The following is a 144179-nucleotide window of genomic DNA, read 5'->3' on the forward strand; positions in this document are numbered from 1 at the left end:
CAAGCGATCCGAGAGTTGGAGTTTATCTTCCGAGTCGACATTTGCAAGGTGAGTTATCCTCACTATATCGATAAGGTCTACGACACCAGGGCTGACCCTTTAGTTGTTAATGTTATGGTATGCTACATGTGGTTATGATCTGTTAGATCGGAATCAGAGTAGACAGTATGCTATGCTCTTACGATCCGTAAGGACTGGTATGTTAGTGACCCGCTAGGTCAGTACTCTAGTTACGAGAGAATTCTATGATTGGTGATCAGTGTGATAGATATGTTTGATGTTTATATATGCCAGTATATGATAGTTATGTGCACATGGTTATTTGCTTGTTGGTTGGGTTGAGGCGGTCCTGCTTTGTGCTGAAGGCCAACATACCCTATGAGCGGTCAGGGGAGACTGCAGGGCCACGAGGCGGACCAGTCATGTCGAAGGCTTGGGATATATTCAGATAGACTGTAGGCCCAGTAGGGCGCTCCAGTCAGGCCGATGGCCAGTATGCATGTTGATTGATTGATTGTTACTGATATGGCATTGCCAGTTTGGTATTGGTATTTTGGGGGTAGCTCACTAAGCCCTCGAGCTTACAGTTTCAGTTTATTATTTCAGGTACTTCAGGAGATCATAGCAAGGCGAAGGTGTGACTGTACCGCTCCTCATCCTTATGTTATGATTTTGGGACACTCTGATGGATATTGATTTGAAAACATTTTTGTAAACAATGCTATTTGATTTTTATTTATGACCAAAAAAGTTTAAATTTGGTGTAAAATTTATGGATGTTACAAGTTGGTATCAGAGCCTTGGTTTGAGTGAATTGGAGGAACACTCGTGTGAATCCAGTCTCAAATCAAGGAGATTTTCGGAAAGTAAGTTTTAAAAAAATGGTTTTCAAAAAAAAGGATGGAGGAGGCAGATAGTACGATCAGCCGGAGCCTGTAAGTAAACCCCAAAACACCATACAGTTATTTGATATTCTGATATGTTAGAACAGCATGCTAGTGTTACGCTAGGGATCTTTAGGAATCGCATGATAGATTTGCCTAATTATATGATACCTATTAGCCTAGGATTTCTTGTATATGGAATTGACATCATAACTGTAGAAGTTTAGTGTATGCATCACGGCTGTGCATAGTCAAGATCTTATAACCTGAGAGTGTCTGATTCGACCTTAGGGTAGGATTGGATATTCGAAAGTCTATCGGGTCCAACATTATGTGCGATTAGCATACACTAGCATTGTAGGGGATGATGGAAGTTCCATGGAGGTGTGAGTTGTGCAGAGCTATGGGATCAGTTGTGAGATAGGTGATGTCCCCTAGTAGTGAGGGTTGAGCACACATTATGTTGAGTATAGTATTAGGGCGTTGTGTTGATACTTGAGACAAATATGAGTAGGTGTGGAAGGTAGTATGGGCCCGTACTACTAGAAGCACAGGACCCATACACGTAGCAAGGAAGTCACAACCCCTGGGGTTTGTGGGTTTTGGTCTCCCGATATTATGTTGTTTATCTGATGTCTTGAGTGTACCTTTCAATATGGTGGTGACGAGACGTTTTGCTACTGGGTCCGAATCAGGATCGGGATCGGGATCCGGATCAGGGTCAGGGTCGGGAGACGGAGGGTCAGAGGTGCCAGTAGCACCTGAGCCCGTGGTTCAGATAGGGACTGAGGAGCTGGATGCTAGGATCCGGGAGATTCTGCACGATAAGGTCGTTGCGGCTTTCCGAGCGCAGCTACCAGAGATGTTTGGGTCGATCAAGATCGCGATGGTCGAGTATTTTGATGAGCGATATGCAGCTCTGGCAAAGACAACAGTCGCTGCAGCCACTTCGGCTGTAACTACAGCAGGGGTTGGAGGAGGACCCGGCAGGGCTTTCCAGTACCGGGACTTCGATAATATGAAGCCCCCGACATTTGATGGTACTCAGGATGCGATCAGAGCTGTGCGGTGGTTGTCTGGCGTGGAGGGCTATTTCTTCACGTGCTCATGTCCTGCTGACCAGAAGGTCAGGTGTGCTCTGAACCTGCTTAGGCTTGGGGAAAAGGAGTGGTGGAGATTGACGACAGGTTCATATTCTGATGATCAACAGGCTGCTATTACTTAGGAGCAGTTCCGGGATATATTTCGCACCCGCTACAGTTCGCACGTAGAACGGGAGCGGCTTGCTCAGGAGTTTTTGTCATTGATACAGGATGGGGAGTCTGTGATGGAGATTACTCGGATGTTCACTGAGAGGGCTATGTTTTTCCCGGAGTTTACGTCAGAGCAGTCTCAGATGATTCGTTATCTGAGTATGCTCAAGATGGATATACGGCAGTTTGTGGCTACACAGCGTTGTGATACCCTCCTGGATCTACAGGAAGCCACGAGGCGGCATGAGTTGGAGATAGAGCTGCAGCTGAAGAATCAGCATCAGGCACCGGCACAGTCTCAGCCGGTGGTTAAGCGGTCTAAGACCGCTGATACTCGATCTGGGAGTCAACAGAGTCGCACTTGTGGAAGGTGTGGCAGGGGTCATTCGGGAGTTTGTCGAGCAAGAGGTGGGTGCCACAAATGTGGAAAGGAGAGGCACTATGCCAGGGACTGCCGTCAATCTGCCCCTCCAGCAGATATGAGGATTTGTTACCATTGTCATCAGGTTGGTCATGTGAAGACGAACTGTCCGCAGCTCGCCGCCAAGTCGGCGCTGGGTCCCGCGCCAGCTACTGTGAGGATTGGAGATGGGAGGCCAATCAAGGTAGAGCCTCTGAAGGCTCAGGGTCGCGCCTTCCAGTTCACGGCCGAGGAGACCAAGGCAGCACCGGATGTGGTTGCTGTTACATTTCTATTATTTGTCTCAATTATTGTATTCGTGTTATTCTTATGGATTGTGCCTATGGTTAGGTACGTTTTTAGTGAATTCTTTGCCTGCTTTGGTATTATTTGACTCGGGGCCTAGTCGGTCGTGTGTATCTCAGGCCTTCTCTAGAGGGTTCAGTGTGCCGATAGATGATCTTGAGTGTCCGTTGCGAGTTTCGGTCGCTAACAAGCACGGGGTTTCTACTTCTTTGGTCTACCAGGGATGCGAGTTGGAGATTTTTGGGGTGTCCTTCCCGTTAGATTTGATTCCTATCCCCATGGGGGATGTATGCGTGATTGTAGGGATGGATTGGCTTAGCCGTTTTGGGTCCATGATCGACTGTGAGGGACAGCGGGTGGTGGTTCGAACCCCAAGTGGAGGAGAACTGGTAATATATGGTGAGGGCACCAGGTCGGGATCAGGGTTTTGTTCGGCAGCCAGGGCTTGACAGTATATTCAACACAGGTGTGCCGGTTATTTGGTGTATGTGGTGGATATGCGGGTTAGAGAGAAGCTCTCTGTTTCAGAGGTTCCAATGGTTAGAGAGTTTGTTGATGTGTTTCCGAAGGAGTTACCCGGAGTGCCTCCGGTGAGGCAGGTTGAGTTCAGGATTGATCTAGTGTCAGGTGCGGCCCCTATCGCCAAGGCGTCGTACCGTTTGGCACCGCCGGGGATGCAGGAGCTATCATCTCAGTTGCAGGAACTGCTGGGTAAGCAGTTTATTCGTCCGAGTAACTCACCTTGGGGAGCACCGATCCTTTTCATCAGGAAGAAGGACGGTTCACACAGGATGTGCATTGACTACAAGGAGCTGAACAAGTTAACGGTGAAGAACCGTTATCCGCTCCTAAGGATAGACGATCTTTTCGATCAGCTGCAGGGAGCATCTTGGTTTTCCAAGATTGATTTGAGATCAGGATACCACCAGGTCAGGGTGAGGGAGGAAGACGTGGAGAAGACCGCGTTTCAGACTCGTTATGGTCATTACTATTGGGTTTTGAGCATTCTAACACTTCTAAGTGTACATGCAATCCTAAATACCTTGGATCTATGTTTTCTCTATTATACATGCAAATATGAACTTTCATAGGTATTCATCCTAACTAGCATAATACCATTGATTCATATGAATATATCGAGTTAGAATTACATACCTCTTTGATGTAGAATGTCTTCATGAAGCTTGAGTGCCTAGTGCCCCAAGTGTGACACCTCAAATAGTTCACACAACACCAAATACACTTGGAATAGATTAGAGAGAAATCCACACTTCATAAAATCGGCTAGCCCTTTCACATATATTCTAGTGTCGATTTTGTCACCAATAAGATCTTTATATGGTGTCACAATTAGGGTAAACCCTAATTGTTATGGCTTTCCATTTCCTTTGATCCATGGGTTCAAATACACCATGGAGCATCCTATGGGTTTTAGCCCAACTTAATAATCCATGGAGTCTTAGCCCACTATACAAGTATGGATGATTTACACAATCAACCCATATATTTAATTAGTCTTCTTTTGATCACTTAATTAATCCTAAATTAATTCTTGATCAATACTAATTAAATAATCTTATTAATATATTAGAACTTATAATATATTAACAAACCTTAAGTGTTATTTCTCTCATTATAGTCTATCCAAATGCATGATGCCATGCAACCCAAATGTACCATGTCGGGTCGGGTCAAGTCTTACCAATTATAGTTATGGACTTAGACATTAATCCAACAGTCTCCCACTTGGATAAGTCTAAAACTATTATTGCAAGTATGACTTCCAGAACCGACTGGCAATCGTAGCTCTCAAAAGCTTTTGTCGAACTCTGACCTTGCCGATGATCTCTGACCTTTATCAATGACTTGTCCATTAGATAAGGGATCATATATTCCTCCATTCTAGATATCATATGGACTGAGACATGGATCATAATCATTCTCTCTGTCCATTTGTTGTTTCCCGATTTCCGATTTATGACGACTGACTAATTGAACAAATCAAATCAGTCCAGGCCCGGCCGAGCACTTACATTTGTCATCACCAAATCATCGAGGGGCCCACAGATATCGCTTTTATCCTGAAGATAAAATGAATGGATAAACTTCGACTCATATGGCTTGTTCTACTACTTGTTGAATCATACACAAAGGCACGTTTTATAACATCGAGTTACCGAATGCGTTTTCGTGCAATCAATGTACAACCAACTCATAGTAACAACTCATATCTCTACGTTTGAGGAATATAAGATATTATTGTCTCATGATCACTCATGATAAAATCCAGGACGTGATTCCAATGAGCGCGGGTTGAATCCAATACTCAGAAATTATGAGCACTCATGAGTGTTGTAGCCCTTTGTCCAACATCTTAGACCTCTACAAGCCAACCCATGACAGTCTTAATTCATATCTACTTCCAACATATGACCGACTATGGATGGTTTGAATAACTTAGTCAATCCGGAAGAATAACCTAGTTTATTCTCGAAGTCAAAACATGCAAAATGAAACACAAGAATAATTGAATCTAATATGGTATCAAAACCTATGAACATAAATAAAACACCTTTTATTTATCACCATATGATTACACATTATTCATTGTATACTGTTTCAGCTATCAACTTTATTCTTGAATTTAAAACAATAGTTGTCCCATGCTCCAAGCATGTACACTATGTTTTCTAAGCACTAGTCATGCCATACACCAAGTATGCATACTATGTTTGTCTATGATCTTTACTTTGTGAAATAGATCAATTGAACATAACTTCAATGATTCTCATTTCACAGTCCCTAATCCTTACTACAAATGCAAGAATTCCAAATTCATGCCATTTACTGAAATCTGTTAGATTCTAAACTTATATGCATTGAACCTCTTGTAATGATTATGCACAAAGTCAGAAAGACTTGACAACAACCATTACAGAGCATTCCAAAGGAGATCAACTCCTTGGAAACATCCTTCTTGCATTAAGTTTCCTAATCTTACACAAAATGAATAATTTCTAACTTTGAAACATTTCCATATTCCATTTTGACTATCACTTCTAAACAAGAGTTGCCTCCTTACAGATTATGTCAATATGGTCCTTCCAGAATCAACACTATACTTCCAACTGTCCTTGAGCAACCAATCTTTGGTAAACCTTAGATTGTCCTTGACAATTGCTTAATCCTTTTAGTCATATCCAGTTCTAGACCTTTTCCCTTCTTAATGCCCCAAGCATTTGGAAAATTTTAGAAATGATGAATATAGCACATGTAATCGATCCTATATCCGAAGCATATGGGACACGATTCATGATGTCTCACATAAAGACTAAACCAGTCTTTTGCTATACTATTTCCATTTCAATTTGCCAAGTTCTCATAATTCAGATTATGAAAAGGGATGTCATAATCATAATCGAATTTGAGAACGCAAATAATAGACCCATATACATAATTTCCTTATGTTGAGCCATTCCAACATGAAATTCATATATATATATATATATATATATATATATATATATATATATATATATATATATATATATATATATATATCCTTGACTAAATACGATTAAACCCTCAATCTAATCTTTTAGATTTGAGATGAAGTATAATTTTCTCTCTCTTAATTATAGCAAAACAACTTTTTCCCAATTGAAACCTTTTGTTTTCTATAAATAACATTGCTAACTTGCAACCTTGTATCATAATTATCATGCTCCCACTAACATGATGATTATTAGCATAACACTTATGCTCCCACTAGCTCTGACATGTACTCAGAAATCGGCTGGACTTCTAGAAATCAATACTTTATTGACTTTCTTACCAAAGTTCAGATTTATGATAATAGATTGTTTTGATAAAACTTTATCAATATCATACACCTTATCTTAGATAGCTTACAGGTGTGTCTTAAACAATTTTGAGAACTATGAAAAGGGATGTCGTAATCATAGTCTCGATTGTTTAGACCTTTGTTAATTCTCACAAGTCCATGTTAGTGTGCCGGTTAACCACACATGCACGCTCCACTAACGACTGTGAGACTGCAAATATCACAATTGCTATCTAGCTAAAATCTTCTTAGTGAAAGTGTTTCCACACCATCATTTTCATGAATCAGAAAGAAACCTTATGACACTTAGATTTAATGGCGTATGTGTTCTTATCCATGTGAATTGTCAAAACCATAGTCACAAAACAAGGATAATGACAAATTCAAACTCATATGGACTGAACTCAATCTTAATTCCTTGCCACCTGGCAGCTCAAGGGCCTACCATTGCTTCCAAGTTGTTATGCAACCAATTAAGAACTATAAGAACTCAAATGCAAAGCCAACTTTAACTGGAATGGGCACAAAATATGTCAACACGATAGGTTATAAACCTCAAGTCGTGTGCTAGTGAAGAACTTCAGGTTTTATTCTTGATTAGTTCTTGAGGCTTTCAAGACCTGTAAGACTCTCACTGTCCTCTTGACATATAAGACTCTCTTGTCAGATATTCAAGAGATAGTGTTGATTCTAATCAAGACAAACACTTCACACAATTGGCCTTAGTTGGTCTTTGTTTTATCCAAAACATCACAACTTACCAATTTCAAATGTACAAGAGTAGAAAACTTTTATTCTTACATTTGACAAGTGTTTTAAACCTTCTTTAAGACATGTCACTCAAGTTACAATCATAGAGTATAACTCTAAGAATTGTTTTTGGAACGAAGTATGAATCATCTTCTTGATTCAACCACTTCAACAATTCATGACTCCTCTTCTCATCCATAAGAATGCACTAAGATGTCCTTAGAAGACCAATTGTGATATGGTTTCTTAATCATCAAGATGATCACAAAACTTGATGTTAAAGTACTCTCCCATCTTTTCAGATTTGAGAAACTTTTATCTTTCTGCCTAATTTGACTCTTCTAATTCATTCTGCCTTACATAGAAACTTTTCCAATGTTTCAGAATTATACTTAAACGTGTAAGTATAACCATATTTACTGAGCTATAGTAAATTATGACGAATAGTCTTATCGATCTTTTGTGGTGGACTTAGCCAGTGCACAAGAATGTGTACTCTATCCCTTAGTCCTTTACTTGACTCACACATCCATGTGAACAAGTAGTTAGTCTTAATTTTTTCCAATGCTTGAAAGTTCTCATCCATCATGCTATACAACTTGCATGATTCCAAGTTTCTATCCAACTGAAACTTGGGTAACAAGAATCTTTCCTTATTTGATAAATTTAGACATTACCACAAATGAGAGAATCAAATTTACTTTCCAATATTGCTATCAGTGGAATCTTATAAACAACAATTCTCCACAAACGCCATTGTCAGGATACATAAAATAAATAAAATCAAAATTTCCTTTTATTTTAAGACTTTGCGGAAAAACTTATCCTTACAATCCATATGAAAACTTGTTGTTATCTATTCCTAAGCAATATCTCATAACTCCTAAGAAGTAGCTCAAGAATACGATCTTCAAACTATGCGATAGAAATCCATCTACGCAATCAGATTCAACATATTCTTTCTTTAAGTTCCTTCACTTTTCTTTGATTCTTAAAACATCACCATGTGACCCAGTCACATCATGTATCAAGAATCTCATAATAGAAACTTAGCAGAGTTAGATAGCGGACTTTACCTGAAGTAGAGTCAAACTTATTGACTTTACCACCCTTAGGTAAATTGGCAGCTTCGCAACCAATGCCCCTTCCTTTGGTAATTTAACATATGGACGCTTTGGTAATGGAACATGGGAATATCAGAGACTTAGCCTTTCTCTTTACCATTTGGTCAACCGAGTTGACAATGGCCGATCCCTTTCCATTGGGAAGAGAGAGATTTACTGGATATCCAATGTCATCATTGTCAATGTCCATAAAGTTTTGGAAGTTGATCTTAGCAAATAGATAAGATCATTATGGGTCTTGTCATAGTCTGTTTCATAGGAGTCCCAAAGGAACTCACTATGTGAATTAGAAAGTAGTTGAGCCACCAACTTTCTCAAGATTTTGACACCCAACTCTCCCGGCTTGTCAATATGTGACTACATCTCAAAGATGTGATCACACATAGACCTTTGCTTGCCAATATGGCTTGAGTGACCTTAAAATTTTCAAGAACTTGTGGGTTAGAGAGAATAATTGGAGGAGGTGAAAGAAGTATGATTTTTATGGGACATCATCTTCATTTAGGAAAGCTTGTTTCAAGAGATTTGGGAAGATCATAAATGTCTAAACCAGACATCTTGTGGGAGATATTCAAGATAGTTGATTTAAAGTCCTTAATATAACACCCAATATGAAATATTAAGGCTAGGACCCAACACAATACTTTTATAACTTGGAAGAGGGATGCCGTAATCCAAGCTATAAAATATTTAAAGGTAGGCGAATGACGATTCACCAATTTCCACCATGAAAACGAAATAATTTAATTAGGTTTTACTTGGATTTGAAACTCCTAGATCTTTGAGATTCATTGAACTGTTCAATGGCATGTTTCAATCTCGGGTGTGCCCTTCAGGTTTTGTGACTAGGATGCCGAGGATCAGAAAACAAGGTGTGAAGTAACCATGCAAATATACTTGGTACCCTTAAGTGTTTACCCCTCAATCGATGTGTCGGTTAACCACACACGCTCCATCGATACTATGATAAACATTAAGTTGCCCTTTTGTTAAATACGAGTTAGTGTGCCGGTTAACCACACACGCTCCACTAACCTACTTGAACAAAGTAAAAAGTGTAATTTCATGGATTAGCACCTTATTCACTTTTTCCTAAGTAACTAAGATTGGGTATTAATAAGAGTTTAGTTACTTAGTATTTTTCATTAATACTTTTAATGAAAGGAGAATTCTAGTCCATGTCCTACCCATTTGGCTAACGACCCTCCACCAGTCAAGGAAGCGGTGGGTGAGAGTGGACACCCATTAAACTGCCATTTTATAGGCAGTAACCTTATACCCCCTTATAGACCGGATTCGTGAATGAGGCCTACTAACGGTAAGACTGACTTTACTTTTATACATATATATATATATATATATATATATATATATATATATATATATATATGTATTATTAACTTATAATATTATAAAGTATAAGGTTTGAATTTTAACTTTTAAAATTCTAAGGACTAACTTGGAATTAAAGTATTCATAAGTGAAAACTTTTCAAATTCCAAAACTTGAGGGCAAGTTCAAAACCAATTAATTCCATAACTTATGCATTTAAAGTAGTTTTAATTAAAATACTTTTCAAGTTCCATAACTCAAGGACAAGTTATGGAAGACTTTAAACTAATCAAAGAATGTAACTTTTCTTTATTTTGTAGCTTATGGAATTAATTAAGGTTACACATTTTATTACTTAATGAAGTGACTCTTGAACCTCCATAACTTGAGGACAAGACTCTTCATTTTTGTAACCATTGCCAACTTTTATGAGTTTTATGATACTTAAATGTGACTTTTCATATAACTTGAGGACAAGTTACAAAAACACATTTTAGAATCAACTCTTAGATTAAAATGGATTGAAAACACATAATCAATTAACTTATCTATTAATCTAAGCAACTCATATGAACAAAGATAATTCACATCAACCTTTTCCATGTAATTAGCATAACTTTTAAACTAATACAAAACATGAATCTATTGACAATTATCTTTGAAATTGGATTAGAATGAACATTACCACATCAAAAACAAGTTTATAAGTTCAAAAACAGCTTAGGGTAATGTTCCTAGTCTAATTCCAACCAAAACAGCAAGTTGTCAGCACCCAAAACTCGTCGATTTCCTTAAGAAACTCGTCGAGTTCATGCCCAAAATGATGAACTCGTCGAGTTTTTGGCATAAACTCGTCGAGTTTTATGGTCTGGACAGATTCAACTTTGAAAAAACACATTTGCATCAAGTATAAGAGAAAGCAAGCCTAGTCTCTGATACCACTGTTGGGTTTTGAGCATTCTAACACACCTAAGTGTACATGCAACCCTAAATACCTTTGATCTATGTTTTCTCTATTATACATGCAAATATGAACTTTCCAAGGTATTCATCCTAACTAGCATAATACCATTGATTCATATGAATATATCGAGTTAGAATTACATACCTCTTTGATGTAGAATGTCTTCATGAAGCTTGAGTGCCTAGTGCCCCAAGTGTGACACCTCAAATGGTTCACACAACACCAAATACACTTGGAATAGATTAAAGAGAAATCCACACTTCATAAAATCGGCTAGCCCTTTCACAAATATTCTAGTGTCGATTTTGTCACCAATAAGATCTTTATATAGTATCACAATTAGGGTAAACCCTAATTGACATGGCTTTCCATTTACTTTGATCCATGGGTTCAAATACACCATGGAGCATCTATGGAGCATCCTATGGGTTTTAGCCCAACTTGATAATCCATGGAGTCTTAGCCCACTATACAAGTATGGATGATTTACACAATCAACTCATATATTTAATTAGTCTTCTTTTGATCACTTAATTAATCCTAGATTAATTCTTGATCAATAATAATTAAATAATCTTATTAATATATTAGAACTTATAATATATTAACAAACCTTAAGTGTTATTTCTCTCATTATAGTCTATCCAAATGCATGATGCCATGCAACCCAAATGTACCATGCCGGGTTGGGTCAAGTCTTACCAAGTTCTCGAAATGCGAGTTTTGGTTACGAGAGGTCTAGTTCCTCGGACATCTCGTTAACCAGGAGGGGATTTTGGTCGATCCGGCCAAGGTGGAGGCGGTTATGCAGTGGGAGACTCCGAAATCTCCCTCAGACATCAAGAGTTTCTTGGGTTTAGCAGGGTATTATCGGAGATTCATTCGTGATTTCTCCAAGATTGTCGTACCCCTCACTAGTCTAACGAGGAAGGAGGTGGATTTTCGGTGGGGCCCTGAGCAGCAGAGGGCATTTGATACCCTCTGGCAGTGTTTATGCGAGGTGCCGGTGTTGACACTCCCCGAGGGAGTGGAGGATTTTATGGTATTTTGTGATGCATCCATCACAGGCTTGGGGGCAGTCCTCATGCAGAGAGGACGGGTGGTACCCTACGCATTGCGGCAACTGTAGCCGCATAATACGAGATACCCTATGCACGATCTTGAGTTGAGAGCGGTGGTTTTCACTCTCAAGATTTGGAGGCACTATCTGTACGGGGTCTGTTGCACTATATACACGGATCACAAGAGTTTGAGACACATCATGGATCAGCCGAACCTCAACATGAGGCAGCGCAGGTGGTTCGATGTGGTCATGGACTATGATTGCGAGATCCTTTACCATCCTGGTAAAGCGAACATGGTTGCGGATGCTCTGATCCGCAAGTCAGCTGGGTCCTCGACCTCAGCCAGGTGTATGAGGATAGCGGTGGATTCCCCACTGGCGGGTTTGGTCAGGGATGCTCAGATTGAGGGAATGAAACCAGAGAACTAGAAGTTGGAGAGGATTAAGGGAGAAAGCGCTCAGTTTGTTCAAGATAGTCGCGGATTGTTGACCCGTTACGGTCGGGTTTGGGTTCCGATGTCTGGAGGGGTCCGGCAGACAGTGATGGAGGAGGCTCATAAGTCTCGTTTTTCGATTCACCCGGGAGCCACCAAGATGTACCGTGATTTGAGTTCGAGTTATTGGTGGCCTGGCATGAGCGAGATATCGCTTGGTTTGTTGAGAGGTGCTTGACCAGTAGGATGGTCAAGGCCGAGCATCAGAGGCCGCATGGTAAGTTGCAGCCTCTGTAGATTCCCATGTGGAAATGGGAACAGATCGCGATGGATTTCATCACGAAGTTGCCGAAGACGGCAAGGGGGTTCGATGCTATATGGGTCATCGTGGATCGATTGACCAAGAGTGTCCATTTCCTAGCCATACGGGAGAGTTCGTTGGCAGAGAAGTTGGCCGACTTGTACGTCAGAGAGATTGTCTCTCACCATGGGGTTCCAGTTTCTATTGTTTCCGATCGAGATGTCAGGTTTACTTCCCGTTTTTGGTAGAAGTTCCATGAGGAACTAGGTACGCGACTGCATTTTAGCACGGCGTTCCATCCGCAGACTGATGGGCAGAGTGAGCGGACCCTTCAAACCCTCGAGGATATGTTGAGGGCGTGCGTCATTGATTTTTGTGGGAGTTGGGATTCCCACCTACCGCTTGCAGATTTCGTCTACAATAACAGTTATCATTACAGTATTGGCGCCCCGCCTTTCAAGCTGTTGTATGGGCGGAAGTGTAGGACCCCAGTCTGTTGGGGCGAGGTCGGGCACAGGGTGATGGGTCGGACAGAGGTAGTTCTGCAAACTACCGAGATGATACAGCAGATTAGACAGCGATTGCAGACCGCTCAGATTCGGCAGAAAAGTTATGCCGACCGACGCCGATCTGAGTTGGAATTTCAGGTGGGTGACATGGTTCTCCTGAAGGTCTCACCCTGTAAGGGCGTGATCCGCTTCAGGAAGAGGGGAAAATCGGGTCCCCGTTACATTGGTCCATTCAGGATTGTTGTCAGGGTTGGCAGGGTGGCTTATAGGCTAGAGCTTCCGGAGGAGCTTAGTCGGATCCACAACACATTTCATGTTTCGCAATTGCGAAAATGCATTATGGACCAGGAGGCAGTGGTATCGTTGGATGACATTCAAGTCGATGAGCGTTTGAACTATGTGGAGAGGCCTTTGGCTATTTTGGAAAAGAAGAAGATTCTGCGGAACAAGGAAATACCTTTAGTAAAGGTACAGTGGGAACATCAGAAGGGATCCGAGTGGACATGGGAGATGGAGGCGGAGATGCGCGAGCATTACCCCACATTGTTTATTCCAGCGAACTTCGAGGGCGAAGTCTAGTTCAAGTGGGGGAGAGTTGTAACACCTCGATTCTTAGGTATTGTTTAAATAAGGTTTTTTTGGGTTAAGCTCTACTCGACGAGTTGGTTAACCTACTCGTCGAGTAGCAGCGGGGTGGGATCGTGTGTTAAGTGACCTACTCGACGAGTCCATATTGGGACTCGGCGAGTAGGAGCTGGCAGATGAAATCCTAAATCCCGCAGTTTGCACCTCTATTTAAAGGAGCCTCAGCCTCCTTTGGTCTCTTTGCAGTCTTTGAGAGCCCCTTAAAACCCTAATATGCGCGTGTGTGTGCCCATTGTGTGTTTGAAGCTTGAAAGGGGATCTTTGGAGGGAGAAGGATTGGAGGAGAAGGAGATTGGAGCAAGTAGAGTGTGGGAATCAACTCTTATCTCGGTTATCATCTTCTGGAGGTAACCACATCGCCTTTTTCCTTGTGAATCTCTTCTAGTGGTTGAGTTTTAGGGTTTTTGGTGAGATAATAAGTTGGAAAGATGAGCTATGGGCTAGATCTGAGGTTGTAACTTCAGATATGGACCCTCCTTGGATTCTAGAAGCATAAAGTTTCAGTTTTGGTCATGATTAAGGTCCCACTTGAGCATGAAGTTCCATTAAGAACTTAAACTAGGCCTTTAGAGCCTTTATAGCCATGCATGCATGTAAAGTTTGAAACTTTACGTGATAAGCATGCCCTAGAAGCTTGGATCTATGATTCGGAGCCGCTGCATGGCTCAAAACAAGTCTGTATGGAAAGAGGACTGAATGGACTTGGCGAGTCGAAAGGTTGACTCGGTGAGTCACATGAAGATGGTCGTGAACTCGACGAGTTGGATGAACAACTCGGCGAGTCCGATGCAGTGGCGGACCCTCTTAGGGGCCAGGGGAGGCCATACCCCCCCCCCCATTTTTTAAACTCCTAATACATCTGCATATGAATATTGTCAGAATGTCAAATTAGGCCCCCAGTTTTCAGATCTTTTGTGCACGTAATACATCTAATTTATGCAATTTGTTACTAACTAAAACAATGAATAAACAATTACAAAGGTTTCAGAAATCATTAAACAGAATAACAAATCAAAACTAACCTTCTATTTTTTTAGGAATATGTAAATAAGGCAACTATATACTTATAAAATCTATAAAAATCCAAAGATCCAATCCAATCAATTTTACAACGATTTAACTTTGAAGTCGAGAAAATTATAAATGTAAAGCCAAATTTTTATTCTTGCCGTCGGGGAAGACTCTTGTAGCTCACTTGAAGAACAATTTCATCCGCTACATTGTTGCCGCCTTCATATGATTTCCGATCGCCGGAATGTTCGTCCCATCCATACTTGTTCGCTCTCTATCCTCTTCGCCGATCGTCGGAGCCAATTTTTCTAAAGTCCCATTGTTGGTAGCCTCTTTGTCTCCTTTTCTTTCTATCTCTATTATTTTTCTCGGTTATAAGGCATAAAAGAAGAGAAGAAAATTGTGATTAATCATATCCTATTGCTTTATAAAGAGACTATATACCCTGTAAAGCTGACACCTACTACCTTATTGAATTAAACAATTTACTTTTTATTTATTACTTTATCGTATATAGTATAAATCAATTTTGGTGTTTGAAATATCTAGATGCTTAATACTTGTTATTTGTTTATTTAGTTGTAAAGTGTAAATAGGAACCACTAAAATAATCCCTAATATGAAAGGGAAGTAAGTTAGTATAACTAAAAAATAAAGTAGTGGTCATTTTTAGAAATAGGCCTCTTTAAAAAAATGTTACGGAAGAAAATAGAATATAAGTTTTTACGAACTCCCTTCTTTTCTACTTTGAAAGAACTTGTTTTTATATTTGTTTTCTGAACTTGAATCCTCAACCTCAAGAAGGGAGGGTACCACCTGATACCGCTAGGCTAGAAACCCTTTGGTATTTAGATTTTTGATATGTCATAATTTTGAACCACATAAAATTTGTTTATATAATTTTGAACTTGGCCTTCGGCCCCCTAGTTCTAGTGTTCGTGTTCCGCCCCTGGTCCGATGAAGATTACCATAAGACTCGATGAGTTGAAGAACAACTCGGCGAGTCGGATGAGTTTTCCCTAGAATATGTATGTGTGTGTATCCGTCGAGTTGCAAGGAGGGAACTCGACGGGTAGCCTTAAAGTTTGAACGAGAATTGAAGGAACTCGACGAGTCACCCGATGACTCGGCGAGTTGGATTGTACTTCAAGGAACTCGGCGAGTAACCGAGGGTACTCGGCGAGTTGGGGTCAACATGGACTGTTGACCTTGATTGAGGACTTTGACTTTGACCAGGGGCTAACTGGTGGGTTATAGAGTACCTTATAAGGTTAAGGACTTATGAGTATATTGTACTATGATCATAGGTGGTGGAGCCTGTGTCAAGCGATCCAAGAGCTGGAGTTTATCTTCCGAGTCGACATTTTCAAGGTGAGTTATCCTCACTATATCTATAGGGTCTACGACACCAAGGTGGACCCTTTAGTTGTTATTGTTATGGTATGCTACATGTGTCTTTGTACATCGAATGTCACTGGTAACATTTTATTACTTTGTCTATGTTTTTAGTTTTCCAAAAAAAAAAATCCAAAAAGAGTTTATTATGTTTTGTCTTTAAATTTCAAAATCAAAAACTCAAAAAGATTTTCTTCATTTTTGTCTTTCATTTGCAAAAACAAAAATTCAAAAAGATTTTTGTATTTTTGTCTTTATTTTTAGAAAACAAAAATCTGAAAAGATTTTCTTGTTTTTATTTCATATTGTGTTTAACTATTTGTGGCTCATTGTAATAACATGCTTTGGTGGCGAATGCTCAACGGTCACATTCAAAAGGGGTACATGTATGATTTCACACTAATGTCCTAGTTAGGAGTCCCTAGAAGCATGTTGTTGTATGTTGACCTCAAGCCTCAAAGAGTTTATGTGTTCAAAGTCTTAATGGATCTCTTACTACGAGTGTTCCTTCCCAACCAGACTATATTCAAATTAGTCAAAGAGCTAACTTTCTCTTCTCATTCTAAGTAAAGAGATTTATATAATGTCTATATCTTTTGTAGAGGTAAAATACGTTTCTTTAACCAATCTTTTTCAGCAACATTTTCTTCACGATCATACACATCACTTGTATATCCTTGACATCTCTGGTCGAAACCAATCAGAATGTAGATATTGCACCAATACGTGTTTATGATTCTGATTCATTTTTCTGTGATGTTGGTGAAACCCAACAATGCCAACTTCTAAGGAATTGATGGTGAACTTTTTGTTCAAGATTATAACGAAACATTTGTTTCAGTACCATTTTTTAATATTCAAAATCATATTCCTTTCGTCATGCATGATCTTAACAAAATGCTCTATAACCAAGACATTTTTTCCCAACAAGATCCAACTCTTAAAATTTTTTTGGAATATGATTTCCGTCTGAATATCTTTTTGAACTCTTGTCACTTCGCACATTATCTAACCTTACTTTTTCTTGACTACACTAGTTATTCGAGTAATTTTTTCAATCAACTCACACTTATGTTAAGTTGTGGTATTGAGCAAAATTATGCCTACCTGCGAAACCTATAGAAAAAGAGGCCTTTCTTTGCTCATTGATGAGTATTCGATTGTACTTTACAGGAAACCAAGCAATCAGTTCCTCATCTCTCTTGATTTCGAATGAAGAGATATTTGCCTGGGATCCTACTGCTTTCATATTAAATGCTATTTGATATTAATAATCACACATTTTTTTAATTTGATTCCCACTTATTCTTTGGCACACATTTGCGCTGGAATCCATGAGGTTTTGGGTACTACCAATTCGAAACCTAGATTTCACAAAGTTTGGCATATGATTTTTCTTTTCAATCCCAAAAACAAATGAGCCTATCCTCAATTTTAAGGTCCGGTGTTCTCTTGATGACATAACCAAATGGTGTACTTGATCTACAGTGCGAAACATATGACAGTTCTTATCCTATTACGAACAACGAGAAGCTTGGCGGATGTGATGATTTTGTATTTCACGGGATTTTAGGAAATCATGATGATCTCTTTATATGATGTGGCGACTTTTACGGTAACCAGTCCCATAAATAATGTAACACGTGGCAGAATCTGATTGGTTACCGGTTCAAATTCAAATTATCCGTCGACTATAAAAGGAATTTGGTGGTGGTATTTGAAGACTTTATGCTCTCTTGTCAAATTTTCCCTAAATTTCTCCAAAGCGTACCGTCCTCAAACAACTTTTGCAAACCCTAACAATGGTCGCTCCTACTGCAAATTTGATCCTTCCAACACCACAAATGATGAAGAGACGTCTCAGCCATTATTAAAGATTTAGAGTTTCAATCTTTTTTGCTGCCAATATTCAGAACACTTGCAGATGTTGATTGTAGCCCTAAATCACCTTGTTCTCTAAATTGTCTTATCATCATCGTTTGTTGTTCCAATGACCTGGTTATCACTTGTGGGTTCAACAGAAGTTTTCAATAAAACAACGAAGATCGTTACTTTTCAACTGACGAACAATAAATTCCAAAAGATCACAAAGCGACAGTTTGCTCAGATCATGAAGTTAGCATACACATGTCCTTTCTATGAAGTTACAAATGAACAGGTTCTTTTTATGTCTAACGAGATGGGACATCAACCTCCTCTTACTGGGATAAGTCAATTTCGCAAATCTTATCTTCCCTATGTGCGTAATTTTCTTTTTGGTATTATACTACGATACCTAACAAACCGTTCAGAGTTAGACAGATCGAAATTGGAGGTCTATGATATGATTTCTAGTCTTTATTATGATTTAAATGTTGATTATGTTACTTAACTTTGGGAAGAGTTTGGTACATCAATCACCAACACCAATGTAGCGAATGGTGTTTTATGTGCAAGATATTGGAGTTTAATCCTTAGATATGTGTATGAAAAGGAAGGGATTTTTGTTCCCTCAGAAGATGAGAAGGCATAGTTTTCTACTTTGCAGGTTCCTAAAGTGGTTATTGATGATCCAGTTTTTTTCCCAATGTTTCTCGCATTCCAGACGCAATGTTAAGACGAATTGATTCTGCAAACCCAATTACGGTTCAATATTTGGCATTTATCAACACAAATGTCATAATTGGAGTTCTTTTGCCAAAGGGGGCTGAGGGTTCATTGTTTAGTGCTCGTTTTTCGATCACTAAATGAACTAAAAATATTATTTTTGTCCCCGGATTTTACAATTTACATCATTTTTTTTAGCTTAAAAAGATAAATTTATGTTAATGAATATAATAGACCTAATATTTCCCTGTTGGTATTTTTGTGCCTATTCAGTTGGGTTTTTGACCTGTCTTGCATGGGTTCCTCATCTCTTATTCTACAGGACGATGAGAGTTAGGCTTCTTCTTATTAAGTCCAAAGTTCTTAAAGGAATTGACGACTCATTAACTTGTCATCACAAGTGCAACTCGAGTTTCTTGAGTTCCCCTCCTCCTATTCTACAGGTTGATGGGAGATGGTTTTCTTGCACGAAATCCATAATATAGCACATTGTGCTTTGCATCGGAATTGACGATATTTATTTTACTTGTTAATGCAAGTGCAACCTATGTTTCATGGGTTCCCCACCACTTATTCAACGAGTCTTGGTGGGAGTTGGACTCATATTATAATGTCCAAATGGCTTCTGCAAGGAATTGACGGATTTGAAAGAAGATAAATTCATCACGGGAAAATAAGGCGAATAAAAGATGTTTGGCAGATTGACCAAGTCTCGGTGTTTTCATCATATCCGGCTCCTCGGGACTCCGACTTAGGCGATTCAAGATGTTTCGGAAACTAGACACAATTATCTACAAGTTTCGTGTTTTGAGTTTTCACTAATTCAGTCGTTTTCCAGTTCAAAATCGACTTGGAAGTTGAAGTTAGTTTGCTGGACGAAAATCAAAAGCTAAAGTAAATTTTGAAATAAAGTTGAAAGATAAAGGGCTAAAGTTGTAACATGCTGAAAGTTGAAAGCAAAGGGATAAAGTTGTGCAATGCTTGAAAGTTGGAGGATCATTCATGTAATTATGATCTATATAATAATTGTTAGGCGATCAAATGGGGGGTGGCACGAATAAAAAAAATACGCACGGAAAATACCTACGAAGATAAGATGGCCGCCATTCCTTCAGCCACCACGATTGTTGCGATTGAAGAGGACATATGACTTCGTTCTTGAGGCTACGTATGCAGCAATCACATATACGAAGTAAATCAATTTGGTCCTCTATTTGAATTTCTAGTTATTTTGTTTATTTATTTACTTTTGTTTCTCCTGCTACGTAACTTGCTTTTGGTTCATAACTTGCTTTTCATTGTGTGTTAGTTTTATGGTTGTTTTAAATATGTTGTTTAAACTTTGTTTATCCACTCTTATCAATTTTAATTTTATGGAGTAATAATCTTTAGGGTTTGGTTGACTAGGGTGAGATGATAATTTTAATGTAGTTGATTTTGTTTGAACCAATTTTGTTGAAATCGAATAGCATATTCAAATGTGTTCTTATTTTAAAAATATAAATTTTGATGGGTAACTTTGATTTTGGCTAACACTTGATCAACGTTAGTTAGGGTTAATTTTCTTGGTTTAAATTTAATATTTACATGCTTATATTGACTTCGAGAGAAGCTTTATTTGTGACGTCGTTTGAATATGAATGTGCGGTTTCGTTATCTCGCTTCAACTTAACATAGACGTGTGTTAGGGCATTTTTAACAAAACCATTGGATTTAATGTTTTTTTTTTAAATCATAAACTACATAGAGATATGAGTGAATGTTTTTTTTTAAATCGAATCATGAGACCGAGAGGTAATTGATAATTTTTGTTGGTGTTAAGTTATTCGTTTCTATATAATTGCATGGTTTGACAAATTAGTTGCATTAGAAGAATCATTGAACCCGTATAAGTCAACCGAATCCCATTTTTCTCATAATTGTTAAATTGTTAAATTGTTTTCTTTGTTTGTTCGATTATTTTAGTTTTCATTTTTACCTTGGTAAATTTAGTTTAATTTTATTTTAATTATTTCTTTAGTTTAATAAAATCAATCACTTAAGCAATCAATTGCCTAATTCACTCTTCCTTAGAATAGGATAGTCCCTGTGGGTTCAATATCTGGTCTTACGACTATATTACTTGCACGACCTCGTATACTTGCGAGTACGCGTTTTCGTCAACATTCATCAAAGGCTTTTAAAGCACAAATAAAAAGAAGAAGACTAAACAACTACAACATGTTCAAGAGCATGTGGAAGGAAGTTTCAAAACTTGTTTAGGAGCATGTGGAGAAGGAAGTTTCTAAGGAAGTCATTCCTTTGAAGACATGCATTCTCAAATGTACAAAGAAGTCGGCTAAAAGGCCTCAACATTCTCCTATTAGGCCATTCGTTCTAGAAGTTGAAGTCGAAACCCCTACCAAATCCCAACACAGTCATTCTTCTTCTAAGGGGGTAAAGAAAATTCGCAAACCTCAACTTAACAGACGAGGTGTGCTTGTTTGAGACATTCCTTCTCCTGTTTTACCAGCTTCCAAGAAACGCCAAGCACAAGAGATGGTTAAAAAGATTAAGAAGAAACATAGACAACTTGAAGACCCGCTTGATAAAGTCATTGTCGAATCAAATCATGGCAGTGATAGCGAATGATAGAATATTCACATTGATGATACTGGCTTTGGGTCACCTCAAAGGGATTCTCCAGTTCAGTCAATTTTCGAGGAGACTGGAAATCCTGGTGTCAATGTACATGTATCTAATACGGATAAACACCAATTTGAGTGATCCTCCATCTACTTCCATCCCTGAGAAGTCAATAGTCATACCACCTGAGGTTTCGCAAGTCGAGTCTTATACGGAGGAGGTTCACACCTCAGGCATCATTGTGTGCGTGTCTAATACAAACACAAATGTCACCATGGGTGAAAAGGTGATGAACAATGAAGCCTTTGGTACTTCCCATCCCGAAACATTAATTGTTTCCACATCTCTAATTCTTTCATCTACCATAGAAACCACAACTCTTGATACCTCAACTTCACTACCACCATTATCTTCTCATATCCCTTCATCATTTCCTACTTCCACAATCTCACCAACATATTCCACAATCATGCATGAACCAATTACTACTCATGGGATTTTTGGTTGGCCACGACGTAGTGGTGGCATAATCACGACGTGGCAGTACATTTTGGGGGCGTGCATCTTTAATGAGTGTCACTGTGTGGCATTATATTGGCCACGTCGTGGCATCCGTTTTGTGTAAAACCCTAGTTTCGGGTTTTGTGCCCATATATAAGGGATGTTATGGCTAGGGTTTTAATCACTCTCAGCCTCCATCACCTCCCTCTCACTTTCTTTGTAGCCTTAGCCTCCATGTTGATGATCTTGAGCTTTTGTAGGTATTTTTGTGTTTTCAAGAAAAAGGAAGCACATTTGGAGAGTATATCTAGCTTGCAAGCCACATCATCATCTCCAACCTCATATTTTGGACCTTTATAAGTGATCAAGATTCAACATTTATTGCTTTATGTCACTAGATCTAGGTTTTTGTCCTATTTTCTTCATGATGATGTAGTTAGAATGGAAGGGTCCATAAAGTTAGCAACTTTATGGATCCTTGTGGTCCTTGGAGTATCTTATAGTCCATATCTGAAGTGTCTTGTGGTTTTGGAGCACCTTGCATGAAATATTGGTGTTTTTCTTCACTTTTGACCTGGCTTGAACTCTAGTCATGTATTGGGCATGCATGGCCGAAAAGAACAACAATATTTAGGTATTAATGATTATTAGGAAGCTCTTTGGAAAGGATGAAGGGTCGGCTTAATGATTTGGTGGTTGAACCCATTAAGTTGTGAAAATTCATCTCCCACTGTGTGGCAACCTGTTCGACACGACGTGGGGACTGTAGAATTCATGATTGTTCTAGAATTTTGTTGCTACGACATGGTGATTTGTGTTCCACGACGTAGCGATGGTTTTCTTTGTGACTAAGAAGTTGATTCGAGTCCAAACTCATCAGCCACGTCGTGGCCATGGGTTGGCCACGATGTGGGGGCCTATCGAAGTAAAACTTTGACCGTTTACTTTTTGACTAGGTTGACTTTTGGTCAAATTGTTAGTATTCTAGTGTAGACTATGGTAGGACCTTGTGTGATTCAATAGGTGGGTAGTAGCACCTTTTTTTAGACACCGAGCTGAGATTTGTCTAATCATGTAAGAAAGTGGGTCTTCTCACTATATTGCGTATGATGCTAGTTGTCTTGGTGACTCTTACATTTATATGTTAGGCTAGGCCCATTATTTTTATGTTGGATTGGGCCCATTTATTATACTTTGGGTTGGGCCCATTTATATGTATGTTTAGTTGGGCTCATTTGTATGTATGTTGAGCTGGGCCCATTTACATGTGGGGTTGGGCCCAATGGTATGGTATGTGGTATTTTGGGAAACTCACTAAGCTTTGTGTTTACGATTTGTGGTTTAAATATTTTTCAGGTACTTCCAGTTCCAAAGAAATGGCCCGGTTTAACTGCACAACATCCCCTTAGGATTTTCGCATTGAAGTTTATTCTTTTACTCTGATGATTGTGATACATTTCAACTATGATTGGTTTTGAAACATATGATGCATAGATTTGATAGTTATAAAAACAAGAAATTTTACCACTATTTTTTGGATGTTACATTTAGCTTACAATTGTGTATTGTTGTGTGGAGTATTTTGGGAGAACTCACTAGGTTTTGACTTATAATTATGGATTTAAATGTTTGCATGTACTTTAGATGATCGGGGCAAAGCGAATGCATGATCTTACACATCCTCCTGCTGATTTATGTTTGAGAGATGATATTGATACTCTAATTTTTATGATTTTGTTTTGAAACAATGATTGATTACTTTATGGGTTTATGAAAACGTCTTTTGAAAAATAAAATATTTTACTATGGTTTTTGGGACGTTACATATAGATGTTGAGTTTTCGGAAGTTGAAATCATATGCTAGTTTTTTGTGCTTGATGAAGCATATGTTTTGGTTGAAATCTGATATGCTAATGGTTTTGATAATACTTGTTATTAGTAGCATCAATTTCATTTTCTTTGCCTATAATAAGAGTTGAATAAACTTGTTATTTGTTGGTTCACATGCTCACATGCACCCTATGTGTTTAATAAAATGCTTGACTGAAATCATGAAACAAGAATATTAAGCAATTAATATGTATCATCTAATGTTGAAATCATATGCTTGAAAATTTGATGCATAAATCGTATGGTTGAAATCTGATATGATTTGATGAAAATCTACATTTGTTATTCTTAAGATGTGTCGGGCTTGTTGGATGAAAAGGAAGCTCAAGGCATTTCATGGAAAGGTTTCAAATTCTGATTTATAAAGTTATTTGTGTGTTATGTTACATAAGGGTATTGTACTTGTCATGATTTGTAAGGGAAGTAGGCTGTATACATGTAATGTGATTCGTAGTTATTGTTATATACCGGTATTGTACTTGTTTTCATGGCTAAATACAAGAAATAGCAATGTATTTTTGTTGATTACTTTATTATAGCATTATACTTTAACTTTCTCCTATTAGATCATTGTATTTAGAAAAATCTATTTAGTTATAGCAATATCATCCAAAACAAAGAAATTTTGATTGTTAGAATTGAATAGATTTGTCGAATATTTATGTTTGATTCTTTTTATATATTCAAGACGTTGGTTCGATTATTTTATAAACATAAACATCAGCAAAAAATTAATACAAAACGGTATGATCATTTTTATAATTCACCACATCAATTCATATATTCCAACCAAACATCATCTTAAAAATTAAGATTCTTTTAAAAATACAACATTTTAAAATTTTAGATCTTAAAAATCTAGATCCTCTCAAACAATCCCTAAACCCGATAAGAATCCCCTTTAAGATCCCTAATGAGGATCAATCCAGTTTTCATGGACAAGAATCTTATCTCTGTCGAGGAAAAGGATACCAAAATCCAGCCTGAACTCGTCAGTTGTTATTTTTACGTGTAACTATTAGTGTGGTTACCCTTGCTCTCTCATCATTATTTATTATATTTTATGTACAATTTAGATAATTTTTCCAAAAACTTTAAAGAAATTATGAAATCGAAATAATGAAATGATGAAGGACGTTGGCGGCCAAGTTTGCATGCACTTAATTAGAAGTTACAAGTTACAAGTGACGTTGAAATTACGAAGCGAAAAGTAAAACCTTTGTTTCTTTTTTAGAATTAGAATTTAATGTTTATAGAGAACAAAGATTTTAGTTACTTGCGTTCTTCCGTCAATCCGATTATTTCGTTTCGTAATTTCAACATCACTTTTAACTTCTAAATGCATGCAATGCAATCACAGCCACCAACGTCCTTATCAAGTAATTAATTTACCAATATCATTTTACTTTCTTATGCTTCTAACATTATATAAGATCCAACTTTACGTAATAGATACAAATTTCGCCACTTTTAACCACATGTAAAGGTGCATAGCCGAAAGTCTTATATATAGAGGTGAAATTATATTTAAACTGTAATTCGGTCTTTTGCTAACTTATAGTAAATAATTCGGTCTTTTGCTAACTTATAGTAAATTTACCAATTTATCTTTTATATTAATTTATAACCACATGAAAAGAGAAACTCAAACGTCTATAACTCATGCATATCAAAAGGCAAACTCAAACGTCTATAACTGTCAAATGTCAATATTCAAGTTTGTTCAGTTTGTAACTGAAAAAAAAAACACGTGACAAATTTAGGAGAATAACATAACCAAACTAATTAATCATATAAATCTAATTTTTAAAACGACAAATAATTAAACAAAAGTCTAACTTTATAGGCTTAATATAAATAAACGGCAATAAATGAAAGTAGGACGTATGTGTGGATGTTGCATTTTTACGTTTACTAGCCATACAAAAACATTTGTTAAAAGTAAACCTCTCAAACCCGGCCTTTATTCAACCACCAAAAACAACCAAACTCATTTCTTTCATAACCTTCCCGCCAAAACCACGTACCATAATCTTTTGTTCTTGAAGAATTGAGCTTCTTCTTCAATGGCGGAATATTCATGCAGTTTGATGGTCTTGTTGACTCTCTTCTCAAGCTTCTTGGTGTGTATAAACGCCAACTTTGATTATAAAGACGCCCTCAAGAAATCCATAATTTTCTTGGAAGCTCAAAGGTCCGGGAAGCTTCCTCCACACCATAGGCCTCCATGGAGAGGAGATTCTGCTCTTGATGATGGAAAAGCAGCCGGCGTAAGCCTTCGATCGGAAGCATCAATACATATGCACATAGATACACATAATTATAATGTTTTGACTTTTTTGGTTTTGACGTGTTTATAGGTTGATTTGGCCGGCGGATACTATGATGCCGGAGATAATGTCAAGTATGGTTTCCCGATGGCGTTCACCGTGACCACATTGGCATGGGCTGCATACTTTTATCAGCCGGAGCTTACCGCAGCCGGAGAAATACATAATGTTCGTAATGCTATCCGATGGGGTACCGATTATTTTCTTAAAGCCAGTAGTCTACGTAATCGTTTCTTTGTTCAGGTATAATCAACGTATATTTATATAATTAATTAATTTCTCAAACATACGTTTTATGTTGTTCACTCGATCAGAATTCTTGACTTTTCTGAAATGAAATTAATAGGTCGGAGATCCGGTGACAGATCACAAGTGTTGGATGAGGCCTGAAAAGATGAAATCAGCAAGACCAGTTTTGGAACTTAATGAAAAAAAACCTGGAACTGAAATTGCAGCCGAAACTGCTGCTGCTTTGGCTGCTTCAGCGATTGTGTTTCGGGGTGTAGATCAACCTTATTCTCAAAAGCTTCTAAATGGAGCCAAAAAGGTTTTCTTTTTCAAGTTTTTTAATTTCGGTATACGTGTTTTTATTTGTATTAATATAAAAGAAATCGATTCGATTAATTTGCAGCTGTTTCAATTTGCTCAAGAACATAGGGGAACTTTCGATGGTGAATGCCCTTTCTATTGCTCATTCTCCGGTTATCGTGTATATTCTCTCTCCATCGACTTTCTTACGTAATACAGTATACAAATATTGTGGGGTGATAATAAATAATTACAGAAAACGGATTTGATATATGTAAGATATATGAATGAATTTGCAGGATGAGTTACTATGGGGGGCAACATGGCTATACATTGCAACAAAGAGGCCAATATACTTGAAATTTATACAAGACGAGTCAACCACCGCCGTTGTTACTGAATTCAGCTGGGACCTCAAATTTGCTGGAGCTCAGATCCTTCTTTCTCAGGTATCGATCTTAACGAATAATAAATTACTAGGTTTTATTATTATTATTATTATTATTATCTGTAACGTTATGCATGATGTTTTGACACAAGACAGTTTCGATAATGGATTGTAACAGTTGTATTGGGAAGGGCAAAAGGATTTACAGACGTTCAAGCAACAAGCTGATGGATTTGTATGTAACATTCTTCCTGGAAGCCCTTATCGTCAAGTTTTCATGACCCCAGGTCTGATCACACTTTTACAAAATCAGTTTTCGGCTCGAAGTTTATCCACCCAAATTAATACTCATATAGATAAATCGTAAGAAATGTTTGCATGCATGCATGCAGGAGGTTTGATTCACTTAAGAGATGGTGCAAATTCGCAATATGTGACATCCACAGCGTTTCTTTTCAGTGTTTACAGTGATTTGTTAGCTAGACACAAAATGCAAGTCACTTGTGGTGACAAACGTTTCACTTGTGTACAGATCATGGATTTCGCCAAGAAACAGGTATATATATGTATAAACGTCTCTATTTACTAAGTGATTGCATACAATTTAATTTGAACTTAATTAACCTCTGAATTCGGAATCAATCAGCATTCAGAGTGTTTGATAGATATATAGAAACATTATCTTAACCATTAAGATCGAGGATGTAATCATTCAGTGCTAAATGGTTGAGTTTTATGAAATTTCATGCAGATGGATTATTTATTGGGGAATAACCCAGTAAAGCGGTCGATGATGGTAGGGTTCGGAAAGGACCCACCGTTGCATGCGCATCATAGAGGTGCATCTGTGCCGGTGGATGCAAAGGATGATGTAAACTGTGGGATGAGCTTTGTTTATTGGTACAACACAGATAAACCAAACCCTAATGAGTTAACGGGTGCCATCCTTGGTGGACCAGACAGGGCAGATAGATTTGTGGACGCACGGGTTAATTCCTCCATGACCGAGCCATGTACGTATATCAATTCATGTGCGGTTGGGGTTCTTGCAAAGTTGGCAAAACAATATGGCAAACCATGATCATGCATGGTCAAAGTGTGTGTTGGTACATTATTAATGGAACCCAAAATTAGGGATTCTTTGGGCCTATGTAGCAATAGATGTTTATTGGCAAGATGATAGAGATCTTCGTTTATATTGTAATTAATTTTTTTGAGGCGTACAGAAAATATATTCCATATGTAAATTACTAGTTACGTACGATTACCATAAGTTTTCTCATGTAAACATTTGGTTCTCGGCTTCGAAGGCGAATTCGGCCGTGGTCTCTCCCTAGCTCCCAATATCCACACTTAATTGGAGCTCTCTCTCCCCCTAGCATGAGTACTCCCACCTTCGATCGGGTGTCATTTATATCTCCCATTCATCTCCAGCAAAATCATGAGGTAAAATGGCCCCGGCCCTCGCACCTGATCCACCTACTCGGTTTATAATATTTTTATAGTGACGATATTATGCTAATTGTAAATTTATGTATGAGTTCATGTTAATATATTGTTTAACCATTGAATGAGTTTATAAAATTTAGATTAGTTATTATGGCCAAATTTTGTGGTAATCAACAGTTTATTATGTTAATTTATAGGTGAAATTATGATGTTTATGTAAATTTTTGAAGTTTTGATGTACATGATTTTTTTAGAGATTGGATTAGTGTATATGTTAGTTATTTGCCTAAATCTTGAGTATGGTGTTTTTATTTATGCTTTTATTTAAGTTTATGTTTGATTAGTGTGTACGTTGGTTATTGCCTAAATTCTAAGTTTGTTGTTGTTTAAAGTCTGTTTCCTAATTTTAAATACGTTATTAATAATTAAAGTATGTTGTATATAAGGTGAATATATTTTCATTTGAAATATGTTACCGTTGTCTATACTACTGTAAGTATGATCAATGATGATATCAACTTTAACATCAATCTCAATACAACATAACACAATAAGGTTTCACTTGGATCCATTTTAACAAGGTATTTTCCTAGTTTGTGAAATAATGGGTTTCCAATACCAAGAGGCATGAGAGTTATCACGTGTGTATATATATATATATATATATATATATATATATATATATATATATATATATATATATATATATATATAATAAATAAAGATACACATAAGACCCTCAAGTATACAACAATAAAGAAAAGTCTATGCAGATACATAACTAGTCTAATATCCCCCCTCAAGCGAGAGGAGGTGGACCAAGATGAAGCATGCGACGGAATTGCTCAAACCGTGGCCGAGGTAGACTCTTAGTGAAGATATCAGCGACTTGAAGCATGGTAGGAACAAACATAGTGAACAATTTTCCTGAGGCAACGAGCTCACGAACAAAATGATAGTCAAGATCAATATGCTTAGCACGCTTATGAGCCATCGGATTCCGGGTAAGAAATAACGCACTTTGATTGTCACAGAGAAGTGTGGGCAATCGGTGGGCAAGGCATGCAGCTCCTGCAACAGATGAGTGACCCAAATGATCTTGGCAGTCGTATTAGCCATGGCTCGATATTCAGACTCACAGTTGGAGCCAGAGATAGTAGGTTGCTTCTTCGCACTCCAGGACACAAGATTACCCCCCAGGAATATCGAGTATCCATAGGTGGAGCGGCGATTCTCAAGGCAACGAGCCCAGTCGGCATCAGAGTAGCCAACAAGCTTAATAGTCGGAGGCCGTGAGAAAGTGAGACCAAACAAGAGGGTTCCCTTGACATAGCGAATAAGTCGTTTAACAACTTGAAAATGAGCAATTGTTGGGGCGGCAAGAAATTAGCTAACTTGATTAACAGCGTAAGAAATATCGGGTCTCGTAATCGTCAAATATTGATGGGCACCAACCAAGGACCGATAGTGAGTCGGATCCTCATAAAGAGGGTCACCACTAACAAGGGAGGCGTTGATAACAAGAGGAGTAGGCATGGGCTTAGCATTGAGAAGACCAGCGCGCGTGACGATGTCGTGAGCATACTTGGCTTGGCTGAGAAACAAGCCTGTGGGGTGATGAGTAGCCTCAAGCCCAAGAAAATAGTTCAAACGCCCAAGATCCTTAATGCGAAACTCAGCGTGTAGTCGAGAAATGAAAGATAACACAACAACATCATCCTAGCCAGTAACAATCAAATCATCAACATACACTAACAGATACATGATACACGATTCCCGACGAAACACAAAAAAGAGAGGGATCCGCATGACTACAGGAAAAACCATGTTGCACAAAAAACGAGCTGAGTCGATGAAACCACGCACGAGGAGCCTACTTAAGACCATAGATAGCTTTATTGAGCTTGCAAACATAATCAGGATGACGAGCATCCGCAAAGCCTGGAGGTTGATTCATAAAGACAACGTCACCCAAATGACCGTGGAGAAAAGCATTATTGACATCAAGTTGACGCAAATGCCATCCGTTAATAGTCGCAAGAGTGAGAACAATACGAACGGTAGCCGCCTTAACAACAGGACTGAAGGTGTGAGAATAATCAAGTCACGGCACGTGACTGAACCCTTTAGCGACGAGACGAGCCTTGTGACGCTCTACAGTCCCATCAGCCCGAGACGAGCCTTCTGGCTCAACGAACGTATGATCGGGGGCTTTATGTTCTTCCAAATAAGTCGGTGGCTTGTGCATTTTATGCTAAGAAGCGACCCAAGGCATCTTTTGAATTATGGCACTCTCGTTTAGGGCATGTATCTTTTGATGTTATTTCTATATTCATAAACTTGGTCATGTGTTTGTTTCTCAGGACTGGAGGTTCCTTTAGAGAGACTGGAGGTTCATTTAGAGGACTGGAGCCTTGTGACGCTCTACAGTCCCATCAGCCCGAGGGCATGTTTTGTTTCACTTCGTCTTGATGGCTCGGTTCAACAGGACTGGAGGTTCCTTTAAAGAGAAGTCGTAGTTGATCACGAAGATTTTATACACGTTCCATGGAAGAGTTCCTGTAACGACCCAATTTTCAAGGCCAAAAATTTCATTTTTGAATTAATAAATTTAATAAACATTTTACCAAAACATTGTCGATAAAACATCACATTACAAAATCATAATGTTGTGTCTCAAACCATAACATCAAAAGTAATGAAAATCAGGGTACAGTCCCAGAAACTCAATGCGGAAACCATGTGTGTGTGATGCGGTGCTACACCGCCGGCTCCTTCCCCTTCGACGAAGAGGTACCTGAAACCAAAAACAAAACTGTAATCACAAAGCTTAGTGAGTTCCCCCATCATACCACATACCATACAATATCGTCGGTATCTTTCAACCGGTAACCTTCATCGGTATCTTTCAACCGGTAATCGTCATCGGTATCTTTCAACCGATAACCATCATCGGTATCTTTCAACCGGTAACCATCATCGGTATCTTTCAACCGGTAATCATTATCGGTATCTTTCAACCGGTAACCGTCATCGGTATCTTTCAATCGGTAATTGGGGACTATTTCACCCCTACCACTAGCATACAACAACAGATATAAGCATACAGTCAGGCATATCCGCGTACTGACCTACCCTTTGGTCCTAAGGACCACTGTCAGGGAAACTAATCCCTACTATACACATAACATATCATACAGATAAATCTCATGACCAAAACACATAACAAGACCAAGATAATTATCACAAAGACCATTATCTTCTAAATACCCCTTTTTGGTGGGCCAGCATTGTGGCCTTAGACCCACCCCTACTAAAAGGTAACTCACCTCAATGTCGTGCAGTGTTTGAATTATCCTCGGCGCACAAGTCGACTCCCTTCGACTCCTCGATCCCTACACGACAACCTTCAAGTCAACACACAGCACGTGCAACCCTAAACAGGGTTAGTCCAAGTCCAGTCAAAGTCAACTTCAAGTTGACCCGACTCGCCGAGTTGGGCCGTCAACTCGCCGAGTCCCTCACCCTTTACTCGTCCTTATCCACGTCTCAACTCGTCGAGTTTGGCATCGACTCGACGAGTTCCTCCCTTGTATAAACATCGCATGAAACTCATCTGAATCGACGAGTTGTATGAGCACTCGTCGAGTCCACCTTCATCTGATGAACAAGTCTTGTCCTTGACTCGTCGAGTTGTATGAACAACTCTTCAAGTTCATCGTCAATCTTAAGGATATTGCCTTGGACTCGCCGAGTCCATTCTAGTACTCGTCGAGTCCCATGAACTCTAGGTCTAAAATTACGTCCAATGCGTTGGGTCACTCTTTCTGTCCAGTTACAACCCTTCTGACACTTAACTGGGTTCTTTTGACCCTCAACAGATATGGGGCTCAAAGCCTTGGACTCGTCGAGTCCCAGGAACGGACTCGTCGAGTCGGTCATGTCCACACTCTAAATCCTCGCTTTCTGATGTACAACCTTTGATCAAAAGATAGATCCAAGCTTCTACAATCGATCTAGCACGTAAAGTTACAAACTTTACGTGCTTTCATGGGACTTTGAGCTCAAAAAGACATAAATCAAGCTCTTATGATGCATGAGACCTTTCATGGGTGCAAAAGCAGCCCCCAACTACCTTGTGACTCCCTTAACTACGTGATTCAGAAGCTCCAACCCCCAACCATGTTTGCAATCATGGTTGGCCATCAAAAATGGCTTATAAAAGCCCTAGATCTCCCCAAAAAGGGATCTAACCAATGAAAGAGCAAGGTTACAGCTTTTTAACTTCAATGAACTATAGAAGGTGCACAAACTCGAGTTCCCTTGGTCTTTACTTGCTTCCTCAAGTTTTTCTCTTTCTTTCTTAAGACCACAAGCACCAAAATCCACCACCAAAGCTTAGATTGCTTCAATAACGGCTAGGGTTTCAATGAGAGGTGTTCTGGGAGCATAAGGGACGTTTTGGCAGACATAACATTGTTTAAATAGGGTGCAAACCCTCAGATTAGGGTTTTTGTCCAGACAGGGTCTACTCGTCGAGTCCAAGACCTGACTCATCGAGTCCATTGCTTAAATCCCGCGTCCCATCCCGCTTCTACTCGGCGAGTTGGTCCTTCAACTCGCCGAGTCCAGGGCCAAAATGCAAGATATTTAAATAATTAAATAAAAAGAAATATGTACCAAGAACCAGGTGCTACAGTTCCCATAGGCGGATTCAAGAGCGGTCCATATCGCACAAGCAGAAGAGAGGCCCACTACCTCAGAAAATGATTCTTCCGTGAGAGAGGCTTGAAGAATGATGACTGCCCGTTGATCCGCAGCATGCCATTCCTCAAAAGCGGGGTTCTCAACTTGGTTGTTGTCAACCAGAAGGTGGGAAGAAGGGGTTGCAGAGGAGCCATCAACGTGAGCAAGGAGTTGTTGATAGTTAAGGAGGGGAGTCATTTGGTTCACCCACAAGAAATAATTGTTAGAGGAGAGGCGGATGGTAATGAGGTGAAGGAGAGTGTTCATGGATAGATTAGCATTAGTGGAGGAGCCAGCCATGGATGAAGATGTGATGGTGACAAGAAAAAACTAAAAGATAGGAGAAGAAAAGAGGAAAATGATCGGCTAAGAAAAGGGAGATGAAGGGAGGGGTTTTTGGCCTGATACCATGATATAATGGGTTTCCATACCAAGAGGCATGGGAGTTATCACATATATATAATAAATAAAGATACACATTGTAGTGACAAAGAACATGGTTTGACATGCGGAATTAAAGCTTGCACAATTGAACATGGTGATTTGGGTGTTTAAGAGATATATTGAATGTATATGGTGTTACAAAAAAGATCTAGATCTAGACTACATAAATAACACACACTTACACACTCACTTTTACATCTCTCAAGCACACCTCTACAAGTGGCATGAACCCACTATTTATAGAGGTGTTTACATGTCTCTCTCTCACTCTCACTAACAAATGGGTCTAAAGGCTAAAGCACCACATGCAAGTGGGTTTTACAAAAGTCAAACATTTACAAAGTCATGAATGAATAACTTTGCACCCTAACATTCTCCCCCCTCAAAGTTAGGAATGAATGACCCACTTCAAATCTTCCAAAATCAAGCACTACGCGGTTCGAGCCTCAAAGGTGACACATGTCGAAACGAACTTCAATCTTCAATTCTTCCATGACTCTTCAATTTGGGCTCTAGGATGCAAGACCATACAATCCGAGCAGCAACGAATGATTAAGAGCATTCCAAACTCCAAATAATCACCCAAAAGTTGCGCATAAAAACACACCCCAAAAATCTTCAATAATTCCAAACCCATTTCGAATACATCACTTCCAAACTTCCAATTGCATCATCTCGTGACTTCAAAACTTCAAGATCACTTCGGTCTTCAAATCCGCGTAATATGAAAAATTCAAGTTCGAATTTCCATATAAAACTTCTCCCCCTTTTTATAATCGAAATTTGATTATAAAACTCCAAGGAAAAAAAGAACGTGCTCTATTTGGAATTTTTCGTGTCAAAACTCCCCCTTAACATGTGGCATAAACTTTGTGCTTCAATCCGGAAAATCCAAAAAATATTCAATTTTTAGCTTCGTTCACGGATCGCCTTTAACAAAATTTCTCAAAAATGGGTAGAAATTGTCAATTTCAAAATTCTGTTGTGACCCGTTGCGCCAAAAACAGCCAAATATGCGAAACACACTCCCATTTGCGAAACTGGGTAAAATGTGTAAATTCGCACAAACTGCAAGGACCATAACTGAAAATTCTGCATTTTTTCAGCTTTTATTACCCATTTGCGAAGTTAGTCCATTTGAATTATTTCATGAAAAGATGAGGGAACAAATGCGAAACTATTAGCTTTCTTCCCCAATTCGCATTTATACAGTAAACACTGCGCATTTTCATTCACACCTCTTTCGCATCTTGTATCCATCCGTCTTTAAGTTCATTCGTATTTCAGTTGTCTTCATTGGCATTAACTCGGAAATTAATCAGTTGTCTGAGATTCGCATTTCAGTTGTTTGAGAAACCTAGATGCGAAACCCACTGATTTCAAATGCGAACCAACCAAAAATCATCAACCACATACTTGTCTCACCAAATGCGAACTGAATATCACATTTAAATTCTCTTCGCATTCTATAGATGCGAACACAATCCAGATCTCCGACTCCAAGCTTGCGAAATCAAAATCAATTAACCTCATATGCGAACTCAATGAAGATCCAGATGCGAACTCAACTGATTTCATATGCGAACCCAAGTGATCTCTGTAACCAAATGCGAACTCAAAATTGATCTCATATGTGAACCATATCACCATCTGCGAACATTCAATCCAGTTAATCAAATGCGAACTGCTGTTGAAGACAAACGCGAACTCCATATCACATCCTTATACCCATTGATTGTTCGCATTTCATTCCCAATCTAAGTTTTCTTCGTCCCCAGATCATCAAAGATTAATGCATCACAAACTTCGTTTTCGTGTAACCAACTCATCAAACTATCGACTATGTAATCAAATCGATAACTTCAAAATTGACATCACAATCCGCTTAACTGTTTGAACATTGACACCAAAATCGATTTTAAAATCAACCCAATAACAAGACTTCGTTCTTTGACAATCGAATCATCCAATTTTCAGAGTTCGCATTTATCATTCAAATCACGAACTCAGCGAATAATCGACTCCAAACATTCGAAATCTCAAAATCATCAGTCATTAATCGATCGAACATTGAGTTGAACACAATATCTGAGTGTGAATTTCAATTTGATTCCAACTGAATAAAAGAACACCATTTGATCGAGAATTCAGATCTTGTCCAATTTCAACAAAATCATGGATTTACATATCGACGTATTTCTATTGTATTATTGATCATGATCGATCAAAGAGATAAACTCAATACTTATGATCGATTCACAAAGTTGGAATTTCAAACCAGATTAATCAATTTCAACGGATTATCAAGTTGATGAAATCAGAACACATGAAACACGAACACGATGAGAATCAAGAATGTACAACTCAGTAAAGCGTATGATAAAGTCGACTGAGAATCGTATTTCTTTTGGATTAACTCACATAGATCGGATCTTTTAATTGAACGATTGGGCCCCAACTGATTTATCAATGAACAGTGAGATTGGACTCAAGATTTGGACATGAACAGTAAACGATCTTGGGCTTATTTTGTTTGACTCTAAATTTTGATTAACAAGGATCGAAGAATCAAACTGATTTAGAATTAAAATTTGGATTCAAGTGAGCAATTTCAAAAATTCAAGAATCGAATCAAACAACAAATATGATTGGATCGGGCTTGATCATCTAAAAATTATTGGATCAACAATGGGGTTTTTCAAGAAAAATTTGATCCAACGAGTCAAATGATCACAAATCAAAAACGCAAAGCACGAATTCAATGAAATTAAGAGAGATCATAGAGAGAGACTCACCAAAATTGTTCAAATTGCGACAAATGTTGCCAAATCGAGAATCGTTCTTCAAAAGTCACGTTGATCGTGAAAACCAAGCTCTGATACCAATTGTAGTGACAAAGAACATGGTTTGGCATGCGGAATTAAAGCTTGCACAATTGAACATGGTGATTTGGGTGTTTAAGAGATATATTGAATGTATATGGTGTTACAAAAAAGATCTAGATCTAGACAACATAAATAACACACACTTACACACTCACTTTTACATCTCTCAAGCACACCTCTACAAGTGGTATGAACCCACTATTTATAGAGGTGTTTACATGTCTCTCTCTCACTCTCACTAACAAATGGGTCTAAAGGCTAAAGCACCACATGCAAGTGGGTTTTACAAAAGTCAAACATTTACAAAGTCATAAATGAATAACTTTGCACCCTAACACACATAAGACCCTCAAGTATACAACAATAAAGAAAAGTTTATACAGATACATAACTAGTCTAATAGTTTGCTTCTAATGCTCATCCAAAAAAAGGAAGAACATTTAGCATCAACAACTAAACTAGGAATGTTCTTCACAGAGTTTCTAAAACAGATAATGTTCTTGTTACACCAAAGAGTCCACAAGAAGACTCTTATAACCACCTTATAATTCATCTTGTCGAAATTAGACCAATTTGGCTTGGCAACACCATTAAAAAGAAAGTCAACGTCCCTTCAATGGTTAAGATCAAGAAGAAAAGACAAGTTCCTCTTCAAGTTAGCCAAAAGCTCTAGAGCAGTCGAGCATCTAAGGAACAAATGCTCAGAGGATTTCGGGTGGCGATTGCAGGTTGGGCCTGTGATGGATTGGATAGCCACCCCTCTATGAATCAAGTTATATATCGATCGTCGACAACCTATTATGGATTGAATAGCCACCCCTATATGAATCATGTTATATATCGATGGTCGGCAACCTGTTATGTCTCAAACGCTAGACAGAAGTGTTAATTTTCTTGGGAACAACTTTACACCGTAAGGTGATTGTTGTGCTACTGTCCAAGGTACATGAGTCATACACCCTTATAGGAGAATTCACCGAGAATTTCCCATCAAGTTCTAGATCCCAATCCAAGCAAGAACGAGAATCATCGAAGAAGAGAGTCTCATTTAAATGCAACCCAACTTTGGCCAAGTCATTATCCAAACCACATATTATCCCCCACACACCAGACCTTCGTTATGAAGGCAAATTCTCACCCAAACCACTTTTTACCCCATAAAAAGCCTTGATTACCTCCTTCCAAAGGCCACTCGGGCAAGCTTTGAAGCGTCACCACCATTTTCTCAAGAGATCCAAGTTAAAAGCCTTGAGAACTTCGATTTTAAGGCCACTGTTTTATCATCGTTCATTGTTTTATCCCAAGAGATCTAAGTAATCTTTTTGGGCTTACCACTGTTTCCCCAAAATAATCTATTTCCGATGCTTTCAAACTTCTTTATCACCGAAGACGGGACCTTGTATAAGGAGAAGAGGTAGGACCCAAGCGCTCCGAGAACATACTTGCAAAGGGTGAGCCAGCCTCCCATAGATAGAGCTCTCGACTTCCAGGAAAAGTGGATATTGCTGAATTTGTCAATGAGAGGGAGCCAACTACTTTTATTTTTCATATGTCCCCTGATAGGCATAACGAGGTAGATGAACAGGGTGATGCCTCCTTCACAACTAAGACTAACCGTCATGTCTTCCACCACTCCTCAATTGACTCTGATTCTTTGCACTTCTTGAGGTTTATTTTAAGACACGAAGTAATGTGAAAATAGGAAAGGATTCTTATTAAGTTTTGGCAGTTACTTGTTGACACTCTACAAGAATGAATGCATCATCCGCATACTGAAAGGTAGAAATAATGGGGGCCTGAACATGGATCTTAAACCGTTGAAATAAGCCTTTTTGAATGGCTTCATCCATCATAACCCAGAGCCCTTTGGCAGTAATAATGAATAAGAATGGAAAGATGGGGTCCCCTTGTCTGATCCCTCTCTCCATTCTAAACTTATCGGTATGGGTGTCGTTAACATGAATAGAGACTCTAGCAGAAGAAATGACATCCCGGATCCAAGCTCACCACATGTCCCCGAACCACATTTGTGACATTTAGTGGTCTAAATAGTTCCAATTGAGAGCGTTGAAGGCTTTCTCGAAATCCGCCTTAAGCAGGAGTAAACTTGTTTTAGTTCATTTGGCCCAAGCGATGACCTTGTTCACGATCAGGTGCTATCAATGATATTGTGACCTCTTATGAATGTGGTTTGCTCCTTTCCTATGACTTTGCTGATCACCATCTTTAAATGTTCTGCAAGAGTCTTCGAATTGATCTTGGTGATGCACCCAATCAGGTTGATTGGTCTATAATCTGCAAGACAAAGAGGGTTGGAAGATTTTGGGATTAGAGTTACAAAAAAGTTGTTGCATCCCCTTTTTAGCGCTTTTTTAGTGAGGCGCATGATGATTAGGAAACCTGCAAAGAAGCATTATTTTTGGTATTAGACTTTGAATGATTACATTTATATTTGCCTTTAAATGTTTGAATGGTTCTATATTAAACTTTAAATGGTTTGGTTGTAGAATTAAAGTTTAAATGTTCTTACGGAAATTTGAATATTGGTATTAGATAATAACATTTTAATGTATTAGTATTAAAATTTTGTATAACATATAAAAAACAATAATAGCAAAAATAATAAATTAGAGTTCAAAAATGATCAGGAACAATGTTTATATCCTGTACTTATATGTAAGTAATAAATTAAATTGAAAATACCTAAAATTCCAATATTTTCCATGCCTAATATAGGCATTTAGTAAATCTTTTTTTTTAATTTTTATATCAATGAAACTAGTGGTGAACATATGAACCGATTGGACCGGACCGGACTAGTACCGGTTTGCATTCATCGGACCGGTTATTGGTTCTTAATAATTCGCATTTTCGGTTCCAATTTTTTACCGAATATGCATAATGTTGAATTTATGAAGTTCTTTAATTGGTATATTTGAAATCGGAATGACATATTTTTCCAACATATAGTTTGTTGTTTTTACCTTATTTTATACAATAATTTCATCTTATTTGGTTACATAATCTTTTTTTTTAAATGATTATATCAATGAAACTAGTAGTGAGCATATGAACCGATTGGACCGGACCAGACCAGGTTTGCATTCATCAGGCCGGTTATTGGTTCTTATTAATTCGCATTTCCGATTCCGATTTTTTACCGATTATGCATAATGTTGAATCTATGAAGTTCTTTAAACTGTTATAACTTATTTCTTTGAAATCGGAATGACATATTTTTCCCAACATGTAGTTTGTTATTTTTAATTTATTTTATACTATAGTTTCTTATTTGGCTACATATTCATTGGGTTACAGTCACTTGAAATATTTTCGGCTTTTTTGCATAATATTGAATCTCTAAAATTCTTTAAAGTGTAATAACTCATCGTTTAAATTTAGAATGTCATCATACTTTAAATTTAGAATGTCATCATACTTTTTCCAACATGTAAATTACTATTTTTACTTCATTTTAGACTATAACTTCGCCTTATTTACTAACAAAACCAATCAGTTATAGTCCCCCAAAGATAAAGTATCAAAGTTCGATTGTTTTCAGCTTTTTTGCATACTGTTGAATCTATGAAACTATTTAAACTATAATAACTCATTCGTTTGAAGTTGGAATTATATTATATTTTTTCCAGCATGTATTTTATTGTTTGTACTTCATTTTACACTACAATTTAACATTATGTGGTTATATATTCATTGAGTTTTAGTCCACCGAAGACAGTGTATCAAAGATGAAATATTTTCTGTTTTTTCTATTTTTTTCTATTGTCTGTTTTTCTGCATTATGATGAATCATAATTCATTCAATATGACAACTCAAACTGTAACGTCCCAAAATTTCAGACTAAAAATTTCTTTTAATAAAAAATTACTTTAAGCAAATTCATCATTTCAAAACATAAACAGAGTATTAGTTTCCAAAATACATGTTCGTTATCAGAGTAAACATTCCCAGGCTGTCTAAACTATGGTGTGTGTCATGTGATCACCCCGAGCTCTTCCCTCCGCTACCGGAAGTACCTGAAACCAAAACTGAAAACCGTAAGCACGAAGCTTAGTGAGTTCCCCACCCTACCACATACCATGCAAGCATATAACATACAACATTCAGCTAGGAGTTACGGGCCTCGCCCACACTCGTGAAGATACGGGCCCTGCCCACACTTCGCTGGCCGGGAGATACGGGTCCCGCCCACACTCGTGAAGATACGGGCCCTGCCCACACTTCGCTAGCCGGGAGATACGGGCCTCGCCCACACTCGTGAAGATACGGGCCCTGCCCACACTTCGCTAGCCGGGAGATACGGGCCTCGCCCACACTCTACTATCTGGGAGATACGGGCCCAGCCCACACTCCACTCTCGGAGAGATACGGGCCTTGCCCACACTCAACCGCTAACTCATAATATACAAGTATATACAATCATATACTAATCATTTAGGAGATACGAGCCTCGCCCACACTCAGCTACTATCACAAATATCATAACATAACATATTATCAGACATATCTGGGGTGTTCGATCTACCCTTCGGTCCTAACGACCGAACTTGGGGACTATTCCCCCTCCTACTACCACTATCACATATAACATAACTTGCCAGCATATAAACATATCATCACATACTGTCAGACATTTCTGGGGCGTCTGACTACCCTCCGGTCCTAACAACCGAACTCTACTGATGAGTCATGGAACCCCATCCATGCTCCTACTGATAGTGAGATACGGGCCCAGCCCACACTCACTCTTTCCCTAACTTGGGCCTCGCCCCTGATCTGCTGCTAATGAGATGCGGAACACCATCCACACTCTGCAATTGGTGAGACACAGGACCTCGCCCACACTCACCTCCCTACCAGGCACATACAAGTATCACGCAGACAACAAGTATAAACTATCACATAACCATTCCTTGGGCACCCGCCCTCTGTCATTGGACCTCGTCCCGAATATCATACTAGCATACTATGCCTAGGGCTAACCCCCGGGTCTTTTACTCATAACTACATGGGCCGGCATTGTGGCCGTAGACCCATTCAAACAAAGGGAAACTCACCTGCACTGGCTGAACTGGCTGATGAACCCACTAGCTGCTGCCCGGCAACTCTCTGAACTCCTGCTCCACTCGCTCCCCGAGTTACCAATGTCAATGCAAAACTGAGTCTAACTGACCCCCGAAAGACAACCAAATCAACTCTGGTCAAGGTCAAAGTCCCGGTCAAATTCAACCTTCCAGGTCAACCCTACTCGCCGAGTCACCCTATTGACTCGCCGAGTTCATATGTTCAGAGTCCTTCTATTCGCGACTCGACTCGCCGAGTCAGTCCATGACTCGCTGAGTCTACCGATTTCTGAGTCCTGACCTGTCCAACTCACCGAGTCTCCATTCGACTCATTGATTCGAGTCTCAACTCGAAGGGTTTGGGGTTTTCGCGACCTGAATCGCCGAGTCCAAGACAAACTTCAATAGACTCGCCGAGTTGTTCATCCAACTCGCCGAGTTCCTGCCCAACTTCATCTGACTCGATGAGCTGTTCATCCCACTCGTCGAGTTTCTCCAAATCTTCATGCTACTCGCCGAGTCCATTCAGATCTCCATACATGCAGAGGACTTTTGAGTCATGCATGGACTCCAAACTGTAGATCTACCCTTCCCAAGCCCATTCCTCACGTAAAGTTGCAAACTTTACGTGTAGAGAAGGAGATATAGGCAAAATACACCACAAACTAGGGTTTAAGGCAAGGAGGCTCCATAATCAACTCAAGGGCTGCTACTTTATGCTTCTCAAGACCATAATATGCTTAGATCTGAAGTAGCAACTTCAGATCTGGCTTCTAACTCAAAATAATAACATTATGGCTAAAAATCCCCAACAACCACACATAGATCTAGGTGCAAAAAGGGTCCAGGAACTAGTTTATTACCTCCAAATGCTTAGAATGAACTCACAATCCCAGATCTATGGCCCATTCTTGCTCCTCCAAGTTCCTTCTTCCTTCTCCAAGCTTTAATGCACCTTCCAAGGCAACAAATGGCTCAAATAGAGGATATGGCGGCTAGGGTTTAATGTTCTGGGTGAAAGAGGCAGTAAAGGAACCCTAGGGGAGAGAATGAGGCGCTTAAATAGGCTCCAAGTCCCGAATTTAGGGTTTTCCTTGCACAGACTAGACTCGCCGAGTCCACTTGGCCGACTCGCCGAGTTGGTCACTTACACCTCGACCCGGATCCCGCTCGGACTCGCCGAGTCCCTCCTTGGACTCGCCGAGTCGACCCCTAAACGTAGGGTTTTCTTTCCTTTCTTGGTCTTCAAAACTTTGGGTGTTACACAAACAACTCATCTAAACGTGCAAACATTCAAATAACTCATCTAAACTATTGGGCAGCAACTATTTCATCGGCTTGTACCCTCTACATTGCATGTTGTATCACTTCCAACCTGTCTAAAAACCGAAAAAAAACTCAGCACCGACATCGGTATATGTTTAACGGTCCATTTATTGGTCCACTCATTTCCCCTAACCAACTCTAGTTTCAATGGTTCTGGTCCGGTCCAAATGCCCATCCATAGATGAAAGTATGTGGTGAGATGTCTTCAGTAAGGACAGTTTATAACAAGGAAACATTTAGCGACAATTTTTTAACCAACGAACACAAAAGGCAATGAGTAGACCATTAGCGATGAAATGGTTTCTCCGTATATTTACAGCAATGACCTAGTTGCCTATAGCAATTACTTCTAGCTTCGCTACAAGTTGTATATGTTATAGAAAATGGGTCATGTAACATATCAAAATAGGTTATATTTAACTAAGATTCTAATGATGTGAGGCATCACCTAACAGCAAATTCAACCCCCAAGCTTTACGATTTATGTATGACAAGCCGAAGAACTTTTTTGAGGAATAATTTAGGGTGGGTTTTTCTAACAATGCATAAATTGCCAATGGTTTAAAACAATTTGAGATACAGGTTCCACATTTTGTGTTAGTGATCTTTACTATTGCAACATAGTTTATGTGAGACACCAAAATCTCTTCCATTTTATATTTTCTGTTAAAAACAAGATTATACCTTATGATGTTATTGATGTTGTCAAGAAAAAAGAGAAAATACTTATCAGGTCTGCAACATTTTTAGTGTTCATCCAAAGGAAAGCAGACATCAACAAGAATATGATGGGTTTTTGGAAGCTAAAAACGATATTTTTTATTAAACAATTTAAAAACGGAAAAATGAAGACTTTAAAAAATAACTAGTTTATTTTTAGACCATTTTAACAAAACCAACAAGAGGGTCCAATTACATGAACTAGAAAGATTACAACAACCAAAGGATGTTAAGAATACAACCTTTGAAGACTTTGATCCCACTTGATTTTGGGGAGTTGATGAAGATGGCAAAAACTCAAGAGTATAGTTTATCTATAATATATCCACCAACAAGAGTAAGTCTCATAGGAATGATTGTTCCCTTCTTATATGAAGTACTCCTTAAGCCTTTATGTAACGCTCGGTTCTCAGGAAAATTTCTTAAAATATAAAGTGTTTATCCATTTTGCAAATTAGTCTATTACGTTGGGCATAATCAACGTACGTTGGGCGTACCATGGCGATTCATGGACACGGGACTTTCCCCTAGTACGTTGTGTGTACCTATGGTACGTTGGGCGTACTCGAGCTAGGGGAAAACCCTAAATTTTAGGGTTTGGACCCTATTTAAGCACCTTATATCCCATGGTTTCTCTCATTACCGTCCTCCATTGTCCCTAAAGTATTATCTCAAAACCATAATCCCATTTTACATAAATTTGAGCCTTCAGTGTGTTTTGGTGTGTGTGTCGTGCATCTAGAAGAAGAAGAGCTCTTTGGAGGAGGATTAGTTTGCTTGGAGCTTGAAGATCTAGAACTCCCTCCACCTTTTCAAGCTTCTGGAGGTATAAAGCTTCAAAATTTATGACCCCTTAGCTTAGATCTAGATTTGGGATTATGTTTTGGTCCCATGGTTTTGTTCTTGTGAGTAGAAGTTACTCCAGAACTTGTATTGGTCATTTCTTGGTATTTATGGAGTTGTAGATACACCTGTCAATGGAGCGGGTTTGGAGCGAATCACCAATGATCCAAACCCTTTAAAAAAATCTAAAAACATGACCCGCCCCGCTTTAATAACCCTCAGGGTTTTGAATAATCAAATCCATACTTGTATCCACCAAATCAACGAATACCCGACCCATTAACCTGACCCTTTTACAATATTAAAATTTCACAATTTTGATGTGTGTTATAAAGTAATATTTAACAAAAATATAAAATTTCCATATAGACAAATATACATTACTTAATACTCAAAATCCAATACAAAAGAATTTCATTTTACTTAGACATAGAATTGCATACTTGTTGTGTGCGTGTGTGTATGTGTCGGTCGGGTTTTAAGTGGAGCGAATCGACAATGATCCATACCCAACCCATCTAATAAAAGGGTATAAGGGTATGGATCGTAAACGGCTAAACAATTCAAAAATTAAAATCCAAATCCGTAAAATTCTTATGGGTTTGCAGTGAATCAGGGTCAAAAACCTGCTCCATTGACGGGCCTAGTTGTAGAATCTTAAAAATGCCATCTTGATGGGTTAAGCTCAACCATGCATGAGGTGATGGTCTTAATATGAGGTTAGAGTGTTAGAAATGCATGTTAGGCCTCTTTGAGCCATGCAAAGGCATCAAGTTGATGACTTTATCATTTAAGATGTTTCCCTTGAGGAAGATCTGTGTTTTGGACGTTTGGACTTAAACATTAAGTGCTTAATGTGAGTTTTGGCATTCTGAGGAGTACGCGGGCGTACAAAGGGGTACGCTTAGCATAGTGCGTTTAAGCCCTGATTTTCTTTTGTTGTGTAACTTGTATGCGGGGAATACTCACCAGAACCCATCTTGGGCAATTTCTTGGGCTTTAGGTCTTTTGGGCTTAGGCTATAGCTTGTTGGTCCTAGGGTAGGAAGGGTAAAAGGGTCTTTTACTATTTATAAGAGGATTTTGATTGGACTTTAGTTGTGGTAATTACACCGATTATTTATTAGAGTTAGTTTGTATGTGTTCAGTTAAGGATCCATCGTAGCAACAGCATGTGAGTGTGTGTCTGTGCATCATTTGATTAAGGTGAGTCTTCTCAAAGTGTGTTAGCAAGTTAAATGCACTAATGTCAGCCCATAAATTATTGTTATTAGAATGCTAGTTGTCTGTGTGACTCTTGAATGTATCGTATGTGTTTGAATGTATACCGGGTGGGGCCGATGTCAGGCTAGGCCAGATGAGTGTGTTGGGAGGGCCTGTCGTATGTTATTGACAGATCTATATTAGGCAGGGCCCAATGACGGGTTAGGCCCGATTGATGTCATGGTGAGGCCCATTATATGTATGGTATGTCGTATTTTGGGGAGAACTCACTAAGTTGTGTGCTTACGGTTTAAGTTTTGTTTCAGGTACTTCCAGTTCGAAGGGGAAAGAACCATCTTGATCGCAGTGCATCCACCCATGTTTCCGCACTTTTATGATTTTGGAATTGTACTCTGATAATTATTTTTACTTTGATATATTTTCGAATGGTTGATATGAATATTTGATGATTTTTGGTTGAATTAAAAGTGAAATTTTTACTTATGAATTTTGTGATGTTACAAGTTGGTATCACAGCCTTGGTTTGAGGGATTCGGACACACTCTCGGGTGTGTCTGAACTAAAACTGAGGATTTGATAAAATTTTCATAAAAAGAAATGATTTCTAAAAAGGATTAGTAGAAAGAAGGGGTGTGATGTATGCAATCGTTCGAGCTCAAGCAAGCGTTCCCAAAATACTCATACATGTTTGTTTGATTCAGTATATGAATATTTGAATAACATGCTAGATTTGGGCTAACGATTTGCTCAGAATGTTTATGATAAGAGAGATGCATTGTATGCTTATTGTATGTTCCCCTAGAACTGCATGCTAGTTGGATTACAGATGGCATGTTAGGCAGTGCTCTGGTTAGAACTTGATGCTCGAATGTTGCTTGTTTTGTTCTTTATAGGAACCACTGCTAATACTAGTTAACTATCAAGTGAATATGGTAGGTTACGTGTTGCGGAAATTAGATAATGGTAGAAGGTCAGGTTTAACTCTATTGCGCAACTCATGTTTAAGTCCAACCTTTATAGTGTGAGACCTTAAAGTTAAAGAATTATCTATCATCTGTGACATGTAATTATATTCGCGAGGTAGTTAGAGGGTGTTAGTAGGGGTTTCTTCTGGAGCTAGTAGCATAGAGTAGTGGGAAGGGAGTCCTAGGAGAACCTAGGAAGCATGTTAGCATTAGCATATGCATGGGTTAGCGTAATATGGAATGTTGGGGGTTACTTAGAGAAATTGGGACGAATTTTGAAGAAAGTACGGATAGGTATGAAAGGTACTATTGGGCACGTACTATTTGAAGCATAGGATCCATACTCGAGTCACGGGAGTCACGAGGATACTAAGGGACCCACTTGGTGTGAGATTCTTAAAGTGTTTTCTGATGGTTTGTATGGTTTATTTTCAATATGGTGGTCACTTGAGTTGGTTTGGGTCCTCGTGAGGGATCGGGTTCGGGCTCTGGAATCGGACCCTTGGATGATCAGATGCGGGAGTTCATTTCAACTGAGATTACCTGCAGCATTTTGGAGCAGACTCGTGTGATCTTTGGTATGATCAAGAAGGGTATCATGGAGATTTTAGATGAGTGCATGGGTGCACGCTCTCTAACATTTTGAGCGTTTCGTGTCTGTGAGGCTCCTGAGTTCTTTGGAATGAAGAACCCTATTGCGAGCAGACGATAGTTGACAGACATCGGAAAGGCCTACCGGACTAGCTTCTGCCCGTTGGGTTTGAAGGTCAGATTTGCATCATGTCTTCTGAAGGACAGAGCGCACGATTAGTGGGATGAGGTGGATTATGCCTTGGGAGGTGAGGCAATTGAGACGATATCTTGGGATGATTTTGTTACTAGATTCAGAGTTAAGTTTGCGCCCATGATTGAATTTTAGCAGTTGGCAAGAGAGTTTCAGGACCTTTTCCAGACAGTCGAGACTGTGACGGAGATCACATCCATGTTCTATGAGAGGGCTTTGTTGATTCCACATTATATGGCGGACGAGGAGATAAAGAAGGCTCAGTACCATGATATGTTGAAGGATGAGATTCGGGAATTTGTGAGTATGTATAGCTGCAAGACATTGGATGATATGATCACTTAGGATCACGAGTGGGAGATTGATATGGATACTATGATAAAGAGGAATTCGGTTTAGGTACAGGTATTAGAGGGCTGGGGGAAGAAGCCTAATACTATGGATTCGAGATCGAGGGCCAGAAGGGCCGGGGTTGGTGCGGCCGGTGTGGCTGGACGCACGAGGGAGTTTGTAAGGCGGGTGGTTCTGGCTGCTTCAAGTGCGACAAGACCGGTCACTTCAGTAGGGATTGTACTGTCACCACTACCACCTAAGGATCGGGTCTGATTTGCTTTCATTATAATCAGAGGGACCACAAGAAGGTCAATTGTATGAGTTTGGCAGCACAGGAAACAACGGTAGCACCTGCTCCGACGACATTGAGGATTACCGACGGCCGCCAGGTCAAGGCGGAGGCGGCAGTGGTGAAGAGCCAAGCTTTCCAGCTGACAACCGAGGAGGCTCGCGCAGTACTAGATGTTGTTAATGGTATGTATTTCCTCCTTATTTCATTATTTTTTTGATGTTTATGCTTATTATTATATAATTTGTAACATCTTGTTTATTAAATAAATAAATAGATAAAATTGATGAACGAATAGTCGCCTAAATCCATATTATTTAGTGGAGTGTTGGTTTTGGAAAACCGAATGTTATAATTTGGATTATTCGGGGGGTTAAAGCGTCATTTCGGGGCTTATTTTGTAAAGATTTTTAGAAGAAAATGTGTGCTTGGTATCATTTGGATTTAATATGAAAGGATTTTGGATGGCTGGGGTTAAAAGGGTAAATTATGTACCTAAGTTGAAAAGAAATTGTCATGGAGGGGCTATATGGTAACTTTTGGGACTTGAATTGTTATAAATCTTGGATGATGGGGACTAAGTTGTAAATTATATCCTTATAATGAAAAGGAGTTGGGAAGGAGGGGCCAAAGGTGTACATTGAAGAAAATTGGAGATGATCGGTTATTAAACCTGTCACCATGCATCGCCACTAAACCCTAACCCTAGATATGTTAACCAACCACCACATCCTTCACCCTCCTTCTTCAACTTCGGTGCCGCACCACCCTTATGCCCCCTTCACCACCTGCGCTACCACCATGTTATTCCCGATCGGCAAACAACGACAACGACCACTAGAGGTCTGCCACTCTTCTCTTTCTCCTTCTTAATCTGCCACCTTACGAACCTCCAACCGCCACCATTGTCGGGAACAAGAACTGATAGTTTGAACCACCGGGATTGCTGCCATGTTGCGTTGAAACGGTGAAGACGTAGTCGTCGCTGCTCATTTTCGTTGAAGATTAAGCTGTCGCCAGAGATGCTCTTCTGCCACTGTGAAATGGTGGCTTAGCTCGTGGAGTTGTGAAGCAGATGCGTCGTGTGGCTGTAGCAGGGAAGAGACGCCAGTGTGGGCGGCTACCAAACGCCATGACCGTCGTTATGTTGTTGTTGCTGCCAGAAAAACCCAAGGAAAAACCACCACGACTGTCGGCCATGGTGGTTGCCGCCTCAAGGACAGCCATGGTTGGTGTGTATGTTGTTGTATGGTGTTAATTTTGTGTGTGTGTGTCATGTGTGGGTGGGTGGTTGTCTTAGCCAGAATCACAAGAGGGCCACCACAACCACCGTGAGGTGGTGGCTGCCACCATCTACCACCACCTGTCACCACAAGGGTGGTTGTGGTGTGTATTTATTATGTTATTTTGAGTGTATGTGTGTTTGTGTTCATTGTAATATTGTTTGTAATCGTGCCAGAATAATCAATAGAAAAATCCATAACCACCACCGTGAGGTGATGGCTGTCGCCTCCTGCCGCCACCAGTCACCGTGTTGGGTGGCAGTGTGCCTCGTTCGCGTTTTGACTCATTTGGGATGCTTGGACAAAATGGGCCCAATGAAACCCTGGTGGGCCCAATGGAATTATTAGCTATAATTGGGCTATAATAATTGGTTGGGCCTTAAAGTAATAATTGGTTGGGCCTTAAAGTAAGTCCATGTAGAGGTTTGGGCCCAATTTGGAAAATTAGGCCATATGTTGGGCTTTGGCCCATTACTTGTCTATTGGGTCTTTGGAGTGTGAGTTGGACCTTGGGCTTGGAACCCAATTATTAATTGGGTATTGTTTGGTGTTGAAAGTTTGGGAATCTGTCATCCAGCAGCTAGAGTTTTATTCGCAGTACTTCAGCAGTGCTAGGTGAGTCTCCTCACCATACCAATGGGTCTAAGGCACCAAGGACGGCCCATTTTATGATATGTGTTATGATAGTATGACATTTACATGGAAGACCTCTAGGGTTCCCGAGGCAGTAAACTAAGACCATGTGGGGGTTCCCATGGTAATTAGTTATATGTGTTATGTGGTATGCTAGCTATTATGTGACATATGGTATGCTAGATATTTCTGTGATATGCGGTGTGCTAGTTGACTTTGTGTTGCTTTCATGGAAGACCTCGGGGGGTTCCCGAGGCAGTTGGATATAAGACCATGTGGAGGTTCACATGGCATTCCAGACTAAGACCATTTGGGGGTTCCCATGGTAGTGATCTAAGACCATGTGGGGGTTCCCATGGCATCCGGTGTAAGACCATGGCGGGTTTCCATGGCACCTTTATATGTTGTATGTATGGCTTATAGGGTTTGTATATGTGTACTGTTAATTCATTATGTGTTATGTTGATATGATTGATGGTTAGGTGTCTAAGCCCATAACTATTATTGGTATGTACTCGACCCGAGAGTAGCATGGTCCATTTGGGTTGCATAACACCAGGACAATTTGTTAGGATGGACTCTTGAGAGAAGGTTATATATATGATTTGTTAATATATTATAAGTTATAATATATTAATACGAAATCATATGTTTTAATTAGTATTGATCAAGAATTAATTTGGAATTAATTTAGTGATCAAAAGAGACTAATTAAATATATGGGGACTAATTATGGTAATTAGTTATATTTATATGTGTTGGGATTATGATCCATGTTGAACCAAGTTTATGTATGGATACATAAAGAGTTGGGCCACATGAACCATGGATCATAAAACCCATTGGTATGGATTTGGGTTATATCCATGACTCTTGAAATCCCACAAATAAATATGTAGTACATTGCCTAAAATCACCACTAGAAGTTCTTGGAGTCCTTGGAGGTGTTTTGGGTGCATGGAATTCTCTCTCAAGAGTCACCTTTGCCCTAGGTGAGTTGTGATTCCATTTGAGGTGCAACACTTTGGGCACTAAGTTCTTAAAGGCCAAAGTGTTTCAAGCAACATCAAATACATCATGACTTCAAGCCACATAAAAGGTATGTTACTCTAACTAGTATCTTGTATTGTTTATGACAAATTTCTAGGGCTGTGCATGGGTCGGTTTGGGTCGGTTTTGGACCCAAACCCAACCCAACCCATAAATGGTCGGTTTCTGGTTTTCAGAACCCAATAGGATCGGTTTCTGGTCGGTTCGGTTTCTTGGGTTCTAAGGTTGGTTAGGGCGGTTTTTTGGTTTCTTGGGTTCAACCCATACACTCACGGGTTCTGGGTTTAAACCCATGGGTTTTGGGTTTTAACTCATTTTCCATAAATGAAGCAACAAGTTAGATACTATAAAAATAACAAATTGAAGTTAAGTACTTCAAAAAACATGAGTCTTACAACAAATAGTCCATTACAAGTAACAACTAAAGCCCGAAATAGTCTATTACAACCAAAACACAATCAAGTACAGGTGGTTTCTCGGGTTGGATAGGTCAGTTTCTTGGGGCGTTTTGTCGGTTTTAAGTATGGGTCGGTTTCTCGGGTTAGATGGGTCGGTTTCTGGTTAAAAACCGAAACCAAACCCGATTTTCAGTTTCTAAAAATATCAAACCCAAACCGTCGGTTTTGCTTCGGTTTCGATTTTTTCAGTTTTGGTTTCGTTGGTTTTAGTCGGTTTCTCGGTTTTTTGGTTTGGGTTTGCTCACCCCTACAATTGCATGCTAGTTATAGGTTTAATGCCTTGGAAACCATTTGCATGTATAATTAGTGAAAACATAGATCCAAGGTATTTAGGATTATATGTGCACCATAGGATGTTGTATTATACTAAAACCCATCAATGACATTGGTATGGAAGACCCCGAGGGGGTTCCCAAGGCAGGTGGATATAAGACCATGTGGGGATTCCCATGGCTTTCCTAGTTAAGACCATGTGGGGGTTACCATGGCAATAGGCTAAGACCACGTAGGGGTTCCAGTGGCACCTGGTGTAAGACTTTGGAGGGTTTCCATGGCTTCCCTATATGTTTGTATGCATGGCTTGTGTAGTTGATATGATTTATGTGGTTATGTGAATAAGACCTTGGAGGGTTTCCATGGCATCTTCATATGTGTAGATGCATGTTTATGTGATTGTTATGATTTATGTAGTTGTTATAGCTGATATGGATTATGTGGTTATGTGGATTATGTGGGGTATGCTCTAGGGAACTCACTAAGCTTCGTGCTTACAGTTTTGTTTATGGTTTCAGGTATCATCGATTGGGAAAAGAAGGGCTCGGATTGATCGTAGTGCACACACCTATGTTTTCCATATTAAATGATTTTGGGATGAACTTTGAGAAATGATTTAATTAAGAATGTTTTGAAATGTTTGAAATAAACGGTATCAATGTTTTAGCTATATTAAAAATGAAATTTTGACCCCTGATTTGTGGGTCGTTACATAATTGTTGTTATATAGGGACGTTCCTAGTAAACGGTGTTCCAACTTTAGTTATGTTTGATTTGGGCGCCACCCGATCATTTGTGTCTCTTGCACATAGCAAGAGGTTCGGTGACGCTCCATGGGAGCTTGATTATCCACTAGAGGTAGAGATTTTTGATGATCTCCAGTGTAAGTATCAAGGGTACATCGAGGTTGTGTTCTAGAGTTATTTAGCGAGCAATATCCGATTGGCTTGGTTCCTATTCCTTTACGCAAGAGCAAGGTGATCATGGGAATGGAATGGTTAAGCCCTAATGGGGAAATTATTGTCTTTGGGAATCAGTTAGTTCTGGTTCGAACCCCAAGTAAGGGAGAACTAGTTATTCATGACGAGGGAGCTCAGTGTGGACCGGCTCTCTGTTCAGCTGGGAGAGCTAGGATATATTTATAAAAGGGATGTTCTGGTTTTATGGATTATGTATTGGATACCAGAGAGGAGAAGAAGAGTACAATTGATGGTGTGTCGGTTGTTCGGGAGTATGTGGATGTGTTCCCAAGGGACCTGCCCGGAGTGCCTCCCGAGATAAAGGTGGATTTTCGTATTGATTTAGTTCTTGGTGCAGCTCCGATAGCCAAGGCACCTTATCGGTTGGCACTGCCGGAGATGCAAGACTTGTCTACACAGCTGCAGGAGATGTTAGATAAGGGATTTATCATACCGAGTAGTTCACCTTAGGGAGCACCAATATTATTTGTGAAGAAGAAGGATGGCACCCACAGGATGTGCATGGATTATCAGGAACTGAACAAGTTGAAGGTGAAGAACCGTTATCCATGTCTGAGGATTGGCGATTTGTTCGACCGGATTCAGGGTGCGTCTTGGTTCTCCAAGATTGATTTGCGATCAGGCTATCATCAGATGAGGTTTCAATATGAGGATGTTCAGAAGACGACCTTCGGGACTCGTTATGGTCATTAAGATTTTGTGGTGATGCTTTTTGGGGTCACCAATGCACCACCAGCGTTTATGGATCTCATGAACCGATTTTGCAGACTGATGATGGATCTGTTAGTCATCGTGTTTATTGATGACATCTTGGTCTATTCTAATACAAAGGAGCAGCATGAGGATTATCTACGAGTGGTTTTGGAGACTCTGAGGAGGGAGAGGCTATATTTCAAATTCTCTAAGTGTGAGTTTTGGTTGTGTGAGGTGCATTTTTTGGGGAACCTTGTCAACCAAAAGGGTATATATTGGTCGATTTGGCCAAGATCGAGGCCGTGATGCAGTGAGACGTTCTAAGGTCTCCATCCGAAATTCGTAGTTTCCTTGGTTTAGTTAGGTATTATCGGAGTTTCATCGAGAATTTCTCTAGGATCGCAATTCCGTTGACTAGGTTAACGAGGAAGTCTACTACTTTCCATTGGGGGGCTGAGCAGCAGGCGGCGTTTGAGACCATGAGGCAGAAGTCATGCGAGGCTCTGATCTTGACCTTGCCAGAGGACTTTGTTTCTAATTCAAGAATATACCAACTTAGTTATTGGTTTAGACACCTTAATCCAACAGTCTTGTCATGAGACTACCACGATGTGGGAGATGCTTGGCCACGACATAGTGGCCAGCTGATTTGGTTTTTGACTATTGATATTGACCGTTGATCGTTGACTTTTTGACCAAGTTGACTTTTAGTCAACCTGAGGATTTTTAGGCTATAGATTGAGGATGTATCTATGATTGTTGTATAGGTGGCTCGTAGCACCAATCTTTGTTTCATGTGAGTTGTGTTGATTGTCTGCTAGCCTGCGAGGTGAGTTTTCTCCATGTACTTTGTACTACGGTATGTATCCTTGTGTTTAGGATGTTGTTATGTTATAGTGATATGTTAGTTTATCTATTATGATTATATGTGTTTGTTGGTTATTGTTTGTTTGTTTGCATATGTCAACATACTGTGGTCGGGTTGAGGCGGTTTGGCTCTATGTTGTAGGTCAAGAGACACATGCGGTCCAGTTGATATTGTTGGCCCAAGGAGAGCGGTCTATCCACGTGTTGTAGGCTCAGGAGAGCAGTCCATGTGCACTGTAGGCCTTGTTCCAGTAAGACGGAAGTCTCATGTTCATGCATAGTGTGGGTATTGTTGTGTGGGGTATTTTGGAGAACTCACTATGCTTTGAATTACAGTTGTGGATTTAAATGTTTAAGATACTTCAGATGATCGTGGGAAGGAAGAGGCTTGACTGTACACCTCATCCAATCATCCTTTACCGTTTGTTATGATTGTTTAATATATATATATATATATATATATATATATATATATATATATTCTGAGAGTTATTTATAAGTTTTTAGAAAAGATTCAGAAAATATGTTATTTCTAAATCATTAAACTTACTGACAAATAAAACCAAATTTTATTTGTGTTATTGATTCACAAATTTAGGGACCAACAATATTTTATGTTTTTATATAAACCAAATTATTTTATTATAATATTTTCTTGAATTAAAACGTAATTCTGAACTATATTCGTCTCTGTAGGTCGCGCCCACACATAAGTTTGGTGATTTTTTGTCTACAAAATCCATAATTTGTCCCCCCACACATTGTGTTGGAGTAAAATCATACAAACTTGTAAACCTATTATATATATATATATATATATATATATATATATATATATATATATATATATATATATATATATATATAGGGAAATGATCAAATGAGAACACCTAAAAGGTTGAGAACGTGAAAACAATTCTGAACTAATCAATATATAAGGGCATATAGGTAAACTTATCTTTTAATTAAATTATAAAAAATAAAATAAAATGATAGTTTCCTAAATTTTTGAGATTCTAATTGACTGTTACCAAAAAAAAGGATTTTTTTTTCCTGTTACCAAAAAAAGGGTTTTTTTCCATTTTCTTATATCATTAATGAAAGATGAAAAAAAATTCAATTTCAAATGATTTTATCTTGCTTTACGTGATTCTTGTCCATAAATGAATAAATATAAAACTAATTTATTGAGTATACAGTCGACTAAAAATATATAACAATTTACTAATTTTATGATTTAATTTATCAAATAGTATCATATTCATAATTGAAAATATCATGACTGGATTTGTCTTTTGTTTTTGTTCATGAATTGATATCAGTTTTTTAAGAATTCATCATTTCATTACAAATAAATATGCCTCTAATTACAATCGTAAATGAATACAACTCTAATCATGCATGAATACATTTACAAGAATACAAAATACATCTAAATTCCTATATTTTCAGTAGTTATATTCATAAATGAATGTGAATCATAATGAATTTCTACAACATTGTTTTTTTTTCTTCAAATTTTCTTGTTACTGTCATACATATAGAAACGAAGAGGGACACCCTTGATCATGCTATCAATTTCCATGCTTTACGGTTATCATTATTCGAAACATCAAGCTCTAAATTACACTTGTTCAAAACATAAATCATTAAGGTATATTATCATGCAATTATAATATACTTCTATTCATTGATGATTAACTACAAATGAGACATTTGACATTATATTCATATAAGATTACAACTGAATTTTTATTGATAAATTAACATAGTCAAATTCATAGATGAATAAAACTAGATTAACATATATTAATACCATGATTCAAAAAACATAAATGAAAACTGAAGACCAGAATGCCATTTTCTTGAAATTAATTTAAAATTTTTATAATAATTAGTAAATCAAAGATTAGCTTTGATTTTCTTTCATTGAATATCAGAAAAAGTAAATCACAAAAAAAGATTGAGAAAGAATCGAGGAAGCATTCGACTTCCAGTTTTCTGAATTTGGGCATTTCATCGAGCACCTTATGTGCATAACTTATCTTCATCCCATATTAGCCAATTTAAATGAGTAAAGTACCGTACCTGAGAAACATACAAAAGCACAAGAATTTCGCCTCTTGAATCTAGATGTAGGTCTGGAATGGTGGTGCTTGGGCTGTGTTGATTGTTCGAGAGTGGTCAGCAGTAGTGGTTGTGCTTTGGAACAATGACGATAGCAGTGATGGTCTGTCATTTTTTTTAAAACAAAGATGCTGGATCAAGAAGAAGGCACATTTAGGGTTCTTTTCATCTGGAGTGGTGGAGTGTAGGTAAACGAAAGAAGCGTTGTCGGCTGAAGAAGAAGAAGAAGAAGAAGAGATGCCCGACCTGGAAATGCCTTAAGTCAGAAACATACGATGGTCCGATTAGGGCTCTAAGACTGCGAAAAATGATGGTGCAATGGAAGAGATCGTGGTGTATAGATGATGGAGGCGATTTATTATTTATTTATCCCTAGGTATGGAGAGAAAGAGAGATGAAGAGGTAGATGGGAATTTTGAAAGGAAATATGAGAGAGACTGAGAAATTATAGGAATGGACTAAAGTTACAATTACCATTATACCCTTTTGACTTTTTGAAAGTTACACTATAATACCAACAATTTTAAATTTTATATAAATGGTCCGTCTAATGATAGCTTTAGATTTAAATATATTGATGGGCCAGATCTGTTCTCGTATTCTCAACTTTTTAGGTATTCTCATTTGATCATATATATATATATATATACACACACTCACACGTTTCTAAAATTTAACAAAAACACATTGTTTTTATTAAAATTTCCAACAGATAGTACATGCATGATACATTGTACATAGTTACACACTTCTTTGTCATTTATAAATCATGGTATTTACACATATATGATTAGAATATGTAATGTTTTTTATATAAACCATATATATTTAAATTATTTTATTATGATATTTTCTTGAATTAAACTATTTTAGTTCTTTAAAAAAATACCGGCATCACCCTAAAATTTAGTTAAATTGTTTGAGAGTACTTGCAATAATACATTATACACACTTCTTTGTCTTTTATAAATCTATGATATTGACATATAACACGTCATATCTTTTAAATGTCATGGTTAACACTTATGGGTCTATTGAGAGATGATGTTATAATATTTTATAACATTAAGGGGAAATGGTGTTCATAGTGTTATGACCATGTTATGAAAATGTTAAGAGGAGAAAAATAGAGAAAGAAGAAATGTGCAACCAACCAATGTTTCCGTTTTAATATGCCATAATGCCAACAAGGTATGTCATAACATCAAGGGGAAATGGTTTTCATGGTGTTATGACCATGTTATGAAATGCCACATCAACCAAAATATCACTTCTCGTTGTCCATATCATATGTTCTTAATACAAACTTTCAGATTTTATAGTTGTTGTGATGGTGAAATATGGGGAATACAAGGTTACAAATTAGGTTGTGCTTGGGTATTTCAATACTCATCTAATAAAATTTGTAACATATATTAAAAAGTTCCCTAAGTTTTAGTTTTTATATATTAATAGTATATACATTTTTTATTATATTATATTATAATATACATAATTTTATATTTTTCGTTGATAAATTAATTTAATGAACATATCATAAATAGTTTTTTCAATGACAAACATTAACTTTTATTGTCAATTTCTAAACGGAATATAAGGCCAAAGGGTATGGTCACATGATGTTCACTAGAAAAGTGATGTCACATATGCGCCACATCACCCCCCACTATATGTTCACTACACATTCATTAGTCTTGGAAATGGTTATCACTAGACAATGTTTTTTTTATATATATTTAGATTAAAATAAAATAAAAACTAAATTAATAACATAATTAGATATTTCACGTTACATAAAAACATAAAACATAAAATTTCAAATCTAGATTCCGAATAACCATAAAAAATAAAACTTAAAACCTAAATAACTAAAAAACATAGAAATTAAACATAAATATTAAAAACGTTAAAACCTAAAATCCATGCTTTTCCCGAACTTCTTTTTGGATTTTCAGAAATGCGGCTAAATTTTCCGGGTCGATATCTGGTTGCGGCTTCATGTTTAAAATTTGAAGATCGGTGAGTGTTTGTTTCCGGCGCCGAGCATTCTCCGTTGACTCGTATTTTGTTGTAAAAAACTTAGAGTTTTGTCAATTTTGTCCGCAATCACGTCTTCGTTAATCCCTTTTCCGCTTGAAGATGCCGCTTTTTTCCCTTTATCCCTTCCCGGTGGCCGACGAAGTTGGACTTCCGGTGGACCCTCCCCTTCGGTCCCATCGAAGTCGTCACTGAGGTCGACGCCAAAACCCACATCAGATTCCGAAGTTATTGGCCTTTTGTTGGAGCCGATGGTTGATTCCGAATGCAAAGTCTTCGGGTTAAGGACCCATTTTGGACCCTTACGACAAATTTCTCACGCTTTTGGTGGCCGAACGCTTTACCGTCGGTGGTAACTTTGAATTGTTGGCATGCGGTTGATAAAATATTGAAATCGTTGCTACCACTTTTATGCATATTTTTCAGATTTTCAAATATGCCGTTAAACTTGGTGCACGCCGCTCGTAGTTCACGCCATTTTCCGTTGACCGCGTCGTACGTTCGACCCGTTTGCCTTCCCAAAAGCGAGTGGAAGTGATCTAAAACACGAACCCAAAAACTGGTTCCCGTTTGCACGTTGCCCATCCTTGAGTCACACGATATAGAAATCCAAGTTTTAGCTAAAGCTTCCTCCTCCTCTTCGATCCAAGTTGTTCCTCTTCTATTTGTAGCTTTTCCTTTTAATTTCCTACGCCTAGATGGTTGTGTCTCTTCGACCCGATCGTCCTCGTCGTTGTCCAAATTTATAGTTGGGGATTGAGAACAAGGGACTTGAGATGGTTGTGTTTGGAATTGTTGAGATGGTGGTGTTTGGAATTGTTGAGATGGTTGTGTTTGGAATTGTTGGGGTCGAAATTGTTGAAAACCTTGGAAATGAGATTGTGGTAATTGTTGTTGGAAGTAGTTTGGTTGAAATGGAATGTTGGTAAATAGAGGTTAATGTTGGATTGGGGATGTTAGCATTTGAATGTAACATTGATATTGATCATTTAGAGTGGTAGAGGTATTTTGATTTTGCTCCATATTTTTTAGAGATAATGAGATAGTGGAGAGATTATTTGTAGAGAAAGATGTGTTTAGTGTGTTTATGTATTTGTGTATATATAGCAGAGGAAATAAATTGAAAAGTTTTTTTTTTTGTTTAATTAACGTAACGGTCAAAAGAAGAAAAAAAACGGTCAAAAAAATTAACCAATCAACATTTGCGTGACCGTCCGTAGCACACATCAATCCGCGTCACATTCACCGGTAGGGGGGGGGGGGGTGTTCACGCATGAAAACCCCCCTACACGTCACCACTTACGCGTAAAAAAACATCCCATACCCTTTGGCCTAAAAAGAATTATTTATTTATATTCAGACGGTTAATAAAAATGATATTATTTATGTATACACAAACAAATATAATCATTAATTCAATTACTTTATCAATACAAGATTTAAAAGGAAAAAATAAGAAGAAGAAGAAGAAACAACGCATAATTCCGAGGTCAAGGTGGTAAAACATGTTTAAGGGAATACTATTGGGTTTAGGTAAAATAAGTAAGTTCTTACTTCTTAGTATAGGTTGAACCGATATGTGTTGGATTGACATATTAGAATTTGTTTATTTCTTTTTCAAAAATTTTGATAAATATTTAGTATCTTGAACATAATTACGATATTATATCATTATAATAGATAATTTCATTATATTTAACATGCTTTATGTGTCCCATTCTTTTTTTATAACAATTTTTTTATAGAAAATAATACATTATTTAAATAGTTCGTATATCCAAATAGCTACTATGATATAACTTTTAGTAGCTATGACTCTATTACCTTATCATGTCATACAAAAAACCAACATAAAAAAGGTTTAAATAACATCGGAAAAATAGAAAACTGTAGGCAATCGGTTTTGTAAGAATAAAATAAAATTCAATCATTGATATAAAATAAGAAAGAATTAGTGGAAATAAGTAATAATAAGTCGTGTGGCTTAATAAATCTTATCCACTAATCTGAATAGGATCCGATTCAGCAATCATCAATTCCCATATCTTTCTTTTATAATATAAATATAAACAGTGAGATTGCAAATTCGGAACTCGGAAGGTGGTTATCGATTCTTGGATTTGTGAAATTCCATCTCTTGTTACATTGGGTCCATCAGATGAAGACGATCTGGGAAAAAGAAGATGGCGATGGATATGGCGGTGATTGCCGGACGTCGGCGTTGCTGCCGGAGACACAAGTTGGCGGAGGAGGGGAAAATGGAAGCATGTTTGAAGGGTCAACGAAGTCGATGAGGATCGTACGAGAAGAGGAAGAGGAATGTAATTCATCAAGTAGTTCTTCGATCGGAGACGACAGTGACGACGATCGGGAAGGAGATGTCGAGAATCATTACGCATATGATCATCATAACAACAATGGATCCTTCGATGATGCAATTCAAGCCCTGGAACAAGCGTTACCAATCAGGTTTACTTTCTTCACGTTTTTTCAGAAAACTTTGAATTCTGCATAAATTTGTGATCTCTAATTCGTTATAATCATCTGCCATGACCAAATCGTAATCAACAATATATGAAAAAAACGATCTGTTTATTAGATTTCTCCGATTCATTGGAGGTGTTTATCACATTGTCCAAGTAAACCATAAAAGTTGCAGTTAATTTGCCAAAATTTTATCAACACAACTCGAATTCACGATTGTTAATAGATATTGATATTGTTACAGGAGGGGAATATCATCATTCTACAATGGGAAATCAAAATCTTTCACGAGCTTAGCGGATGCGTGGCCATCAACATCATCTTCCAATTCGAGTTCCAATTCCATACAAGACATTGCAAAACCAGAAAATGCTTACACAAGAAAACGAAAAAATCTTGGAGCTTTCAAACTATCAAACATAAACACTGGAAGGATATCCAAGAAACCGAAAACCACAACAATAACAACATTTCAGCAATCTCAAGTCAACAGACCACAATTGTCGCTGAGATCATTCTCAATGGTCAACTTGCATCAATGCAATCCCACAAAGATTGAAAACTGTTAGCCCAAACTTAACTTTCATGTTGTAAATTGCTTACTATGAACATCTAACTTTTTTAAGTGTTTCCATCAACCAAACGAAATAGACCCTATAACTTACCATGTATCATCCTCACTCTACCATTTCAAAATAATTTAATTGGATTTGATTTGGCTACGAGAATGAGAATCCACTGGAATCGATTACAATGTGCACAACAGACAAGCTTTTTACAAAAGAATAAAAAAAGAAAAGAAATTAACTAGTAGTATTATTACTTTACATGGAACTTTGCCTTGCTTGCACTCCTAATTAAATATCCCTACAGAAACGATATATTTCCCCTACCCTAAAAGCATGCAAATGGTCTTTTATTGACAAAGTCACTTGGGATTTGAAAGTAGAAATTGTGCTGAAGGATATTCAGCTAAGAACGCAGGGGGCTCAATATCTGTAGGATCAATGCCAGGAATTGCCATGTAGATATCTTCTGTAGAGAATGGAATGCTGCAATATATACATGTATATGTACACACCAAAGATGAATTAAATTTCAATATATATATATATATATATATATATATATGAAATGATTGGAATTATGAATTACCTGAGATCATCGTCCAATAAGAATGAATTGGAAGTAAGATTCTGAGAGTCCTTGTTCAACATTTCCCTCATCTCAGTAACAACCTGAAAAAACAAACAAACATTAACATTGTCATTGTATTATATAAATATTAGTAAACAAAATGAATCTGAGTATTGAGGAGTAGCGAAAGTAGAAAAGAAATACTAGCCTCATTTGAGACGCTTTGGGTCCCATATTTGTCATCCCAGTACATTGTACTTATGCGATATATTTGTCTAACAGTCAACGCCTATCCAATCCAAAATCACAAATTATCAAATTAAATGTGATCTCAGAGATAACAAGATGATAATAAATCCATCATTAAGCTTAGATTAAGATATATATATATATATATATATATATCTAGAGAGAGAGAGAGAGAGAGATACCGGACATAGATCCTGTCTGATCTCTTCCAGAGACTTCTTTCTTTTCTGGTGTATCACCTATTTAAGAATTACAAAAAAAAATAAAAAAAAAAAAAGGTAAGTCTAATGCATGTCAAAAATTAGAGTCTGGTTTGTCATGTCATGTGAGATGTGAGAGAAAAATAAAGTTTACCAGAAACCCAACCGCTTGTCTGATATAATTTAATTCATGCCAAGAAGTTCCTGCAAACTACACCAAATCCAAAATGTTGATTGTTGGTTGTTGAGTTAGTTAGTAGGCCTCCACAAACACAATCTAGACTTTATAATTTATAATGATAAAATAAAACACCTCTTCCTTTGCATTGGCTATCCATTTCTCAAGTTCTGCTAGACCAGATTTCACATATTCCCCGTTTGAGAATGTGCAGCATTCTCGCCGCAATAAAAGGCTACAAGAAACTTCCACCTCAGTATTTATATTTATATGACTTAATAATACCAATATTTGGATCATACTATAATATACATATACCTGTTGAAAAGTGATATGTTGAGGAATGAAAACACCTGTGTTGTAAGCTTACGAATGAAAAACGAAGGTACCTGTCACATAGCATATGCATATAATATGTTTATATATAATAACTCTTTATTCTATAAAACTATATTTTCTTCAATTTTCTTAAGTACAATTTACATACATGATTTCCACGTAGGCGATCCATCAGGGAATCCAAAAACTCTATGATCTTCTCCCACTGACTACCAGCAGCCTGCTGAGGGATGCCACTAGGTGACCTTGAAGGTTTACCACCATGTACTCGTTGGTTCTTGGGTGCCTTTATTTATACAAAAAAAAAATCAACATTTTAATTTTATAAATAAATCTTTTTCCATTTAAACTTACTATATATATACTATACAGAAAAACCAACCTGGATGCATGAATTCAAGAGCGGTGATATTTCCTTTTTTAAGTTGTCTCTTATCAGCCCAAATATCTTCTCCACACAAGCTGTTAACTGTTGTTTAAATAATATAGCTGGATACCTAGCTTCCATGGGTGAAATCCCATCATCAACAATGTATTTATGCGGAGTGTACCCCTGAGCAATATACAATTAAATTTAAATTAGGCAAAAAGGGTAAAACTGGAAGAAAACAAAACCAAAGCTTACTTGTGCAACCCTCCCATTCGAAAAAGACGACACACCGGAACGCTGAGGTGTCAAGAAACCATTGGACCTGAAGTTTCTTTGCAGAAGGCATAGAAGAGCTGAAGCATTGGACAACCAGTATGGTAAGGTAAGTCCCTCATCACCCATCTGAAATACAAAACCATCCCATCCCATAAAAATGAGATTTTTATTATTTATAAGAATTAAGAAACAGAAAGTGGAGAAACTAGACCACCTTAAGAGCACTGTTGATGTTCTCAATAATGAAGTCGAAAATTGTAGTTCTTTCGGATTCAAAGGCATGCCAATGAAGAAGGCACTTATATATAACAGTAGCAGCCACAGGTTTTCCATCTTTGAATCCCAGGTTTTCTTTAATACACCGTGACAGGATTTCAGAGTTCTCCTGCTGTTTTTCAGATGTCATCTTTGACCGACGTGAATCGGTCAAACCTTGGGAATTTGGATTTGCCCTTTTGATAGGAGTAGGGGTTTCCTGCATAAGAATTACAATGTGACACACATGATACATAATACATAAAATTAAAATAATATGTTTGGATGGAAGATTAGGCAAATTGGTCTTTACATATATAGATTTTCGCTCTGTGAAGGGAAGAGCAAGTGCACCAGAGAACTTCTGTGTACAAAAATAATCAACCACATGAAAGAGTTATTATGTGTTGTATTCAGACTGAATGTGATTAAAAATAAAAATAAAAACTATTAATATACCTCAAGAAACGGCTTGGTGTTGCTTTGCCAGTTCCCTCTTGAAGTGGCACTTAATGTCTTCTGTCTTAAAACATGGTTCTCTTTCTCCAAACTTGTTAGCTTTTCCTCAAAGCTACACAATAAAATCAAGCATAAAATAGACGCGTATATAAAAATAAAAATACTAAATAGAACAATACCTTTTTAACTTCTGTTGGAGTAGTGCACATGTTTTCTCAACCTCCCTCAACTTTTTAAGGTTGCTGGATGCATCTTCTTTAGCCTCAGTAAGTTGGCTTTGCAGTGTTGAGTTCTTCTCTTCCAATGTACTCAGTGAACTCTACATGGAAATGAAATAAGTAGCTTCAAGTTCCATATTTACATATTCAAAATAATTTATCTACTTACCTTCAAATAAGAATTTTCGTTTCTCAAGTCAGCCATTCCAACTAGTTCTCTTTCCAAAGAAGATTTTTCTTTCACTGACATTTCCAGTTGGTTCTGCAGCACTTCATTTTTGTTGCATTCATTCACAGTAGCCAACTTTGCTGCATCCAACTCAAGAACCAAAGATTGCACTGTTTTTTTAAGTTTTGCAATTTCAACAGATTTTGACTCATCAGTTGACCCCTGCATTAATTACATTGTTGTCTCGTTATATTAAAGGCATCTAAATTTTAGCAAAGAGAAACCAATAATACCCTTAATTTTTTCTCTAGTTGCAAGCGCCACGTCAGATCCTCCAGCTGTTTTTCTAGCTTAGTTTTCGCTAGGCGCAAGGCACCAGTTTCATTAGCCTCCTGTCAGATGTAAAAGGAAATGATAACTGATATACAAATACAAAACAAGAAACAATAACTAAACAAAGAAAACAATAAATGTAGCATTCTACCTGCTTACGCCTCCTAAACTCTCTCTTTGCCAATTTTCTTCTCCAAAGACATTGTATTTTAGTAATATCATGCACACGATGACGAAAAGTGGAACGGATTTTATACGATCTCCATTGAGCCTGTGAAATTAAAAAACAATAAGATTATTAATTCAAGTCTTAACATTTCACACACAGACTTTTTTGTTTAATTCTTGAAAGTTTACCTGAATTACAGTTGCAGCTCTGTGTTCCCTTATGTGTAGGTATCTTTGTCTAGTAATGAAACCACGGATGCTTGCTTGCAAAAGTACAGCAGAAACATATTGTTGTGTGTAAGCATTCTTCAACAACCATCCACGAATGTACTTCTGTATCAAAACAGCAGCTGCAGCTTCACGTTTTCTAGCATATATAACTCTAGTAAGATGACCTCTACAGTATGCTTGAAAAGAAATGGCAGCTTTTCGCTTTAATGTAAAATCTTTTCTTGCAATAAATGTTCGCATTCGAAGCTGTATACGCTTTGCAGCAGAATCCAAGACTCCAGCACGTTGACTATCTAATACACCAATTTGACCAGCCCTCAGGAACACTTTGGTCTTCCCCAGCTGTAAAAAAATAATAATAATAACAGTTTTACTTTACTAGAAGTGTTAGGTAAACTCAAATTTCATGTTGTAGCTTTTGAGTGAACAGATACAGACCTGGTAATTCTCAAGTTTTAGTTTTTGCAGGATTTTTTCAGTCATGGCACGTTCGTCGTAACTGCAAGCACATCGGATCAAGGGTAAAAAAGAGATTTTACATTTTACTAAAAATAGGAAATAATGTCCAGCTCAGCACACCACCTTCCATCCATAACTTCCATGGCGATGAGCCCAAATCGGTCTACAAATTCATGATAGGTTTTCCTAGTAGGATAACCTGCAAGACTGATTCGAACAGCCTCCAAAACACCCTATACAGAAATGAAACAAGCAAAATCTGATAAAAAAAATGTTGAAAAGTGAATAAAAGAAATTGAAAATTAAAAAGAAAAAAAAAATCATGTATGGAGTCACTGACCCCACAACGTAACTGATGTAGCACACTTTGATTCTCAAACTTCTGAGGCCGGTTGACTGAGTTTGGTTTGACACAGCGGACATAATGAGGCTCTGTTGAACTTAGGGTATCCATGAGAGCTTGTAGTTGTTGCTATGAAACATACAGAAACAACATGAATACAACAAACATTAGCAAAGTTGAACAAAAATTTTAAGAAGAGAAAAATCATACCTTAAATCTAGATGCCACAGAAGAAAACTTGTATGATGATCTAGAAGATTCTTCTGGCATTGCTGGGAAAAGACCAGCGATAAAAGGACACGTGGAGGAAGACATTAGGTTACAGTGATCAATAACCACATAATCACGGTTTTTATCCAAGAAGGAATCTGTTTGATAATTGACCTGCATTTCAAGAATCATGATGGAATATTACAATGTGTTTTATAAGCTATGTTAGTAACACCTGTGCATTACTTGCCTTGCCAGCATAGTGAGAAATGGTAAAATCTGTCTCGGAGAATTTTGCCTTCCCTAACCTTGGGTGGGCCCGCAAATTCTGGAAAAGCTTGTTTGCAAATGTTTCATGTGTTGACTTTGGAAACATGCTGCAAAAAAAACATAAAGATATTTAAAGCATAATCTACTGACAAATAACAGATAAAAAGTTTGATAATCTAAAGTCTTGTAAATCATTCGTACCAAGCTTCATCCAATAGAGCAATTACTCCAATAGGCTTCTGCAAAAGCATGATGATATTAAGTATTGATAAATAAGATCTTGTACAATGCAAAAAATAATACATAAGATATAAGAGAAAATAAGAGATAACCTTTTCAATGAGATCTAAAACATCTTGATTATCTATAAACTCAATGTAACTCCATGTGATTTGTTCTTTCCGATACTCCTCCTGCTCCATCTTAAACACATGCTCATTGAAATGTTGTTGAAGCTTTTCATTTGCAAAATTAATACAAAATTGCTCGAAACTGTTATGCTTAAAGCATTCAAATCCATAGATATCCAAAACTCCAATCTGCATGCGAGAATTATGATCTTGCCCAACAGATCTATTAATCTTTTCAACAAGCCTGAAACAAACCACAAAAGGTCATCAAAATATAATAAAACCAATAGAAAGTAAAAAAGATTAAAACTTGTAACAAACCAATCAAAAAGCCGAGCATAAACAGTCTTTGCTAAAGTATCACGACTAGCAACAGCAGCATCACAATCAAGAGCCTTGACTATAACCCCTTCACGAGTCTGAATAGAACGCGTGCATAAAGTTTCCAGTAAATTTTTCAAATCACATTTGAAAAGCATGGCAGCTGTCTCCAAATGAAATTTTGATTTTTCATCCTTCACTTCTGATGAATCATGCTCTTTCCCTGGTTTAAATACCACATTCCCTAAATGAAGAATTGCAGCCAATGTCCGAAATATAGATTCTTGTTCTTCATTACTGATTCCAACAATATCCATGGCCCTTCTGGTTTTTACATATTCATCTGCACTGCTTACACCTTCCAACTCATAAACGTTACTTTGGTTCAGGTAATGGAAGTTGCTTGGAGGACCTAGATTGTACATGTCAGCATCTCTTCCAGATGCACATAACTGGTAAAAACAGTGGTAGTTTCTTTCTGGATCTGTGATTTGGACTACACGAGATCTTTCAAGTAAGTAAGTTCTAATTGCAGCACCAGATATTCTACCATTTGAATCAAACTGAATCTCTACAAACTTTCCAAATCGACTTGAATTGTCGTTTCTACTTGTTCTCGCATTTCCAAAAGCTTCTAGAAGAGGGTTTGATTCTAGGACTTGTTGTTCAACTGTTCTGTCATCAATGGCAGCACGACCACCAACATATGTAAGATATTGCATGATTAATTTTGTGGTTTCGGTTTTTCCGGCCCCACTTTCTCCACTGACCAATATGGACTGGCTTTTTGCATCACCCATCATTGCCCTGAATATAGAGTTGTACATGATCAAAAAGAGACTAAAACGTGATATTATCATCAATTATTGATGAAATGACAACAAAAAGCACACCTGTAAGATGCGTCTGCTACAGCAAACACATGGGGGCTTAGCTCACCAAATGGAGCACCTTTGTATTGCTCCATCATGTGGACATTATAAAGATGAGGAAGCTTTGTGAACGGGTTGACAGCTATTAGAATGCTTCCTGTGTATGTCTAATATAAACACCAAGAACCAATTCAAAATGAAGCAATGCAAAAGATCAAGGATAATGTAGTATGAACAAAAGTAAAAGAGTGTTATAGAAGAAGTACATCAAGTGATGTATAGCAAATTAGCTGATCCCTTTGTGAAATAATTCACTTTACTCAACTGTTTTATGTATCACTATCACCATAGATCCTTTAGAAGCTCCTTATCATCTAGATAAAGCTTGACCTCTAAAATTCTTGGTAGGGTAACTACAGTTACCTGCCTGTCAAACATACCCACTGTGCCAGAATATCATGAACATACCTCCTCTACTACACAGAAAGATGACTAGTATGATCTGTTGACAGTTCAATGCCTAAGAAGTTCTTCAAAACATCTTAAATTGTTAGCTGAGATTCTAGTCAGAGAAAAAAAATCAGCCATAAAATGGTCCTTAATTCCCTAATCCCAAATAGGTCTCGGCCACCCGTTCTTCTAACTAATTCATAGAAGCCTCTATGCATTGCCTAAATTTCAACCATAATATTGTCCTTATTTTCCTACACCTTATTCAAAGTTTGTGTTTTATGCAGCAAAAGCAAATGCTTCTTGTGAAATACCGATCCAAGACTACATCGAGGCTCTATAAACATGAGATCCATCTAGAAATATGGAGAGTGAACATATGTAATCCCAATGTGTCAGAGAACATAGGACAAATGAATTCATGAATATGAGTAAAAAAAGCAACAATATAAGCTAATAGCTTGTGTTAATGTTGTCGTATTCAAACTTAACAAATAGCACTCTTCATGCTCATGTACTGGTTATTAAGCTGTGGATAATGCTCAAATTACTATTAATTACACACAGAGTGGAAACATATCTAAAAGATTGAGTATGCCTGAGACATTCTAACAGACCTGTACTAGGTGGCTACCAGATTGTGCAATAAGCAGTAGTTGTGCAACAAGTCATACAAGTGGCATAGATATCGGCTCTTAACAAGCATTGAAGCGCATAACATAAACAAACTAAACGCACAAAAACAGGACAAGAAGTATGAGAGCATACACACATGCATACAAAATTATAAACATACACATTATGAAATCCATCCAGTCATTTTTATGATTACGAGGAGATTAACCAAGTCTAATTCATTAGAAAGTAAAGCTTGAAATCAAAATAAAATGTCACTTACATATATCTCGTTAAGAGCATAACGTTTCTTAAGATTATCAAGCACTCCTGGTTCATTCAAGTAAGCCAATTTGGTCATATCATCCACCCCACCATACTCTGCATCAGCATCTCTTAGTAACAGCTTCTCCGCGAAAGTCAACACCTTCACAATGACATGCAATTACAAAGTGATCAAAAATTGAAGTTACAGCTTGTCACATTATGTTGTCTAAATGGTTTAGCAGTTTCCAGATAATTCTCTTTCATAAAATTTCAAACTATGGCTTAGTCAATAATTTCAAGTTGGGTTGTCACCTACTATCAAATAGTAGAGGACAATATGCCTAGAGATCTCACAATGCCAATTTACCTCTTAAGGTAATCAGTTGAGTTACTATTACACTTCTTGCATTGTTTTTTTCTGTCAAACAACTTGCCTATGTAGCTAATAACCTTAAACGGTTTATCAAACAGTTCATATATTTGATAATTACCACAATACCATAGTTTCCATAATCCAATAAATCACTCATTATTCATCATGTTACTAGCTTGTGGATAATATATTCTCCAATAGATAAGATCGCCTAACAATTGTACAAATTTAATATTCCCAAACTTCCAGTTAAAGCACTGCAGCTTTTTCTCCACATTTAAAGTAGTATTTCCAAATGTGGAGCAAAACTTTGTTGGTAGATTGCAAGAAAACATAAATGTAACTATCAGTCTTCATATTTTAGATTCCATTCTAGATATAAAAATTAGGCCATTTAACATCATTGTAGTGTAGTATTCTATGCCATTTAAGGAAACTGAAATCATAACTAGTCCAGAAGGAATTTAAAGAAAGCAGCCACGTCAGTCAGAATCCAATAATGTTCGATATACTTTAGTTTAGACTGTTCATATTGTGGCTTAGGCATCTTGTAATTCTATCTGATCCACCAGTAGTTGACAAATTAAGGTCTTTTTCAGTTTTACACGAACCAATAAGGTAACAACAAGATCACGACTCCCATCAATGAAAACTGTTCTCAACATAACCTAACCTTTCTTTCAAAGTTGAAATGTTTCGATCTCAATCGTTTTTAAAGTCGACGAAAATGTACAGTTCTTTAGAAAAAACAAACAACAAAACCGTCTTGAACCATATATATTCGGATATTATTTCAATGGAGTTGCTTAAACAACAAGTCAAATCCCTCTCAGTTGACGAATTCTGTAGAAAAATATACAGAAATAAATAATCAACAAAAAAAAGAAATTCATTACCTGCTTCCCGGATTCAGTGATTACTTGAACCTGTTTGCCGGAGAAACCGCTGACTTCTCCGGCGGCCCAGGCTGTGCCTTTGTCCTCTAACCACACCTTGGACCCCTTACGAAGACTCATCGTAGTGTTGCTATTGGTCATCATAGCAAGCAAATCATCTAGGTCTTCAATATCCAGAACCCCAATAGAACCCTTGAACCAAATTTGAAATTCGAAGAAACCCTAGAAAGAATTTGGAGTAAATTTGGAGTTCCCGCCCTGAAAATGAAAGAGAAAAGGTCCTACAAAAGGGGCTGATGGTATACAGATACAGTAATCGACTATTTTAATGGAAAGATGGGAATTTAGGATTAATTCTTCAGTTACGTATAACCCTGTCCATGGAACTCCACCGTTTCAAACCCCACGTTTTTTACAGCAGCAAATAGCAACTTACAAGTCGACAGAAACAGTTAACTGATCCTTTCTAATTTCTATGAATTAAAAACTAAATCCAAAAAAAAAATCAAAAAAAAAAAGCATCATAATTTTATAAATTTAAATCTGATCAAACAAAAATAATGTAATCTTATTGATAGATTTTTTTATTCAAATAGATTAAGTGAAACATATGTGAAAGTACAATAAAGTGTATGTTTATTTTACCCAAGCAACTTTGTCTACTTTTTACCTTTTTAGGTTTAAATATTTTTCGTAATTTAATTAAATTATAATGGTTTAAACATGGGATATAGAGCTTTATTTAAATTATAATGGTTTAAACATGTGATATATACAGTTATGGTACTTAAAATAAATTAATTGTTCTGTTTAAATGTTATCATGAGATTAAGTCGGTTGTATTAGAAAGACTAATTAAGTAATTTTTAAATAACTTATTTAGGAAGAAACCATCGTCACTATTCACCATCGGAATAAGATTTCAAGGCAGTTCTCAAGTCAGCTAGTAAGTAGGTAACACTCAGCCAAGAAACTGGGCCGTTCTTACCTATTTGAGTACAAAACTTCGGTGTAGTAGTATTATAACGGTTTTGACACATACTAAGGACTCCTTGTGTAAAGCAACTTTTTGTGCTTTTATTACAGTCAACGAAGCTCCGTCTAATCTAATAGGGTTCGTTTCGTTTCACCCATCATACCAATTGAGTTGAAGGCAGGCGAATTCGGACCAGTGCAACAAAGTTTAGACTCTTGCGATTGGACTTTGTAATATAAGAGGTTGTGTAAAAAGGAAAGGGAAAATAAGTTTTGCAAAAGCTAATGTTGAAGTTCTTTGGTCGATATTAGCACATATCGTATTTCATCATGATTAGGGTGGTGTGGTTGTTCCATCGGGTTTTTTTTATAGAGGGATCTCTTATTTAAAATATTTTTGAAAGACAGATTGACAAGTGCAACCAGAGATGGAGATCCCAGAAAAGTCTACCAATAAGTAACTGAAGGCTTCGCTTATGTGCTTAACTCACGCAAGAAAAAGCTAGAAAATCAGGCATATTGAATGGTGGCAGATGGAGCGGTCAAAATATAACATTGTGTAAAGGGTACGCGACCACAACACACTATCGTCTCTTTCTTTCTTTCATTTTTTTCGCACTAGGAGTAGTTGTGACTTAGTTATTCCAAAACCAAGGGTAAGCATTTTGACCAAATCGGATACCCCAACTTCAAGAAACTGAAACCCAATAAACATGTAACCAAATAAGATGATATTGTATTGTGAAATAAAGTAAAACAGTAAATTACATGTTGGGGAAAAAATATCATGTTATTGTGAATTCAAATTAATGAGTTATAACAAGTAGAAGAATTTCACATAATTCTCGGTTAAAATTGGTTTTTACCCGTAAAAAGGTGGAACCAAATTGGTAAAAATTTGGAACCGAAAATATGGATTAACGAAAACCTATAGTCAGGATGATAAATGCAAACCGGTATCAGGTCCATATACCCACCCCTATTCAAAATCCAATGTTTTTTATTTTCTTGTAAAGTTGTAATTGTATGTTTTTTTCTAGTGTCTCATTGATTTTAATATATATATATATATATATATATATATATATATATATATATATATATATATATATATATATACACACACTTACGAACTTGAAAGCAATAACAATGACATTACCTCAATCTCATACAAATGGGGAGGTATGAACATGAAACTAGTAGGCCAATCTACCAAAGTGTTAAGTATATTTAATGATTAATTAATTATAAGGGTAATGAATTTTAACTCATGTACACATTTAATCAATCACGTTATTTTTTTTACATGTATCACCATTAAACCTGTTTATCATGTTCAAAAAACATCATTACGATCAGTGTTGGAGTTTCAAACCCATCAGATAATATGGGTATAAAATGACTCCGAATACACTTCTAATATGCACTATAAAGTAATAAACGGAGGTAGGGTCGATCCTCGAGACACCGGACAATTACTAACATGAAGTAATAAGATTCGAAAATGTAAAGATTTCAACTATATGTTTGGCTGTCTTGTTAATGTGGTTTAATTAATAAATAACATTCACTCGATTCTATCCAAGTTGGTACTTGGAAATGTTAACAAGCTCTAACACTTCTCATTCACCAAATTATTAGATTTAAAACAAGCTCTTTAAAACTAATCTAATATTTGAATTCAAGTCTATCTAAGCTCTTAAAAACAAACCAAAATACCGCATTAAACTTTATGTGAATGTTCCCAAACAACACTTGGTACTCCTCACAAGCGTGGGAGTGTAAGGATGTGTGAATAAAATTTACATTAAAAATCATTCATTGGAAATCAAGTTAATGCATGTTACTAAGTCCATTTCACAAAACAATTATGAATTTTGCAATTTAGATAACTTGAATGATCTAACCATACTTCAATTGACCATTGATAATCAAAATTAAAACCAATCTATTTGTTGAAACAAAATCGAAATTATTAGATATAGATTGAATATAAACATCAATTCTTATGATTAAACCACAAACGAAAAGTCAAGACATAGAATTGGAAAACATAGGGTTTTAGCCACACATGACTAGAACAAAATTAACAAGTATAAAAATGAAATTAAAGTACTAAAGTTGCTTACAAGATGAAATAAAATGTTTCCAAATGATATCCTTGAAGTAAATAGTTAAACCCTTCTTCAAAAACCGCCCCTTGGTCGCATAGAATGAGAAATAATGTTCAGAATGGCCAAATGTCCCGAAATAGGTCATAAAAGAAAATTGTCAAAAGCAGTTACACATCTGACATGACTCTGTGTCAAATATAGTTGATATGACACGACCCCATGTGGTTTCAAAGTATATTGCCTTCTTTTAACCCGCCTCCAAAGTATAATGACAAAATTGGCACAAATCCTTGTTTGACACGACCCCGTGTCGAATTGTACTTGAACAACACGACCCGTGTATAGCTTCATGCCCAATTTGACATGCCCCGTGTCAAATGTTGTGTGATGAATTCTCGATTTTTTCATTTTTTCCTTGAAAATCCGCAACTTTGCTTCCGACCCTTTTTCACCATTTTGAATCACCTCCAACCTCCGGAACCACTTGAAAATGGCATAAAATTATGGAAATGAAATGTGTCAAAATTTGTCCCAAAAGCAAGTAAAATGCATGAATTATTATTGAACCCTACTCACGACGACCAGTTCCCTGCGACCCTTGAGACGAAGTCGAGGCGCCCTGTAGTTTTGCTAACCAGCACTCGACCACAATCACTCTCTCCTCGAGAGCCATGTGCCTTTCCTGATACTCCCTTACATCCGCTCGAGCGTCGGTAAGGTCCACAATGAGTTGGTCCATGGGATAGTAGTCTTTTTCCAAGTCTCGAGTACATGCGTCGGTGGCTTCCGCAACCGTGATAAGCTCCCGAGCTCGATTTGTCGTTTCCCTATTCTGGTCTCCAAGGTGTGTGATTTGTTAGATCACGACTGGGAGGGATTTGTCAGCTGGTCCTCCATGGTTGAGGTCATAGTAACCTCGTTGATTGCAAAATGGTGATCGTTGTCGCTGATGACGACTCCACCTCTCGATTTCTGATGCCCAACGAGGCACTGGTCCGTTGTAGCCAAGATGGTTCACGGGAACCCTGGCTATATAAGGAGGGTTGATGACTTACGTCTCCTCTTCCGACTCCTCTTCGTCTTCATCTTCCTCTATTTCCTCTTCAATTTCATCTTCTTCGGGTTCTCCCTCTTCGGCTTCTTCGGGGTCTTCTTTTGGTTCCTCCTCGAACACCTCATCGGGATCTTCTTCTGGTTCATCCTCTATCCATCCCCCGTTTCCCTTGTTCGGGAAGTAGGGATCTCCCGATAAGTGGAATCCTGCCATGACGTATGTGCGAGAATTAGGGGGGGTATAAGAGGCATATAATGAATCTAGAAATATTGCGCTAAAGCAACATAAAATACTCCTATAATATTTTAAAGGTTGTGTTTGGTTCTTAGCGCATTTCTTGTATGATGATGTTAGGTTATTAGATTTGTCGTCCACTACGACTATCCCCCAATATATGTGAGTCACTTATCGGACAAATATAGTTGATCAGACTATATTCACCCCATACTTGATTACATATCCCAAGGCACACTCGCAGCGTACAAATCATCCTATTTTACTTTGTATTCTTCCTAGTTACGACACTATACCGGCATGTATGCATGTACTTATACTTGTAATAAAACAAATTATTTTATTTCTAAAAGTATAGTTGTATGAAAATGTTTAATCAAAGAGTTTTAGTCCCAAATCGTTTATAGTTAATATATATTATGTGGTTCGATATACTTAATTCACTATAAACAATGCTCTGATACCAATTTTTCACACCCTCAAACCAAGGATGGCGGAAACATCCGGGGTGGAGGACTTCATGTATAGTATCATAACAACGAGTACAATAGAGATCAAAGTAAATACAACCATCATATATATAATCAAAAAAGTTACATGGTTTCATAAGTTACATGTTTCAAAATCGATTACAATATAATGATAAAATGGTTTGTCTAACGTCGTAGAGTTCCATCCTCAAAAACTAGTAGTTATCTGTTTTCATGGATTACCTGAGAATACAAGTAATTTTGAAAGAGTGTCAACAATTAAGTTGTTGATTTCATAAGCTTTAGTATGTAGTGGTCTTTAACTATAATTTCTATTACGGTTTTTAGTGGTCTTTAACTAGTGCGAAAATGTACATATTCACAGACTGGCCCGAATTCATTTATGAAATGATAGGCAGTTTTGTAAAAATCGCCATAAATTGTAGAAAAATCGTATGAATGTGTGCAAGTAGTCATTAGAAAGGTATAAACCTGAAATATTTGCATATTAAACAGTTTAGAAAAAACATTAAGTTTAAGCTGTTCAAAACAGTTCGTGAATAGCCCCTAGCTTTTTCTATTGAATGTTGTTGGTTGAGTTAGAATGTACTTTAGTGTTGTAACTTGTATTCTCCCCCTTAAAACTTGAATAAAACATGAAAAGATGGGGGCATGAACTCACCTTGAGTGATTCCCTGATATAGATGGTTAAAGAAAGGGGGTTTCCAAGTCAAGAACATTGGAAGAAAGCTTAAGGATTCGAAAATCCTAAGAACAAATATGACGATATTTATGTAAGAAATCCATGATTTAAGTGAAGGAATGTATAATATTTAGGAGTAATGATGAAGAACTTACCAAAAGTGGGGGAAGAACACGTGACCTCTTGGGAGTTTTGAGTTCCAGAGAAAAGAAAAGAGAAAGAGAGGGAGAAAACGTTTGTCTTTGGATAAAGGTAAATGTGACTCTTGGGAAATGTTAAGAATAAGATCTCTTGGGTGGATTTGGTTAAGGCAATTTGATGGAGTGTGGGGGTGAGTTGAAAAGGGACATTGATTTGACTAGGTAAGGTGTGAATAGTGACATAAAGTTGGTGATTACCTTATGAATAAAATAATGAGTCTTAGACATTATTCATAAAATGTGTTCTAACTCTTCAAGGTTGGCATAAAATAGGAGTTTACAGAGTTTTAGTCATGAGAAATACGAGTTTGAGGGTGTTCTCGACGTCAAATACTCCTACAATTGCTAAAAGGTCCGAAATTGTCAAAAATCTGGAAGGGGTCCGAGTATGTGAGGGTTTCAGGGTCAAGAAGTCATTTCCATATCAAAAGAAGGAGTTCTGAAGCAGTCCTTCAATTTCCGGAGTCATTCAGCAGCTTTCGAAGTCGCCTGACCCTTCCGAGATGCAAAGCTTCCAGCGTGCGAGTCTCTCCGAAGCGAGATCTTCTGGAGCATGCGAGATTTCTCGGTTCCCCAGATGGTCCGGAGTCAACAATGTTCTGGATCAGAAGTTCCGAAACAGAAGGGAAGGTTTCGAAGTACAAGGGTTTCCGGACCAAGAGGGTTACGGACCAAAGGGTCCTTTTTGGGTTTTCTCATTTGGTTTTGAGTTGTTTTCAACAAAGTAAGGGGTTGGGATAGTACGAATGTTTATAAAAAAAGTTGATAGGGATCCAGAAAGAGATTTGGGAGAGAGAGTGTGTGGGGGGGGAGTGATTTAGAGAGACTTTGTTTGTAACCATCACTAGTGTTTGGCCCCGCAATGCAAGGTTCGTAAACCCCATTAAGCCTTGTTATGAGTGTTTTACACCCCGAAGGGTGCTTAATAGTGCTTTATATGGTCATTACATTACTCACCCTTAGGGTTTAGAACCTCTGAACATGTGAACTTTTGAGTGATACTTTGTATTATGATAGAAAGTTGTACATTAGAAAACAGAGAATATACCCTATCATACAAGCACTAATTGAGTTTAATGGTTTGACCCGTTAACTTTGTTGACTTTGACTTGACTAGAATTTGACGGTTGTCACATCACCCCCCCCCCCCCCGTTAGAAGGAATTTCGTCCCGAAATTAGCGTTTCGACTGGGACTTCAAGGGTTGGGGAAGAGATGCGGGTATTTTTGTTTCATCTGATCTTCACGTTCCCAAGTGAACTCGAGCCCTCGTTTAGCGTTCCATCGGACCTTCACAATGGGAATGCGACTTTGTTTTGTTCTCTTGATCTCCTGATCCATGATTTCTACTGGTTCTTCCACGAAGTGCATACTCTCGTTGATTTCAATATCGTCAAGAGGGATGACAAGAGTCTCATCGGACCATCACTTCTTTAAGTTGGACACGTGGAAGGTAGAATGTACATTTTTGAGTTCTTGCGGCAATCGGAGCTTGTATGCTACCGGGTCAATCCTGGCGAGGATCTCGAATGACCCGATATACCTTGGGTTTAGTTTCCCACATTTTCCAAAACGTATCAATCCATTCCAGGGTTAGACCTTAAGCAGCACCCGGTCTCCAACTTGGAATTTCAAGGGCTTCCGTCTATTATCCGCGTAACTCTTCTGTCTGTCTCTAGAAGCCTTTAATCGTTCTCGGATTTGGACAATCTTCTCGGTCATTTCTCTTATGATTTCTGGTACGGTGAGAGTGTTGTTAGGAACTTGTCCCTTAGCTAGTTGTGTGTCACCCACTTCATCCTAACACAGCGGTGATCTGCACTTGCGCCCATAGAGGGCTTCGAATGGAGCAACCTTGATACTAGTGTGATAGTTGTTATTGTATGAGAATTCAATAAGTGGTAAATGGGTTTCCCAAGCTTTAACAAAATCTATCACACACTCCCTTAGCATGTCTTCTAGCGTTTGTATAGTTCTCTCACTTTGCCCGTCGGTTTGTGGGTGATACGTTGTACTCATGTCCAACCTAGTTCCCAATGATTTCTGGAATGACTACCAGAACCGTGAGGTAAATCGGCTATCCCTATCGGAGATAATGGATATTGGAACACCATGCAGCCATACGGTCTCCTTAATGTATGTTCTGGTAAGTTTTTCCATCTTGTCAGTTTCCTTTATTGGTAGGAAGTGTGTGGATTTTGTCAACCTGTCAACGATCGCCCAAATGGTATCAAGACCACCCGTTGTCTTGGGTAACTTGGTAATGAAATCCATTGTGATCCGCTCCTACTTCCACTCGGGTACTTATGGTCGTTGCAACATGCCTGAGGGATTTTGATATTCCACTTTGACCTTGGCATAAGTCAAACATTTGCTTACAAAGGTAGCAATTTCGGCTTTCATGTTCGGCCACCAATAAAACTTCTTAATATCTAGATACATCTTGTCCGAACCGTTATATACGGAATATCAAGTTTTGTGTGCTTCATTCATGACGACGTCCCTGAATCCACCGAACTTCAGTGTCCATATCCGATTCGTGAGATAACGAACTCCGTCATCCATGACTTTGAGGTTCTTATCCATTCCTCTTAACGCCTCTCCTGTCACATTCTCTGGTTTCAAAGCTTCCAGTTAAGCCTCTTTGATTTGTGTGGACAGGTGCGAATGGATTGTCATGGTTAATGACTTTACTCGGCGACCCAAGTATTCATTTCGGCTTAAAGCGTCAGCTGCCACGTTGGCCTTGCCTGGGTGATAACGAATCTCGCACTCGTAATCATTCAGTAGCTCTACCCATCATCTTTGCCTCATGTTGAGCTCTTTTTGATTGAGGATGTGCTGAAGGCTTTTATGATCGGTGAATATGGTACACTTTGTTCCGTAGAGGTAGTGTCTCCAAATATTTATGGAGAATACTATGGCTCCCAATTCGAGATCATGTGTGGCGTAGTTGACCTCGTGCGTTTTTAACTGCCTCGAGGTGTAGGCAATGACCTTTCCTCGTTGCATTAACACACATCCACGACCCTGATTTGATGCGTCGCAATAGACAACAAAGTCTTCAGTTCCTTCTGGTAGGGATAAAATCGGAGCACTGCATAGAGCTTGCTTTAATGTTTGGAACGCGACCTCTTGCTTCAATCCCCAGTCGAAGGTTACACTCTTTTGGGTCAAGGTGGTAAGTGGTTTGGCGATCTTAGATAAGTTTTGAACGAACATTCGGTAGTAGCCAACGAGGCCTAAGAATTAACGGATTTCTGTAGGTGTCCTTGGTGCTGACCAGTTCTCGATCGCCCTAATTTTGGAAGGATCCACGTGTATCCCTTCCTTGCTAACCACATGTCTGAGGAAGCCCACTTCTCGGATCCAAAATTCGCACTTTGAGAATTTTGCGTATAGTTTCTCCGCCCTTAATGTCTCTAACACTTGTCGTGGGTGCTGGCTGTTCTCTTACTTGTTCCTTAAGTAGACCGGTATGCCATCTATGAAGACAATCACAAACTTATCTAAGTAGGGCCGACTACACGGTTCATCAGGTCCATGAACACCGCAGGCACGTTTATTAATCTGAAGGGCATCACTACAAACTCGTAGTGACCGTACCGGGTCCTGAACACCGTTTTAGGAACATCCTTCTACTGGACTCGTAGTTGATGGTATCCCGACCTCATATCGATTTTTGAGAAGTAAGTTGCCCCTTGGAGTTGGTCGAAAAGGTCGTCGATCCGGGGTAGAGGGTATTTAGCTCGCGGTAATCGATACACATGCGGAACGATCCATCCTTCTTTTTCACAAACAGAACCGACGTTTCCCAAGGCGAGAAGCTTGGTCTGATTAACCCTTTGCTTAGCATTTCATTTAGTTGGTTGGATAGTTCTTGCATCTTGGCTGACACTAGGCGGTATGGCGCTTTGGCTATGGGGGTAGCTCCGGAAATTAGGTCGATTCGGAATTCAACCTGTCGTGCGGGTGGAACTCCTGGAAGGTCTTCTGGGAATACGTCAGGGAAGTTACAGACCTCCGGAATGTCCTTGATGTCTTTCACCTCCTGCTTCTTATTCACTACGTGGGCTAAGAAGGCGTGATATTCCTTGCGGAGATATATTTGGGCTTTGACGCAAGAGATTATTTTTAGTTTCATACTAGGTTTGTCGCCATAAACGACGAGAGTTTTTCCATTTGGCAGATTAAGGCGAATGGCCCTTTTGTAACACAGAATGTGTAACACCGTGAATTTCAAAATAATTTTTCGCATAATATAAAAACATTTTCATTTAATTTTCATAAAACATCAAGTTTAAAACTCCAATCCATATCATACAAAATCCCAAGATCACATATCATAAAAATCTCATGCGTGTGTACAGATCAAGCCGGCGCCTTCCCACGGTCATCACTAGTACCTGAAACAAACAACACTAACACTGTAAGCACAAAGCTTAGTGAGTTCCCCAAAATACCACACATAACACATATTAGCCACTCGAGGCTATAACTCTGTGGGTCCGTAGACCCTACTATGTGAACCCACTGGTTCTAACTCTGGGAACCTTCTGGTTCCAACTCTGTAAACATGCACAACATAAATCACATAGAAATAATGCAGTACAACACATAACATACATATAGCATACAAATACTCTGTCACATAACTCTGATTACCTACTCAAGGTAAAGTATAGTGAGAAGACTCACCTCGCGTATCTCGATAACTTGCAAATCCCGAAAATCACTCGCGCTCGATCCTCCGAGCTATAATCCTCCTATAACACAATATACCTCTAATTAACATTTTCTCAACTAAGGTTGACTACCCCCATCAAGTCAACTATGGTCAACGGTCAACGGTCAACGGTCAACTTTGACCGGACTCGGCGAGTGCACTAGAGCGACTCGGCGAGTCTATACGTGTTCACTGACTCCCTAGGATCCTCTTTTGACACGTCGAGTACTCCACTGACTCGACAAGTTCCACCTGGCATGAATCGCGGGGCCACCACGACTCAACTCGCCGAGTCTCGAGAACAACTCGGCGAGTTCCAGCTCGACTCAGTCCATCTGACAACCCTCTCTAACTCTCCCTGACTCACTGAGTCAACCCTTAACTCGGCAAGACCACTCGCTGAGTGGTTAAGGACAATCTTCATGCTACTCGCCGAGTCTGTTCTTCGGACTCGGCGAGTCCATGCCATGCATCAACTCAATCTTGCTTCTGAGGTCAGATCCGCTCCAACAACTCATAGATCTGGCCCGCCCAAGCACATTCATCACGTAAATTCACAGTCTTGGCTACCATGCAACGCCTACAAGGCTTCTTTTGAAGAAATGTCCTCTAAAATGGCAACCTAAGTCTCCAACTCAAAAGGAAAGGCATAAAGCATGGCATTTGGGACTCTCTGGACCTACTAAGGTCCAGATCTAGGTACCATATCCCCATGGGACCTCTCACACTCCAAATACAAGGCAAACAAGGCATGAAGAAACCCTAGATTTGACCATATCAAGAAAAACACGAGAATAAGCTCTGAATGTTACCTAAAATAGCTTCTTTTGCCGAAATGGGAGTAGATCCAAGATCCCCAACTCTTCTAGTTTGGCCTTCCTCTTCCTTTCTTGCAATTACACACAAAAATGGTGAATAATGGCCTCTTATCTCACTCATAAGAACTCTCAGCTGCTCTGGTGCTCTCAAGGTCGAAGGTAGCCGCAATGGAGGGGTTTAAGGTCCTTTAAATAGGGCTCAAGGCTGGGAAATTAGGGTTTCATTAAACAGAGCGGACTCGCCGAGTCCAGGCGCGAACCCGCGTCCAAATCCGCGATCATACTCGGCGAGTCTAGGCTCCAACTCGCCGAGTATCCTCACAAATTAACAAAATAAATAAATGAATAATACCTGGGAATCCGGGCTATTATAATTCTCCCCCACTAGAACTAGACTTCGCCCTCGAAGTCTCGCTCTGCAAATAACTCTGGATGCTGCTCACGCATCTCACGCTCTGGTTCCCAAGTCATCTCGGACCCCTTCCGATGCTGCCACTGAACCAAAACCAGGGGTACCTCCTTGTTCCTCAGAACCTTGATTTTCCGATCTCTGATGGCCACTGGTCTCTTAGCATAATTCAGGCTCGCATCCACCTGAATATCCTCTAATGGAACCACTGCCGACTCGTCGGCTATACACTTCCTCAGCTGCGACACATGAAAAGTGTCGTGAATCTGCCCCAACTCTGCTGGCAAATCCAAATGATAGGCTACCCGGTCTATCCTTGCGATCACATGAAAAGGACCAATATATCGGGGTCCTAACTTGCCCCTCTTCCTGAATCGAATCACTCCTTTCCAAGGAGAGACCTTCAGGAGTACAAGGTTGCTGACCTGAAACTCAAGCTCGGACCGACGTCTGTCTGCATAACTCTTCTGTCGGCTCTGAGCGGTCAACAACCTCTGTCTGACCTGCTGGATCTACTCTGACGTCTGAAGCACGGTCTCTGTACTGCCCATCACCCGCTGTCCAACCTCTCCCCAACAAATGGGGGTCCGACACCTCCTCCCATACAACAACTCAAAGGGTGGCATACCAATGCTCGAATGATGGCTGTTGTTGTAGGAAAACTCTGCCAAGGGCAAATATGCATCCCAGCTACCCCCGAAATCCAACACACATGCCCGGAGCATGTCCTCGAGCGTCTGAATCGTCCGCTCACTCTGACCGTCTGTCTGGGGTTGATATGCGGTACTAAAATGCAGTCTAGTACTCAACTCCTCATGAAACTTCTTCCAGAATCTGGAAGTGAAGCGCACATCACGGTCTGAAACAATCGAGATCAGCACCCCATGCCGAGATACCACTTCCCTCACATACACCTCCGCCAATTTCTCTGCTGAAGAACTCTCGCTGATAGCAAGGAAGTGCGCGCTCTTCGTCAACCTGTCCACAATCACCCAAATCGCATCAACTCCTCTGGCAGTCCTCGGCAATTTGGTGATGAAATCCATAGTGATCTGTTCCCACTTCCATTCGGGAACCTCCAATGGCTGCAACTTACCATGCGGCCTCTGGTGCTCGGCCTTAACCCTACGGCAGGTCAAGCACCTCTCAACAAACCACGCGACATCCCTCTTCATACAGGGCCACCAATACTCCTTTCTCAGATCCAAATACATCTTAGTGGCCCCCGGATGGATCGAAAATTTCGACCGATGAGCCTCCTCCATCAAAATGGTACGCGTTCCTCCCACAAACGGCACCCAGATTCGCCCCTGAAATGTCATAAGCCCCCGACCATTGGTAACGAACTCTGAAACCAAACCAACAACCCGTTCCCTCTTCTGCATCTCAGGTTGCACAACCTCGGCATGTGCCCCACGAATGGCGTCCAACACTGGAGCTATCACGGTCAATCTCAAACATACATCCCGCAACGGGGTGCTCTCCGCCCTGCGGCTCAATGCATCGGCTACCACATTAGCCTTGCCTGAGTGGTACAGGATCTCACAATCATAATCCTTGACCACATCCAACCACCTTCTCTGACGCATATTTAGGTTGGGCTGATCCATCAAATACTTCAAGCTCTTATGGTCCGTGTATATCGTACACCGAACCCCATACAAGTAGTGACGCCAAATCTTGAGGGCGAACACCACTGCCCCCAACTCTAGATCATGGGTGGGATATCTCATCTCATGAGACTTCAGCTGCCTTGATGCATATGCTATCACATGCCCTCTCTGCATCAACACCGCTCCCAACCCCAAAATCGATGCATCACAGTATACCATAAAGTCCTCCATCCCTTCCGGGAGGGCTAACACCGGGGCTTCGCACAACCTTTGGCGAAGTGTCTCAAAGGAGGCCTGCTGCTCAGGGCCCCATGAAAAAGCAACACCCTTCCGGGTCAATCTGGTGAGTGACACTGCGATCTTAGAGAAATCATTGATAAACCTCCGATAATACCCTGCCAACCCTAGGAAACTCCTGATCTCGGAGGGTGACCTCGGCACCTCCCAACTCATCACCGCCTCAACCTTGGCCGGATCGACCAATATCCCTTCTTGGTTAACGAGATGTCCTAAGAACTGGACCTCCCGCAACCAGAAATCACACTTGGAGAATTTGGCATAAAGCCTCTCCGATCTCAGAACTCCGAGAACCTCTCTCAAATGCTCCTCATGCTGCTCTCTAGATCTCGAATATACCAGAATGTCGTCGATAAACACAATCACCGACCGATCCAACATCGGCCTACACACTCGGTTCATGAGATCCATGAACACTGTCGGGGCATTGGTGAGCCTGAAAGGCATCACCACAAACTCGTAATGCCCATAACGCGTCATGAATGCTGTCTTCTGGACGTCCTCATCCCGTACCCTCACCTGATGATATCCAGACCTCAAATCGATCTTGGAGAACCAAGATGCTCCCTGCAACTGATCGAACAAATCGTTGATCCTCGGCAACGGGTAACGGTTCTTGACTGTCAGCTTGTTCAACTCCCGGTAATCAATGCACATCCGGTGTGAACCATCCTTCTTCTTGACGAACAGGATAGGCGCTCCCCACGGCGAGCTGCTCAGCCGAATAAACCCCTTCCCCAGCAGCTCCTGAAGCTGCGAGGATAACTCTTGCATCTCTGGAGGTGCAAGGCGATAAGGCACCTTAGCGATAGGCGCGGCCCCCCGGAACCAAATCGATACTGAACTCCACTTGCCTCACAAGAGGCACACCCGACAACTCCTCGGGAAATACATCCGGAAACTCACGCACCACCGGAACCTCCTCAACTGAACTCGGCCTCTCGGAATCCACCCGCGTATCCATCACATACGCCACAAATCCCTTACAGCCCTGCTGTAGACACTGCCTCGCCCTAGCGACCGAACAAAATGCTGATCCTGAACGTGTACCCTAGCCGTACACCAAAAGAACTCCCCCACTAGGGTCTCGTATGGTCACCAGCTGTCGCTCGCAGTCGATAACCGCACCGAATCTGCTCAACCAGTCCATGCCCACAATGACACAGACATCACCCATCGCAATAGGAACCAGATCAATCGGGAACTCAACACCGAAAATCTCGACTACGCACCCTCGGAGAACCTCCGTGGCATATATCACCCTCTCATCAGCTATGGACACTCTCAGAGGCCGACTCAACGCCTCACGACTAACACTGATATGCTGACTAAAGGCCAAAGATACAAAAGACCGACTCACACCCGAGTCAAATAACACCAAGGCAGGTACATAATTCACAAGAAAAGTACCTACGCACAACATAATATAAGCATAATATCTCAACATCAAAATAAATACACAAAAGAATACATACCAGCCACGACATCGGGCGCTGCGCGGACCTCCTCCGCGGTCAGCTGAAAAGCTCTCCCTCGTGCCCTCGGCGCCTCGGCCTTCACTGGCCGACTCTCGGTAGCTCTGATGGTGGTAGGGGCAGATCCCTGAGGTGCTCCCTGAGATGATCCTTGCAACTGCGGACACTCTGCCTTCCGGTGTCCGGTCTGATTGCAGTGAAAACACACCGCAAACCCGTTGGGGCAGTCCTTGGCCATGTGCCCCTCCTTGCCACACTTGTAGGAAGATCCCGCTCTACAGACTCCATCATGACCCTTGCCACACTTCCCATAAGTGCGTCCCTTCTGGCTCCCTGGTTTGGGATCAGCGGGCTTGGCCCGCTTGGCTGCCGGCTGAGACTGTGCCGGTCGCCGATCCCTCCCCTGAGACTCCGCCTCCTCCCTGGCCTGAGTCTCTAGCTCAATCTCCCTCTTCCGGGCATTTGCCTGAAGCTCAGCAAATGTCCGGTACGAGGAGTTCGCCACGAACTCCCGAATGTCTCGCCTCAAGATACTCAGATATCGGCTCATACGTGCTTGCTCGGTGGACACGTGCTCAGGGCAGAACATCGCCCTCTCATGGAACATCCTGGTAATCGCTGTAACCGACTCAGTACCCTGCTTGAGGGTCAGAAACTCCTGGGCCAAACGCTCCCTCTCCACCTGGGGAACGTACTCATCTCGGAACATGGCAGTGAACCTCTCCCAGGTCACTGCCGCAAGCTCAGCAGGCGTAAAGTGCGCCGTCACAAACTTCCACCAGTCCTTCGCTCCCAAGCGAAGCTAGTTCAGCGCGAACCGAACCTTCAAATGCTCGGGAGATTAGCAAGTGAAGAAACACCCCTCTATGTCAGAAATCCACCTCATAGTTGCCACCGGGTCCTGGGTCCCATCAAACTATGGCGGTTTTGTGTTGCTGAACTCCCGGAACAGCAACGCATCACCACCTTGCGGCCTCGCGGCAGCAATAGCCGCAGTGGCCGCTGCAACAGCAGCCTCAGAAAGAGCGGCATAACGCTCGTCAAAGGTCTCAATCAGCATGGTCTTAATAGACCCGAACATCTCTGGTATCTCTGCCCTGATGGCCGCAGCCACCTCCTCATGGATGATCCGGCGGATCTCCTCATCACTGGTATCACTGCTCTCAGGCATCAAACGTGTCCTCACCATGATCTACCTCTAAAATACAACATACGATAAATTAGAACCCATTCGAGCATACTCACACTCGACAACTCATCCCTCCTTGATCCTTGGTATTCTGAAGATTCTTACTTGGGCTGTACACCGCTCCGGTGCTTTCAATAGTACGGGCCCAATACTACTGTCCGCACCGTATCATAATACACCCCGATTCCTCCTCTTCGGATCCCAAATTCCAAGTACTCTATCATGCATAAGCCACTCTCCAATAGATCTCTCATAAGCCCCTCGCTGCTACCTACTCACTCTCAAGCATCTCATAGCAGCTCACCTCTTCCTAGGCTAAGGCATCACAAATCAGGCCACTCTAGTCCTAATAGGAATACCTAGCCTACTCTAGCATGCGAATACATTATATCAATATCAATATCACATAACATGAGGGTACTTTGGGAAATCACCGTTCGGGAGCGGACTGATCGTACACACACTCTGCTCTGCGTTTTTTCCAAAATCTTTTACTCTTTTTGAAAATACTTCTCAAATCCTCAGTTTGAGTTCAAATACGCCCGAAGGTGTACTCGAATCCCTCAAACCAAGGCTCTGATACCAAATTGTAACACCGTGAATTTCAAAATAATTTTTCGCATAATATAAAAACATTTTCATTTAATTTTCATAAAACATCAAGTTTAAAACTCCAATCCATATCATACAAAATCCCAAGATCACATATCATAAAAATCCCATGCGTGTGTACAGATCAAGCCGGCGCCTTCCCACGGTCATCACTAGTACCTGAAACAAACAACACTAACACTGTAAGCACAAAGCTTAGTGAGTTCCCCAAAATACCACACATAACACATATTAGCCACTCGAGGCTATAACTCTGTGGGTCCGTAGACCCTACTCTGTGAACCCACTGGTTCTAACTCTGGGAACCTTCCGGTTCCAACTCTGTAAACATGCACAACATAAATCACATAGAAATAATGCAGTACAACACATAACATACATATAGCATACAAATACTCTGTCACATAACTCTGATTACCTACTCAAGGTAAAGTATAGTGAGAAGACTCACCTCGCGTATCTCGATAACTCGCAAATCCCGGAAATCACTCGCGCTCGATCCTCCGAGCTATAATCCTCCTATAACACAATATACCTCTAATTAACATTTTCTCAACTAAGGTTGACTACCCCCATCAAGTCAACTATGGTCAACGGTCAACTTTGACCGGACTCGGCGAGTGCACTAGAGCGACTCGGCGAGTCTATACGTGTTCACTGACTCCCTAGGATCCTCTTTTGACACGTCGAGTACTCCACTGACTCGACAAGTTCCACCTGGCATTAATCGCGGGGCCACCACGACTCAACTCGCCGAGTCTCAAGAACAACTCAGCGAGTTCCAGCTCGACTCAGTCCATCTGACAACCCTCTCTAACTCTCCCTGACTCACTGAGTCAACCCTTAACTCGGCAAGACCACTCGCTGAGTGGTTAAGGACAATCTTCATGCTACTCGCCGAGTCTGTTCTTCGGACTCGGCGAGTCCATGCCATGCATCAACTCAATCTTGCTTCTGAGGTCAGATCCGCTCCAACAACTCATAGATCTGGCCCTCCCAAGCACATTCATCACGTAAAGTCACAGTCTTGGCTACCATGCAACGCCTACAAGGCTTCTTTTGAAAAAATGTCATCTAAAATGGCAACCTAAGTCTCCAACTCAAAAGGAAAGGCATAAAGCATGGCATTTGGGACTCTCTGGACCTACTAAGGTCCAGATCTAGGTACCATATCCCCATGGGACCTCTCACACTCCAAATACAAGGCAAACAAGGCATGAAGAAACCCTAGATTTGACCATATCAAGAAAAACACGAGAATAAGCTTTGAATGTTACCTCAAATAGCTTCTTTTGCCGAAATGGGAGTAGATCCAAGATCCCCAACTCTTCTAGTTTGGCCTTCCTCTTCCTTTCTTGCAATTACACACAAAAATGGTGAATAATGGCCTCTTATCTCACTCACAAGAACTCTCAGCTGCTCTGGTGCTCTCAAGGTCGAAGGTAGCCGCAATGGAGGGGTTTAAGGTCCTTTAAATAGGGCTCAAGGCCGGGAAATTAGGGTTTCATTAAACAGCACGGACTCGCCGAGTCCAGGCGCGAACCCGCGTCCAAATCCGCGATCATACTCGCGTCTAGGCTCCAACTCGCCGAGTATCCTCACAAATTAACAAAATAAATAAATGAATAATACCTGGGAATTCGGGCTGTTACAGAATGTCGGCACGATTAGAACTTACCCAATCCATGCCAATGATGATGTCGAAGCTTTTTATTTAAACAGGCATTAGACCGAATTTTGAATAAATGGTTGTTTAGAGTAAGGGTACACCTTGTGTATATATCGTTAGTGCTCTCTGTCTTTCCATTTGCTATTTCTACGACGTATGTATCTTTTAGTGATTGGGGATTTTCTTTCAGTAATTGCTTGAATTTGTGGCTAACGAAACTCCTCTTCGCTCCACTATCGAATAACATGCATGCATATGAGTTACTGAGGAGAAACGTACCAGTAACCACCGTGGGATCTTCCATGGCTTCCTTTTCCCCTAAGGCCAAGATCCTTCCGACACTGTCGGGATTTACGTTCTTTGCATTTGGGCAATCTCTTTTGAAGTGCCCGGTCTCCCCACAGCCGTAGCAGGATCGGCTTGCCTCGTGCTGGCGTCCGAGGTGGCATGTTGGGTTGGCGTCGTGCAGCTTGTTGCAGTTGTGGCAGTTCATCTCCCGACAAGGGCCGGTGTGGTGAAAGCTGCATTTGTTACATTTGGGGAGGGTCCCAGCATACTGCCTCAGGGGTGCTGGAGCGGCGGGGGTAGTGGCAACGCGAACTGCTACTATTTGATGTTTCTTGGTAGAATCCTGGGTCAGTTGGCTCTTCTTGTTATTCCAGAACTTTCTTTTGTTGTTTCCCGCTTTTGCTTGATCCAGGGGTGGCCGCCACAGTTCCATGGCTGGCCCTGTGGTCGATGAGTTATTGTGCCAACTACTTGGCACTGTCAAATGTAGTTGCTCTTGAGGCCAACACACTCCTTAAATCTAGTGGGTTAGTCCACAGATGTATTTTTCCACCTTTTTACTCTCCGGGGTGACCAAACCGGGACATAGTATGGCCAGATCGCTGAACATGGCTTTGTAAGATGCGATGTCAGAGCCAGTCATCTTGAGGCCCCAAAGTTCCTGTTCTAATTTATGAACTTCGCCCCGTGGGAAATATTCGGTGAGCATTAGGGCCTTCAAATCCTCCCAAATCATTGCATTCGCTACTGGGAGAGTCAAAGACTTTACATGACCCTTCTACCAGGTAAGTGTGACAACCGTCAATTTTCGGTCAAGTCAAAGTCAACTAAAGTCAACAAGTCAAACCGGTCAACCCAATTCGCCGTGAGAACTAGAGTTTACGTTATGTAACTTCTAAACAACTCTCTATTCTAATGAGAGATCATAAATCGAAAAGTGCGTTCACCTAAATCTCCTTAACCTAAAACGGTGGTACGTAGAAAGCCAAACCGATACAACAATGTTACATACTCATCGGGAGTATGCAAGATCCCTAATCAAGGCTTAACGGGGTTTAAGGGCCTTGCAGTGCGTAGCCGGACACTCAAAAAGGTCACCAATGAAACCTCTCCCACATATCTCTAAGTATGTGAAACCTCTCCCACATATCTCTAAGTATGTGAAACCTCTCCCACATATCTCTCTGAATGTGAAATCTCTCCAAGTATGTCAAACCTCTCCCAAATCTCCCTAAGTATGTGAAATCTCTCCCAAATATCTCTCTGAATGTGAAATCTCTCCAAGTATGTGAAATCTCTCCCAAATATCTCTCTGTATGTGAAATCTCTCCCAAATCTCCCTAAGTATGTGAAATCTCTCCAAGTATGTCAAATCTCTCCCAAATCTCCCTAAGTATGTGAAATCTCTCCCAAATATCTCTCTGTATGTGAAATCTCTCCCAAATATCTCTTTGAATGTGAAATCTCTCCAAGTATGTGAAATCTCTCCCAAATATCTCTCTGTATGTGAAATCTCTCCCAAATCTCCCTAAGTATGTGAAATCTCTCCAAGTATGTCAAATCTCTCCCAAATCTCCCTAAGTATGTGAAATCTCTCCCAAATATCTCTCTGTATGTGAAATCTCTCCAAGTATGTCAAATCTCTCCCAAATCTCCCCAAGTATGTCGGATCTCTCCCAAATCTCTCTGAGTATGTGGAATCTCTCTCAAATCTCTCTCGAAATCTCTCCCCGACTTTCTATAATCACTCGGGGCATCCCGACCCTCGAATTTGGCGAAAAATAGCCCAAGAACGGAAGTCTACGCGAAAAACGGACTTAAGGAAACGAACCCTCCGAACCGAAAGTACTATTCATGAACCGAACCGAAAGCACTATTCATGAGGGTCCGAACCGAAAGTACTGTTCATGAGCTGAACCGAAGTTACTGTTCATCCGAACCGAACCCAGCACTGAAGGAAGGTCCGAACCGAACCAGCATAGAAGGAAAAATCCGAACCGAAAGTACTGTTCATTACTGTTCACAACAGTACCTTCGGTTCTAGCCAGACCTCGGACCGAACCCCACCTGCACTTCTCGCCTTCGCTTCGGACAGCTACTCCTCGGACCGAGCTTCGCTTTCGCCTCCCGCCTTCTGACTCAGCCTAGCGCGTCCGAACCAGGCACCATCCGACCGAACTTCGGCCCAGAGAACCGAGCCTCGGCCGAGATCCGAAGGGTCTCGCTGGGCAACTCGGATTTCGCCCATTTTTGCATATTTTTGCGTTTTAAACCCATTTTTAATTATTTTAACATAGGATTTTCACCCAAAACTTTATTTTTAATTATAAGACCCCTAAATTAATGATTTAATCATATTTTAAGGATAAAATCTTATCCAAATAAGAGTAGGTAAAGTACAAAGGTAGAGTGTTGACTTTACCTTATTTTATGACACAAGCAACCCCATACCCACTCCATGATTAACTCACACTCCTCCCCACCATACCTTGTCACTTCCTTGTACTTTTTACCTTCCTCACAAGCCATCCCCATGTTTTGAGAGCTGGATATCCATCCTCTCTCCTCTTTTTCTCTCATTTGTTCTCATTTCACAAGAAGATCAAACTCCTTTCTCTCTCACTTTCTCTCTCTAGAAATCCGAGATTCAAGGGCTGATCTTGAGAGTTTCCTCCCCCTTTGGTAAGCATAATCCATTTCCTTTAAGATTATCTCGATTAATTCCACTCAAATCATGAGTATCTTACACAAACTCCATTAAATTTGTGTTAGAGCTTCGAATCTTCAAGCGATTCTTCAAGTGTTCTTGGGTTGAACACTTCTCTTCTTCAACACTTATCCACTGAAATCACACAAGGTGAGTTCATACCCCTACATTTTCATGTTTTCTCAAGTTTTTAGGGGGGGAATACAAGTCAAAACATCAAGAACATATTTAAATTCTTCTAACAGCTTTCATCAGAAAAGTTAGACTCCATTCACGGACTGTTTTGGACACCTTAAACATTTTAGTTTTCAAAACTGTTTTAGGTGCATGTAGTTCCACTTCTTAGCTTTAAAATGACTACTTGCACATCCCCATACGATTTTTCTACAATTTATGGTGATTTTTACAAAACTGCCTATAATTCCAAGCACCAATCCGGACCAGTCTGTGATTATGGACTTTTTCACCCAAGTTGGAGGTCATTAAAAATCATGATAAAAATTATGAGTAAACTAGACACATTTTGGGAACTCCCAGAATTTACGGATTTAGTTTTCGACTTCGTATGATTTTTCTATGGCTTTTCTAAAATAGTGCAGGAAGGTCTAATTTAGTTAACATCATATAATTTTCATAACACCTTGTAACATGTTGAGCAGGGTGCATATTATTATGTGTTCATGTATATTTGCAATATACGACATTCTTGTGTTAGTATCTAGACATAAACCTGTTAACAAATGGATTTTTACTAGACAAAGCATAGATTACACAAAGCGTTATTATTGAAGTATACCCATTACACACAAACGTTAAATAAACTATGTTAAGTAAAAATTACGTACTTTACTGTTACTACCTTCGTTTTGCCAAACTATAATAGGTATAGTTTACGATGGATTTCAAAATGCATACATTACAAAAAGGAAACTTTCATTATGATTAAGTGTAAATTCGTTAATAACTTTGTGAGATATCCTCTTCACGTAAATCATAAGTCCTGTATTGTAACCAGAGTCTCCTGGAAGGAGAGCGTGATAGTTGTATATAGATCTATATTGGGTTTGACACCCCACACCTTGCTGCTAGCTACAGTTGGACCTGCAGGTCTACGGGTGACAAGTGTCATTTCAGTTCTACGACGCCCGAAGAACGTCGTATTCAGGCCACCTAGGTCATAGTATGGTTATAATAGCTCACAGAAAGTATTAACAAACTTAAGAATATACGAGAGTTTCATTGATATCATACGCGTTTGTGTTGAAATAAACACACATTATTTTCTGTAAATAAGAAAGATTACTCATATATTTCAGTCTTTGGATACCAGACTACATTATTCATTTTAAGGAAAATATCGGATTTTTCTGGAACGACTATACAATTACATGACGAGCTTTTTCATAATTATATACAAAAACTTATGAACTCACCAACCTTTGTGTTGACACTTTTCAAAACTACTTGTATTCTCAGGAATTCAGTGAAAACAGGAAACCAACAACGTTTTGAGGATGGGACGATAAATCGTCAAATAGTTCATTTTGTTTCATAATGTAATTGATTCGAATCATGTAAACATATACTTTGGTGTAACTTTTTCAGTTATATTTATGATGGTTGTATTTACTTTGAGCACTATTATACTCGTTGTTGTGATACTCTACATGAAGTCCTCCACCCTCGAACGTTTCCGCCATCCTTGGTTTGGGGGTGTGACAGTAAGGGCTTGGTCAGTGAAAGTGCAAGCTGCAAATTTGACCTTGCTAGCTTCAGGACATGAACAAATTTCGAATCCTAATTCGGTCTTCTCAAACCATTGCATCAGGGTATTGACGCCCCTGCTTCCATTTAAGGATTTGGGTTTTCCATTCGTAAAATCTTTGTAAGAACACTCTTTTGAGTGTCCCTGACCGTCCCCTTGGTTAGATTTGGTGGCACCATTTCCCGATCCACCAACACCATTCATACCAATTTGTGACATTACGGCTGCCACGGCTGCTGCTACGGCAGCTTGGAGCATGGCGAGGTCAAATTGTGGTGGTGGCGGAGGTGGTGGTGGTGCGTTGTTGGAAGGTCTGGGATTTTTTTTCGTGGTGGCATAATTCCGCCATAAATTTTTAAAGACGAAAAGATGGTAAGCCTTTAATAGTAGTGACAAGTTGGTTGTTATTGAACTAGATTATTTGTATTATGTCCCAGCCTTAAGTATTTGCAAACAATTCATAATGAAAGCCCATATGATTGAACTTATGAATTTAAATAGTGGTGTCTTAATGATATCTTGTGACTTGATCCGTACTAGGTCCTTCTACAATCGCCTGGTGTATGCTAGTTGTGTATGACTACGATTGAATAGATCGTTGAATCAAATGGTTATGCCCTAGGCCCACAAACAAACAAGAAACAAGACCTAAAGCGGAAACCACCATTTTCTAAATCAATGGAATCTTAATTACATACAACGCTACTACATACACTAAGTAATCGTAGATTCACCATAAGTAACGATATACACTGTTATGAATTTAGTAGTAGTGATCCCAATGAAATATAATACGCATGTTAATTTCATTGATATGATTTAGTACATATTGTTTGGAAAATTTTACCTTGAAGCAGGTCTACATCACATCAATGTAAGGAAAATTTTTGACAACAAAACAATCCTTTGACTAGTGTGATCACTTAATCGCATGATTGAACCTACACATAGAGAAGAGTAGCACCAACGCATACCCGAAAACCTAATCTATAAAGGTTTGTGAGTAGTATGAACCCTACTCACGACGACCAGTCCCCTACGGCCCTTAAGACAAAGTCGAGGAGCCTTGTAGTTTTGCTAACCAGCGCTCGACCGTGATCACTCTCTCCTCAAGAGTCGTGTGCCTTTCCTGATACTCCCTTACATCCGTCGGAGCGGCGGTAAGGTCCTCAATGAGTTGGTCCACGGGATAACAGTCTCTTTCCAAGTCTCGAGTACGTGTGTCAGTGGCTTCTGCAACCGCGCTGAGCTCTTGAACTCGATTTATCGTTTCCCTATTCTGATCTCCAAGTTTCGTGATTTGCTGGATCACGACTGGGAGGGTTTTGTTAGTTAGTCCTCCATGGCTGAGGTCATAGTAACCTCGTTGATCGCAAAATGGTGATCGTTGTCGATGATGACGACTTCACCTCTCGATTTCTAATGCCTAACGGGGCACTGGTCCGTTGTAGCCAAGACGGTTCGCGTGAACCCTGGCTATATAAGGAGGGTTGATGACTTCCGGCTCCTCTTCCGACTCCTCTTCGTATTCGTCTTCTTCAATTTCATCTTCTTTGGGTTCTCCCTCTTCAGATTCTTCGAGGTCTCTTCTGGTTCCTCCTCGAACACCTCCTCGGGATCTACTTTTGGTTTCTCCTCTATCCATCCCCCGTTTCCCTGGTTCGGGAAGTAGGGGTCTCCCGGTAAGTGGAATCCTGTCATGACGTCTGTGCGAGAATTAAGGGGGGGGGGGGGGGTATAAGAGGCATATAATGAATCTAGAAATATTGCGCTAAAGCAACATAAAATACTCCTATAGTATTTTAAAGGTTGTGTTTGGTTCTTAGCACGTTTCTTGTACGATGATGTTAGGTTATTAGACTTATCGTCCACACGACTATCCCCCAGTATATGTGAGTCACTTCTCGGACAAATATAGTTGATCCGACTATATTCACCCCATACTTGATTACATATCCCAAGGCGCACTCGCAGCGTACAACTCATCCTCTTTTACTTTGTATTCTTCCTAGTTACGACACTATACTAGCATGTATGCATGTACTTATACTTTTAACAAAACAAAATATTTTATTTATAAAAGTATAGTTGTATGAAAATGTTTAATCAAAGAGTTTTAGTCCCAAAGCATTTATAGTTGATATATCTTATGTGGTTCGATATACTTAATTCACTATAAACAATGCTCTGATACCAATTTGTCACACCCCCAAACCAAGGATGGTGGAAACGTCCGGGAGTGTAGGACTTCATGTATAGTATCATAACAACGAGTATAATAAAGATCAAAGTAAATACAACCATCATATTTATATAATAGAAAATTTTACATGGTTTCATAAGTTATATGTTTCAGAATCGATTACAATATAATGATAAAATTGTTTGTCTAATGTCGTAGCGTTCCATCCTCAAAAGCTGGTAGTTATATGTTTTCATGGATTACCTGAGAATACAAGTAATTTTGAAAAAGTGTCAACAGTTAAGTTGGTGAGTGCATAAGGCTTAATATGTAGGATTGAAAACCTTTCTTTGTAAATGTAGTGTATGTTCAAGAAAAATTCAATATTTTCCTTATAAAATGAGTAGTAGTCTTAAGATCCAAAGATCGAAATGTATAAATATTTTTCCATACTTAAGATAGTAAATGCAGTTTTAAATAATTAAAACTGCTCTTGAATGTAAGAACTCTCGTAAACTATATGTGTCGTGTTTCCCTATGTGAGTTATTATAACCGTGCAATTGACATACTTAGCCTGTTACGACGTACTTCGGGCGTCAGGATGTTTTGACATTTGTCACCCCAAACCTTCCGGTCTAGCTGTTGTATACAACTAAGGTGTGAGATTGTCAGTCACAATATAGATGTATATACAAGTATCACGTTCTCCCTACAGGAGACTATGGTTACAATACACGACTTTAACCAGTACTCTAAAGAATACAATGAAGCAGTGTCTCACAAATTTGATTCAATGAGTTTACGTGTAGTGTTAATGAAAACCCTTTTTTAGTGTAATTGGAACCTTCCTTAGTATGTTCGTAGTGTTAATGTACCATAAACTATACATAGTATAGTTTATCATATATGTTTGTAGTGAATGAAAATCCTTATGATAAATGACTAATTCCGTTTTATGAAATTAACTAAAAAGAAATACATTCAACACGTCATAGTTTATTGCTATACACTTTGCTCAACATGTTACAAAGTGTTAATAAACTTGTAAGTTGTATTTACTAGTTTTAACTTTCCGGTAACTGTTCTTTGAAAAGTCACAGAAAAATCGTTGTAATTCGAAAACTGAATCCGTAAACTCTAAGAGTTCAGGAAATGTGTTTAGTTTGTTCATGATTTTTATTATGATTTTTAGTGGTCCTTAACTAGTGCGAAAATGTTCATATTCACATACTGGTCCGAATTCATTTTTGAAATGATAGGCAGTTTTGTAAAAATCGCCATAAATTGTATGAACGTGTGCAAATAGTCATTAGAAAGGTATAAACCTAAAATATTTGCATATTAAACAGTTTAGAAAAAAAATTAATTTTAAGCTGGTCAAAACAGTTCGTGAATAGCCCCTCACTTTTCTATTGAAGGATGTTGGTTGAGTTAGAATGTATTTTAGTGTTGTAACTTGTATTCTCCTTAAAACTTGAATAAAACATGAAAATATGGGGTGGGGGGGGGGTATGAACTCCCCTTGAGTGATTCCCTGAGATGGATGGTTGAAGAAAGGGGGTTTCCAAGTCAAGAACACTGGAAGAAAGCTTAAGGATTCGAAAATCCTAAGAACAGATATGACGATATTTATGTAAGAAATCCACAATTTGAGTGAAGGAAGGTAGAATATTTAGGAGTAATGATGAAGAACTTACCAAAAATGGGGGAAGAACTCATGACCTCCTGGGAGTTTTGAGTCCCAAAGAGAAGAAAAGAGAAAGAGAGGGATAAAACGTTTGTCTTTGGATAAAGGTAAATGAGACTCTTGGGAAATGTTAAGAATAAGATCTCTTGGGTGGATTTGGTTAAGGCAATCTGATGGAGTGTGGGGGTGAGTTGAAAAGGGACATTGATTTGACTAGGTATGGTGTGAATAGTGACATAAAATTGGTGATTACCTTATGAATAAAATAATGAGTCTTAGACATTATTCATAAAATGTGTTCTAACTCTTCAAGGTTGGCATAAAATAGGAGTTTAGAAAATTTTATTCATGAGAAATATGAGTTTGGGGGTGTTCCCAACGTAAAATACTCCTAAAATTGCTAAAAGGTCCGAAATGGTCAAAAATCTGGAATGGGGTTAAAGTTTGCGAGGGTTCCGGGGTCAAGAAGTCATTTCCAGAGCAAAAGGAGGAGTTCTGAAGCTGGCATTCAATTTCCGGAGTCATTCAGTAGCTTCCAAAGTCACCTGACCCTTCCGATATGTGAAGTTTCTAGCATGCGAGTCTTTACGGAGCGAGATCTTCCGGAGCATGCAAGATTTCTCGGTTCCTCAGATCGTTCGCAGTCAGCAATGTTCTGGATCAGAAGTTCTGAATCAGAAGGGAAGGTTCCGAAGTACAAGGGTGTCCGAACCAAGAGGGTTCCGGACCAAAGGGACCTTTTTCGGTTTTCTCCTTTGGTTTTGAGTTGTTTTCAACAAAGGAAAGGGTTGGGATAGTACAGATATTTGTAAAAATTTGAGAGGAATCCAGGAGAGATTTGGGAGAGAGAGAGAGAGAGAGAGAGAGAGAGAGAGAGAGAGATAGAGTGGGAGTGATTTAGAGAGACTTTGTTTGTAACCTTTGCTAGTGTTTGGCCCGCAATGCAAGGTTCGTAAACCCCATTAAGCCTTGTTATGAGTTTTTTACACCCCGAAGGGTGCTTAATGGTGCTTTATATGGTCATTGCATCACTCACCCTGGTTAGGGTTTAGAACCTTTGAACATTTGAACTTATGAGTGACACTTTGTATTATAATAGAAAGTTGTACATTAGAAAACAGAGAATATACCCTATCATACAAGCACTAATTGAGTTTATCGGTTTGACCTGTTAACTTTACTGACTTTGACTTGACCAGAATTTGACGGTTGTCACACGTGCATACAATTTGTGTTTCTTTCATGCCTAATAACTAAATGATTAAGGGTTTTGAAACTAAAATATTTTTAAAACTCATAAACCCACTCGATTTCCCATTAAACCCATACAAATTTGATCTTTTAAAGAAACCGAGTGTGTGTGTGCTCATGTCTCGTGTGTAAAACCTAAAAAAACGCACGAGCTCAAGGGTTAAGAACCATTAATACTCCCAAAAATTGTGTGTGTGTGCTCTTTATCACAATATGTTATTGAAAACACACTCCAAAAATCATACATTGAGTTTGTATCTTTGAATCTTGATGTTACTGAGTGAAACCCCATGGATCATAAATCAAACATTTGATGTTCTTTTATATGTGTTCGAGAAACCCCAAAATATAGAAAACGAGATAGGATGAAACGAAGCGGGAAAAATGATGTGTTTTTTTTTCATGGGTGTGTGATACTTATAGATCTCTCGAGTTTTGGAAAATTAGATGAAGAATAGGATCACCATAAACATCATGTTGCGTGGATAAGACTATTGGAGATTCATCGAAGCTGTCAGGGACATCAAAAACCGGCTAAAACTACAATAACCAGTCATGATTGTGTTTTATAAACAATGTAAACAAGTTTTAACGGTGATATGTTGTAAAAATGTATAATATGACAAAAATCTTTTGATTTTGTCTCATGATAATGTAATAAAGTGCAAGGTTGCTTTGGGTACTCTAACTTCTTCAAAATAACAGCGTTGGAGGCACGAACCGAACAATTAAGGCCAAAAACATATCACCGACAGAAGAGACGAGTAAACCGGTATATACCTAAAGTCGGACCAACCAAGCCAACAAGAAATCCAAATACGAGCTTTTTAACTGCAAAACTTAAATATACGATATTGGAACTAGAAAAATCATGGTTGTTGGCACCAAACTTGCCCTAAAATGGATAATCGTTAGGGTTTTATATTGTACTCATTTAAATTACCATAATCGTTTAAGCCCGATATTGTTATTACTATCTCCCTGATAGTTGGACTTTTGGTTGGGTCGACTGGTCCGTCTTCAACTATGCATCGATTTACGCGTCCATTCTATCGGCAATATGCTTATGACATTAATTGGTTTGATCACGCCTATAACGTTGTTATATTGGAGAAATTGTAATGCTCAAAACAAAATTACTCTATTTATACATTATCATGGAATAACATAAATACATAATAGAAATTCGGTCCTACTATGTTGCCATTCGATATCGGAGTTAAACTAATTTACATGTACCTTTTTTATTTTACTTTTGCTATGGTGGAATATTTAAATAGACATTTTGTAACATCCCAAAAATTTCAAAAAATTTGAACTTTTTAAATTAACATAATTCAACCAATCAGTATCTTTCTTAAAAATAAATTTTAAGCTAAACCCCAAGATAAATTCAATTTAAAACAAACAGTAATTGTTACAATTATAAAATCCAAGTAATCATAAACAATCCAAATTCAAAATTCCAAATATCTGCCTTGAGCCAGTGTGTACGGTTATGCATTGCCATCTTGTGTACCTGAAACAATATTTTTAAGGGGAAAGGGGTAATCACAAAGCTTAGTGAATTTCACACGTATGCGGTATCATTGTTGGATTAGGTGTCTAAGCCAATAACTAAATTAGTATAATCTTGAATTATGAGCAATGTTCCTTTTTGGTTGCCTTCATAATTAGAAATAGTTAGAAATTATATTAGGAGAAAGAGAGATAAATAATCTCTTGTTATATTATGTGATTAATATATTAATTAGAAATAAATAATCGATATGTTAATTTATTATGTAATTAATAAATTAACATGAGATAAATTGTTATATAATTGATTTGTTAATTTATATAATTAATAAACCAATAAGAAATCAATTAGAATTAATTAATTATGAATCAGAATTAATCTGGAATTAAATTGAGATTAATTGGAATTAATTAAAGGTATAAGGGGTGAATTGTAGTTGTTTAATCATTAAACAAAATAAGCAATTCCATAATCATCCATGGGGTGGGACGGTTTTGGGAGCCTCCTTGGGGTTTCCAGAAGCCTCTTGGATGCAGATAATGAAAGAAATTGAATAGGGATTAAATATATTATTTAATTATTCAAATATTGTTTTGTCCTTAAGTTACCTAAACTGTAAATAGGACCCCTTATAGCCTCAATTTCGTTCATGCTCTTCATATAAGTCTTAGGAATGAAAATTATACATCTTTTCTCTCTATCCTCTTCATTTTAGGATTTCTAGGGTTTTGGGTGCGAGCCATTAGAGACACAAGATTTATGGTGTTTGCTTTCCAAAGATTTCTATAAGGAGTTTAAAGTGATTTGTTTACTACAACAAATCAAAGGTATGTAACTCTAACTATTATATTTTATTATACTAGGAGTTCATTATGGTTTAAAGTATTTGGTTGTTCATAGCATCTTACATTCAAAGTGTTAAAGACATAGATCATTTAGGTTGCATGTGCCCTTAAATGTTAAGTGAAATTCCGCAAACACATAGTTATTGTAATCTATAAACCCATATCTCATACCTATACACAGATATGAATGGTATCAACCACATAACCACACATGCATGTCAAAGAACGAATCAAATACAGACATACCCATAATGGGAAACATTGGCTAAGCCCGATCCCCCTTGCTCAGTTCGTCGAGCCTTTGGGACACATTAGCTACACCCGATCCCCAACTTAGATACACTGATTCATACCATGAATATTCCTCAGTATGTTAGTGAATACCATACTCCCACTAGACTATGATCCCGCCTAGTGCTACCCATATAAATAACATATAACACACATGACCTAACATAACGAATGCATAATATCACATAGTGCAGTGAGAAACTCACCTCAAGTAGCAAGGTTAACCTCCAAATGTTGCCCTAGGCTCACTCACACCAGGTCACCCTTCAAACCTCCTAAAAATAGAAATCAAGGGTTAGGAATGGCTACTATTTCACCCTTAACATGTCATTAGTTTTCTTGGTTAAATTTTTTAGATTTTGACCCAAAACAACAACCTTTTCAAGGCCATTTTCCCCTCTTAAGCCCATCTAAACCAGGTTACGAAACCAATTTCACGCAGGTCAATACCTTTTCATGTACTACTTACACATGTTCATATGATTTTTCTACAATTTATGGTGAATTTTACAAAATTTCATATCATTGTAGCTCATTTTGGACCAGTCTGAAAAAACGGTCACTTTGACCATAGTTAGGATCAATATCGGGATAGGGAAAAAATCATGGACAAAGTAGACTAAATTTATAAACTTTGAGATTTTACGGATCCTAATTCTAACTCCTGGTGGTTTTTCTAGAATTTTTCTAATATAATGGGAGATCAGTCAATTTTATAACATTTTCAGCTTTGGTTATTAAGGGTTAAATGGCTTCTTAACCCATTAAGTCACAACCAATACAACTTATAATATGGAAATAGAGTTCTTAACAGTGGTATAACTCATTAAGACAAAAACCAATAAGAATCTCAACCCGTAGCTTAAATTACATTGTTTTAAAAGGCCAAAACAAAGTACAATACCTTGTTAGTAAAAATCATCAAACTAGGGTTATGGTTTCGCACCAAAACGACCCTTATCACCACCTAAAGTCCAAACGAAGTCGGAGTACTGCCACCCACTGCCTCCATGGTAGTGGTGGTCGACGGTGGTGGTTTCGCATGAAGAGAAAAAGATGAAGGATTTTCAAGCACTAGGAGGAAAAGAAAAAGATATGATCGTTTTCACTTACTTGGTAGGGATTGCACCACCCCAAAGTTTTCCAGTAGCGCCCTTCTCTCGATTCATCCTTCCCACTACTGTTACTTCTCTTTTTCATGTTCTTACCTTTCTCTCTTACCTCTTTCTCGATCCATCTATCGTCCGCAAGACAAGAAAATGCACACAAATAACTATAATGAGATCTAATGGTTTATGACGGGGTAAACTTAGATGTTGGATGTAGGTTGCAGAGAATGGCTGATTATGACCTCCATCCCGTCAAAACCATGCTACAATTTTGTATTTGCATATTTCACCCCTAACTTTTTCATAATAACAATTTCTACCCCAAAAACAATATTATGCAAAAACAAGGTTTTGATGTTGTTTCTTTTAGCTCCTCATCATAATATTGTTCAAGTTTGGTTATTTACCCATTTTTTATTATTATTATTATTATTATTATTATTATTATTATTATTATTTATTTATTTAGGTTTAAAGGAAAATACAACTATAGGTTTAAATCGACGAGAAACGAGCTTCACATGTTTAGTTGATTTATATGTAAAAACATTTCTTCAAAAATGTTGTTGCTTATCTACAAGTCTACATATGGACACGGATCTAAAACAATAAAAACATAATAAATCTATAACTAAAAAATAAAATGTCATTTTATTAAAATAAAAAACAAGTTAAGAATTTAAACTTTACTATTTTGTAAGTTACATTTAAATATATTTGTTGTTCATTTGAAATATATTTTATATACTGAACAAATAGTCAAACAGTCTTGTTTATTAAATAAAATTTTAATTAAACAATCGTGAAACTGGATTTAAAATAAAGAATATTTATAGTTATTGTTCGGTAATTAAAAACAATTTAATTAAAAATGTTGAGATATTTCATTAATATAGATGTTACGAATAAGTAAAATTAATATGATAATTGTAATTTATCATTTAGTTAGACTACGAGATTAAATTAAAAGAACTTAAGAGTCAAATTCCTTAATATCATTATATTCATATATAACTATCAAACATTGTTATTATTATTTTATTTTTTTGAAAACGTTTCGTGTTAAACTTCAAATTTATTAGTAACACTAAATAATTTTTATAAATTAGATTAGATGTGTTTGACAAAACAACTTATTAGTGGTTCCATACAGCTATAAATAAAATAAAGTGTGAATAAAAATAGTTTATAATAAAGAGAAACCGTTAATAAATTATTTTTTTATAAGTTAACTCCGTCTAATTTACTAGCTTAGAAGTCAATAAGCTATAAACTAATAAGTAATAATTTTTTTGTCAAAGATCTTCTGAATTTGTTGATATTATGGTGAAATACATGTGATGTATCAGTTGTCAATTATATTATAAAATATTCAGAACGAAAAAATTTGTCTACTAATATTTATTTAGAATATAACTTTTTTACAAAAATGTTATTTTAAGACAATTTAAAAAGCTGAAACCCCACCCCTATTTTGTGGTTTACTTAACGATTCTTAAAGGTCTTACGTTGTACATAAGTATCATTTTTTATTGACTTTTCATTTTTAATTTAAGTATTTATTTGAGATATATGAGTCAATTTTTAAGCCATACACGAGTTGTTGCACAATCTTTTAGAAATTCAACATTTATAAGTATTAAAAGAAAAGATGTTTTCATGGCTTTTCTGGATTCATGTTTTTCATGTGTTTTAACAATAACATCCATAGAATTTTGACAAAGCATGTATAAAAATAATCATACAATTTCCACTATCAATTTTGACATTTAGAGGCTGTTTGGCAAAAAAAAAATAAAAAATAAAAAATTCATATTAGCTTATTATTATAAGGTAGAGATGTCACTTATAAGTTATTTTTATCTAAATATTTTTTAATTTATAATAAAACCACTGATAAACTCATTTTTCAAACAACCCTCTAATCCCATTGGCAAACTCCTTTAATCCCATGAACTTTTTCTCACAGCTATACATATGTGATATGCCAATAATCCAACAAGGAATATGTCTTTTTTTATTTTTTTTCTCTGTACAACAATTTGCATGGAAAATTGTAGAACATGTAAATTTTTGTGGCTTGGGCACTTGTAACATAGGTTCGCATAATAATATTTTTGTAATCATTATAACTCAGTTCACGTAAATTGTATAATGTGATGCCCTAATTTTTTTTTTTTTTTTCTGTACGGTCAAATATAACCTAAAACTATACAATACAATTTATATTTCTACGGTCTGAATGATTGCAACATAGTTAAGGTATTACAATGTCCACCAAAATAAGACCAATTGTCACAATGTCAATCAAAATTAGACCAATAACATTTTAAGGAATGATTTTCTGGGATAATAACTTAAAAAGGTAATTTATTTTTTGATTTGTACATATTTAGTCGGAGGGTTTTTTTTTTTTTTTTTTTTTTTTTTTTAAATAATTTTTTCTCTATATTTTTTCATTGAACTTGTTGAACCATTCAAAAAACATCGTTATGAACTTCAATCGTAAGTTTAGTCGGTTTTCGGCGTGTTTGACAACTCTGGCGATGCTCCAATCATTTTCTCCGGCAAGACTCTGACTTCCATGATTTTTCCGCCGGTATGAAATGGAGTTCATACAAGAAATCGAGCTTTGAGATTTTTAGGTTTCAGTTTAAGAACACACACGGAGTTCGGTCCATCGGTTTTGAAATCAGAGTGTTGTTCCAAATCTGAAGTTCGTTGTCTTCAACCTCCAACCTATATTTGATGTTCATCGACTTCAACCCATATCTGATGCTCAAAAGCCAAAAGATCTCCATGAACAAAGAAGAAATCAAATGATCGAATATCATATATGATGTTCATCGTCTTCAACCCTCATACCTGGTGTGTTCGTCGATTTCAGGATGGTGTTCCTCTTCATCATGTTCATCTTTTTCCCAAAAACCAAACGAACTCCAGAAGAGTGTGTGTATGTGCTCATGCTCGGATATCATACCTAGAATAAAATGATCTCAAAGAACAAAGAAGAAATCGATTTTGTGTGTTTTGGGTTCCTTGAAGATGAACACACTTACATGTGGAGGTTTTCCCAAAATTGAGCTTGAAGGTCTAACGAGCTTGAAGATATGGGTTTGTGTGCTGATATGGGTTCGTGTTTTGATCTCAGTCTATGTTCTTCGTGTTCTGATATAACACACACACATACTCAAATCTGAAGCTCTTGTTTTCTTTGTATTCTTCGTGTTCTTATCTAACACACACACATACAAACTCAAGAACTCAAGAACATGATGAAAAACTGATGAATCAGATAAAGATCTCAATAACACAATGACCAAACGCATCAGAAGCTCTTGTGTGTGTTCTTGTAACACCTCAAATTTTAGACCAAAATTTTCATTTTTAAATTTCCAAAAACATATTTTCACAACCAATTATCAAATACAGGTCATCCCAAAACCATAAGTACCATAATTATCAGAGTACATAAAAGATCATGTCCAAGTAGTAAATTCTCAGTGTATGTGTACAATCAGACATTCGCCTTCCCACGATCCTGCAAAGTACCTGCCATATATAAATTAGCAGCCCCCGGTTGACTATCAGCAACCCCAGTCACATACAATATCATAACATAACATATCATAGCAGATAGATCCAGTTGGTCGTCATAATACAGTTAGCCTACCATACATCAAAGCATGTGATTATTATCACCTCCCAAGGTTTTATGTCGGAGATCCTATCAAGGATCAAGGGCTTTCCTTGTAACTCACTTGTGTCAATTTGATCATCATTTCATACTTGATTTACCACGAACACGACAAAATCTCATACAATTTCATTAAATTCTACTTAGTCGATTTTTGACCAAAAAATTTTGACGCCCACCGTGGGGCCGTGGTGTTCATAATCATTCGGGAATCATGTGTACCCAATTGACCTTATCCTCTTCCTCCGTTCCTCCCATTTCCTCTAAAAACCTTCCTCCATACCCAGTGAGAGCTCCCAAGAAATCCTCTGATGTACCAAAGAAAAACACCTCTTTGGTCACTACCCAAGGATTTCAGGATCCTCCTATATTGATTTCTAATAACGAAATCTTCGTTATGATCAAGAGATTGGAACGAAAAGTCACTCAACAGCAGGAGGATAATAGGAAAATAATCAAGGAAGTGGAGAAAATGAGGGCAGAGATCCACAAGCCTTAAGAAGCAACACCCTCGATCTTGCAGTCTAATATCCTGAACTTCATCAACACGGGGTCCTCAACGAACTGCCGCTAGATAGGATCCTCAATACCGGCCTTTGTTCCCGCCTGGGACACGAATCCAAGAGAGCAAGCCCATACGATCCAAGATCCCGATGAAACCTTCGTTACTCTCAATAACAAGGATCTTGGTAACTTCGTCAATAATAATACCTTTACCAATAACTACATGGATGTTGATGTAGGAATGAGCCCGATAATGGCCAGTGAACTCCAATAGCATGCACTAGTGCTGCAAGGGATGATGGAAGTTTCATGGATGTGTGAGTCATGAGAAGTGGTGAGACTAGATGCGAGATAGTTGGTATTCCTCTAGAAGTGAGGGTTGAGCGCATTCTATGTTGATGATATTGTTAAGGCGTTGTGGTGATACTTGAGACAAATATGGGTAGGTGTGGAAGGTAGTATGGGCCCGTACTTCTGAAAGCACAGGACCCATACGCGTAGCAAGGAAATCACAACCCCTATGGTTTGTGGGTTTTGGTCTCCCGACATTATGTTATTTATCTGGTGACTTGTATATATTACAGTATGGTGGTGATGAGACGTGTTGATTTTGGATCTGGATCAGGATCGAGGTCAGGAGACGGAGAGTTGGAGGTGCTGGTAGCACCTGAGCCCGTGGTATAGATAGGGACCGAGGAGTTGGATGCCAGGATCTGGGAGATTATGCACGACGAGATTGTTGCAGCGTTCCGAGCGCAACTGCCAGAGATGTTTGGGTCGATTAAGACCGTGATGGTTGAGTACTTTGTTGAGCGATGTGCAGCACTAGCAGAGACAGCTGCCGCTGTAGCCACTTCGGCTGTAACTGTGGCAGGGGTTGGAGGAGGAGCCGGCAGGGCTTTCCAGTACCGGGACTTTGATAATACGAAGCCCCCGACATTTGATGGTACACAGGATGCGATTAGAGCTATGCGGTGGTTGTCTGACGTGGAGGGCTGTTTCTTCACGTGCTCATGTCCTGTTGACCAGAAGGTCAGGTGTGCTCTGAACCTGCTTAGGCTCGGGGCAAAGGACTGGTGGAGATTGACGACAGGTTAATATTCTGATGATCAGCGGGCTGCTATTACTTGGGAGCAGTTCCGGGATATGTTTTGCACCTGCTAGGTTCTGCACGTGGAACGGGAGCGGCTTGCTCATGAGTTTTTGACATTGTGTTATGGCCATATTTAGTCATAAAAATCATGCATGATCTTAATACTTTATGTTAATTTTATCTCAAATAATGAACCAAAGGTGCTTAATTAACTTAAATATTTCATTTTCAGCAATAATGACATGCTCGGATGGAAAAGGAAGCGGAACTAGCGATTGGAGGCTTGGATCTTGGATTTTGAAGAAAGAAAGATGTTGCTGGACAGCTTGACCCCTCGTCAGTGTTTTGGCCATATCTCATGAACCGTAACTCCGATTGACCAGATTCAAAATGTTCTGAAAACTAGACACAATTTCGGACGACTTTTGTGTTTTGAGAAAATGTTGATTCCAAACGGACTCTACGAGTAATCCATAAACTCGACGAGTCACGTCGAACTTTCACGATTCTGGAGTCGCTGACTTGCCGCTCACGGGTTTTAAGTGACGGACTCGCCGATTAGGTCACTGGACTCAACGAGTCACCTCTGTTTTGTGAAAATTTATATAAAGGGACTTTCAGATCGATGCCATGGCATGGAGAGAAACCCTTGGGGGTAAAGCTGCGATTAGAAGACCTGCTAAGGTGCTGGAAGCCAGAGAATCAACCCTAGATCCAATTTTGAGAAGAATCAAGGCAAATTCAAGTGCATTCTTACTTATTCTTAAGTTGAACTATGTTTGAGTTGTTTGATTTCGTTTTTGATCTTAGTTTTATTGTAATCATGAGCTAAAACTATTATCTTCTGTTTAGGATAGATGATTTTGTGATTGTGGTTTGATTTTGTGGTTGGATTAATTTAATTTGGTTAACTTTGTTTTATTAAGCTTGTTAAAGAACCTTATGCATTAACCATAACTATTTTCTGTTAATAGCTAAGTAATTAAGCTGCATGAACATCTCTTAATTGCTTATCTCATGTGATTTATGTGAACACATTGCTATATGCCTATGAATAGTAATATGAAACTATGATTAACTAGAGAATGGGTAAATTAATGTGTGAGCTTGTGTGATACACCATCAACAAGAGGTTAATTGAATCACCAATTTAATTAGCTAATTACAAGTCTTATTTAACCCGAATAATTAAACTAGGGAATTTATTAGTTTATTCACTTGATCACTGCTTGAAATAATTTGTTTTCTAAGGATTAGTAATAGCGAACGTGAACCTAATCACACTAATCGGTAGCCAATGCCAATTAATCCATTGCACTTGTCATAAAATCAACCATAAGAATAAATGATTCGAACCTAAACATAGTCTCCTTAATTATTGAATTTAGTTGATTTTTATTTGCTTAGCTCTTAGTTTCCTAGTTTAAGTTTTAGTTAATTGTTTAAGTTTTTAGTCTTGCAAAACTAGAGAAAACCCCCTTTCTATTACTTGTTTTATTTATATAATATTAGCATTTATTTTAATTGTTTACCGTTCCCTGTGTTCGATACCATACTTATCTAAACTAAACTGCTAATCGATAGGTACACTGCCTTTCGTGTGTTTGTCTTTGTGTTTAAGTTAGTAGGACTAAAACTAATTGGTTTTACACACATCACATTGAGACAGGATGGGGAGTCTGTGATGGAGATTACCCGGATGTTCACTAAGAGGGCTATGTTTTGCCCGGAGTTTGCGTCAGAGTAGTTTTAGATGACTCGTTATCTGAGTATGCTCAAGACGGATATACGACAGTTTGTGGCTACACAACGTTGTGATACCCTCCTGGATCTACAGGAAGCCACGAGGCGGCGTGAGTTCGAGATAGAGCTGCAGCTGAAGGAGCAGCGTCAGGCACCGACACAGTCTCAGCCGGCGCCTAAGAGGTCTAAGACGGCTGATACATGGTTTGTGAGTCAGCAAAGCCGCACCTATGGAAAGTTTGTCAGGGTTCATTCGGGAGTTTTTAGAGCAGATGGTGGGTGCCACAAATGTGGCAAAGAGGGACACTATGTCATGGATTGTCGTCAGTCCGCCCCTCCCGCAGATATGAGGATTTGTTACCATTGTCATCAGGTTGGTCATGTGAAGACCAACTGTCCGTAGCTCGCCGCCAAGACGGCGCAGGGTTCCGCGCCAGCTACTGTGAGGATTGGAGATGGGAGGCCAGTCACAGTGGAGCCTCCGAAGGCTTAGGGTCACGCCTTCTAGCTCACGGCCAAGGAGGCCAAGGCAACACCGGATGTGGTTGCAGGTACGTTTCTATTCTCTGTCTCAGTTGTTGTATTTGTGTTATGCTTATTGATTGTACCTGTGATTAGGTACGTTTTTAGTGAATTATTTGCCCGCTTTGGTATTATTTGACTCGGGGGCGAGTCGGTCGTTTGTATCTCAGACCTTCTCTAGTGGGTTCAGGGTGTCGATAGATGATCTTGAGTGTCCGTTGCGAGTTTCGATCGCTAATGAGCATGAGGTTTCTGCTTCTCCGGTCTACCGGGAATGCGAGTTGGAGATTTTCGGGGTGTCCTTCCCGATAGATTTGATTCCTATCCCCATGGGGGAAGTGTGCGTGATTGTAGGGATGGATTGGCTTAGCCGTTTTGGCGCCATGATCGACTGTGAGGGACAGTGGGTGGTGGTTTGAACCCCAAGAGGGGGAGAACTTGTAGTATATGGTGAGGGCACCAGGTTGGGATCAAGGTTTTGTTCGGCAGCCAAGGCTCGGCAGTATATTCAACACGGGTGTGCCGGTTATTTAGCGTATGTGGTAGATACGTGGGTTAGGGAGCAACCCTCAGTTTCAGAGGTTCCCGTGATCAGGGAGTTTGCTGATGTGTTTCCAGAGGAGTTACCCGGAGTACCTTCGGAGAGGCAGGTTGAGTTCAGGATTGATCTGGTGCCGGGAGTACCTTCGTCTGGCATCTCCTGAGATGCGGGAGCTATCATCCCAGTTGCAGGAGCTGCTGGGTAAGCAGTTTATTCGTCCGAGTAGTTCAACCTGGGGAGCACCAATCCTTTTCGTCATGAAGAAGGACAGTTTGCACAGGATGTGAATTGACTATAGGGAGCTGAGCAAATTAACGGTGAAGAACCGTTATCCACTCCCGAGGATAGACGATCTTTTCGATCAGCTGCAGGGTACATCTTGGTTTTCCAAGATTGATTTGAGATTAGGATACCATCAGGTCAGGGTGAGGGAGGAAGACGTGGAGAAGACCGCGTTTCAGACTCGTTATGGTCATTACAAGTTCGTGGTGATGCGTGTTAGAGATTTTCGGGGTCGAGTTTCCGGTTGATCTGATTCCTATTGCGATGGGTGATGTCTGTGTCATTGTGGGCATGGACTGGTTGAGCCGATTCGGCGCCGTCATCGACTGTGAGCGTCAGCGGGTGACTATACGAGACCCTAGTGGGGGAGTTCTTTCGGTGTACGGTGAGGGTACCCGTTCAGGATCAGCTTTTTGTTCGGCCGCTAGGGCGAGGCAGTGTTTACAGCAGGGCTGTAAGGGTTTTGTGGCGTATGTGATGGATACGCGGGAGGCTTCCGAGAGACCGAGATCAGTTGAGGAGGTTCCAGTGGTGCGTGAGTTTCCAGATGTTTTTCCCGAGGAACTGCCGGGAGTACCTCCTGTGAGGCAAGTGGAGTTTGGTATTGATCTGGTTCCGGGGGCCGCGCCTATCGCTAAAGTGCCTTATCGTCTTGCACCTCCAGAGATGCAAGAGTTGTCCTCGCAGCTTCAAGAGTTGCTGGGAAAGGGATTCATTCGGCCAAGCAGCTCGCCGTGGGGAGCACCTATTCTGTTCGTCAAAAAGAAGGATGGTTCACACCGGATGTGCATTGATTACCGGGAGTTGAACAAGTTGACGGTCAAGAACCGTTACCCGTTACCGAGGATCGACGATTTATTCGATTAGTTGCAGGGGGCATCTTGGTTTTCCAAGATCGATCTGAGGTCAGGGTATCATCAGGTGAGGGTATGGGATGAGGACGTCCAGAAGACAGCGTTCAGGACGCGATATGGGCATTATGAGTTTGTGGTGATGCCTTTTGGGCTCACCAATGCCCCGACTGTGTTCATGGATCTCATGAACATGGTATGCAGGCCGATGCTGGATCGGTCGGTGATTGTATTCATCGATGATATTCTGGTGTATTCGAGATCTAGAGAGCAGCATGAGGTGCATTTGAGGGAGGTCCTTGGGGTGTTGAGATCGGAGAAGCTTTATGCAAAGTTCTCCAAGTGTGATTTCTGGTTGCGGGAGGTCCAGTTCCTAGGACACCTCGTTAACCAGGAAGGGATTCTGGTCGATCCGGCCAAGGTTGAGGCGGTGATGAGTTGGGAAGTGCCGAAGTCACCATCTGAGATCAGGAGTTTCCTCGGGTTGGCAGGGTATTATCGGAGATTTATCAAGGATTTCTCCAAGATCGCAGTGCCGCTCACCAGATTGACCCGGAAGGGTGTTGCATTCTCATGGGGTCCCGAGCAGCAGACCTCCTTTGAGACACTTCGCCAAAGGTTGTGCGAAGCCCCGGTATTAGCTCTCCCGGAAGGGATGGAGGATTTTGTAGTATATTGTGATGCATCGATTTTGGGGCTGGGTGCAGTGTTGATGCAGAGGGGTCATGTGATAGCTTATGCGTCGAGGCAGCTGAAGCCTCATGAGACGAGATATCCCACGCATGATTTAGAGTTGGGGGCAGTAGTGTTCGCTCTCAAGATTTGGCGTCACTACTTGTATGGGGTTCGATGTACGATATACACGGACCATAAGAGCTTGAAGTATTTGATGGATCAGCCCAACCTAAATATGCGTCAGAGGAGGTGGTTGGATATGGTCAAGGATTATGATTGTGAGATCCTGTACCACCCAGGCAAGGCTAATGTGGTAGCCGATGCGTTGAGCCGCAGGGCGGAGAGCACTCCACTGCGAGAAGTATGTTTGAGATTGACCGTGATAGCTCCAGTATTGGATGCTATTCGTGGGGCGCAGGCCGAGGCTGTGCGACCGGAGATGCAGAAGAGAGAGCGGGTCGTTGGTTTGGTTTCAGAGTTCGTTACGGATGGACGAGGGCTTATGACGTTTCAGGGTCGGATTTGGGTACCGTTCGTGGGTGGTACGCGTATTACTTTGATGGAAGAGGCTCATCGGTCGAAGTTTTCGATCCATCCGGGGGCTACGAAGATGTATTTGGATTTGAGGAAAGATTATTGGTGGCCCTGTATGAAGAGGGACGTCGCATGGTTCGTTGAGAGGTGCTTGACCTGCCGCAGGGTTAAGGCCAAGCACCAGAGACCGCATGGCAAGTTGCAGCCATTGGAGGTTCCCGAATGGAAGTGGGAACAGATCACTATGGATTTCATCACCAAATTGCCGAGGACTGCCAGAGGAGTTGATGCAATTTGGGTGATTGTGGATAGGTTGACGAAGAGCGCTCACTTCCTTGCCATCAGTGAGACTTCTTCAGCGGAGAAGTTGGCGGAGATATATGTGAGAGAAGTGGTATCTCGGCATGGGGTGTCGATCTCGATTGTTTCAGACCGTGATGTGCGCTTCACTTCCAGATTCTGGAAGAAATTCCATGAGGAGCTGGGTACTAAATTGCATTTTAGTACCGCATATCATCCCCAGACAGACGGCCAGAGCGAGCGGACGATTCAGACGCTGGAAGACATGCTTCGAGCGTGTGTGTTAGATTTCGGGGGTAGCTGGGATGCGTATTTACCCTTGGCAGAGTTTTCCTACAACAACAACCATCATTCGAGCATTGGTATGCCACCCTTTGAGCCGTTGTATGGTAGGAGGTGTCGGACCCCTATTTGCTGGGGAGAGGTTGGGCAGAGAGTGATGGGAAGTACAGAGATCGTGCTTCAGACGACAGAGCAGATTCAGCAGGTCAGACAGAGGTTATTGACCGCCCAGAGCCGACAGAAGAGTTATGCAGACAGACGCCGGTCCGAGCTTGAGTTTCAGGTCGGCGACTTCGTTCTCCTGAAAGTTTCTCCTTGGAAAGGAGTGATTCGATTCAGGAAGAGGGGCAAGTTGGGGCCCCGGTATATTGGGCCATTTCGTGTGATTGCAAGGGTAGGCCGGGTAGCCTATCGTTTGGAGTTGCCAGCCGAGTTGGGGCAGATCCACGACACTTTTCACGTGTCGCAGTTGAGGAAGTGTATAGCCGATGAGTCGGCAGTGGTTCCATTAGAGGATATTCATGTGGATGCGAGTCTGAATTACGCTGAGAGGCCTGTGGCCATCAGGGATCGGAAGATCAAGGTTCTGAGGAACAAGGAGGTACCTCTGGTGTTGGTTCAGTGGCAACACCGGAAGGGATCGGAGATGACCTGGGAGCCGGAGCGCGAGATGCGGGAGCTGCATCCGGAGCTATTTTCAGAGCGAGACTTCGAGGGCAAAGTCTAGTTCTAGTGGGGGAGAATTGTAACAGCCCGGAATTCCAGGTATCTTTATTGATTTGATTATTTTGTGTTTTGAGAGGGGACTCGGCGAGTTGGAGCTCAGACTCGCCGAGTAGGGTCGCGATCCTGGGCACGGGATTCGTTTGGACTCGGCGAGTCCAGGATATGGACTCGGAGAGTCTGCGCTGTTTAATGAAACCCTAATTTCCCGGTCCTAAGCCCTATTTAAAGGACCTTATGGCCCTCATTTGCGGCCACCTTGAACCCTATGAGCCCCCATACGACTGTGAGCCCTTGTGAGTGTATTTGGAGGCCATTTGTTCACCATTTTGTGTGATATTGCAAGAAAGGAGGGAGAGGATCAAACTTTAGGAGTTGGGGAGCTTGGATCTGTTACTAATTCTTCAAGGGAGTCTTCTTGAGGTAACTTTCAGAGCCAAACTTCGTGTTTTGTGTTGATGTGTCAAATCTAGGGTTTCTTCTTGCATTTCTTGGCTTAAATTGGAAGTATGAAAGGTTCCATGGAGATATGGAACCTAGATCTGGGCCTTAGCAGGTCCAGGAGACCCCCTATGACTAGCTTTATGTCCATCCTTTTGAGTTAGAAGCTAAGGTGGTCATATTAGAGGTTGTTTCCCCAAAATAAGCCTTGTACGCATTGCATGGCAACCAAGACTGAGACTTTACGTGACAAATAAGCTTGGGAAGGCCAGATCTATGAATGGATGGAACGGATCTGACCGCAAAAGCCAGTTTTAGCTGGTGCATGGCATGGACTCGCCGAGTCTGATGAACAGACTCGACGAGTCGCTTGAAGATTGTCCTTGAGGACACCCAGTGTGTAGTCCTGACCGAGTTATGGTTGACTCAGTGAGTCAGGACGAGTTAGAGAGGGTCGACAGGTGGACTGAGTCGATCTGGGACTCGCCGAGTTGTTCTTGAGACTCGGCGAGTTGAGTCGGGGTGGCCCCGCGACTCTCCCAGGTGGAACTCGTCGAGTCAGGGGAAGTACTCGACGAGTAAGAAGGGAATCCTACGGAGTTGGCGGATGCGTCTAGACTCGCCGAGTTGCCCTTGTGCACTCGCCGAGTCCGGTCAAGTTGACCGTTGACCAGAGTTGACCTATGTTTGACTTCTTAGGGATAGTCAAACTTAGAAGATAAAAGTGTTAATAAGAGATGTATGATGTTATAGGGAGATTGTAGCTTGGCGGATCGAGCACGAGTGACTTCGGGATTTGCTAGCTTTCGATATTTACGAGGTGAGTCTTCTCACTATACTGTACCCGGAAGGGTTTGACTGTGTGACCGGAAGGTCGGATATGATATGAGATATATGTGCTATATGTGATAAGTTAATTGCTATACGTGCTATGTATGTTATGTGGGCCGGAAGGCATTATGTTAAGGGCCGGAAGGCGATTATGTTATGGGCCGGAAGGCGATTATGTTATGGGCCGGAAGGCGTTGTGAGTCTTGGACCGTAAGGTTGGCGTGGGTAGGACCGGAAGGTTTACCCAGCAGGGACGGAAGTCCCCTGAGACACATGGACTGGAAGGTCAGGGCCTGGAAAGGCGTATGTGCGTAAGTTGTATTTTGGGGAACTCACTAAGCAATTATGCTTACAGTTGTTGTGTATGTGTTTCAGGTACTAGCGAGGACCGTGGGAAGGCGCCGGCGTGATCTATACACACTGATAGATGTTTTGTGATCTTGGGATTCGTATGATTTGTATTCTGTTATGACACATGGAATGTTTATGCCTTGTTTTGAATGAAAATACTTTATGGAAAACTTTTAAAATAAAGGCATAAACTTTTATAAATAATTTTGTGGTAAACAAGAAAGAAGCAGTGTGTACGATCAGTCAGCGCCCGAACGGTAAAGATCCCCAAAATACCTTACAATGTTATGTTAAAAGATAAGATATGATATGAATTGTTATGCATGCTAGAAGACTAGGTATTCATGATAGGACTAGAGTGGCCTGATTTGTGATGCCTTAGTCTAGGAAAGTTTGCCGATATAAGATGCTTTGATAGCGTGTGGGTAGATAGTTCATAACAAAAGTAGAGTACTCACTATCCGGGGTTTGGGGAGGAAGACTTGGGATGAATGCTGATGCGGTGTGGTCGGTAGTATTGGGCCCGTACTACCGAAGACACCGGTTCAGGGGGAAACCCAAGTAAGAATCCCTAGATATCGGAGACTGAGTAGGGTTGCGTTATCGAGTGCGATTATACTCGATGAAGTCTCTGATGGTTTTATGTTGTATTTCAGAGACATCATGGTTGGACCACGCCACAGACCGAGTACGAGCGGTGTGAGTGACGAGGAGATTCGTCAGATGATTTATGAGGAGGCGGCTGCAGCGATCCGAGCTGAGATTCCGGAGATGTTTGGGTCTATTAAGACCACCTTGATGGAGACTTTTGATGAGCGGTACGCCGCATTGACTGAGGCTGCAGCCGCTGCAGCTACCACAGCTGTGGCCGCTGCCAGGCCGCAGGGGGGTGACTCGTTGCTGTTTCGGGAGTTCAGCAACACGAAGCCACCTGAGTTTGATGGGACGCAGGATCCGATTGCTGCGATGAGGTGGATCGCTGATATTGAGGGGTGCTTCTACACTTGTTCATGTCCGGAGCATCTGAGGGTACGGTTCGCTTTGAACCATCTCCGTCTGGGAGTGAAGGATTGGTGGAAGTTCGTGATGGCGAACTTCACTTTGGCAGAGATTTCAGCAGTGACATGGGAGAGGTTTACCTCTATGTTCAGAGACGAGTACGTTCCCCCGGTGGAGAGGGAACGATTGGTTCAGGAGTTCTTGACCCTCAAGCAGGGTATTGATTCGGTTACGGTGATCACGCGGAAGTTTCATGAGAGGGCGATGTTCTGCCCCGAGCTGGTGTCCACAGAGCAGGCTCGGATGAGCCGGTACTTGGGTGTTTTGAGGAGGGATATCCGAGAGTTTGTGTCAAACTCCACCTATCATACCTTTGCCGAGCTTCAGGCGAATGCCAGGAAGCGCGAGATCGAGTTGGAGACCCAGGCCAAGGAGGAGGCCGAGTCTCAGCGGGTGGACCGGCGGTCGGCTCAGTCTCAGCCGGCAGCCAAGCGGACTAAGTCCGCCGATTCGAGGATGGGAGGTCCGAAGGGCCGCACTTGCGGAAAGTGCGGCAAGAGTCACGAGGGGACATGTCGATCTGGTGCTTGCTACAAGTGTGGCAAGGAGGGGCACATCGCTAGGGATTGCCCCAAGGGGTTTACGGTTTGCTTTCATTGCAACCAGACCGGCCATCGGAAGGCCGAGTGCCCTCAACTTCTTCAGGGATCTGCACCTGCTGCCAGGGTTTCTGAGACTCGACCGGTGAAGGTCGAGGCCCCGAGGGCTCGTGGGAGAGCCTTTCAGCTGACTGCGGAGGAGGTCCGCGCTGCGCCCGATGTTGTGGCAGGTATGATTTATTTCATGTATTTATTTTGATGTTGAGATGTTATGCTTATGTTATGTTATGCGTAGGTACTTTCCTTGTGAACTCTGTGCCTGCTTTAGTGCTATTTGACTCGGGTGCGAGTCGGTCCTTTGTATCTTTGGCCTTTAGTCACCATATCAGCGTTAGTCGTGAGCCGTTGAGTCGGCCTCTGAGAGTTTCTATAGCTGACGAGATGGTGATTTGTGCCACGGAGGTTCTCCGGGGATGTGTGTTAGAGATTTTCGGGGTCGAGTTTCCGGTTGATCTGATTCCTATTGCGATGGGTGATGTCTGTGTCATTGTGGGCATGGACTGGTTGAGCCGATTCGGCGCCGTCATCGACTGTGAGCGTCAGCGGGTGACTATACGAGACCCTAGTGGGGGAGTTCTTTCGGTGTACGGTGAGGGTACCCGTTCAGGATCAGCTTTTTGTTCGGCCGCTAGGGCGAGGCAGTGTTTACAGCAGGGCTGTAAGGGTTTTGTGGCGTATGTGATGGATACGCGGGAGGCTTCCGAGAGACCGAGATCAGTTGAGGAGGTTCCAGTGGTGCGTGAGTTTCCAGATGTTTTTCCCGAGGAACTGCCGGGAGTACCTCCTGTGAGGCAAGTGGAGTTTGGTATTGATCTGGTTCCGGGGGCCGCGCCTATCGCTAAAGTGCCTTATCGTCTTGCACCTCCAGAGATGCAAGAGTTGTCCTCGCAGCTTCAAGAGTTGCTGGGAAAGGGATTCATTCGGCCAAGCAGCTCGCCGTGGGGAGCACCTATTCTGTTCGTCAAAAAGAAGGATGGTTCACACCGGATGTGCATTGATTACCGGGAGTTGAACAAGTTGACGGTCAAGAACCGTTACCCGTTACCGAGGATCGACGATTTATTCGATTAGTTGCAGGGGGCATCTTGGTTTTCCAAGATCGATCTGAGGTCAGGGTATCATCAGGTGAGGGTATGGGATGAGGACGTCCAGAAGACAGCGTTCAGGACGCGATATGGGCATTATGAGTTTGTGGTGATGCCTTTTGGGCTCACCAATGCCCCGACTGTGTTCATGGATCTCATGAACATGGTATGCAGGCCGATGCTGGATCGGTCGGTGATTGTATTCATCGATGATATTCTGGTGTATTCGAGATCTAGAGAGCAGCATGAGGTGCATTTGAGGGAGGTCCTTGGGGTGTTGAGATCGGAGAAGCTTTATGCAAAGTTCTCCAAGTGTGATTTCTGGTTGCGGGAGGTCCAGTTCCTAGGACACCTCGTTAACCAGGAAGGGATTCTGGTCGATCCGGCCAAGGTTGAGGCGGTGATGAGTTGGGAAGTGCCGAAGTCACCATCTGAGATCAGGAGTTTCCTCGGGTTGGCAGGGTATTATCGGAGATTTATCAAGGATTTCTCCAAGATCGCAGTGCCGCTCACCAGATTGACCCGGAAGGGTGTTGCATTCTCATGGGGTCCCGAGCAGCAGACCTCCTTTGAGACACTTCGCCAAAGGTTGTGCGAAGCCCCGGTATTAGCTCTCCCGGAAGGGATGGAGGATTTTGTAGTATATTGTGATGCATCGATTTTGGGGCTGGGTGCAGTGTTGATGCAGAGGGGTCATGTGATAGCTTATGCGTCGAGGCAGCTGAAGCCTCATGAGACGAGATATCCCACGCATGATTTAGAGTTGGGGGCAGTAGTGTTCGCTCTCAAGATTTGGCGTCACTACTTGTATGGGGTTCGATGTACGATATACACGGACCATAAGAGCTTGAAGTATTTGATGGATCAGCCCAACCTAAATATGCGTCAGAGGAGGTGGTTGGATATGGTCAAGGATTATGATTGTGAGATCCTGTACCACCCAGGCAAGGCTAATGTGGTAGCCGATGCGTTGAGCCGCAGGGCGGAGAGCACTCCACTGCGAGAAGTATGTTTGAGATTGACCGTGATAGCTCCAGTATTGGATGCTATTCGTGGGGCGCAGGCCGAGGCTGTGCGACCGGAGATGCAGAAGAGAGAGCGGGTCGTTGGTTTGGTTTCAGAGTTCGTTACGGATGGACGAGGGCTTATGACGTTTCAGGGTCGGATTTGGGTACCGTTCGTGGGTGGTACGCGTATTACTTTGATGGAAGAGGCTCATCGGTCGAAGTTTTCGATCCATCCGGGGGCTACGAAGATGTATTTGGATTTGAGGAAAGATTATTGGTGGCCCTGTATGAAGAGGGACGTCGCATGGTTCGTTGAGAGGTGCTTGACCTGCCGCAGGGTTAAGGCCAAGCACCAGAGACCGCATGGCAAGTTGCAGCCATTGGAGGTTCCCGAATGGAAGTGGGAACAGATCACTATGGATTTCATCACCAAATTGCCGAGGACTGCCAGAGGAGTTGATGCAATTTGGGTGATTGTGGATAGGTTGACGAAGAGCGCTCACTTCCTTGCCATCAGTGAGACTTCTTCAGCGGAGAAGTTGGCGGAGATATATGTGAGAGAAGTGGTATCTCGGCATGGGGTGTCGATCTCGATTGTTTCAGACCGTGATGTGCGCTTCACTTCCAGATTCTGGAAGAAATTCCATGAGGAGCTGGGTACTAAATTGCATTTTAGTACCGCATATCATCCCCAGACAGACGGCCAGAGCGAGCGGACGATTCAGACGCTGGAAGACATGCTTCGAGCGTGTGTGTTAGATTTCGGGGGTAGCTGGGATGCGTATTTACCCTTGGCAGAGTTTTCCTACAACAACAACCATCATTCGAGCATTGGTATGCCACCCTTTGAGCCGTTGTATGGTAGGAGGTGTCGGACCCCTATTTGCTGGGGAGAGGTTGGGCAGAGAGTGATGGGAAGTACAGAGATCGTGCTTCAGACGACAGAGCAGATTCAGCAGGTCAGACAGAGGTTATTGACCGCCCAGAGCCGACAGAAGAGTTATGCAGACAGACGCCGGTCCGAGCTTGAGTTTCAGGTCGGCGACTTCGTTCTCCTGAAAGTTTCTCCTTGGAAAGGAGTGATTCGATTCAGGAAGAGGGGCAAGTTGGGGCCCCGGTATATTGGGCCATTTCGTGTGATTGCAAGGGTAGGCCGGGTAGCCTATCGTTTGGAGTTGCCAGCCGAGTTGGGGCAGATCCACGACACTTTTCACGTGTCGCAGTTGAGGAAGTGTATAGCCGATGAGTCGGCAGTGGTTCCATTAGAGGATATTCATGTGGATGCGAGTCTGAATTACGCTGAGAGGCCTGTGGCCATCAGGGATCGGAAGATCAAGGTTCTGAGGAACAAGGAGGTACCTCTGGTGTTGGTTCAGTGGCAACACCGGAAGGGATCGGAGATGACCTGGGAGCCGGAGCGCGAGATGCGGGAGCTGCATCCGGAGCTATTTTCAGAGCGAGACTTCGAGGGCAAAGTCTAGTTCTAGTGGGGGAGAATTGTAACAGCCCGGAATTCCAGGTATCTTTATTGATTTGATTATTTTGTGTTTTGAGAGGGGACTCGGCGAGTTGGAGCTCAGACTCGCCGAGTAGGGTCGCGATCCTGGGCACGGGATTCGTTTGGACTCGGCGAGTCCAGGATATGGACTCGGAGAGTCTGCGCTGTTTAATGAAACCCTAATTTCCCGGTCCTAAGCCCTATTTAAAGGACCTTATGGCCCTCATTTGCGGCCACCTTGAACCCTATGAGCCCCCATACGACTGTGAGCCCTTGTGAGTGTATTTGGAGGCCATTTGTTCACCATTTTGTGTGATATTGCAAGAAAGGAGGGAGAGGATCAAACTTTAGGAGTTGGGGAGCTTGGATCTGTTACTAATTCTTCAAGGGAGTCTTCTTGAGGTAACTTTCAGAGCCAAACTTCGTGTTTTGTGTTGATGTGTCAAATCTAGGGTTTCTTCTTGCATTTCTTGGCTTAAATTGGAAGTATGAAAGGTTCCATGGAGATATGGAACCTAGATCTGGGCCTTAGCAGGTCCAGGAGACCCCCTATGACTAGCTTTATGTCCATCCTTTTGAGTTAGAAGCTAAGGTGGTCATATTAGAGGTTGTTTCCCCAAAATAAGCCTTGTACGCATTGCATGGCAACCAAGACTGAGACTTTACGTGACAAATAAGCTTGGGAAGGCCAGATCTATGAATGGATGGAACGGATCTGACCGCAAAAGCCAGTTTTAGCTGGTGCATGGCATGGACTCGCCGAGTCTGATGAACAGACTCGACGAGTCGCTTGAAGATTGTCCTTGAGGACACCCAGTGTGTAGTCCTGACCGAGTTATGGTTGACTCAGTGAGTCAGGACGAGTTAGAGAGGGTCGACAGGTGGACTGAGTCGATCTGGGACTCGCCGAGTTGTTCTTGAGACTCGGCGAGTTGAGTCGGGGTGGCCCCGCGACTCTCCCAGGTGGAACTCGTCGAGTCAGGGGAAGTACTCGACGAGTAAGAAGGGAATCCTACGGAGTTGGCGGATGCGTCTAGACTCGCCGAGTTGCCCTTGTGCACTCGCCGAGTCCGGTCAAGTTGACCGTTGACCAGAGTTGACCTATGTTTGACTTCTTAGGGATAGTCAAACTTAGAAGATAAAAGTGTTAATAAGAGATGTATGATGTTATAGGGAGATTGTAGCTTGGCGGATCGAGCACGAGTGACTTCGGGATTTGCTAGCTTTCGATATTTACGAGGTGAGTCTTCTCACTATACTGTACCCGGAAGGGTTTGACTGTGTGACCGGAAGGTCGGATATGATATGAGATATATGTGCTATATGTGATAAGTTAATTGCTATACGTGCTATGTATGTTATGTGGGCCGGAAGGCATTATGTTAAGGGCCGGAAGGCGATTATGTTATGGGCCGGAAGGCGATTATGTTATGGGCCGGAAGGCGTTGTGAGTCTTGGACCGTAAGGTTGGCGTGGGTAGGACCGGAAGGTTTACCCAGCAGGGACGGAAGTCCCCTGAGACACATGGACTGGAAGGTCAGGGCCTGGAAAGGCGTATGTGCGTAAGTTGTATTTTGGGGAACTCACTAAGCAATTATGCTTACAGTTGTTGTGTATGTGTTTCAGGTACTAGCGAGGACCGTGGGAAGGCGCCGGCGTGATCTATACACACTGATAGATGTTTTGTGATCTTGGGATTCGTATGATTTGTATTCTGTTATGACACATGGAATGTTTATGCCTTGTTTTGAATGAAAATACTTTATGGAAAACTTTTAAAATAAAGGCATAAACTTTTATAAATAATTTTGTGGTAAACAAGAAAGAAGCAGTGTGTACGATCAGTCAGCGCCCGAACGGTAAAGATCCCCAAAATACCTTACAATGTTATGTTAAAAGATAAGATATGATATGAATTGTTATGCATGCTAGAAGACTAGGTATTCATGATAGGACTAGAGTGGCCTGATTTGTGATGCCTTAGTCTAGGAAAGTTTGCCGATATAAGATGCTTTGATAGCGTGTGGGTAGATAGTTCATAACAAAAGTAGAGTACTCACTATCCGGGGTTTGGGGAGGAAGACTTGGGATGAATGCTGATGCGGTGTGGTCGGTAGTATTGGGCCCGTACTACCGAAGACACCGGTTCAGGGGGAAACCCAAGTAAGAATCCCTAGATATCGGAGACTGAGTAGGGTTGCGTTATCGAGTGCGATTATACTCGATGAAGTCTCTGATGGTTTTATGTTGTATTTCAGAGACATCATGGTTGGACCACGCCACAGACCGAGTACGAGCGGTGTGAGTGACGAGGAGATTCGTCAGATGATTTATGAGGAGGCGGCTGCAGCGATCCGAGCTGAGATTCCGGAGATGTTTGGGTCTATTAAGACCACCTTGATGGAGACTTTTGATGAGCGGTACGCCGCATTGACTGAGGCTGCAGCCGCTGCAGCTACCACAGCTGTGGCCGCTGCCAGGCCGCAGGGGGGTGACTCGTTGCTGTTTCGGGAGTTCAGCAACACGAAGCCACCTGAGTTTGATGGGACGCAGGATCCGATTGCTGCGATGAGGTGGATCGCTGATATTGAGGGGTGCTTCTACACTTGTTCATGTCCGGAGCATCTGAGGGTACGGTTCGCTTTGAACCATCTCCGTCTGGGAGTGAAGGATTGGTGGAAGTTCGTGATGGCGAACTTCACTTTGGCAGAGATTTCAGCAGTGACATGGGAGAGGTTTACCTCTATGTTCAGAGACGAGTACGTTCCCCCGGTGGAGAGGGAACGATTGGTTCAGGAGTTCTTGACCCTCAAGCAGGGTATTGATTCGGTTACGGTGATCACGCGGAAGTTTCATGAGAGGGCGATGTTCTGCCCCGAGCTGGTGTCCACAGAGCAGGCTCGGATGAGCCGGTACTTGGGTGTTTTGAGGAGGGATATCCGAGAGTTTGTGTCAAACTCCACCTATCATACCTTTGCCGAGCTTCAGGCGAATGCCAGGAAGCGCGAGATCGAGTTGGAGACCCAGGCCAAGGAGGAGGCCGAGTCTCAGCGGGTGGACCGGCGGTCGGCTCAGTCTCAGCCGGCAGCCAAGCGGACTAAGTCCGCCGATTCGAGGATGGGAGGTCCGAAGGGCCGCACTTGCGGAAAGTGCGGCAAGAGTCACGAGGGGACATGTCGATCTGGTGCTTGCTACAAGTGTGGCAAGGAGGGGCACATCGCTAGGGATTGCCCCAAGGGGTTTACGGTTTGCTTTCATTGCAACCAGACCGGCCATCGGAAGGCCGAGTGCCCTCAACTTCTTCAGGGATCTGCACCTGCTGCCAGGGTTTCTGAGACTCGACCGGTGAAGGTCGAGGCCCCGAGGGCTCGTGGGAGAGCCTTTCAGCTGACTGCGGAGGAGGTCCGCGCTGCGCCCGATGTTGTGGCAGGTATGATTTATTTCATGTATTTATTTTGATGTTGAGATGTTATGCTTATGTTATGTTATGCGTAGGTACTTTCCTTGTGAACTCTGTGCCTGCTTTAGTGCTATTTGACTCGGGTGCGAGTCGGTCCTTTGTATCTTTGGCCTTTAGTCACCATATCAGCGTTAGTCGTGAGCCGTTGAGTCGGCCTCTGAGAGTTTCTATAGCTGACGAGATGGTGATTTGTGCCACGGAGGTTCTCCGGGGATGTGTGTTAGAGATTTTCGGGGTCGAGTTTCCGGTTGATCTGATTCCTATTGCGATGGGTGATGTCTGTGTCATTGTGGGCATGGACTGGTTGAGCCGATTCGGCGCCGTCATCGACTGTGAGCGTCAGCGGGTGACTATACGAGACCCTAGTGGGGGAGTTCTTTCGGTGTACGGTGAGGGTACCCGTTCAGGATCAGCTTTTTGTTCGGCCGCTAGGGCGAGGCAGTGTTTACAGCAGGGCTGTAAGGGTTTTGTGGCGTATGTGATGGATACGCGGGAGGCTTCCGAGAGACCGAGATCAGTTGAGGAGGTTCCAGTGGTGCGTGAGTTTCCAGATGTTTTTCCCGAGGAACTGCCGGGAGTACCTCCTGTGAGGCAAGTGGAGTTTGGTATTGATCTGGTTCCGGGGGCCGCGCCTATCGCTAAAGTGCCTTATCGTCTTGCACCTCCAGAGATGCAAGAGTTGTCCTCGCAGCTTCAAGAGTTGCTGGGAAAGGGATTCATTCGGCCAAGCAGCTCGCCGTGGGGAGCACCTATTCTGTTCGTCAAAAAGAAGGATGGTTCACACCGGATGTGCATTGATTACCGGGAGTTGAACAAGTTGACGGTCAAGAACCGTTACCCGTTACCGAGGATCGACGATTTATTCGATTAGTTGCAGGGGGCATCTTGGTTTTCCAAGATCGATCTGAGGTCAGGGTATCATCAGGTGAGGGTATGGGATGAGGACGTCCAGAAGACAGCGTTCAGGACGCGATATGGGCATTATGAGTTTGTGGTGATGCCTTTTGGGCTCACCAATGCCCCGACTGTGTTCATGGATCTCATGAACATGGTATGCAGGCCGATGCTGGATCGGTCGGTGATTGTATTCATCGATGATATTCTGGTGTATTCGAGATCTAGAGAGCAGCATGAGGTGCATTTGAGGGAGGTCCTTGGGGTGTTGAGATCGGAGAAGCTTTATGCAAAGTTCTCCAAGTGTGATTTCTGGTTGCGGGAGGTCCAGTTCCTAGGACACCTCGTTAACCAGGAAGGGATTCTGGTCGATCCGGCCAAGGTTGAGGCGGTGATGAGTTGGGAAGTGCCGAAGTCACCATCTGAGATCAGGAGTTTCCTCGGGTTGGCAGGGTATTATCGGAGATTTATCAAGGATTTCTCCAAGATCGCAGTGCCGCTCACCAGATTGACCCGGAAGGGTGTTGCATTCTCATGGGGTCCCGAGCAGCAGACCTCCTTTGAGACACTTCGCCAAAGGTTGTGCGAAGCCCCGGTATTAGCTCTCCCGGAAGGGATGGAGGATTTTGTAGTATATTGTGATGCATCGATTTTGGGGCTGGGTGCAGTGTTGATGCAGAGGGGTCATGTGATAGCTTATGCGTCGAGGCAGCTGAAGCCTCATGAGACGAGATATCCCACGCATGATTTAGAGTTGGGGGCAGTAGTGTTCGCTCTCAAGATTTGGCGTCACTACTTGTATGGGGTTCGATGTACGATATACACGGACCATAAGAGCTTGAAGTATTTGATGGATCAGCCCAACCTAAATATGCGTCAGAGGAGGTGGTTGGATATGGTCAAGGATTATGATTGTGAGATCCTGTACCACCCAGGCAAGGCTAATGTGGTAGCCGATGCGTTGAGCCGCAGGGCGGAGAGCACTCCACTGCGAGAAGTATGTTTGAGATTGACCGTGATAGCTCCAGTATTGGATGCTATTCGTGGGGCGCAGGCCGAGGCTGTGCGACCGGAGATGCAGAAGAGAGAGCGGGTCGTTGGTTTGGTTTCAGAGTTCGTTACGGATGGACGAGGGCTTATGACGTTTCAGGGTCGGATTTGGGTACCGTTCGTGGGTGGTACGCGTATTACTTTGATGGAAGAGGCTCATCGGTCGAAGTTTTCGATCCATCCGGGGGCTACGAAGATGTATTTGGATTTGAGGAAAGATTATTGGTGGCCCTGTATGAAGAGGGACGTCGCATGGTTCGTTGAGAGGTGCTTGACCTGCCGCAGGGTTAAGGCCAAGCACCAGAGACCGCATGGCAAGTTGCAGCCATTGGAGGTTCCCGAATGGAAGTGGGAACAGATCACTATGGATTTCATCACCAAATTGCCGAGGACTGCCAGAGGAGTTGATGCAATTTGGGTGATTGTGGATAGGTTGACGAAGAGCGCTCACTTCCTTGCCATCAGTGAGACTTCTTCAGCGGAGAAGTTGGCGGAGATATATGTGAGAGAAGTGGTATCTCGGCATGGGGTGTCGATCTCGATTGTTTCAGACCGTGATGTGCGCTTCACTTCCAGATTCTGGAAGAAATTCCATGAGGAGCTGGGTACTAAATTGCATTTTAGTACCGCATATCATCCCCAGACAGACGGCCAGAGCGAGCGGACGATTCAGACGCTGGAAGACATGCTTCGAGCGTGTGTGTTAGATTTCGGGGGTAGCTGGGATGCGTATTTACCCTTGGCAGAGTTTTCCTACAACAACAACCATCATTCGAGCATTGGTATGCCACCCTTTGAGCCGTTGTATGGTAGGAGGTGTCGGACCCCTATTTGCTGGGGAGAGGTTGGGCAGAGAGTGATGGGAAGTACAGAGATCGTGCTTCAGACGACAGAGCAGATTCAGCAGGTCAGACAGAGGTTATTGACCGCCCAGAGCCGACAGAAGAGTTATGCAGACAGACGCCGGTCCGAGCTTGAGTTTCAGGTCGGCGACTTCGTTCTCCTGAAAGTTTCTCCTTGGAAAGGAGTGATTCGATTCAGGAAGAGGGGCAAGTTGGGGCCCCGGTATATTGGGCCATTTCGTGTGATTGCAAGGGTAGGCCGGGTAGCCTATCGTTTGGAGTTGCCAGCCGAGTTGGGGCAGATCCACGACACTTTTCACGTGTCGCAGTTGAGGAAGTGTATAGCCGATGAGTCGGCAGTGGTTCCATTAGAGGATATTCATGTGGATGCGAGTCTGAATTACGCTGAGAGGCCTGTGGCCATCAGGGATCGGAAGATCAAGGTTCTGAGGAACAAGGAGGTACCTCTGGTGTTGGTTCAGTGGCAACACCGGAAGGGATCGGAGATGACCTGGGAGCCGGAGCGCGAGATGCGGGAGCTGCATCCGGAGCTATTTTCAGAGCGAGACTTCGAGGGCAAAGTCTAGTTCTAGTGGGGGAGAATTGTAACAGCCCGGAATTCCAGGTATCTTTATTGATTTGATTATTTTGTGTTTTGAGAGGGGACTCGGCGAGTTGGAGCTCAGACTCGCCGAGTAGGGTCGCGATCCTGGGCACGGGATTCGTTTGGACTCGGCGAGTCTGCGCTGTTTAATGAAACCCTAATTTCCCGGTCCTAAGCCCTATTTAAAGGACCTTATGGCCCTCATTTGCGGTCACCTTGAACCCTACGAGCCCCCATACGACTGTGAGCCCTTGTGAGTGTATTTGGAGGCCATTTGTTCACCATTTTGTGTGATATTGCAAGAAAGGAGGGAGAGGATCAAACTTTAGGAGTTGGGGAGCTTGGATCTATTACTAATTCTTCAAGGGAGTCTTCTTGAGGTAACTTTCAGAGCCAAACTTCGTGTTTTGTGTTGATGTGTCAAATCTAGGGTTTCTTCTTGCATTTCTTGGCTTAAATTGGAAGTATGAAAGGTTCCATGGAGATATGGAACCTAGATTTGGGCCTTAGCAGGTCCAGGAGACCCCATATGACTAGCTTTATGTCCATCCTTTTGAGTTAGAAGCTAAGGTGGTCATATTAGAGGTTGTTTCCCCAAAATAAGCCTTGTACGCATTGCATGGCAACCAAGACTGAGACTTTACGTGACAAATAAGCTTGGGAAGGCCAGATCTATGAATGGATGGAACGGATCTGACCGCAAAAGCCAGTTTTAGCTGGTGCATGGCATGGACTCGCCGAGTCTGATGAACAGACTCAACGAGTCGCTTGAAGATTGTCCTTGAGGACACCCAGTGTGTAGTCCTGACCGAGTTATGGTTGACTCAGTGAGTCAGGACGAGTTAGAGAGGGTCGACAGGTGGACTGAGTCGATCTGGGACTCGCCGAGTTGTTCTTGAGACTCGACGAGTTGAGTCGGGGTGGCCCCGCGACTCTCCCAGGTGGAACTCGTCGAGTCAGGGGAAGTACTCGACGAGTAAGAAGGGAATCCTACGGAGTTGGCGGATGCGTCTAGACTCGCCGAGTTGCCCTTGTGCACTCGCCGAGTCCGGTCAAGTTGACCGTTGACCAGAGTTGACCTATGTTTGACTTCTTAGGGATAGTCAAACTTAGAAGATAAAAGTGTTAATAAGAGATGTATGATGTTATAGGGAGATTGTAGCTTGGCGGATCGAGCACGAGTGACTTCGGGATTTGCTAGCTTTCGATATTTACGAGGTGAGTCTTCTCACTATACTGTACCCGGAAGGGTTTGACTGTGTGACCGGAAGGTCGGATATGATATGAGATATATGTGCTATATGTGATAAGTTAATTGCTATACGTGCTATGTATGTTATGTGGGCCGGAAGGCATTATGTTAAGGGCCGGAAGGCGATTATGTTATGGGCCGGAAGGCGATTATGTTATGGGCCGGAAGGCGTTGTGAGTCTTGGACCGTAAGGTTGGCGTGGGTAGGACCGGAAGGTTTACCCAGCAGGGACGGAAGTCCCCTGAGACACATGGACCGGAAGGTCAGGGCCTGGAAAGGCGTATGTGCGTAAGTTGTATTTTGGGGAACTCACTAAGCAATTATGCTTACAGTTGTTGTGTATGTGTTTCAGGTACTAGCGAGGACCGTGGGAAGGCGCCGGCGTGATCTGTACACACTGATAGATGTTTTGTGATCTTGGGATTCGTATGATTTGTATTCTGTTATGACACATGGAATGTTTATGCCTTGTTTTGAATGAAAATACTTTATTTTGAAATAAAAAAAAAAAAATTGTTTGAAAAATTACGTTGTTACAAGGAGGATCATAAGTCTCATTTTTCTATTCACTCGGGAGCCACCAAGATGTACCGTGATTTGAGTTCGAGTTATTAGTGGCCTAGTATGAAGCGAGATATCGCTTGGTTTGTTGAGAGGTGCTTGACCTGTAGGATGGTCAAGGCCGAGCATCAGAGGCCGCATGGTAAGCTGCAGCCTCTGGAGATTCCCATGTGGAAATGGGAACGAATCACGATGGATTTTATCACGAAGTTGCCGAAGACGACAAGGGGGTTCAATGCTATATGGGTCATCGTGGATCGATTGACCAAGAGTGCCCATTTCCTAGCCATACGAGAGAGTTAATCGGCAGAGAAGTTGGCCGACCTGTACGTCCGCAAGATTGTCACTCGCCATGGGGTCCTAGTTTCCATTTTTTCCGATCGGGATGTCAGGTTTACTTCCCGTTTTTGGCAGAAGTTCCACGAGGAACTGGGTACGAGACTGCATTTTAGTACAACGTTCCATCCGCAGACTGATAGGCAGAGTGAGAGGACCATTCAGACCCGCGAGGATATGTTGAGGGCGTACGTCATTAATTTCGGTGGGAGTTGGGACTCCCACCTACCGCCTGCAGAGTTCGCCTACAACAACAACTATCATTCCAGTATTGGCGCCCCGCCGTTCGAGCTGTTATATGGGCGGAAGTGTAGGACCCCAGTCTGTTGGGGCGAGGTTGGGCACAGGGTGATGGGTAGGACAAAGGCAGTTCTGCAAACTACCGAGATGATACAACAGATTAGGCAGCGACTGCAGACCGCTCAGAGTCGGCAGAATAGTTATGCCGACCGACACCGATCTGAGCTGGAATTTCAGGCGGGTGACATGGTTATCCTAAAGGTCTCACCCTGGAAAGGTGTGATCCGCTTCAGGGAGAGGGGGAAATTGGGTCCTCATTATATTGGGCCGTTCAGGATTATTGCCAGGGTTGGCAGGGTGGCTTATAGGCTAGAGCTTCCGGAGGAGCTCAACCGAATCCACAACACATTTCATGTTTCACGATTGCGAAAATGCATTATGGACCAGGAGACAATGGTATCGTTGGGTGATATTCAGGTCGATGAGCGCCTGAACAATGTGGAGAAGCCTGTGACTATTTTGGAAAGGAAGAAGAAGATTCTGCAAAACAAGGAAATACCTTTAGTAAAGGTATGGTGGGAATATCAGAGGGGATCCGAGTGGACATAGGAGCCGGAGGCAGAGATGTGCGAGCATTACTCGACATTTTTTATTCCAGCGGACTTCGAGGGCGAAGTCTAGTTCAAGTGGGGGAGAGTTGTAACGCCCCGATTCTCAGGTATTGTTTAAATAAGATTTATTGTGTTAAGATCTACTCAACGAGTTGGTTGCCCTTCTCGTCGAGTAGCAGCGGGGCGGGATCGCGTGTTAACTGACCTACTCGACGTGTCCATATTGGGACTCAGCGAGTAGGAGCTGACAGATGAAACCCTAAATCCTGGGGTTTACATCTCTATTTAAAGGAGCCTCAGCCTCCTTTGGCCTCTTTGGAGTCTTTGAGAGCTCATTAAAACCCTAATTCGTGTGGTATTCCATTTTGGTGTGTCTTAAGCTTGGAAAGAAGGCATAGCTTCCGACTACTATCTTCCAACAAATTTTGCCAAATACGCACGAAGACTAATATATTAGGCCAATTAGAACAACTGGGTTTGTATTTTCTGTAAAAATTGAGGTGAGCTTATCGTTTTACACAATGATAACGGTAGTTGAAACACATCTCACATTTAAAACGTTTTTTTTTTAACAATTTATCATAAAGTTTAAACATATGCTTCCAACAACTTGATCTAAGATGTCCCCCCTCACATGTTTATAAGTATATCAACAATTTTAAAACAAAAATACCAAATTTAATGATAGAAATATTCCGAACATCCAAGAAAAAAACTCACAAAATAAACCCTTTAAAGTGTTCTGCAGCATACCCAAATATAGGCCTACTACGGTCTACTCCATCTTTTCTTTATAAAAAACCCAAACAACTTTTTTGAAAGAAAGGCAATGACTACAAAAAAAAAAATCATTTTTACATGAAAAGAATGCTGTCACTTCAATGCTTTTTTTTTTTTACAAATCCTTTTGATATCACGAGGGTTCCCTATAACGAATTGTAATTGATCTAGAATGAAAGACAAAAAAAAATCATCCAAATTAGCAAGTAAAATACCATAGAAAAACTCATAACAATTATGGAAAAATTGAATTCAACAACCCGAATGATGGATTTGGGGCTCAGAAGTTGGTTTCATACTTTAATTACTTTTTGGAGTAAATTACGTTCTTGTCCCGATTTGACTTTTTCAAATTTGGTCCCCAAAAAAATCTCATTCACAAATTTATCTTTAATCAAGATATTTTTCAAAAACAATTAGCTATACACTAAATAAAACATTTTAACTGGAATACAACATGAGAACCTCAAGCGAAAATGAAAATTACTAAAAAAATAAACTTTTGGGAACCAAAATTACAAAAATCACAAAAAATATAATTTACCCCAATTTTTATATTATAAAAATACAACAAATAATTTGATAAAAAATTAAAATATACCTATACAAGAATCATGAAAGAAGTACTTCAATGCAAGGACAATACACAAGGATAGCATTTAAAACCTTTGGCTCCAACCCCCTCCCCCCCTATCCCCAACCCTACCTACCCTACCCCTGCAAATGACAAGTTTGTCCATTTCTCATGGACCATTATCCATCACCATCAACCCAACCTCACTGTTCTGCCTCACCCATGTGTAATCACGTACGTTAACAGAAAATCGAAAAAAAAAATTAAAATTAAAATTAAAAAAAGGCAAATGTTTCATTGGGAATTGTGACTTGGCACCAGATATATTAACACCCTTCTGCCAAATGGAGCCCATTTTCACGGACCCATTTATTGCAGAAACCTTCATGGGTGCACCCACCCCCCTAAACCACCCCATGTTCAATGGCCCCTACCATCATAAATATAATTTCAATAAAGTACAACACATCTCCACATGGATACTATTCTTACTACTTACTACTATACTACTACTACTACAACCAGAGTTTCATTCAACAATTCCAAAAATCTCCCTACACCCCAAAGGCCAATATAGACATTTTACATAACATCGACTAGTTTTGCGTTTTACACTTTAATCGGTGTTTTGGGATATAACTTCACCAAATTTGAGAAACAGTTGCGCATCTGAGGTGCTCATGGATGAACAATTCACCAAATGTGGAGTCTTGAGGTTCGCGTATTCATCCATGTAGCTTGAAACTTTTGAAGACGGAAGCAATGTGGTGGGACCCACATGTGGGTCGGGTCGGGGTGTTGGGAGGATGCTCCCGAGGACCCGAACCACTTCATGCATCGTTGGTCTCTCCGAGGGTTGTCTTTTGGTGCACAAAAGCGCAAGTTGGAACACTTTCTTTGCTTCGCTTAAGTCTTTGCATGTTGCTGTTATTTCAGGGTCAACACTTTCCATCACAGCGTTGCTCGCTGTTTTTGATAGAATCTAATCCCCACAATTTGATCACGCAAAAGAAAAAAAAAAGAAACTATTATAATAAGATTTTATTACAATACATACATATAGTTATAGGAAAAGAATCAAAGAAGAAGATTTAATTACCAGATGATGGAGATTCGATTCATTATCAACAGCTTTCCTTCCAGTAAGCAATTCGAGAAGAACAATCCCATAACTATAAACATCAGATTTCTCAGTGAGACGAGAAGTACGCGCGTATTCAGGATCAATATACCCAATAGTCCCCATTATATAAGTCGATGTGAAGGTTTTTGAAGTGCATAAACTCTTAGCAATCCCAAAATCCGTAAGATGTGCTTCAAAATCCCTATCAAGTAGAATATTCGAAGATTTCACATCTCTATGAATTATACGAGGACTACAGTCATGGTGTAGATACGCAAGCCCTTGTGCTGCCCCAAGTGCTATCTGAATCCGAGTCTCCCAGTCCAACTTTTTCTTCTTCAACGGCCCTAAAAAACATCAAATTTACACTTAAAATAAGTTGATAAAATAAAAATAAAAATAAGTTGATAAAATAAAATAAAATAAAAACTTACCATGAAGGAGATCCCAAAGGCTACCATTTTCCATGTAGTCATAAAACAAAAGGTTTCCGGAAGGTGACAACGAGTAACCTTGTAGACTCACAAGGTTACGATGTTTTATGCTTCCAACAGTCTCGAGTTCGGTTTCAAATTCTTTCAAATACTGAGGGTAGTGAGTGTAAAGTTTCTTGATAGCAACCGGACGACAGTTTTTGAGAACACATTTGTAAACTGTGCTTGATGCACCATACCCGATTATATATTTTTCACTTAAGTTTTCAGTCATTCTCATGATGTCATCGTATACATGGAGCGCCATGTTCATGTGAAGTATCACGAGTTTTGGTGAAGAGTAGTGAACGGGTTTGTCATATGATCCCTCAATGAATGGTTTTGAGTTGTGGGGCCGACATACTGCTACGAGGATCATCAGAAGAAGAACTAATGCACCGAGCGCGATCCCAAGTATGGCCGCTTTGGAAATTGTCACTAAAGATTAAAAAATTTGGTAGTTTTAGTAGCTTGCTCTGACACCATATAAGATATATGTGGAATCCAGAGCACTGGATTTTTGCTTACCTCGTTGGGTGGAACGAGAAGCGTGACATGAAGAACTCATAGAGCTACTGCAAAGACCGGGGTTTGCAAGAAAACTGCATTCGGAGTTTAAGTTTTTGTAAGTTGATATTTATAATGTTAAAAATTGTAGAAGGGGGTTGATTAGGTGATTACATACCTATCGGGTGAAAACTTTGAGAAATTATTCCCGGTGGGAATATCTCCAGCCAGATTATTATACGATACGTTTCTGCATAAATAAACAGTTGATAATATAAATAGGTTCAAAATGACATGAATTATAGAAACATATGTCGATATATTATTATATGATTGGAACTTACAGAATTGAAAGACTAAGGCAATTCACCAATGAAATCAAACCTCCAGTTAAGTTGTTACTTTCTAACTTTCTGCAAAAGATTGATAAAAGAGACACATAAATACATAACAATTGTCAAAATTATCAATGAAAATGTATTTCATAGAATCGGTAAGTAACATACAGCATGAACAGATTCTGAAGTTGACCGAGTTCTTGAGGTAATATACCAGAGAGATGGTTATAAGAAATATCTCTACAAAAAAAAAAAAAAAACATGGTTTATGTTTTTAGAAAATTAGAAGAATTGAAAAGAAACTTGAAAAAGAATCGCGACGGCTTACATCTCCATGACACTTCTTAAATTACCAAACTCAGCGGGTATATACCCTGTTAACTCGTTCCGGCTCAGATTCCTATAGAAGAAAGAAAAATATTAGTGACAATGGAGAAGTGTCACAAAAGATTTTCAAAAAGCAAACTTACAGTTTTAGTAGATGTTCCAAGTCACCAAGAGGAGAAGGAATTGGACCACTGATCTTGTTATTTGAGAGGTCCCTATTCCAATAAAAACATACCAACAATTGTTACAGTTTAAAAATCCATAAAATGTTACAATTCGCGACGCTTTTGAACCACTTACAGTGTATCCAAGTTACCAATTCGCGACAGCTCGATTGGAATCGGACCAGTAATACCATTTGATGAAAGATTCCTAATTTAATCAAAAGCCAAGATTGTAATGTAAACAAATCTACATAGAACTACGGAGTATTAATGACAGACTTAGTTACAAACTTACAAGTAAGTCATGCTTTCAAGTCTCTGAAATTCAGCAGGGATTGTGCCTTTCAACTGGTTTCCATAGACATTGCTGCCAATTTGAAATGATTATTGGCGACAGATTCAAATTTAGTGGAAAAAAATGTCGCAACTAACAAATAACAAAACTTACAGACTATTGAGATTAGTGCAAGAGCTAAGATTATCAGGTATTCTTCCCTCGAGTTTATTGCCAGCAACATTCCTTCAATCATGTAACATATTTAAGAAAAACTCAAAAACCAAAACCATAATTAAGAATTAAGAGTTAAGTTGAGTTGCAAAGTTTATTACAGGTCAAATAAGTCGGTGAGCTTTCCAAGTTCTGGAGGAATATGACCAGTTAGCTGATTATCATTCAGTTCCCTGTATCACAAAGGTCAAATTAGTCTTTCGCATTATTTAAAATCTTTTTGTTGTTTGAACTACAATGCACAAGTGAAAAAGTCAAAGGGGAAGAGATTTGTATATTTCGTACAAGTAATGTAACTTTGACATGTTCCCGAGCTCTGGAGGAATGGATCCAGTCAACTTGTTGTTGTGGAGATACCTACAAAAAATAAAAATAAAAAACATAAATAGTTAAATATGTAAAATAATTCTTATTTCAATTCTTACAATTTCTCGGTATAAGTCAAATTTCCAAGGATTGGAGGAATTTGTCCGCTCAAATTATTGCAACTTAAATCCCTGTGACATCAATCAATTAAGAAATAATTTAAATTAGTATAAATTTTGGAATTGAAATGCCAGAAAAAAAAAAAAAAAAGTAAAATAATATTGCTTACAAAACCGCAAGAGCCTGCATGAGTCCAATCACAGACGGGATTTTCCCCGATAGTTGGTTTCCTTGTAGTGATCTGACATGCAAAGATTGTAGGATTAATATATGGTAAAATACATGAAATACCAATGTACTTTCATTTCTTTCTATTACAACATTCTACTATTAAAAGTATGTTGTTATTTCATACATTTAACAGGAATACAGAGTTAAAGCAATAGACTCACAATGTGGCAACTTGAAGGAAACCAATGTTAAATGGAATCTCTCCCGTCAATTGATTGTATGACAAATCCCTAAAAATTAATAAAAAAATTAATCAAAATAAAAAAATGGTGGATATTGGAGTAAATTTAATGGGGTCAAGGGAGATGATACATACAATACTTGGAAGCCAGTACAGTTGCCAATATTTGAAGGAATTGTGCCAGTTAAACTATTGTTCCTCACATCGCTGTGTATATGATATATAAATAAGTTAAATAATAAATAAATAAAAGAAGTATGAAAATTAAAAGAAAGAAAGAAATCAACTTACAAATACCACAGGCCGGTTAGTTGACAGATATCTGGAGAGAGATCTCCGACCAAATTGTTGCTTCTCAATCCTCTGAGTCAACGGAATAATAGAATTTGGTCAAAATATATTAAACAAGATTCTATAGATAATAGTATATATTAAGTCTTGGAAACTTACAAATACTGTAAAACTTCATTCCAGTATATAAGCCTTGGGATTTCCCCATTCAGCTGATTTTGTGCCAGATCCCTATATTAAACATCGATTTCATCAATATAAAATATGTTTTTTTTTTATTTTATTTAACTAAGATGAAAAGAAATGAAGGAAAGATTCTTACAAAATCTTCAAATTTGGAATCTGTGATAAAGTTGATGGGATTGGTCCGATTAATTGATTGTTTTTCAAGATTCTGTAATACCAAATGGGAATGATGGCGTTATCAAATGAAACGAACAACTTACAAACAAAAGCAAATAAATTTCTTGGAATTTACGAGCTAAACTTACAAGAGTTCAAGCTGCTTTAACTTAGATATCGAAAATGGTATGTCTCCAGTTAGCATATTGAACGATAAATCCCTGGTTAAAAAACAGTTTACTTAGAGTTTAATCAAAAGATAAAGTATCACATTATAAAGAAAAGTCACAAACTTACAAGTTCTTAAGGCTACTACAATCACCAATCTCATCTGGGATTTGGCCAGATAATCGATTTCCACGAAGATCGCTGTTCAAATACGATATCAAAACAGTTAAAAATACCATTTTTAACAAAAAAAAAAAGAGTAAATTCATTAAGTCAAAGGGGGATGAAAGATTGAAAATTTGAAAGGGAAGAAACATTACATGGAGAGTAAACCTTTGAGGTCTCCAATACTTGGTGACAATTCACCATCAAGATTCAAACCTGAAAGATTACTGAAAGCATTTCGAAAAAAAAAAAAAAAAAAGTCAAAATTTTGACCTAAAAGGCATAAGCTTTTTCTTGAAAAAATGGAAAAATTAAATAAGTTGGATGGGATAACGATAATACTCACAGCGCAACGACATTGAAGGTGACATTATCACAAGAAACACCTCGCCACATACAGTAGTCTGAAGAAGGTGCTGAATCAGTCCAGTCATAAAGCACATTATTCACATCTCTAAATGACTTTTTTATCTCCACCAATGTCCCCCCTTCAAGATTAAATTAATAAAAATGTATTACAACATAAGTCAAATGGAATATTATATTATAATGAAAACAAATTTTAAAACGGGTTTCTAAATCCATAGTTAAATATAGTTTAAAATCAAGAACATGAACCCGAAACGACATACCGTCATCGGAGTTAACGACGAGGAAGAAGCTTGAAGAAAACAGAAGAAACGACAGAAACCCCATCATTCTGAAAAACTCCATGAAACCAACCTCCGCCGTGCGCGGTGTCACCCCTGTAAATCTCCGGCGAACTCGACCAACATTCAGTGAGACAGATTGTTGAATAAAAACTTGTCACATGATTTGTAAGCAGGACATTTGAGTATCTTTCTTCTCCTCGATTGCAGTGTAATCATGTAGGATCTATTCTATGCATGATTCATGGTATCAAAGAGTGGGGGAAGGGAGGAATTATGGAGAAGATAAAGTCAAGAAATGAAATAGTACACACTACAGACTACAGAGTATAGTGCCAAAGGCTATAGCTGCAACTGTGTTATAAAACCCTGCACAATTTTACAGCTATTGTTTTCCCCTCCTCTTCTTAACTTTTACTCTCTCTCTCTCTCCGGCTGACAGCTTTTTCAGGATAAGAGATGAAAGGAGACCCATTTCTGAAATGCATCAAGTTTTAATTTTTTAATAATAAATTTTTTGAACTATTATCAATTTCAGAATAAAGACTATTTCCAGTTCTTCACCCTACATGTGGGTCAATCTGTAAAAAACAAAATTATATATATAGATTTATAAAATAAATTATACAAAACTAACATTTTTCTTGAAGTAGAGCAAAAGATTTTCCATTTATATATACATGGAGAGAAAGAAGAGTGGGGTTATATACAATTTAGTCCTATCATTAGTCTCTATCAAAGGTTTGGTTTTTCTAAGGTGTTTGCAGAAGGAGAGAGAAAGAAAGAGAGAGGCCTCTGTGCCTTTTGCAGACTCATCACTCACTTGTGGAGTGGGGTGGGGGTGGGTAGGGTGGGGTGGGGGTGGGTGGATGGGTAGGGGGTTGAAGGGGGTAAATGAATGATCTTTGTTTGGGTTTGATAATGACCAGGCTTTCTGAGAGACGATTGATGTGAGTAAATGAGTGATAAAAGAGTAGCAGAAGCAACAGTAAACACTTTATTTGGAGAAGAAGAAAACCATCCTTTTAACCTGTAAACATTTTATAGCTCCCATGTGACCTTCGATGTCGATAGATACAACAATTAAATGCATTGTTTGTTTTGTGAGATCATATCCTACCTCCTATCTTGATAATAAATCACTCGTATTCTAACTTATTTTATATAAAAAGTTGAGTTTCATTTTTTGTTTAGATGTTGATATGAAAGAACATAAAAAATTACAAGTTTCAAAAACTTAAAATGCTGTACAAAAATTTGAATATATTAACATAGTTGTAATTTGAAAATATTTAAAATATGTTTTTGGTTGACAGCATAGAAACAAAACTCGTTAGGAAAAACAGAGCATTTAGTTATGAAAATGAATGATTAAAATGGTATTTGGGGTTTCTTCGAAGGCTTTTAGTTAAAGAATTTTCCTCCCTCGCGGATCCATTCCTTCCGACCACCGTCTTTACCACATCATCCCGTGCCTTCTCGGGGAACATTTCAACATTCCGCCGTCAGCCACCGTCGTTGCAGCTTTCCATATTCCATCATCACTCATGAAATCGAGTCCCCATGTCAACTGTCGAGGCATCCCTCTCTTTTTTTTTCTTGAAAACCCTAGGTGTAGAGTAATGGCATGTTTATCTCTCCCATCTGTGTTAACTGCAAGTATCATCTAAAAAGCAAAGATAACATTCACCAATTCTTGGAAAACACCATTATAGAGATATTTTAAGGAATATTATTTGAAGGGAAAAAATTAGGCTACGATTTAATCAAAAATTAGGTATCACACCAAAAATAGGCCCAATGTTTGCAATGTTATGTAAAAACCTTTTTTATAATAAAATATTATTATTCGAAAATGTGTATGTTGTGAACTTGTGGGCCCGTATTTTCGGGTTACAAAATTTCATTTACAAATTTTTTATGTTTGATTTTGTGTATAATTCTTTTTGAAAAAAATGACACAAAACGACTATATCTATTTGGAACGGTATGTGCTGACATCGTTATATTATTTGATACAATTATGAGAAAAATGTATTTTCTCTTAACATGGGTTTTATCAAATCAATCTGACACTTTTGCATATGATATCTTTAAAATTTTCATATTTGATTAGAGGAAATGTGACTCGTTAAAAGACATGTTCGACAAAACTAAAGTTTATTGTGTCAAATGATGTTTTTTGTTTAAAACGAACAATTTTATCAAACGCTAGAAGCTTCTAACACTTCGTGTCAAACATGTACAGAGTGTATTTTTTATCTCAGTCTTCAACATTCACTGTTAAGTCATATTCGCCAATAAAATATGAAGTGATACGTGATGATGTTATAAAATAAGGTATTGTTGATAGAATTCATTCATGTTTTCATGGTATCCAAGAGCAATTGTTAGAATTAAGAATCCCATTATTGCCTTCATAAGCTGAGGAGTGTAGAAAGTTGTAGTTTTATAATATGCATATGTATATGATTTAAATGTATGAATATACACAAAAATTCTCAACTTAATGCAAAGAATCCAAAAGCACATAAGGCTAGTGCAACACTTAACGAGCGGGTTGAAACGATAAATATTATGTTCGAATTAACTGAAAGTTAAATATAATTGTTTGAAGTTCACAAAGACAGTACTCGGTTACACGTTAGGTGTAACGCCTATTTTTCGAATGTGTTATTTGATACTTGCAGGAAATTTAAGAAAGATGGTTTTTGGGAAAACCCAGTCCGTGACACAGGCTTGGATATATGTGGTGTGTGTCACGTCATAAGTCGCAACGTGACTAAGTGTAGGTCGCGTCGTGAAGTCGCAAAAAGGACCAAACCCTAATTTCGGGTCTTGAGCCTGATTTAAAGACTCTAACTCGGAGGATTTCTCTCATTTGCAGCTACTAACCTCCACAGACATTAACCTATGAAACCCCGGCCTCTCTCATCCCATTTTGGTATTGTTGGTGCACTTTGGTGAACCAAGAAGAAGAAACAAGAAGATTATGTGCACCAAAAGCTATATCAAGAGAGTATAAACATTCTTATCATCTCTTTATGCTTCGTAAGTCATCAAGTTCTTACCTCTAAGGATTTTACATGATATATCTAGGATTTTGAGCTTAGTGGTTCTCTTATGTCTTGATTACTTGGAGTTTAGATAACTCCATGTAAAAAGATGTAACGCCCGGAATCTAGAAAGTTCATTGTGGAATTATGCCAATTTCAAGTCAAACTCGACGAGTTGGAGGAGCCAACTCGGCGAGTTAAAGATGAAGAATCACGAGGATTTAATGGGTCTACTCGACGAGTTGGGGAGCCTCAACTCAGCGAGTAGAGGTTGTTTTGGTCGCGAGGTTAATGAGACAACTCGGCGAGTTGGGGGAGCCAACTCGACGAGTTGGGCGTTGTTTAGGAAACCTTAATTTCGGGATTTTGCACCATATTTAAACACCTTAAGTTCCAGGTGTTGGCCTCATTCCCAGCCTCCATAGCCCCTAACCTTAATCTCGAAACCCTAGAGCCTCCAAGGGTGTTGTGAGTCCATTGTGTGTATTTTGGTGTGTGTTCGAAGCTCAGTCAAGGAGGAGGAGCTTGGTGCAAGGTGGTGGTTGAAGAAGGAGCTCATAAATCTTGGTTCTCTGCTCCATTTCCAACATATTTTGGGTATAAAGTTCTAACCTCGCTTAATATTTGATTAGATCTCTTATTTGGATAAATTTCAAGCTTTTAACCATGGATGGGTGTTTGTTGGGGAAGTAGAAGTCCCATGTGTTTGTTCTTTCAGATCTATGATCTTCATGAGTTATTTTGGCATAAAGGTGCCAACTTTATGATCTTAAGGGCTTCATGCATCTATTAAGCTATTCTTTTAGTCTCTTATGAGCTTTTAAGCCTTTCCTAACCATGCATGAGTGTAAAGTCGGAAGCTTTATGTGACCATGCAGTCTTGAAAGACCATATCTATAGTTTGGGGCTTTGTCTTGGTGGTTAAGTGATTATTAATTGAGCCCTTAACCTTTTAAGCCTATGATTTGGGTTTTGAGCCCACTAGGTTGGTCCCTAGGGGTAAATTTGGAAACTTTGTCCCTCTAGACGCTATTTCAGTTAAGATCTGAGTGGAAAAGCTGTTAGTTTTGATTAAGTCGACTTAATGGGTTAAGATGTTTGGAACCTAATGAACTCGGCGAGTTTTTAGGTGAACTCGACGAGTTGGATCGGTTCTTCTCGATTTTTGTAGTCTGATGAAGGGAACTCGACGAGTTGAAGGGCAACTCCGCAAGGTGGGTCAACCTGGACCGTTGACTTTGACTTTTGACTTATCTCTTTGACCTAGTTTGTCCCAAGGGGTGTTTATGATAATCTGAATTGTATTCAAGGAAATATGGGCCTAGGATAAGGCCCATATGGGATTTGGCCCAATTTGGAAAATTGGGCCATTAGTGGGCTTTTATGGATTTTATGGTTTTGGATCTTGTTGGATTTAGGCTTGGGCCTTAGTTATGAATCTTGTTGGGCCAGGGGTAAAATGGTTATTTTACCCCAAGTATGGATTATGGATCATGGTTTGGAACCCAATTGCTAATTGGGTGATATTTTGGTATTGTTAGCTCGAGAAGTTGTAAGGGTAGCAACTAAGGATTTCTTGTAGTGAGCTTCAACATTCGAGGTGAGTCTCCTCACTGTTGTATGGGTCGAAGGCACCAATGCCGGCCCATTTGGTTTATGTATTGTAGGAAGACCAAGGGGTTAGCCCTTGGCATTATGTATGAAAGACCAGGCTGCGGCTCCTGGCACACTGTATGCAAGACAAGAGTCTGAACTCCGGTAAGTAATTAGTTAAGTAGTATAGTTTGTATGCTAGTTGTCTTTTGTGATGTTTGCATGGAATACCAAGAGGTGGCTCTTGGCACTTGTCTGTAAGACCCAGGGTTTTGGCCCCTGGCCTGGCAAGAAAGACCATGAGGTGGCTCGGGGCATAATGGCAAGACTATGGTTGGCACATAACACTCTTATTGATTATGATATATGAATGATATGTAATGCTCATGGTTATGTATGACACGTATGGATCGTTGGATATGTATGGTATGTGGTATTTGGGGAACTCACTAGGCTTTGTGCTTACGGTTTTCAATTTATGTTTCAGGTACTCCAGTTTTTAAATGAAAGAGCCCAAGACGATCGCAACGCATACACCCGTGTTTTCTACAATATGTGATCTT

At 40.2% G+C, this 144179-nt stretch overlaps 4 protein-coding genes and 2 long non-coding RNA genes across 8 annotated transcripts; 3 read left to right on the forward strand and 3 right to left on the reverse strand.

Moving 5' to 3' along the window:
- Positions 1-19839: 19839 nt before the first annotated feature.
- LOC145070732 (uncharacterized) lies at positions 19840-23750 on the forward strand. Its single transcript, XR_013690060.1, has 2 exons — positions 19840-19993; positions 23284-23750. It is a non-coding gene; the product is annotated as an uncharacterized LOC145070732 (long non-coding RNA).
- Positions 23751-25662: 1912 nt separating this feature from the next.
- On the forward strand, positions 25663-28701 carry GH9A4 (glycosyl hydrolase 9A4). The gene is made up of 8 exons (XM_079015538.1): positions 25663-26088; positions 26179-26391; positions 26495-26695; positions 26780-26857; positions 26976-27125; positions 27243-27351; positions 27457-27620; positions 27816-28701. The coding sequence occupies exons 1-8, from the start codon at positions 25885-25887 to the stop codon at positions 28143-28145; spliced, it is 1449 nt and encodes a 482-aa protein (XP_078871664.1). The 5' UTR covers positions 25663-25884; the 3' UTR covers positions 28146-28701.
- Positions 28702-40443: 11742 nt separating this feature from the next.
- LOC145071045 (uncharacterized) lies at positions 40444-56951 on the reverse strand. Its single transcript, XR_013690201.1, has 2 exons — positions 56482-56951; positions 40444-40626 (listed from the first exon to the last, which is right to left on the reverse strand). It is a non-coding gene; the product is annotated as an uncharacterized LOC145071045 (long non-coding RNA).
- A 3683-nt stretch (positions 56952-60634) lies between these two features.
- LOC145065513 (uncharacterized) lies at positions 60635-61763 on the forward strand. Its single transcript, XM_079012511.1, has 2 exons — positions 60635-61026; positions 61286-61763. The coding sequence occupies exons 1-2, from the start codon at positions 60716-60718 to the stop codon at positions 61608-61610; spliced, it is 636 nt and encodes a 211-aa protein (XP_078868637.1). The 5' UTR covers positions 60635-60715; the 3' UTR covers positions 61611-61763.
- XI-I (myosin) lies at positions 61730-71446 on the reverse strand. Of its 2 annotated transcripts, none has more exons than XM_079012510.1 (29): positions 71050-71446; positions 69797-69940; positions 68470-68615; positions 67577-68383; positions 67238-67499; positions 67107-67144; positions 66886-67012; positions 66636-66809; positions 66423-66554; positions 66206-66315; positions 66062-66122; positions 65582-65965; positions 65376-65495; positions 65185-65283; positions 64892-65113; positions 64684-64823; positions 64505-64616; positions 64359-64406; positions 64005-64265; positions 63770-63916; positions 63527-63697; positions 63293-63430; positions 63124-63194; positions 62941-63040; positions 62782-62838; positions 62610-62666; positions 62387-62467; positions 62197-62279; positions 61730-62093 (listed from the first exon to the last, which is right to left on the reverse strand). In XM_079012510.1, exons 1-29 carry the CDS (start codon positions 71191-71193, stop codon positions 61970-61972), a joined length of 4560 nt encoding a protein of 1519 aa, XP_078868636.1. In that variant the 5' UTR covers positions 71194-71446; the 3' UTR covers positions 61730-61969. The 2 variants fall into 2 exon arrangements, with proteins under 2 accessions (XP_078868636.1, XP_078868635.1); XM_079012509.1 differs by having other exon boundaries at positions 64359-64409; positions 71050-71445.
- A 61879-nt stretch (positions 71447-133325) lies between these two features.
- LOC145070659 (Leucine-rich receptor-like protein kinase family protein) lies at positions 133326-139733 on the reverse strand. Of its 2 annotated transcripts, XM_079017613.1 has the most exons (27): positions 139605-139733; positions 138950-139444; positions 138664-138805; positions 138473-138544; positions 138282-138353; positions 138134-138205; positions 137965-138036; positions 137802-137873; positions 137643-137714; positions 137487-137558; positions 137332-137400; positions 137109-137180; positions 136939-137010; positions 136799-136870; positions 136615-136686; positions 136454-136525; positions 136301-136372; positions 136142-136213; positions 135985-136056; positions 135843-135914; positions 135683-135754; positions 135521-135589; positions 135355-135426; positions 135198-135271; positions 134631-135107; positions 134173-134543; positions 133326-134055 (listed from the first exon to the last, which is right to left on the reverse strand). In XM_079017613.1, exons 2-27 carry the CDS (start codon positions 139029-139031, stop codon positions 133690-133692), a joined length of 2946 nt encoding a protein of 981 aa, XP_078873739.1. In that variant the 5' UTR covers positions 139032-139444; positions 139605-139733; the 3' UTR covers positions 133326-133689. The 2 variants fall into 2 exon arrangements, with proteins under 2 accessions (XP_078873739.1, XP_078873738.1); XM_079017612.1 differs by lacking the exon at positions 139605-139733 and having other exon boundaries at positions 138950-139541.
- Positions 139734-144179: the final 4446 nt, after the last annotated feature.

This window comes from Lactuca serriola, chromosome 8 (assembly GCF_051521515.1).
Source record: "Lactuca serriola cultivar US96UC23 chromosome 8, Lser_US96UC23_V15, whole genome shotgun sequence".
NCBI lineage: Eukaryota > Viridiplantae > Streptophyta > Magnoliopsida > Asterales > Asteraceae > Lactuca > Lactuca serriola.

Bases quoted from the DNA above. Each gene is read 5' to 3' on its own strand.
- GH9A4 (XM_079015538.1), top strand. From the start codon at position 25,885: ATGGCGGAATATTCATGCAGTTTGATGGTCTTGTTGACTCTCTTCTCA. The intron at 26,089-26,178 runs GTAAGCCTTCGA...ACGTGTTTATAG, and splicing joins ATGATGGAAAAGCAGCCGGC to GTTGATTTGGCCGGCGGATA. The intron at 26,392-26,494 runs GTATAATCAACG...TGAAATTAATAG, and splicing joins GTAATCGTTTCTTTGTTCAG to GTCGGAGATCCGGTGACAGA.
- LOC145065513 (XM_079012511.1), top strand. From the start codon at position 60,716: ATGAAGACGATCTGGGAAAAAGAAGATGGCGATGGATATGGCGGTGAT. The intron at 61,027-61,285 runs GTTTACTTTCTT...ATATTGTTACAG, and splicing joins GAACAAGCGTTACCAATCAG to GAGGGGAATATCATCATTCT.
- XI-I (XM_079012509.1), bottom strand. From the start codon at position 71,193: ATGATGACCAATAGCAACACTACGATGAGTCTTCGTAAGGGGTCCAAG. The intron at 68,384-68,469 runs GTGTGCTTTTTG...CTCTATATTCAG, and splicing joins GTAGCAGACGCATCTTACAG to GGCAATGATGGGTGATGCAA. The intron at 62,280-62,386 runs GCTAGTATTTCT...TTGTTTTTTCAG, and splicing joins CCCAAAGCGTCTCAAATGAG to GTTGTTACTGAGATGAGGGA.
- LOC145070659 (XM_079017613.1), bottom strand. From the start codon at position 139,031: ATGGAGTTTTTCAGAATGATGGGGTTTCTGTCGTTTCTTCTGTTTTCT. The intron at 137,715-137,801 runs GTAAGTTTCCAA...CCGTTGACTCAG, and splicing joins AATGAAGTTTTACAGTATTT to AGGATTGAGAAGCAACAATT. The intron at 137,181-137,331 runs GTGAGTCTATTG...TTTGCATGTCAG, and splicing joins TTCCTTCAAGTTGCCACATT to ATCACTACAAGGAAACCAAC.